Here is a 142,623-nt window from a genome sequence, read left to right on the forward strand (position 1 = left end):
AGAGTAAAGAGTTTATAGCAGCCTGCTGTTCTGAAATCCGACCATCGTGCTGGAAAATTCAGAAGCTGTTTTTCAACAATGGATTGAGTAAATTTCCATGTGCTTCCACGTCCCACAGGGGACCTTATTTGCAAAATAAAAAGCAAAAATGACAGGTCTGATTTTCCGTAGTACCATATGCTGGCTTTGTACTTCATGTTCTATGTATTTATGTTTAGGATTCCTCAGCAGTAATGGTTCATTAATGATGAAATACGATATATATATTAAATAGATGGCATGATGTTTTATGAGATAGTGCATGCAGATCCTTAGGCATTTTCATTTTTTTTTTCTCCATTTTCAAAGTATTATTTTGGATGAAAATGATCACATGGGAACCATTCTAGGGAGTAGGGAGTATGAAAAATATTTTTATTTTAAATGAAACAACTAACTCTTCATAATATTAATAAACTGTGTGAGTTGATCCAGCCCATGCAATTATGAAAGTTTAATTAATGCCTATAGTTATCCGATAGGGAATTAGGGATGGTACAATATTGGTTGGTGGTTTGTGCATGAATCATGAACGCCAGCTTGCTCATTTGGCAGGTTTATTTATATATAGTTGACCCTATCTTGTGACTTGTGAGCTTTGATCATAAATCACTTCCTACCTACTAATGTGATTTCTAACAAACCTTTTGAGATAATTAATAGGTATAAATGTCAAACAATGAACTTGTTGGGATCTAGGGTTAAATTAATTTTATACTTTGGTCAAATTTCGGAGTTCTTTAGTGGCGTATGGGCTTCGTCGCAAATTGACTACTCTTACTAACAAATCAATGAAAGATCACATGCTGTCATTCATAATTTTTATATTATATATATTTTTTTTAATAATTACTACCTTATATATTTTTTCACCTTTAATTTATTGATATATGCATGATCACATGAAATAATGTAGAATTATTAGCGACCTAGATAATTACATAGGACCAACAGGGTTAAGGCCCAGAAAGAGCCCAAGCAGTGCACAGGCCCCATAATGCGAGATACATGCATTGCGCAGAAGGGCCAAGAGGCGCAATGACCTCTCATAACGCGAAATGCAGGCATTGCGCTAAACTGCCTTATGTAACTTAAAGGCTAAGGAAAGATTCAGTAACAAGCTGAGATCCACTGCGCATATAGACCAACGCACGAAAAACAGCTCCAGCTTGCCATCACTCTGAGAAGATAGACAAATATGTAGACATATAGCCAGAAAGGCACCAACTAAGACAGCATGCCGCATACCAAAAGCGGCATAAGGCTTGCTATAAATATGAAGGATACAAACTTAGGTATGATCATTTGATTCCCATTAAACATAACATAAACCTAGCATTGATACTGACTTGAGCGTCAGAGTGTCTTTGCAGGTACCCCCAGTCATTTCCATTGCACCAGAAGTATTCACCAACCCTAAAATACTCAGCGAACATCTCAAGCCCACGAAACACTGTTTACAGCCCAAAATCTTCATCTGTGTATGATTTAACCCAATCCGTATTGGACTGGTATGGTCAATTAGAAAGATAAATAGCATCAGCAAATTTTTCTTTCATCCTAATTTGGTGACCGTAACAAGCATATATATCCTGTAACTCGGGATTTGTTTGGGTCATTCATCATTAACTATGGTTACAAATATCATTGAAGAATTATTGAAGAACATATAATTGGTTTAATAATTATTCAGCTCAAACCGCTGACAAAGTGACATGTTTCTGCTTGTTTTAGCTGTAGGTTCGTGAAATCATGAAACCCTGCTCCTTAAATATCAATTGTATCTATGTGCATGTCTTACATAATTAACAAGCATGCATTGCGTGCTGTGTAATTGAATCCATGCCTTAATTTCTTATTTATCATAACCACTTTGTGACGTTAAGCCTAATTAATTAAATTTTAGGTATATAGTTCGATCATTTGCTCAAGCAATAATTCTTTTGCTGATGATTTATTTTTATTGCGTATGCATATGTTCTGGTTCCTCACTCATACAAAAAATAAAAATAAAAAATCTATACATGAAGTAAGTATAGAGTTACATAGGCTTTACGCAATTTGAATGCAAAAAATAATACAAAGGAATATATTGACGGAATACGCATTATGTCACGAATGAAATAAATGCATTGTTTTCACTTTGGTCGTAGCAATATTTATCAAGTGACACAAGTTACATAGGATATGATTAATTTACAACAATTCAATCGTGATTAATTTTCATTCAAAGGAATATATAATTACACACGTTGACAAGTCACGTATGAGGTGAGTGCACAGCTAATCATGCATAACTCAAAAACAAAAATAATCACGATTAAATCATAATATTGGAGAATATTCTTGGATAAGATCAGATCAATGTAGTTTGTTATAGTTTGTTATGATGTACATCTTGTTACCTAGTTTAATGTGTTTTGTTATGATATGATAGAGTTGTTTACGTAGGTTGCGGTCTATTATTTTTAGTCTTATCTTTTTTTACTGATATGCCTTATATTAAAGGCACCATTGAACCCAGTAAAACACAAGCTTTACGATACCAAATTTATTATGGTATCAGAGCAGGTTCGAACATTTCCGCAAAACTCTGATCAAAGTTGATAGTTGGTGTGCAGCCTGGTCTCATTTAGTCGCAGAAACAACAATGGCACTGGATGAGGATCAGCAACCTGCAACAACATATTCAGCAATGACTCCTGAGATTATTAATCGCCTATTGAGTTTGGTTGAGCAGCCTCGCTCAACAGACAAGCTTTCTGCTAATGCAGAAAATTATGCAGTATGGATCATCGATAGTGGGGCATCCCAACATATGACAGGGTTGCTTTCGGTGCTCTGTGATGTCAAGAATATTGAAGCTTTGCCTGTGAGGTTGCCGAACGGGACAACTACTTATGCAATGAAGCAAGGAACAACAATATTGAATAATAATTTGAAACTGACTAATGTGTTATATGTACCAAATCTGAGATGCAATTTAATATCAGTTGGCCAGCTTGTGCGTTCAGATAACAAGAATATCATTTTCACTGATAAAGCTTGCATTTTGCAGGACCGAATGATGAAGATGGAGATTGACTTGGGTGAATTACGTGAAGGAGTGTATGTGCTCGTGCAAAAACCTGCAACCGTAGCAGCTGTTCGTGCAAGTAATCTCGCTGACCTTTGGCATAAACGCCTAGGCCACGCATCTCATGAAGTCGTACGTTTTCTTCCTGGTGCATTGTCAGTTAAATTTAGTGAAATAAATAACAAGGCATGTGACATTTGTTATCGTGCTAAGCAAACGAGAACTCCATTTTCTTTGAATGATCGACGGAGTAAACAGTGTTTTGAGCTTGTTCATTGTGACACTTGGGGGCCTTATAAAACTGCTGCATCAAGTGGTGCACATTATTTTCTCACACTTGTTGATGATTATAGCAGATCTGTATGGGTGTTTCTGATGGCGGAAAAGAGTGAAACATATAATTGTGTGAAACGGTTTCTTGCTATGGTGCATAATCAATTCGATAAAACAGTAAAAGTCATGAGCAGTGATAACGGAACTGAGTTCACTTCACATAGAATGATTCAATTGTATGCAGATAACGGTATTATACATCAAAAATCATGTGTGCACACGCCACAACAGAACGGAAGAGTTGAACGGAAACACAAGCACATATTAAATGTTGCTCGTGCCTTGCGATTCGAAGCTCATCTGCCTTTGGAGTTTTGGGGAGACTGTATCTTGACAGCAGCCCATTTGATAAATAGAACACCCACAAAATTGCATGGAGGAAAGACACCATTTGAGCTACTACATGGAGTTGCACCCAGATATGATCGTTTGAAGGTTTTTGGGTGTTTATGCTACACGCACCCTAGACCTAGACCCACTGATAAATTTGCAGCACGATCACGTAGATGCGTCTTTGTTGGGTATCCTTTTGACAAGCAAGGATGGAAAGTTTATGATCTTGAAACAGGTGATTACCTTGTGTCTAGGGATGTGAAGTTCCATGAAGATGAATTCCCTTTTCAAGAGATGCATTCGACACAAGATCCCCCTCGTATCTTACTGCCTAGCTTCATAATGAACCATGATGTGACTGACGAATGTGCACCAGACAAGGCTGGTAATATAGCTACTTATCCAGATAATGATCATAGCATGGAGCCAGAACGTGATCATGCAAGTGATGCAACAACTGAAGAGCCAGTCATACCTTATCACAATTCAGTGACAATGGCAGAAAGGGGGAGCTCCTCATATCCCATGAGGCAACAACATGGACAACAAGTAAGTGATGCTACAGTGCACCATCGACCACAACGTGAGCGTAAGTCCCCTGCCTACTTAGCTGACTATCAATGCAATGCAGTTGCACCACATACACACTCACGTCATAACACTCAAGACGGCTCCATCTCAGGTACACATTACCCTATTCATAATTATGTAACCTGTTCTAGATTCTCACCAAAACACCAAGCGTTTTTAGCAGCAATTGATGCAGGCAAAGAACCAACGTCTCTTAGGGAGGCCATGCAAGATAATTGTTGGGTTGAGGCCATGCGAACAGAAATTTGTGCTCTAGAAGACAATCACACCTGGATTGTCACTGATCTTCCACCTAGGAAGCGTGCACTCCCTTGCAAGTGGGTATATCGTATTAAATATCATTCGGATGGAAGAGTGGAACAGTACAAAGCGAGATTAGTCATTGCAGGTAATAATCAAGTTCCCGGAGAGGATTTTAATGAAACGTTCGCTCCCGTAGCCAAGATGGTAAGCGTTCGGATACTTTTGGCAGTAGCAGCGGCACAACGGTGGGAATTACATCAATTAGATGTGAGTAATGCTTTCTTGAATGGTGATCTCAAGGAAGAAGTATATATGAGATTTCCTCCAGGGTTCACTAGTGGTTCCAATAATAAAGTTTGTCGCCTTCAAAAATCTTTGTATGGTCTACGTCAGTCCCCAAGGAACTGGTTTTCCAAACTAAGCTCTGCACTGTTTTCTTATGGATTCACTCAGTCACAAGCTGACCACACCTTGTTCACTTTAAAACGAGGTGATGTGTTTGTTGCATTATTAATTTATGTCGACGATATTGTTTTAACAAGTAACAACTCAGAAGCTTGTCAAGCTGTGAAAAAATATCTCAGCTCTTGTTTTAAGATTCGTGATCTGGGTCCTTTGAAGTATTTCTTGGGGATAGAAGTAGCTCGTAACAGTGAGGGTCTTTTCCTATCTCAACGCAAATATGCCATGGATATTCTCTCAGAATGTGGGTTGATTGGATGTAAACCTGCTTCATTTTCAGTGGAGCAAAACCATCGATTGGCTTTAGCAGAAGGTCCAGACTATAATGATCTTCCTCGCTATAGAAGGCTCATTGGGAGATTGGTTTATCTTACTATTACCAGACCGGATCTTAGTTACGTAGTTCATACACTCTCTCAATTTATGCAAAGCCCTAAACAACAACACTTTGATGCATTACTTCGCGTTCTCCGTTATGTCAAGCTCAATCCAGGCCAGGGCCTTCTCCTAAAAGCTGATTGTGATCTTCAAATACGCGCATTTTGTGACTCTGATTGGGCAAGTTGCCCTATTACGCGTAGATCCCTTACTGGTTTCTTTGTCATGCTAGGTAATTCACCTATTTCTTGGAAAACTAAGAAGCAAGCCACAGTCTCTCGCTCATCTGCAGAAGCTGAATATCGTTCCATGGCAACCACTACTGCTGAGCTTATCTGGATCAAGAATTTTCTTGCGTCTCTTGGCATTAATCATAATCAACCTATGCATTTATTTTGTGATAATCAAGCAGCTCTTCACATAGCTGCAAACCCAGTGTTTCATGAGCGTACAAAGCACATAGAACTGGATTGTCATTTTGTGCGTGAACAACTCGTGGCAAAAACCATCTCAACGGCATATGTACGGTCACACTCTCAATTGGCCGACATCTTCACCAAAGCTCTTGGAAAGCAATCTTTTCTTACCAATCTTCCCAAGTTGGGCATTTCATGTCTTCATGCTCCAACTTGAGGGGGAGTATTGGAGAATATTCTTGGATAAGATCAGATCAATGTAGTTTGTTATAGTTTGTTATGATGTACATCTTGTTACCTAGTTTAATGTGTTTTGTTATGATAGGATAGAGTTGTTTACGTAGGTTGCGGTCTATTATTTTTAGTCTTATCTTTTTTTACTGATATGCCTTATATTAAAGGCACCATTGAACCCAGTAAAACACAAGCTTTATGATACCAAATTTATTACATAACTAACACTTATGACAAACGCTGATCGATCGATCAAAATACAATTTATAGTATTAATTGTTGCAATTTGCAAGTGGCAAATAGCAAGTAGCATCACACGTTGACTATTATACATGTCAATCGTCCAAAGCACCTTATTATTCCCTTATGAACGTACAACACCCTGCTGAGGCACGCGTTTTGTGAAAATAAACGATCACTAAGTACTTGTTAATTGGGTAGTTGTCCTTAATTAAATTTTTGCATTGAACATTTGTCAGCTCCACTTTCAAACAAAGGGGGGGAAGGAAAAGTACAAGCAGTTCCATAAAGTGTATATGTATATATATATCACAATACTAGTGATATATATCTTCCTTATTTCTTGCGGTATTGAGTATTGACAGATAAGAGAATTCAAGTCAAACACATATGCATCTCAAGTAACTTCATGGCTATTTCCTCATTCATTTAAAAATTGGTTTAGTTTCTTGTTAAAGTGCCATAACACATTAAAGACCAAGTCACCGACTTGTCTCACAAGGATCATGGACCGACCACACAGATATGGTTTGGTGCAGTGGCAAACTATAAAGGATCATCTAGGAAAAAAGATAAGAGGAGTAAATTAGGGGTGTGAAAAAAATTGAAATCAACCGAATTGAAGTGTACTTAAAGAATTATAATTTTTAACTTATTTAAGAATTGAATCATATTTTAAAATCGGTTTGGTCTAACTTCAGGCTAAAAATTAAACTATTCCACTTTTAAGAATGTGAACAAAACTGAATTGAAATGCGAATTAAACTGATGCCCTATTATTTTCATAAATTTTAATTCTTTGAATTGGCTATTAAACTAACCCTAAATCAAAATTTAGTTACAATTAGGGCCTGTTTTGGAGCACATGATAAAAAAAAATAGGATAGGATAATTTATCATATCCTACTTTTATCTCTTGTTTAGTGGGTCAATAAGATATGATTAGCTTATCATATTGTCTCATTTTATGCTATCTAATACATGATTTCTTATCCTATGGGAGAAGTTGGGTTAGGATTCAATAGGATAGGATATCAATATTTAATACCTAATATATCTCCACGCTGCCCAATATATTTGTATTTATTGCATTATATTTTATTTTTCTTTCTCCTTTCTCCTTCTACATAATTTTATCAGATTGCTAATCAGGTGCTCATCAACATGATATAGGCTTGTCAGCCGCATATCATATCCTATCCTTATCTTATCTTGTCTACCAAATGAGCCCTTAACGTTCATCATCCTTCTTTAAAGATATATTTGATAGAAATCGAATTTATATTTTCTTCCTACTTATTCAGTACAACTAAACTACACCTATTAGATATTTTCTTATGTATGTTGAATTGTCCAATTATTTGACGGGATCAAAATAGATCAAGTTAGGTTGCTAGATGGTCAAAGTTAATGCTCAACAGTGCTAAAAAAAACCAGACTTAAATAAGACGATATAACTATTCGGTCAAAAAATATAAGGAAAAAAAGAAAGAGAGAGAGAGAGAGAGAGAGAGACTACTGTGATGTTGTTGATTGGTGCATTTTAGTATGTCTGTGTTGACAATTCACCCAAGCTGTTTGCACGACAGGGTTATGGTCTATGGATCAGTTTTGAAAGTTTGCTTGACATGTAACCAATGGGACAAAAAATATTGTTTAAAGTTGGTGGTGCTTACAACTTTACAATGGAATCCGGTGGGTCATTTACTCATTTCTATGGTCTCTAGTTCGTATTTTAAACAAAAAGAAAAAACTATTAAGCAAATTGTATAATTACTTTTTGAGTATAACTATCTTAGAAAGATATATTATAAAATTAGAGGAGAGATATTCTCACTACCAAAAATTTTTACTACCAACTTACTACCTATCTAATCACCATTAGATTAATATTTTCTCTCTCTTCAAAAACTTTTTAACATTCTCTCTTTGATCCAATGGTGATGTGATGGGTAATACATTAGTAGTAAGAATTTTTGGTAATTAGAATATCCTCACTTATAAAATTATTGAAACTCATCACTTAAAAACTTAAGTGTTGGATTGAGATAGTTGTTTGGGACAGTGACCATTTTGTCACGCCTGGCCAAAATATTTATCAGACTGTCACGTCAACAGTAAATTTTTTCAGAATGCCACGTGGCATAATTCGCTACATTGTTCAGCGAAATATAAAAGCAAATAATTCGCTACACAGTATAACGAAATATGCCGTGTCAGGCTGCACAGGCGGCAAAAATGACACGTGTCAAGCAAGCAGTAATTCGCTACAATGTGTAGCGAATTATGCTTGTATTACTGCCTGCTTGACACGTGTCATTACTGCTGACTGTGCAGCCTGACATGGCATATTTCGCTACACTGTGTAGCGAATTATTTGCAAGCATATTTCGCTGAACAGTGTAGTGAATTATGCCACATGGCATTCTGAAAAAATTTACTATTGGCGTGGCAGTCTGGTAAATATTTTGGCCAGGCGTGGCAAAATGGTCACTGTTCCTAGTTGTTTCGTATGATCGGTTATTGTAAAGAACTATTTTAACCTAAAATTTTAAATTTGTGACTGAACATCCATCAATAATTTTTATATTATATCACTCTAACACACCTCCTCATATAAGAACTAAATGATGGTAGCTCAGTTGACGCATGGGAGCTGAGCAGATAGGGATGAGAGCATGTATTCGATCCTCCCAATACCACCTTTGGGAGGGGTTTAAAGTCTTAATCTTGGATCTACCCTGAATCGGACTAGTATCGCGAAGCGATAAACCGATTGGAATATTTTTAAAAAAAATATGGTCGATGACCACGGGGTTACAAGTTCGATCTTTACCACCTCTCGTTTCTAGTGAAATTAAGTCAGAGACTCTTACGTGAGAAAGTGTTTAAAAAGATATAATATAAAAATTATTGATGCACGTTCACTTGCAAATTTAAAATTTTAGGTTAAAATAGTTCTTTACAAATTATTCTAAGTTTTAACTATAATAAGATTAAATAAAAAATATTCAAATGTAGTCAACTAAATCTAGAGAGAATCACTTGTGCAATTATGCAAAGTTACAACTTTATTATCTACATGTAGTTTCTTGTTAAGAATTAGAATATGTTTTAAATTAAGGTTGGCCCCAAGTAAAAGGGTTATAATATATCAATCTTCAAAACTTCAATACTCCTAATAAGTTTTGTTTAACTTGTTCCCGATTCCAAAACAGGGCTATAATATATCAATCTTCAAACCTTCAACCCTCCTAACAAGTTTTGTTAAACTTGTTCCCCTTTTCAAAACAGGGTTATAAATATCAATCTTCAAACCTTCATTCCTTCGAACAAGTTTAGATTTTTAGGTTGAAATAGTCCTTTACAAACTATTCAAATTTCAACTATAATTAGGTAAAATAAAAAAAAATGTTATATTTACAAATTTTTTATTTACATTTAAATATGTACTAAGAGTAATACATAAATCAACTCATATACTACCCTTAGTACATAGTTAAATTTGTAAACAAATTTTTTTTTGTAAATATAATATATCTCAATAAAAAATATTCAAATATAGTCAACTAAATCTAGAGAGAATTACTTGTGCAATTATGCAAAGTTACAACTTTATGTAGGTTCTTGTTAAGAATTAGAATATGTTTTAAATTAAAAGTTGAACCCAAGTAAAAGGGTTATAATATATCAAACCTTCAATCCTCCTAACAAGTTTTGTTAAACTTGTTCCCCTTTCAAAACCATGTCTGCTCCTGAATCCTCTAAACTAGTAACACGGTAGTATTGGTATTACATCTCACAAGTGGCTTGAGAATTTTTTAAAAATAAAAAAACAGATACTAAAACCGAGTTTTATTTATAATTTATTATTTTTAGTGGCGGTATTATTGAACACGAGGAATCTGTAGCACGCGCAGCCGCTACTAAACTAATTGTTTGTGTAGAGACAGTGAAAAGACTGTTGAACCTCCTTAGTGTCACTCTGAGCTGTTTCTCTGTTTTTCTCTTCATTCCTTCTTCTTCTTTTTTAATTACTACAATCGATTTATACATTAATTTCTTTTTTTTTTTTTTATCATGCAATAGGAGGGAGCCATGGATTTAATTTGAGGTGGGGTCTCTTTCAATTTATATATTTTAGATGTATAATTCATGGCTCCTAGCCTCCTACTAATATAAACTGAGGCCGGCATGATAGGATGGAGTGTATGCTTGATAGGAAGAGATTCTTTGAGAAACAAAGCACCATACATGCTACAACACTGCGAGTCCCATATTTGACTTAATCGGTTTATCACTATACCACGATAGAGGTCCAGAACAAATTATATACAGAGTTAATAAATTATACTTTTAGTTTCTTCATTTTTTAAATTTATAAATATACTCTTTAATTGAGATACTCACATAAAAACAAATATAATCTCATTGTCTTAACGAGATTAAAATACGGGTAACAATTTTTAACACGATCCACCGACACGACACGAAAAATTTATGTTCGAGTAGATCCGTTTTTAAGTTAGTGTCGTATTCGGTTGATAAAAATTATTACAAAAAATTTGTATCATGTAGCATGTCAAACCCGAAATTAACCAGCCTTAATTTTCTTAGAGGTTATTCATGTCGTGTCATGTGTTGCAAATATGTTATTCATATTTTATAGTGTCGTGTGATCTCGCATAATAAGTAACGCAATTTTGCAGTTGAGAGATTATTCATGTCATATTGTGTTGTGTCAACTCACAAAATAAGTGGGTCATATTCGTATCGAGAGTTTTAATTCGATTTCAAATTAATGTTGTGTTCGTGTTGAGCGTATTCGTATTTGTGGTATGTCAGGTGGTGTTGACCCGAATTGCCATCTCTAAATTAAAATTTATAAATTCTCAACTTATATATATATAAATTTATTTTCCATCTCAATTATTAATTTTCATAACAATTATGATTTATTAAATTATATATATTAGTTAATTATATGGACATATCCAATTTTTCAACTCTGATATCTTAAACGAACATAGTTTTAAGAGAAATAAACATTTTCTATTATAGGAAATGTTTTCTTCAAATATTTGGTGGACTCAACTCACAGAAGGGAGAAAGGAAAAGAGAGAGAGAGAGAAATGGACTATATAATTAATTTCCCTCTTGCTAGGTCAGCTCGAAATACGTACCTTAATTTTTTTCTTCTTCTTCTGACTAGCAAGACTCACTAAAATTTGAGCTCGTTTGTTTGCGCTTCTCAAAAAAGTAATTTTTATCTCTTTTTTATTTTAGAAGTACTTTTTATAAAAGTTAAAGCTATTTATATTTTTATAAAAATATTTAGTTTTTTTCAAAAAATATTTGACTTTTATTTTTTTTAGAAGTTAAAATTTTTAATTTCTGGAAAAAGTAGGTTTTTGGCTTGAGCCCGTTTGTTTCCCTTTTTTAAAAAAATAACTTTTATCTCTTCCTTATTTTAGAATTTATTTTTACAAAAGTTAAAGCTATTTATATTTTTATAAAAGTATTTAGTTTTTGAAAAAAATATTTGGCTTTTGACTTATGTTTTTTTTAAAAGTTAACATTTTTAGCTTCTGAAAAAAGTAAGTTTTTGACTTTTTTTTGTGACTTCTGCTTTTTTAAAAGTAGACATCCAAATAAACTAAAACTAAGAAGTGCTTTTTTTCAAGAAAAAAAGCAGCTTTTGAAGGGGGAAAAAGTTCATCCAAACGGGCCCTTGTGACTTTTGTTTTTTTTAAAAGTAGACATCCAAACGAACAAAAAATGAGAAATGCTTTTTTTCTTAAAAAAAAGGAACTTTTGATAAAAAAAAAAAACTCATCCAAACAGACTCTTACTCTCCCCGAAACTTATAAGTAATTTCTCCTCCTAGGGGAGAAGTTATGAGCCCTACTTCTAAATAGGGTAATATATTCTAATATTGTATGAGGCAAATCACGCAGATACAAAAAAAAAAAAAAAAAATCTTTGTAATGGATTTTATCCAATTTTTTTGTATGTGCCACCCTTTTTTTGGTTCATGAAATGAAATTGTTTCCTATTAGATGAAAAATATATTCCCATCTTAAATAATTTAACGGGCATTTGATAGAGAATTTTTTTTTTTTATCATGAAATCATGATTTCTAGAAATATGATGAAAAAAAATAAATTTTTAGAAAATATTATCAAAAATTTATTTGGTAGGCCAAAATATTTTCAAAAATATTGGATTAAATTTGTTGATACTATGTTTGATTGTGTTAAATTTTCTCTTGCCATGAAAATCTTAGAATATCACCCCCTGTGTGATATTCATAGCTAGTATTTTCAAAAAAAATTACATAAAAATTTTTTGAAATTTTTTAAAAAATCTCGTATCAAACATAAATAAATAAGATTAACACCATTGTTGTTAAAATCTTGATTTATCACTACAATTTTACGTTTTTATTATTATTTTTCATCAAAATGATTTTACTAATATTCCAAATGCTTTTACATTTTTATGATTTTTTACAATTTTTTTACATTACAATTTTATGTTTTACGATTTTTTAATCCTCGTGCAATCCAATGTACTTAGAATCTCAATTTTGAATACATTGATTAACACCCTCAATTTCCCATAAATCCTAAAAAAATCTTCTACCCCTAGACATTGTTAAGTTGGAATAATAAATCTGTCCTTCAACTGAACACGTCTTCAACTTTCGATCATTTATCTTATCAACATCTCTAGACGAAAACGATAGTTTTTTGATTAGACAACAAAAGGTTGTTACACATTAATTTTTGTGATTATAACAGCTCATTCATTATTTCCCTTTATAAAGTACATTTTAACTAAGGATATGTCCTTATATAATATTTATTTTTTACATATATAAAAATATATAAGATTCATATGAGCCCATGTAAAAAGAAAAGAAAACAAAACAAAATATGAATCTTATATACACTTATATGAATCAACGATGTACAAATAAAAACAATTATATATACTATTATCATTGACATCCAATTATCATTTAACTGAATTTGCAATATCTTAAATTGGTCTAACTTTTTTCAATCAATTTATTTGTAAAGAAAAATTTCCAGCAAAAGCTTAAGTTAGTAATTGATGAATCTTCAATAGTTTTATTTATATTTCTCTAATACATATCCTAACGTAAGAGTCATTTGGACTTTAAGCATGAATAATATATGTTGAGATATATAGTCTTACATTGGTTGAAGAGCAACTAATGTGAAGTTTATAAGACTTTGGACACTCTCACCCTTTGAGCTAGCTTTTAGGGTGATGTATCCCAAATTTCTTTACAATATACATGTTCATTTTACTTGGATACCATATTAAAAAATCATCTCATCTAAAAATTTAAGCTTGTAAATAATATATTTTAAATGATTTTATATTATAATATACAAAAAAAATCAACTAAATCCAATAATTTAAACTATATTAATAATTTATATTTTAATAGCATTATTGATGATATAAACCAATTATGATTAGTTTTAATTAATAATATCGTGAAAAAAACTCGTTACCAAAGCGATAGTTATTAAGATATAGGGGAATTATTTTCTTATGTTATATAAGATAAAAACACTTTCCAACACTCACATATAAAGAAATGGGACCCATTTATACATTTTCTCTCTCCCATATTCTCTCTCATCTCTCCTTTACATGTGTGTGTACGAAATTTTTGTTATCTTAAAACAATTTCCCTAAGATATATATATATTGCCAGCTGGCAAAGATGTAATGCGTGTGTGTATAGATTAATAAACTTCTGTTCTTGCCATTACCTGCCGCCGTTACTATTCTCTTTTGGTTTTTGTTTTACTTGATCCGACGAATGGCATTCTTTCAAAATAATATTTTGTCGTAGATTACATCAAATCTCGAAGCATTTTAAAACCTCAATGACGTTTTTGCTTTTCTCACCTTATCTTCGATGGAACAAACAAAAAAAAAGGTCCCACACCTTTTAAGAAAAACAACCATCCACTTTATGAAAAAAAAAAATTCTAAGCTAATTCAAATTAGATTGGCTAATTATATATTTTTTATAAATCACGGTTATTTTTTACGGGGGACAATTGTGTTTAGAGAGGCGAGTCCAGAATTAAAATTTTAAATCATTCTAAAAACAATATTGAAAAAAATCAAACACATATTCCCACCTCATATACTCAACTTTCATATATTAACTAAACTCTCATACACCAATTGAACTAGTGTCTTTTATTGCTAACAATTTATTTTTTACTCATCATTAGCAAACCCAATTGTTAAACACAATACAAGCAATCTTATTGTTACACTTACACAACAATTTTACCATGTCAATGGTGTCACCACTTGGTTAGCCTGACGTATTTCAGTCATTTATTTCTTTTAAGAGTTGATGAAGAGACAGGGGAGAAATTAATATAAGGAGGAATAGAGAATATATGCACGGTAGTTTCCCAGATAGAAATCAAATTTCTTAAGTTGGTTGTAATTATAAACCAGTTAATTCTTCGTAACTCACTTCACATAAATATGATTTAAAACAGGTTGGATATGAAGCGGTACTGATTGACTTGTCCTTTTTAAAAAAAAATAAAAATAGAAAATCTAAAATGAGTTGGATCTTACTTATTAGTATTTATAACAAATCTTGTTGGAACGACGCAAATAAAGTAAAAGGGGCACATGGATCGCAATTTCGCAAATATGTAGTACAGTCAGTGGTGTGTAAAATGTCTAAAAGAATCAAATTAATTCATAATTAAATTACTTCACATTTTAAAAATCGGTTTTTTTTAAAAACGGTTTCATATGAAACTGTATTTTATTTTATAAACTGGTTATTTATCAAACCATAAAAATAATTGATTATCCATAACCAAACTGCTCTACAATTAAAGAACAAATTAAATAAGTATTACCTTTAATAATGCCTATTATATTAATCAATTGACTCAAACTTCCAAACAATAAACTAGCAGAAAACGTTAAGCAGCTCAAGTAAAAAATATTTATTAAAAAAATTACACATAAATCGAAAGGTTGCATCATAAGAAAGCACTTCTTATATAGCGTGACAACTTTTTTACCAAAAAATAAATAAATAACCACATACAAACCTACTGGTAAACTCACAACTTGATAAGGCGAAGGCTTTGAAATGACAAAGATGAAGTTAAAAAATCGTAACGAAAAGGACAATGAAATTAATCAATTGGCTTAACGTCTCTCAGATGTTTAAGACGACGAATCAACGTCGTTAAAAAGACAACTCACAACGGATTTACGTATTTGTTCTTTAATTGTAGAGCAGTTTGGTTATGAATAACCAATTATTTTTATGGTTTGGTAAATAATCAGTTTATAAAATAAAATATAGTTTTGTATGAAATCGATTTTTAAAATGTGGAGCAGTTTGATTATGGATTGATTTAGTTCTTTTGGACATTTTGAACAGTCCTACCTATATCTTTCTCCATTAGTTCAAATGAAACTCTAAGTAACATAAATCTTGAGAGAACGAGGAGTAATTTTTTTTATAATTTTAAAATAATTCAACTGTTCTTCTACCAATCACTCTCAAAACAACGTGAAATAATTTTTATAAGAATCATTTCGTCTAAAGTGTTCCAAAACAATGAAGATTCTTGCAAAAAATAGTTAGTCAACTACCTATAATCGGGAGAAACAAACGACTACTTATAAAAATAGCACAATCCATCAAAAATTGATTTTGAATTTGTTAAAAAATCAGTTTTGAACTTGATAACCGGTTTATGGTTCATAACTGATTTTGATTTAAAATCGGTTTTGAATTAAAACCAGTTTTAAATCGAAACCAGTTATAAACCATAAACCGATTTTGGAACCGGTTTCAAACCGATTTTGAAAATTAAAAACCGGTTTAAAAGAAGAAAATTTGTTCGGTTTGAAAACCAAACCGTTTAAAACCGGTTCGGTTTGATTTTTGTTAAAATCGGTTATGAACCGCTCTATGCACACCCCTAGGCTATGAAACACCGACACTTCAAAATCTGTGACGTGTCGTGTTCGACACTTCCCGACACTACGACACTTTTCGACACTCCAATACTCGTTGCAAAGACTCAAAAAAGGTTCAAAGGTTACACTGCGTTGCATTTTGAGTTCCAACTATTAGATTTGTTGGATTACGATTACTATTTTATTGAGTTTAATATAAAGATTTGCGATATCTTATGTTTCTTTGCAAAATTGATAGGTATTATAAGTTTAGTTTTATCTTTTTGTTAAATTATTGAATATTAAATATAATATACACTACACAAATTAAAAAAAAAATATATAATATCAAAACGTGTCCTAATGTGTCAAATTTAACATTTTTTTTTGTAATAAAATTTAATATTTTTTAGAATTAACGTGTCGTATCTCGTGTTCCGTGTCGGTGTCCGTGCAACATAACCCCTAGATACAATGGTACCGTTGTGAATTTCGGATTTATTTTGTTTTCTCTTTTCTTTTTATTAGTTTTGCCTTAGCCTCGTACATAACTACTATTATTTAGTTGTATAAAAAAACTACTATTATTTAGGATTTTCAACTCTTTATATTCTCTATGTAAATAAATTGCTTTGTAATAGTTAAACATTATTGCAAGTAGTTCACATTTGGTGAATTAAGGCAGATTTGTGTCTCCATTTTTTTTTCCTTCTCTCCTTTTTATTTGCTATTTGTGTGTGTGGTTGTTCGTGCCAACATTTCTTTCTTCAATTTCCACATTTAAATTATAAAGTCCATAATCTTAACTTGATATCCACTAAACAAATTATTTTACTAGTATATAGTTGATATTCAATTTTTTTTTATGGTGAGAATCTCTATTTTATTTAGACTGTACTAATTTAGATGACCATATTTGATGAAAATATTCAAATCCACAAGATTAAATCATTATATGATATTTAAATTTTTATTTATTTTTTATTATTTAAGTGAAGTGATTCACCAATTTATTATAAAACAAGGTGTGTTGATATTTTTAGATCCCGTTTGTTTGCACTTTTGAAAAAAGTAACTTTTATCTCTTTCTTATTTTAGAAGTCCTTTTTACAAAAGTTAAAGCTATTTATATTTTTATAAAAATATTTAGATTTTGAAAAAAATATTTAACTTTTGACTTCTGTTTTTTTTAAAAGTTAAAATTTTTAGCTTCAGAGAAAAGTAAGTTTTTAACTTTTTTTGTGACTTCTGTTTTTTTTAAAAGCAGAGATCAAAACGAACTAAAAATGAAAAATATTTTTTTTCAAAAAAAAAGAAGAAGCAATTTCTGGACAAAAAAAAAAAACCATCCAAACATATCCTTAATCCATTCTCGTGAATTAATTCATTCCATCATAATTTTGTCTAAGTTAAATGCAGGTAAAGTTTAAATGAATCATTCTAACCCTTCCCGTGGGCTTCACGGTTTCTAGAAACACAAGTGATTAGTTCAAATCTTAAAGGATATTATTCATTATCTTACTTTTAATAGTTCGACTCTCAATTTTGTGACTTAGTCTTTTACCACACAAATCTCTTAATCTCGTCTTTCCTATAATAAAACTTAGAGGTGGCAAATTGGATTGGCCCGTTCTATCCATTGTCAACCCATTAAAATTGAGATAGAACAAGTTGGTCCATCTCTTACTTTACAATAGATTGACGAGTCAACTCACTTAAAAATAAAAAAAAAATAAAAAATATTTTATGATTTTATAATATTATTTAATTTCATTTCACACTCAATTTGATTTTTTCTAATCTCAAGATAAATGTATGTTAATATTTAATTGGACAGTCTTTAAAAACTCATTTTTGCCTCCATATATAAATAATTTTTTTTATTTTTTTTAAGGAAAGCACCAAGATAAAACTTTTGAATATCAGCATACCAAAAAAAAAAAAACTTTTGAATATCACAAAAGTTTATCATAACAAATAAAATATTATTTAATATTAATTTTTTTTTGATCTGACGATCAAACCATCACGTGATAAGTTGAACTTATTTTAATCCACCCTTGCAGAGACGAGTTGAAACAAATTGAAGTATTAAAAATCTCAACTCAACCTGTTATTTAGAACAGATTAAATGTTAATAGATTAAATTCATTTTGCCAACTCAATTGCAAATATACAATTTTTTTAAAAATATTTCAATCGATTTATCTTTTTGTAACTAGTCTGATTCGGGTCGTGTTCCGAGAATAAAGCTTTAAATCTCTATTAAAAATAATATTGAGAGGATCAAATAAATACTTTTATTTTTATCTGCTCAATTTTCTGAAACTAAAAGTACCATAATTTATTTCCAATGTACAAAATCCTAACTAATCACCATAAAAGCAAAGCAAATCCAGCAACCGTCCACAAATGAATTAATTAAAAGGGTGGCTAGAGTTTGACTTTTGCGTATGTTATGGTGTTTGGAATTTGGAATAATTAGCGACTAGTTCCACAACACTTTCCGTACGGTCAACACATAGAAACTCTCTCAGAACAGAAGAGAAGCGTTTGAGTCGGTGCTTTTGCCTTTTGGAGCCTCCTGTCTTTGTTAGCGCGTTGCATTTTTATTTTTTATTTTATTTTTGGGAAATATTACTCTCATTTTACATGAGGTAACTTATCTCATTTTCTCTCACTTCGATTTTCGCACCCCACTTTTTTCTTTTTTTTCTTTTTTCTTGTAATGGTGGGACCCACCCATTTTCTCTCTACCACATAAGATAACTATCTTATGTGGAAGGAGATTAATAAAACCCTTTATTTTTTGTTCTCTCCTTTTCAGCTTCATTTCAGTGTTCACATTTAGCAGAGACACTGACCAGTGACTGTTGAATCTGAATCAAAAGACACCAAACGAAGAGAAGAGAAATCACTGACACACTATACAGACCATAGCTGGCATTATTTAATTCACACGCATGCATTCCAGCTATGTTTTTGGTTTGGTGCCTCTTCCTTACCCTCATTACTACTCTTATTTTTACTTGTGTAATTTTTATTTATTTTAGTTTTCCAAACAATTCATATTTCAAATTACATTCAATTCGAATATTTGTCGGATTTTATTAAAGAGAGTAACCCTTCTAAATCCTTCTTTTCATTCACTTGTCAAATTCTATTAAAGAGAGTAACTCTCTTAGATCATTTTTTTCATTTCTAAAACTCGAACTCAAAACATACATCTAATTAAGGGACCTAGACTCTTTACCATATGGTTAAATTTATTATGTAAGATTAGTATTTATTCTTTTAAAGTATATAAAATTGTGTTATTTTAAGTATAAAAAAATAAATAATAAAAATAATGGAAAGAGAAAGTGAGAAGTTTTTTATATTTAAATTTTAAATAAAAATACTACTTTTAACTAAAAAGACCATACTTTAAAAGGATAAATAATTTTCTTTAATTATATATACTATATTATACACTAATGTAATAACCGGTTGTAACAAATTTATTATTTTATTCTTTATACGAAAAAATAAAAAACAATGAACAGTGTTTCAAAATAATTATGATTATGTAGTAAATAATTAAAAAAATGAATTATTTGAAAATTTTGAATCTCTTAAATAATTAATAAGCTATATTTACATGTTTATTCTTTTGTATTTATCTTTAAATATTTCAATAAACAATAATATGTATTTATAATTTTATTCTTTTTTATTGATATTTAAATCGTTAAATATATAATTAGAATGATATTTTCATACAAAAATTTAAAATGAAATATCTTTACTTAGTACTCTGTTGTTACTAATTACTTATTTAAATATTTAAAGATAAATATAAAAAAATATGAAATTTAAATATTACTCATTTAAAGATTTATATATAAATGTAAAAGGAAAATTTGAAATACATTTTTATCTCCCATCATAGCTGTATTTGAGCACTTATTAATTTTTTATTATATGATCATAATTCACTTCAAACTCTACATTATTATTTATTTTTATTTGAATAAAAATTTTATGTTATATTTTTCCTTTTTACTTTCATCGAGTTACTTCAATTTTTATTTATTTTAAAGTTATTTATTTGCAAAACATGTGAATAAAACAAGATTATCTCGTAAACTTTAAAACACAAGAAAAATTATTCTCCATTCGTAATAGAGAATAAAAAAACATGAAAATGAATAAAATAATATTTTTATCTTCACTCTTCAAAAATTAATTTTTATGCTTGTAAACTCAGTCAAATATTTACTCAATAAAACTAGCAAAAATTAAAGAATTATAAAATACAAAATAAAATAAAACATGGATATCTCTAAAGAATTGAACCATATTTTTATACAATTTTTTAAGTGGATTATATTAATTTTTGGAGCAAATTATACCCGTTAGAAATGTTTAAAGTGAGGAGTACTGGTTTATGGTGCATGTAGTTTAGCTTTATTTAGTTTAGTTAAATAAATGCCTTGAGAAAAAAAAAAGCATAGTCCTTATATAATAAATTATTCAAGAATCAAATTTAAAGTTTAAGAACCTTTTTTTATCGATTTAATCTCTAATTAATTTAAGAAATCATAATAAATAATAAGGAGGATTATATTTACAAACTACACTGTGTACTCTCAGAAGTACACTAGGTTATACTATGTACTTTCGAGAGTACACAATATAATTTATAAAAATTTGTAAACGAATCATTCCCTTTAAAAATACAAATTGTTTAAATAAACCAGTTTGAATGATTTGACATTTAAGTGTCAGTTCAGCTAAAGGTTATGCTTTATTTTACAAGAGAAGGAAACAAAAACATAATTAATTACAAAAAATATGAAAAAACATTTTCTCATGTTGCATGATAATTCAATTCTCATGTTGTGATTTTTCGATTTGTGTGTACAACTTTTATTTTCTTTTTCATTTTTTAATAAATGTTGGGTCCACTAGTTGAGTCACAACATAAGAATTCAATTCACATACAACATGAAAAAATCAAACCCCAAAAAGTATACGCAAATATGTTTTCTGTAAACAAGTTTGATATAGTTCTTAATTTCTTATCTCCAAAAAAAAAATTGTTATTTTTAATAAATATATATGGAACAGGATTAATTTATACCGGTATAAAAATAATAAATTTTACACTTAATTTTAATATTTGATTTCGTCCATCAAACGATTCAATTTAAATGATTATAATTAATTATTAATTTTTAATAAATTATAACTATCAAATATAAATTTTGAATATAAAATTTATTATTCTTATATTGATATAAAAATATCCAGCAAATATATATTACCTAAATTGAAAACAGGACAAACTAATTATAGCACACGTTAAACTGAACGAAACAAAACTGATCACTTTCCGAAACCAAATCAAATCGTCAACTTCATATTAGTTTAACAAGTGTAATAATTTTGTTTGCTATCTTTATGAACTCCCTAATGCTAATATTTAGGGTGTGGTTGTTAGTAATTCTATTTTTATTTTTAATTGTATGCATCTAGAAAAAAAAAAAAAAAAAAAACTTGTAACTAGTAACAATAGGGACAGCAGCAACTGGCGAAGAGATTTGCTGGTCTGGGGAACGGTACAATGCAGTCCGGTGGCCCACTCTAATTGCGACACGTGCACATCTCCACATCCACTACACTACGCCATGCATGGAGATCTGAAATATGACAGTTGTAAGTGACAATGTTTTGTCTATCTCTTATATCATTTTTTTAATTCTAAAAAAACCATATCTATTAAAAAAAGAAGATAATGATTTCATTAAAATTTAATTTTGAAAAAAATATATCTTAAAATCAGTTTCTATATAAAATTTATTCTTAAATTATTTAACGTTTCGTTTTAAGAACAGACATTAGCGCAAAAGAATGGCTTAAGCGTTGCTCTTCCTTCCTTGGTCTGAGTTTGACTTACAGGTATACATGATATCTCATTGATATGAATCGAGGATTGGGAGGAAATAGAGGACTAGCTTCTCTTTATATTTATTTAAATTAACTGTTTTTTTATTAACTATGGATTACCACTTTATAAATTTTTTCCCCAGTGATGCACGTTGAGACAGGTCACACTTACCAAATGGTGATAGTAGCAAAAGAATTGACAATTGAGTAACGAAGTGTTTGAGGTGATGTATAAGGTCTGATAATATAAGCTTATATTATATGTTATGATATTTGGTATGATTATCGTATAGTATAAGCTTATATAGCAGAATCCTTTAGGGCCTGTTTGGTGTGATGGATAAGGTCTGATAGTATAAGCTTATACTATACGTTATGACATTTTTAGTTATTTGGTGTGACCATCGTATAGTATAAGCTTATGCAGCAGGATCTCTTTATACATCAAAATGATGTATAACTTAATCAGGTCTAGGAGTGGTGGATTAGGCCTGATAAAGTGTTGATGTATTAATATTGCTTACAAGTACAATTCCCAAGAACTAATATATCATTTGAATATTTATAGATTAAAATAATTTTTTTTAATATATTAATTTTTAAAATATTGGAGAATATTATCTTTATGCAATACCATACCAAACGCCGGATAGTATTAAAATTTAATCAGGTCTTATACTATCAGACCTTATCCTATACTATGCACCAAACATCAAAATTATGTATAACTTAATCCGACCTAAGGGAGAGAGATTAGGCATGATAAAAGATTAGTGTATTGACATCGTTGACTAGTGCAATTTTCAAAATTAATATATTATTTTAATATTAATATATTAAAATAAAAATTAATTTTTCAATATATTAATTTTTAAAATATTGAATATTTTTATTTTTATAAAAATTAATATATTTTTTGACACACTGATCAACAGATTTTTATAAAAATTAATATCATCTCATATTTGTTGAATAATTATATAAATTATTTATTAAAAGATATTTTTATTAAAATATTTATTTTTATCCTATATAGTATTACACAGTGCATTACCAAATACTAGATGATATTATCTTATACAATATATTATTTTATACAATACTATGTCAAATGCTGGATAATATTAAAATTCAATCAGGTACTATACTATCAGACCTTATACAATCAGGTCTTATACTATTAGACCTTATCCTATATTATGCACCAAAAATGACCTAAGTGAAAAGAAAAGAACCTCGATTTAATTCACACATATTATTTTTGAGAGAAGTTTAAATATTTTGGAGATTTTGGAGTTTGGACATTCAAGAGAAAATGAGGGAAGAAGTACGTTAATGTCAAATTAATGATCTTGATAAGTAGATGTATATTTTTTTTTCACTATCCTTAACGGAGACAATTTACATCTTGATATGAAAATGTTAAGATCCACTAGCTTGCTAGATATAGTTGTAATTTTTTTTAAATAGAAAAATGAAAAGAATAAATCAAATGACCGAAAGATGAAACACAAATACGTAGATTCCTAACACATGTTTCCTTAATTACCACCTAAAAAGTAGTCCTTTTCAGTTTTCATTATAAAAAATAAGAAGTAGAAGGCAAGAATTGTTAGTTTAATTATATACCGTCATCTCACCAAATTATGCATATGCTGTATGCCACTCTCCGACACCGTACACTTACATACACAATTATTAGAATGCAATTGTCTGATTTTTCCTGGTGCGCCTTAACTATTTTAAGGAGAAAATCTATAGTCATTAATTTTGAATCTTCTGATGTTATTTATTTACATAATAATATTATAGTATAAAAAATAAATTTAATAAACTTTATAACAGTTATTTTTAATTTTCTTAACATAATGTTATCATTATATAACAAAAGTTGAAATCTTAAAAAATTATTAGATGGTTAAAATTGATTATTAGTAGTTTTATTAAAATAATTTAGTATTATTATTAACCTTCAAATAAATAAATATTTCTCACAATTCTAATTTATATATGCAACAATCACCCTGAAATTGTAATAAATTTTAACCCTTTTTTTGGGGTGTGTAACTGTAACATTAATTGTCATAGAGCTATTAATTACTTTATTTTGTATATGAAAAAGTAAATGATAGTGACTCGTTCAGATATTATTTTTGAGTCTTCGATGACAGTGACCGAAGATTATTGAAGAAGAATTTTTGGTATGACCTGGTAGATAAAAAGTGACGGTGCACTTACAGGAATTTAATGTTAAAGTCAATAAATGAATGAGGCAAAATATTCGAATAAAATAAATTTGTATACTTGAGTATGAAGATGTTGTATTTATAAGTTTAAATTATTTTGATTGGTAACTGAATCAAACATCGCAATTAAACTGGCGTAAATAGATTTATTATTTATATTAATACATAACGCTAAAACATGATTATAAAAATGTGAGTGTGTGAATGCATGCATGAATCATGCTTTGAGCCTCATTTATTTATTTATTTATTTTTGGTGGATGGAGCTTCATTTTATTTTTGCCTTATTATTACAATTTTTTTGGTTAAATAATTTTGTAAGCCTTATAGTTTCATTATTTACTAAAATGAGTATTTGTATTGTAAAAATTTATAATTAAATTCCGACATTGAGATTGCGTTAATCATTATTAAACTCAAAATTCGGTTATAGTTAACAGAGCCAATAACGAGTACAAAATTATTTGAAAAAAACTTCAAAAGTTTATCAATCATAAACTTTTAATTAAATAATGAATTTCTATTTTTAAAATTAATGAAATATACGAACTTATAAAATAATTTATTCATTTTTACAATTCAATTGCATTCACAATGATACCGCAATAACAAAATAGAAGTAATTTAGTCGAGCTTATTAATTTTTTTTTTCTTAACATCCTCCATTTCTTATTATTACATGTAATGAGTTGTGCTGAAATATATATTAGTTGGTGATGAAAATGTGACGGCATACATTATGTAATTTCCAATTTAGTGGGGCTAAGGATAGCAAAATTTGTCTTCCATCACCAAAAATGCATGCACAATTCTCTAATAATGAGTGTAAGATAAAGTTTTATGCATTAAATATTTTCCTTGACAGATAATATATGCTTGTGCATTTAAAGAGCCACCGCAAGCTTAACATATATATGTTCCTTCTAGCAGGGGAAAAAAATCTACGTAGGTTTGATCACTTTTGACTTGGATTGCTAGCAAAAGTACTTTTTGTTGTTATTAGCAAATAATACAATTTCACGTCTAGTGCTTGTGGGACATTGTGAGAACTTTTGAACACTTTTGAAAGAAGTTTCTAACTCTTTTAGCTTTCGCATTCTAAAAATATTTTCAAATTGACAACTTTGTGTGTGTACATTAAATAACTATCCTTTTGGTGGTATATCAATGAATATATAAAAGATTGTAACATTTTTTTGTCAGCAGTTAGCACCTAATAAAATTAGCTAGGTAGAGAGCAGTGGCGAGCCACACCAAAATTTTAGGTGGTGCCAAACTTTTTTGACATATTAAATTATTAAAATATTTATTATAATTACACAAATTAATCAGAAAAAAATTAACTATAAATTCTAACATAGTTATCTAAATTATGTATTAAATAATATCACGTAACATTGAAAATTCAAATGAACAATTATCAATGATTATATATCAAAGCAAACATATAAAAAGGCACTAACCTTTTCGATAATTATTTCAAACATAAGAATTTCACTTTCCTCTCACAACATAATAAGTAGGGGATAAGTTATTTTATCTACCATTTTTTCGTCTACCTTTGCCTATCACTTTCCAACATCGTTAGATCAGAATCTTAATAAGAGAAAGAAATAATAAATGTAATTGAGATTCTAATCCAATGGTATTGAAGAGTGGTAAGCAAAGGTAGACAGAAAAAATAGTAGGTAGAATAACCTATCCCAATAAGTAATGGATCAAGCATTGTCCTAAGTATATGAAAACACACAAATATAATTATATATGCTTAATAACATTTAATAAATAATTTAAAATATAATAGAAAAATGCATACCTAAAATTGTAAACGACGCTCTTTTAAACTGACAAAATCTTCAAGGATAGAATCTCGTAATTCTTGAATAAGTTACTTTGTACTTGAAACTAATTGTATATTATTCAAAATATCTTGAGATTTTTGTTGTAATGCTTGAAAAAGAATTTCAGTGATGCTCATTATCTCTTTCATCAAAAATAAATTAAAGATAAATTTAAAGGAAGTGATCATCTTATAAGCTGCAGTAGCTCCTTCTCTTTGAGAGTAATTTGAGCCTTCACTACGAATTATTTTAAATAAGTAGCATTTCCTCTTTGAGAATAATTTGAGCCTTTATTATGATTGCAATTGTAAGTCACAGATTAAGACTTTGAAAGTAATTTTAATTGATGGGTTAGGTAAAAGGGTTTGGATATTAAATTTTATTTTTCTGATTGAAAAACATAAATATAATTATATTTATTTAGGTGTGCCAAATTACAAATTTAATTATAATTAATTATAATTAATTATATATTTATATATAACAAGTAAAATTTTTTAAAACCAAGCAGGTGCCAAGGCACCTGCTGGCATAGGAGTGGCTACGCCACTGGTAGAGAGTTCAATATGTCACGAATTCAATTAGATATAGTTTTTTAATTAACGGGTTATATAGCTAGGTGTGGAATAATTGGAGAAGCTTGGTGGTTAAGCTACGTTAACACTTCTTGGAAGGTATTTATCTGATATGACCTAAGCAGTGGCGAATGGTTGATTTTGATTAAGTCAATCTCATTTTCATTTGGATTGGATTGCAGTTTACTTCAATACGTTGTCATGAAAATGACCCCTCATAGAAGAACAGGCGAGGATTATTTCTTAGAAAATTATGCGCAATTTCATTGGAGGTTATACGTGAGAGGAAAAAAAAAAACAGCAAGTCAAATCATAATATAACAATGCCTTCGTATGTAGCTAAACTCATAATACGCCAGAGAAGAGAAGTGAATATACTGATTAATATAATAATATCTAACATATCATTATCAACCAATAAAAACATGTTAAACTCAGGAAACGTTAACCCAATTAAATGGCCATTTGCTATATATATATATATATATATATATATATATCCAACTATTTATCTATTAATTAATTAATTTAATCGAGTCAATAGAATTACAAGAATAACAAATCTCTCTTATCAAGTTTTTAATATAACAGCTTACTCAGACTCGGATTTAAAATTATTGATTAAGTTAGAGCAATTCCGTAAATATTTTTATATTTCAACATGATGATGAAAATAGTAAAGACGAATGAAAAATTGTTACCAAAAAAAAAAAATGATGAATGCAATTTTATTAAAAAACAAAGAGATAATAAAACAGATAATTTATGAAAATAGTTAAGTTTTTTTAGACAGATAAGATTTGTAAAAGGTAACACACAAGCAAGATTTTTACCGAATGTATTTATACAATACTTCTATATCAAACAGACGCGCTTTGCTTAATATATTTGAATTAATACTTGCACATCAAACGTTTTGAAAAAGCATTCTTTGATAATGAGATTTATTTAAAAATTATATGATCATTTTAAATCCCAATTTTAAGTGATATGAGTGGAAAAATAGAAGTTCACGAAGGCCTTCTATTTTATTTTATTTGACGTGGATATTTGATGCTTTTATGTTGCAATGCTAAATCTTTTAGTTAATTTGTGCAATATAAATGAATCCAAACCTCTTTTGGAACGATCTTAAGAATGCTGTAACACATCAATTTATTATATATAAAAAAATTCTTGTAAATTAAGGTTAGAAAAATTAATTTTACTTAAACATTGAGAAAATGAGTTTTTTTTTTTTTTAAAAGAAGAAGAAGAAATTAAGGTTATAACTTTTATGTACGGTCTTGGATCTGCGGGTAAACAAACCTGTGTCTTTGTATAAAATAAATAAATAAATAAATAAAAAAGAATTTTAGAAAATGAGAAATATGAAAAAAGCAATTTTAGTATACTTGTCCACTCCACGTGGTTAGAAACAGTCTCTCTCTCTATCTCTCTCTCTCTCTCTCTCTCTACTTCCTTTCGCTTTCAAGTTTCAACACTGTCTCCCTCTCTTTCTCTCTCTCTCTCTTCATCCTCTATCTTCTATTATGTATATATATGTGTAAAATGATTAGAAGCCAAGGATCCCATTGCCATCGTTTACAAGTGCAAGCTAGCTAGTTCTATTCTCCTGCATCAACATTTCAAAGGCAACCATATCATATCATATCACATCCTCATCTCCTCAATAGTTTTCCATTACCTCATCCCCTCAACCCACTACAGATTCTTATCTCCTTCCTTGTTTTTTGGTTCTCCATTCTTCAGGTGAGTTACTTGCTCACAATTCACTCTGTTGCTCTTCATTTTCCTTTTCTTTTTAAGAATCTATTTTATAATGGTTGTTCCCTTTATTGAAAAAATGATATCCATTTCTGCATATTGTATTTTGTGCTTAATGTTTTGAACGCTGTTCAGATGAACTACTGGGTACTTTAATCTAAATCCATAAAGAGAAAGAAATATGATTTTTTTTTTTTAATTATTGATGCTTGTTTTTTTTTAAAAAAAAAAACTGGGTTAATCTGTGGTATTTTATTTGTTTTGATTTGGAAGTTTGTTTGGTTTATTTGGAATCTGTTTTCATACAATGAAATGGGGTTCCCTTGGTACTATGTTTCATGTTCTCCTTTTATGGACATGAGACTGTCTTCTGGGATTTTCTTTATTTGGCTAAAAGTGGAAGCTTTTGCTAATGGGTTTTGCGGATCCGTGGTCGTTTCTGATGGTATTGCTGTTCAGTTCGATGAGAATGTCTTCTGTTTTTACCTTCATACTAATAAATAAAACAATGCATTTTTTAAAAATAGGTCTTCTTGAGAATTTCCTTTTGTATTTTCTAATCAGCATATATATTTTTCTTTTATTTTTTTAATTTCATTTTAAGGATTTGTGTGAGTGTGATGTGAGTATGCTCTCAAACTCAGTTCTCGGGGCTGTGTTACATTCGGATTTTATATTATTAATGTTAATAGCTTTGGTATGTAGTTATTCCATCCACTTTGACACATGAAAAATGCATCATCTCGTTGTACTTTAATGTTGACTTTGCAATTTTCAGGACCACGGCAAGCATAAGTTTCTGCAGATTGGTGTTGTTGTCATATGGGGATTTCCTTTACATGTCCATTTGCCAAGTACAATGATGTGGAAGATGGCCTAGACTCTATGGTTGTAAAATCCATCAACTTTGGCAATGATGAAAACAATACCCCAGTACGATCAGTCAGTTTCAAAAATGAAGTTTTAGAACCCACCATCCTTAAATCTCTAGGTTCTGGGAAGATGACAATAAAGGCATCTGTGAGCTTCAAAAGAAAAGATGTTGATAACATTATCTCAACCGATACCCTTTCATTTGACACACAGCTCTCAAGGATTAGCAAAAAGTGCAAAGAAATGGATGATCAGTCTTTTAATTCAGAATGTCAAGTGGAAACGATCCAATCAGCACTTTTGAATCCAAACAGCCCCAAACACATTGCTGCACTTAAATTGCAGAAAGTATACAAGAGCTTCCGTACAAGAAGAAAGCTAGCAGATTGTGCAATTCTTGTTGAACAAAGCTGGTACTTATTTATTAGTCTTATAACCTTTTCCATTCTTTACAAAACTTGGTCCGTTTCTCACATGTGTTTGTTTGATCTTTGATTTTATAAATAGGTGGAAGCTCTTAGATTTTGCTGAACTCAAACGCAGCTCTATATCTTTCTTTGACATTGAGAAACATGAAACTGCCATTTCACGTTGGTCTAGAGCTAGAACTAGAGCTGCTAAGGTACTTTTAACATTATTCTGCTTTGGAAGTTTTATTTATTTTTTTGGAAGGGTGATGGTGTTTACTGATTAATACCTTCAATAAAGTTCTCCCTAAGCTCTAACCTTTTAAGTTCAAATTTTCAAGCTGTAATAAACTGAATTGAACTTCTCTTTGTCATTGCAGGTTGGAAAAGGTTTATCAAAAGATGACAAAGCACAAAAGCTTGCTCTGCAGCATTGGCTTGAAGCGGTTAGTCAAACACGACTGAGCTAGTTCTTTATCTACTTATAAATTGATCTATCTGTCATTCATCAATTATTACTTACTGAAATGTTTTTATTGTGTAATAGATTGACCCACGCCATCGCTATGGACATAATCTCCACTTCTATTATGATAAATGGCTTCAGTGTCAGAGCAGAGAACCCTTCTTCTACTGGTAATATTCTTTGCAAAAAAATTTTCTGAGTTACAACTTATGCTACTGTTTTGTATAGATCTTAAATCACCAGAGTTTGAAATTAAGCTTCTTCTTTGAAAATGCATGCAGGCTGGATATAGGAGAAGGAAGGGAAGTAGTTCTTGAGAAGTGCCCTCGTTCTAAGCTTCAACAACAGTGTATTAAATATCTGGGTCCGGTAAGGTTTCCTTCCTCAAATTATGTGAACATCCTTTTCTTAGACATATTTATGTGAGGTATCTTTGTTTTAAACTTTTATTAACTATTCTCATTCTTCTTTCCTCCAGATGGAAAGGTTGCCTTATGAAGTAGTTGTGGAAGATGGAAAGTTCTTCTACAAGCAATCTGGTGAGCTCCTTCATACTACTGGAGAAGAAGATGCACATTCCAAATGGATTTTTGTCCTTAGTACATCTAAGACATTGTATGTTGGCAAGAAGTCTAAAGGTTCATTTCAGCATTCTAGCTTCTTGGCTGGAGGAGCTACATCTTCTGCTGGGAGACTAGTGGTTGATTATGGTAGCTTGAAGGTATAAATCTGGCAGAAGGCTCATAAATTTACTAATCTTTTGCTGGATTCCTATTACCATAAGTAGCTATTTGTTTAAAAAATTTATATTATGTGCTTAGTTAAAAATGATTTTGTTGTTTTTTTTCAACAGGCAGTTTGGCCTCACAGTGGCCACTATCGTCCGACAGAACAGAATTTTAAGGAATTCATTTCATTCCTTCAGGAGAACAATGTGAACCTTTCAGATGTCAAGGTATGAAAAATTAAAACAAAGGCTTTACATTATTTTGTAATGGTTTAGATATGTAATTACAAGATGTGAAAGAATATATTCTGAGGAAAATCATTTTGCTATATGCAGATGGCTCCAGTTGATGAGATTGATGAATCACGTTCACTGAGAAGCAGTAGTCATCTTAGAAGCGACTCATCTGAAGAGGACTTCACTGAGAACATGAGTGGCTTAGAGACTGAAGAGACCATTGTCCAAGACCTAGTTGCAAAGAAGGCCAATTTGATAGAAACAAAAACGGCTTCTGCATTGATGGCACCTAGCACAAGGCAATTGCATATGCTTGAAAGAGAACTGACAAATCTTGAAATACCAAAAAGGGGTCAAGTGTTTGAAGGACTAGAAAATGAGAAAGGAGGTGCAGGGCAAAATTGTGCGAGTTTCCAAAGGGAATCTCCTGGTCAAGAAATAGCACAAGCATATGTATCAGATTTAGATCACACAATTCCAAAGGAAAACTTCTCTGATGACAATGACATAGAAACCATTCCACAAGAGTCAATACTTAAAAGAATCAACTCACATAAAGAACTGAAATCATATCAACTAGGGAAGCAGTTGTCTTGCAAATGGACAACTGGTGCTGGACCGCGCATTGGCTGTGTGCGCGACTATCCTTGCGAACTTCAGTTCCGAGCTTTGGAGCAAGTTAATCTGTCACCAAGAAGTGGATCTCGCTCTAAATCATCCTTTGCTCCTAGAACCACCACTGGGTTGAGCTCTAGTGTTTCATCTCTAGCAAGTTTATGTGGGGACACAACAACTGAACCACAAGTTGAAAATAAAAGTATGTCTCAAAGAGACGAGCTCAATTCAAGATCAGAATTCTCCCCATTGATCAGAGGAACATCAGTGATACCAGTTATTCGTATGTCATGAGTGAACAGGATTCCCCATTAATTTATTCATTTGTGTCAATAGGTAACAAATATATGATTTTTTTGTTATTCTTTCCATTAAGATTCACATAGGCATTCTTTTTTCACTCACGTATAATGTAGGATGAAAATTGTAAAATTCTTTTAGGGTCTATATGCCCTCTCAACACAAAGGAAAACATTCAACCTTCCTCCATGTAACAAGTTTACTGAACTCAAAAGTTACTTCAGATTCCTGGGTTCAAATATATACTCATATATTGTAGGTTTAAAACGATCCTCATGTAAGTTTAAACTGTCCTGCTTCCAGTGAAATTTAAGTCTAATAAACATTTCTTGAAATGCAGCCAAGGGCATGTTTGGACTTCCAAGTATTTTATAGAAAAAAAAATGTCTCTCTAAAGTGCTAAAAGACCTCATAAATCTTCGATTTTTCAGCAATTTAGTTGAAAAAAGTGCCAGAACCTTCAGATGTTAAATGACACCAGGAAGTTTTTATTCCACTTGGTAATTTTTCTTTTTAAAATTTGACTCACTGTTCAAATTGGTCTTGCCTCGTTGGCCTTCGCATTATTAGAGGAAAAAACCTATAATACTAAAGTTGTACGTACAATGCATCTATAGAAGTGCTCTACGTCAGCTAATTATCATGTTTCGTGAAGAGAAACTGATAGAGAAAAAAAAAACTTTAATAATATTTTTATGTATTCTCCGCCATATATAATTTATAATTTAATTTTGAATAACTATCGTACAACAGTAGTATAGAAAATGTTGGGTACGATAGTAGTATAGAAAATGTTCTCGCATTAGAGCCATGTTGTGCATGACACTATCATAGCATTAGTACGTGTAAAATGATGTTATCAAGCAACCACCACGTCAATCATCATATTCATTCTCTTCTATGTTTTTCTCACACAACACCTCTGTTTACTATCGGAAATTGCAACAAGGCAATAGGAGGCATAATCATAATCTTACACGGTTCAAGTTCTTAAAAATATTCGGGTGGGAATGGTATATATATTTAAAGAAAGATGGATAAGTTGTCCAAGTTTCAAAACACTTTTATGAATGGCCAACACGGTGACTTGCAAAATAACAAAATGTTTTCATGAGGCAGGAATGAAATATTTTTCTTTTGTTATAGAAGTAAATGCGTGACAAAATTAGAAAAACTATGTAATGACTTTTAACAATGAAAAAATATTTTGTAAATCATATAACTCAAGTTACAAATTTTCTTCGAAAGTGTAACTCAAATATAACTTGTTTATATTAAAAAAAGAAGAAGTAAAATATCAATGCACGACTCCTCGTGGCAGGGTTGTTGTTTTACGGAGAACTTTACAGCAGTTTAACAATATTTTTCTTCGCATTGCTTGATTCAGATTAATCTTTCTGTTGAAACTCAAATAGTAAGATTAGATAGCCCGTGTTGTAGACGGGTCAAGATTTATGTTTTGATTACGATGAAAATGAAATTTCTTTTTGACATGTGGCAATCTCATTTTGTGGCGCGTATTCTTTGATTTCTTAGGTTCCCCAAAGTTATTTCTTAGTTTAATTTTCTGGGTACTTTGTGGTCTTTTTTCATTGTCCCAGTGTGTTTTGTCTCCAGTTTCAGAATATGGTCTGTAAATTATCCCATTGCAGTTAGTTATAGCCAATTCAATGCTCCACGCAAATTATAATTGCATAGACCCCATTGGTATAGTTGGCTTAGTTTAGCCAATTGATAGTGGTTTTTTATCACGGGTTTTTTCTGGACCATCACACACATATATATTTTTATAATAATGCATTCTTAAGCTTCTATGATATATTCACCTCAAACCCTCGTATCAATTCACGTTTCAGAGCATAAAGTCTATCAGAAAAATTTAGAATCCCATGAAAAACTTGCAATTACGATTGTAGTTATGAAGAAATTAAGAGAAACAAAACATGGAGAAAAACTTTTATATATTTTTAATGCAATACATCAAAAGTTTTGCATTTTTTAATACAACTTGAACATAGAATTCATGTATATATAAAAAAGGAACATAGAATTATCACCAATCTCTTTCACACATTATATTCTTTTTTTTTTGGATATATTTCAATCGATTCATCGCTTCGTGACTGGTTCGATTCGGGGTGGGTCTTGGAATTAAGACTTTAAATCCCTCCCAAAGACGGTACTGGGAAGGATTGAATTACCGGATTGAATTACCTCCACCTGCTCAGTTCTCTGGTGCCAATTGAACTACCATCATTTGGTCTCACACATTATATTCTCACCAATCTCTCACACACTTTTATACTGTGGCACTTTCTTTTCTCACACTATTTTTTTTTCAAACACTTGGTAGAAAATATATATTTTACTATGACATTAAGTATCCTTATTTATAGATGGACTAACCCACTTTGGTGCCATCTTTAATTTCAGACCACGACTTAAAAGATAAGGTCTCAATTCACAATGATAAGAATACAGCCCATAAGATAGAGATAGAGAGATTCTAGCAGGTAGAAAACTGTGTTTGGTGTTGATTCGGAAAGAACTCGAAGACTTTTGGGTTTAAACGCTCTTACAATACCATTGTTGCAAATTCGAACTGTGTGTTGAGAGATAAAATATGTCAAATGAGATGTCATTGTGTAAATCTCGAAAAGTTACGTAGAATAAAAAAAGTTACCTAATTCGGACACCCGATTGAAGTTTTACGATTAAATTGTTGATTTTTTTTATGACACGTGTCAATATTAGATGAGTCACGCTTAACTTAAGCATGAATGGTCAAGTCTAAATTAGTCATAAATGAATGCAATAGATCAGTAAATTGGTTCAAAACAGTTATATTTTAAATAATTATTTATTAAAATAGTAATATTTTATTTTGTTTGTCTGCTACGTCTAGCTTGTGTATAATTTCGTTTGATTTTAGATCATTAAAAAAAGAATTCTATAAGTTATTTTAGTTCAGAAAAAATTCGAAGGCTTTTGGATTTAAATGCTCTTTATAATACCATTGTTACAAATTCAAACTGTGTTTGTTAGATATAAAATATGTCAAATGAGATATTAGATCTCGAAAAGTTATATGAAATAAAAAAAATTATCTGATTCGGATAACAGAATCAAAATTTAATGGTCTTCCGAAATTTTATGGTTAAACTATTTCTATGCTTTTTTTAATGCCATGTGTCACCACCAGATGAGTCACGTCTAGAGAAAAAGCATGAATGCATCATGAGAGTCATGCCTAACTTGTGAATGGTGACGTGAGTGAACAAGTGCAGTAGATTCGTGATTTAGTTCAAAATAATTATATTTTTGTAATTATTTATTAAAACAACAATATTTTATTTTTTATTTTTTTTTGCCAGGATTGAGATGTTTGCTCATTTAAAATCGAAGAAGCAATTGGAGCCTTTGATTCTTGGCGTTGGTCTTTATATTTAAAATCCCGTTTATCGTTAATCTTGATATACTCATTGCAATATTCACACGCCATTTACCAGGTAAACCCTAATTTATGCCCTCTTTTTATTTCTCTATATCTCAAATTCCCCCTATTTTGCTTTGTTTTTCAAGATCAAGATTCATACTTTAGATGTGATACTGCGTATGTAAATTGCGTTGTCGAATGTTTCTATGCTTTCTGCTAAACAAGTTGCTCTGCTGTGTGATGTTGTGTTCTGTGATTTTTATGATATTGCTTTTAGAACTGGCTGATTAGAGATCAGTTGCAACGAAGTTTGCATCTTGAAGCACTGCGTAGAGTTTTTAGATTGTTCTTGGAGGGATTAGAGACTGATTCGGCAAAATACAACTCTTGGTGAAAAGAAAAGAAAAGAAAAGAAAGTCATCAAGAAAGTCTTATTGCATAAACAGCACCCCCACATAAATTTTATCTTTGATCCTTGCTTATATACTATATAGACTACATAGCAAATCATCTAAAGAGGGATGCACCTAGTTAATGCAACAAGTTATTTGTATTATTAATGGTTTTATTTTTTTAGCTGTTTCTGCACATAACATACATATTAGGAGAAAGAGTATGAGCTTAATGCAACAAGTTATTTGTAGTATTAATCCCATTAAGTATGGTTGTCTGCAAACAAAGAACATGAGCTTAGATCTTTGGATTTCTAACTGTATTTGTCAAGAATGAACTTTTTATAGTTAGGAAACTAGAGTGAGTGAGAAGCTAAAAGAATGATTTACCGGAGAAGCTCACCCAAGGAATCCAAAGTTCAAATTTTCCTATCTGAGTTGGCTGAGAAGTGAGAAATTTATAGAATCAAATAAAGGCAGAAGGTGTTATAATTTACTTAGTTTAGTCAAAGGCACCAAAAAGGCCTGCCTGAGGCACCGAGACAAGGTGCTAGAAGGGATCAGTAGATAACAGTGAGAAGAAGCTCTGAAAGACCAGCCATCAAATTTGCTAAATGTGATGCTTAAGGGGGTAAAGTAGTAAGAATGCTATAATAATAAGTAGTTGTTGGTCTTTGGGAATTGGGACTCTTAGCAGCAAGCAACTTAGGGCTTTGTAAGTTGAACGTCATAATCTGTTATTTATAATGTGAAATGTGAATATTATGCTGGACTAGTTTGTATGAAGAATCAATGCAAAATAGTCAAAAAAATTTCTGTTTTCTTTTAGTAAGGTGCCTCTCACCTTAAGATATTAAAACCCCCAAATCCTCTAAGGGTGCCTGTTATATATATATATATATATACACACACACACACACATTTTGTGAGAGTCATGCAAGGTAGAAAGATTGTACAGGCTAGGAAAAGCCTCTAAGAGAGGAAACCAACCAAAGTTGTTATAGAATGTTTAGTTTCATGGCCTATCATGCTCTGTTTATTTTCATGTTCTGAAATTTCTATTTGTTATGAATGTCATTTATACTGTCATAGGTGTAACATGTAAGCATGGTATCCTGTTTTATTGTGTTCACGTGATAGATTTGATTATGAAGTGCTCTTTATAATGAAACAGATAGACCATGCTACCATATTTTTTGTTGGATTAATGGTCATTGCTGGTTTCAACTTGCACCTTTCTAGTTCCAACTAATTTTGCTAGGTTGATGCAATCTTCAAAGCCTCAATATTTGTGGATAGGTTTAAGAATTTATTCCTTCTTTCTCCTAAACAAATTGTGTTTAGATAAAGAGAGAGAATTCTAAAAAAAAAAAGAAAAAAGAAAAAAGAGAGAGAATTCTAATGATGTTTAGGGTGGGTCTTTGTATCAATATTTCTGACTTGTTACACTTTAATTATTGAATTACAATTGGTATTTCATTATTAAATCCTTTTTTTTTTGGGTTGTTTTGATATACGGCAGATTTTGTTTCAAGCAGCAACATCTTGAATTTCAAAATGCCGAAAATTAGAAGAGTGCAGTCCCCATCTATTGATTGCAGTAGATCATATCCTTATCCTTCCAGCTCCCAAAATGTTGAACGGCATAAACCTATGAATTTATTGGGATCAGTTGATGAAATGAAAGAATGGGAGGACGCCAGGTGTCCTATTTGCATGGAACCCCCTCATAATGCTGTTCTTCTGAAATGTTCTTCCCATGAGATAGGTTGCCGTTCTTATATGTGCAATACCAGTTACCGGCACTCCAACTGCCTTGACCAGTTTTGTAAGTCATTTGCTTCTCATCTCTCATCAGCAGTACTGCAAGAAATTCCTCTCACAAGCACAAGCTCCAGTAGTAGGGAATTTCAGTCAGAGCCCCGGTACCCCTCTGAATGTGGGAGCCAGCGGCAACCAAAGCTCATCTGCCCTCTTTGCCGAGGAGAAATATATGGATATATGGTTTTGGAGCCTGCTCGTAGCTATATGAATTCTAAATCAAGGAATTGCTCTTCTGAGACGTGTGAATTCCAGGGGACATATCCAGAACTCAGGAAGCATGCTAGGTCTGAGCATCCTTATGTTCGACCGTCAGAGGTGGATCCCTCACGACGGTCTGATTGGTTAAGGATGGAACAGGAAAGGGACTTAGAAGATCTTGTTAGCTCTATCCATGCAAGATCTGGTTCAGAATACAATAGAGACATCATTTTGGCTGGGGGTCTTGCTGGCTTGATGTCCTTGTTCTTGTTTGAAATCTTTTCCTCTATTCAAGATGTTAACCGGATGGCTACTTTGTCCTTTAATTCAAGGCATAGAGTGCCCTTACATGACTTAAGGTCTGGAACAATGCAGTGGGTATCAAATGATACACAGACAAATCAATCAGCTAGATGGAGATCCAATTTACCTTCAGCTCATCAAACGGAGAGAAGTAGTGGAGGTAGAAGGGGAAATAATTTATCATCATCCCTTGATCTGGAGGCTAATCGTACAGCTAGATGGAGAACAAATTTATCATCTTCAAGAATCCCTCGTGATGTTCATCAGTATTATACAGAGATCAGAACTTCTTCAACAAGGGCCTCACAAGTTACTCAGACTAATTCTCAGAGCAACATTCCTTCATCTGGAAGAATTCCCGGTCATCAATTACGCTGGCGTGATCAAAGGTGGTCAACACACTATAATCAGGATGGCAATAGATTTTTGTGATGGACAAAATAGTCTGTGTCATGTAACTACAAAAGCTTACTTCTGCTATGTACTATTGAGATTCTTCAATTATCATTTCATTGGAGGATTTGGTTTAATGAAATTGTATTGCAGCTGTTAATTTTTCGTCTTACATTTTGTTTTTGCTAGAGGATAGTGTAAATGTGAATTCATTCAGCCACTGATAAGGCCACATACCCTATCCAGTTCAACTGTTGAGCTGTCCTTTTAGCCATTTTAGGGTTTTCCGAAGACATGTAATAGGTTCCTTCAAGGTTGATCCTCAATATTATGAAAAAAATGGGGGTAAGTAGAGAACAATGAAAAGAGGTAGCAAATTTTAGTTCTTGGTTAAGGATAAGGTGAAAAATCAGCCAGAATTGACTCTTGCAATGTTTACATCATAAGGAACATAGGATGCAGTGTAGCCTTTTCACTTTTAGTTCGAATCATCTTGTTATATGTATGTGTTCGTTTAACATTGATATTAAGTCGTGTTCCCCACGCCCCCATTTAGGCTTATTCATGATGCAAGCTTGAAAAAAAAAAAATAATCCCGATTAATTTGTTTAAAAAAATAAGGAAGTTTCAGAACAAGGTGAAGCTTTTTTTTTTCCTTCTTCAATCAGGTTTTTGTGTGTGTGTGTGTACTCTTTTAAGTGTGAGATTAATCCTTATTTGAAGTAGGAAATGTTTTTTCTTATGAGCTCAAACTCTTACATTTCAAGAAACATCTTATTCATTAAATTTAAATTTATTTTTCATTTAAGTTAAAAACATCGATTATGATCATCCAGGGATGCCACATTTGGTAAGCGAGTTGCATCCAAGGAGCTAATGGTTGAGGCTGAAAGGTTTTTGGTTGGAATCTTAAATAAAACAACATAGGGCAGTGACTAAAACCTTTATGCTTTACGTCACAAAGGGATTAATTTCATTCAATTAAGTAGGGACATTTTGGAAAACCGAAAAAATAAATAAAAAATACATAAATTACTAGTAAATATGATTTCCTGTTAGAATTTCATAAATTCCAAGAAAGATAGTAACAAAATTAATTTTATTATTTCAACAAAACACTTTTTTTTTTTGGAAATATACACTTATTTATAATAATTACAAGAGGTATATGTATATTAATGAAATCAGCCCTTTCAAATACTAGAATTTTATTGATCTTGTCTATAATACATCATGCTACTGAAATCATTTTAGGAAAATTCAATTATCTTGGTTCTAGGCGATTAATTTAAAATATTAACTATCAAGTACAAATTAATTTTTTTCTTGATCAACGATAATAAATGAATCATCATCATATCACATTATCATATCATCACAATTATAAATTATAGAAATATATTAACTTCCTTTTGCTAAGATTGAACTAACTTCCTAATTTTATAAATGACCACTTTTAAGTCACTGTAAACGAGTTCGTGGTGTGGAGTTTGAATCAATGTTATAAAAACTGGGTCGACCCGAAAACCAGTGAACCGGTCATGTAACCGGTTCGATTTTCATATTGAACCGGCCATGTTACAGAACCAGTGTGACTCGGTGCGATTCGGCTGGTTTTCGTAAAAATCGGTGATCTGGTCGATTCAACCGGTGACCCGGCGCGATTTATAAAAAAAAATATTTTATTTTCATAAATTAATGTCTTTTTTTTTTTTTTACTCTCAAACACAAATGATTTGTTTTCTTTTGAAATATTTGAGTGATTTGTAGCTTATTAACTTACATAGATTATGTACCTACAACACTAATATAATCTTGATTATGCATTATGCAGGGAATTTTGATTTGATTTATAGTTAGAGATGTCATTTACTGAACTTAAAACACTAGTATCATAAATATTATATGTTTGATTGATCTTTTGTTAGACAATGATTTGTAATTTATAATGACCCTCACATTTAATTATGGATTTAATATGGAAGGATAATTATAAAGAAAAATAAATAAAGTCACCTTTGGTGAAAAAGTAGTTAAAATGAGGGTAAACAAAGTTATCCGAAAAGTGAAAGTAAAGTTAAAAATATGTCTGAAAAAATATTCTAGTTCATTCGGTAAAGTTTGGTATTGAATGGAGGTGTGTAGATATTAACCTATTTGACTCTAAAACACAATGACATTGTTCATTTGTTCTCCGTCCCAGTACGTCGGTCTCCATTTTTTTTCATGCTAGGTTTCCTTTTCTTTTTTTTCTTTGATTTCTCTCTCCACACTCAACCAAATCCTTAAGTCCATTACATGAAATTTATAGTAAATCATCTAACGAATCCATCCCACCACTTATTTTAGGCTGAAAATGCTTGTGTAAAAAGTTCTCCCTTCCTCTTTTGCGAATCACTACTCATCAAAGAGAAGAAATTGGAGTTTTGGTGGAGCTTTGCTTGGAGGTTGTTCTCTAGGCTTTGTATAAGGGATTAGAGGTAATAAATCTCTATTTTCATGGTTTTATTTTGTGAATTAAGTCTTGAAAGTTGTGAGCATGTTTTGGTGAGAAATAATTTAGTTTGGAATTTGAAATTTATGAGTTGGAGAATGAAAATGGCGTGAAAATTGTTGAAAGAAGCCTTGGTCCCCTTTATGAGTACCCACGGCCTTATGAAGGAAAATTGCATGAATTATGTTGAAAATTCTCAAGTGGCTACTTAGTAAATTTAGGGAACGTTAATGATTATAAAATGGAAAATGAAACGAAATTTGTAAAGGCATGGTCTTGACTTGTAAATTGGCATAATGTGAGTGAACGAAAGTGAGCAATAAGATGTATGCCTTATGTAAATTTCATGGCATTACAACATTTTATTGATTTTTGTCTTGATTCCTTCTCTAGGTACCTAGGGACTGTGAAGGTTTGGATTATCGTGGATCAAGATAAGTAGCTTGTTCTTCAAGTAAGCAAATTGTAAAGCTCTAAGAGGTAAGCTCTATGTTTATGAGGTTCGCTCCTACTTTGTGTTCCGCCATAGTGTACGGACTGTGGTCAGGTTGTATGATATGTATGAGATATATGATATAGATGCATTCATATAGAGCTATATGATAATATAATATGTTTTGTTTTGATGGGTTTACTTTGATATGTGTTAATATGATATGTTTTGTTGAGTTCCGCTTGGGGTCCACCCTTGAGAACACGTACACTGATTCTCACTTGGGGTCCTCCCCTGGGATTGACTGTGTACACATTTGTTATATGACTTGTTCTGATATGATTTCTGTATTGATCTTTGGCTGGGATTGACTTGTATGGTACACTGATGTCTTCTTGGGTTCCTCTGAGATTGACGGTGCACACCTCTGATATGTTCTGGTTCCGCTTGAGGTCCTCCCTTGGGAACACGTGCGTTGATTTCCGCTTGGGGTCTTCCCTTAGGAATGACTGCGTACGCCTCTGATATGTTCTAGTTCTGCTTGGGGTCCTCCCTTGGGAACACGTGCGTTGATTTCCGCTTGGGGTCCTCCTTTGGGAATGACTGCGTACGCCTCTGATAAGATTTGTATATATGTTTTGCTCAGTGAAGATATGTTTTGGTTGGGGTCATCCCTAGGGATTGACTGTGTACATATCTGATATGTTGTTGTCTCCGCTTGGGGTACTCCCTTGGAGAACACGTACATTGATTTTCGCTTGGGGTCATCCCTTGGGAATAACTGCGTACGTCTCTAATAAGATATGTGTATATGTTTTGTTTAGTTATGATATTTGATTATATGACATGTTTTATGTGATATGTATGATGATTTTGTAAATGATATTTGTTACGTACGTTGATTTTCGCTTGGGGTTATCCCTTGGGAACGATTGCGTACGTCTCTAATATAACATGTTTTGTTCTGATGTAAGTATTGTGATGATGTTGTAAATGATATTTGTTACGTGCGTTGATTTCCGCTTGGGGTCATCCCTTGGGAATGACTGCGTATGTCTTTGATAAGATATATATATATATATATATAGAGGCAGGATATTCTTACACCAGTGTAAGAGTTAGAAGTCTTACACTCAATCTTGACCATTGATCCACTTGTATCGAATGACTCACATTACTAAAAAATTTGAACCATTAGATATAAGTGGAATCAGCGGACAATATTAAGAGTGTAACTTACACTGGTGTAAAATGATCCTAACCCATATATATATATATGCTTTGTTCAGTTATGATAATTGCTTATATGATGTTTTGTATATTATGTATCTGATTGTCATGCAGGAGGTGAGCCCAGGGTATGGAGAGTTTTCCATAAACCTGGAGTTTACTAGAGATTCGTCTCTAACCCCATTTGGGGATATGATTTCAGGAACACAGTTAATTGAAGAGCCTCATGGGACAAGGACACTAACCGGGGCTAGAGGTACTAGTATGAGGATGTGGAGTTCTAGGTGGCTGGAGGCTACTATTTATTTTAGACGTATTTTTGGAAAAGATGTATTGTTGTATAGTGTTCATATTCGATGCATGTACATTTGTGTATTCAGGCATGTTGATATGACTATGTAGTATTCAATTATGTTATGTATTGGATTGCATGCTATTAGATTAGTGGCACGGAGCCAAGTTCTGCATGCGCCCATGGATGGGTATCTGAGTATATTTGCATGACTGGTACTTCTGGATATATATATATTGTTTAAACTGTCTATCAAGAATTCTTGAGAGTGGGATTGGAAGATTCCCAGTTGTCCGACTTACCGAGGTTACTCTGTCCGATTTTCGTTTACGCCTAAGGAGAATTAAAAGGGAAAAAGAAAAAGTTAGCTCGTATTTTCGTAAATTTAAGTCTTCCGCTATTTCTGTTAAGTATCATATGTATGTTAACCTGCTCGAGGCTGGGGATGTTACATAATTTATTATTTTCATATTAAAATATTTGAAATTGGTATATTTTTTTACAAGTATTTAAGTATGTTTATAGTTTTTTTAATATAAATTGTAAATTTACATATACTTACCGGGTCATGCGGTTGAACCAGTGACCCACTGGTTAAACCAGTAACCCAGTACCTCGACCGGGTCAATAACCAGGCCGAGTTTAATAACATTGGTTTGAATAATTTATCTGAGTGATGAAAAATAAATAGATATTTGAAAAATAGATATTAAGTTAGGGAAAAATGTTTATCCTTTTAAATGACACAACTTATATTCTTTCACTCTCACAAAGAGGTGGGACCCACACCTTAATTTTTTTGTCAACTCTCTCTCTTCCTTTATCTATCTCTTTCTCTCTCTTAAAATGACACAACTTTACATCCTTTAAAATGACACACACTTTTCCCATTAAGTTATTAAGTTAGATATTTGTCTGATAAAAATTGTAAGTAAAAAGTTATTAATTTTGATAACCAAGGCGTAGTAGATATTAACAACATTTTGAAAACTAGAGAGAAAACATTAGCTTAACAAGCAACTATTTAACACATCCATAGTCAAAATTCATAGATTGTGATACAAACATTGAAGAAAAAATATCCTCAAATCAATATTTAATCAGACCCGTACCCTTAAAAGAAATCCCAAGTACTACGTGTTCTACCATTCCATTATTATTACCATTATCTGTTATGTCTCCAAGACTCGCGGAAAAGGATTAGTCATCATGTTTAGTGAGTTTATCATTTTTCAACACCATAAGGAGATTTGACTCTTTCACAATCACAATTCCAGTTACGAGAAACTCAGAGGAAGAGTTAGAAAGCAAAATAGATCTTTGTTTTTATACTCTCAAAATAAACTTGGAAGAGCTTTAACTATACTTTCACTAAGATTAAGGAAAATTAACATCAAGGAATCCTTGGTAAATATGTTAAAACAAAATGAATATGTTAAAACAATAAACAAAATATCAGCCTGCTTTTGATGTTCTTGTTACATGTGGTAGAACAACTGAATCAAGATTCCCTGGATATGGGGTAAACAAGCCTAATCCCCCCCTACTTTCTTTTAGATTGCTATTCTTAAGTTGATCCAACTCTTTAACCCATTCTATGGGAGAAGAGTGCTCTCTTGTGTGAGGATGCAACACAAACAGTGAATTGTATTCACAGTTGGGAAACATGAAGAATTTGAAAGAGTCTCCTAGTCTGTATGCAACATAGCCAAAACTCAGTTGATCTCTGGGTGTGAAGAGGTGAACTTCATTGAACCACAAGCAGCTAAACAAGTTATTTATGGCAGTATGTTCCCGAATGATGACGGCTCCCTCTGGGACATCTGAGATATCATAAATTACAGGTAACGATATGACATCACCAAACATTGCTATGTACAAGTACTTGACATGCAGTTCATTAGTACAAGCCTACACAGACCACATTCACATTTGCATAACATACAGATCAATTGAAGCCAACAGAGAAATATAGTTAAGCTAATATTCATATGGCATCTTCAGTGTGAGCTTTCATCTGAACCTAACACTGGCCATTTGTTGACAGGAAGGAATACTATTTTTGTCCTCACAATCATCCAAAACTTCATACTGCCGGAAATTTGTTCAGCTATAAGTGACTCAATGCAAGAGGGCGAGCTGGGACGGTGATAATGTTGCTATTTTGTGACTCTGAGTCACAAGTTCAAATCCAAAAAATAGCTTATTTGCAAATATGCAAGGGTAAGACTGCATATATGGATTATTCATTTGCCCTCACCCCCACCATCACTAGTCGGGATGATTTAATGGAGAGTGATTTTATTAGTGACTCAATGTGTCTTGTCATCAAATATTGAAACAAATGATGTTACTGAATTAGAAAGAAAAAGAAAAATCTCCAAATTTCTAGGATAAGGTTAGCTGTGATGACAACGAAGGTTCTGCTGTGTGATTCGTGTTCTGGGTGCAAGGTCACATCAGCAGTGAATGAACCAGGCTTCAATTGCTAGTTTAATTCTGGGCTAAATACACTTTGAAGCAAGTCTCAATTTTGTCCCCAAGGAATTGTTGGAATTAATTTCATACTACAGTCTCCAGTTAGAATATTGCTAACATAAGAGACAGAATCTTATAACTTTATAAGACTATATATTTCTCATGGAAAAAGCCTCAGAATTTATGAAACCAAAATGACACAATGTTACTTCAAACAAAAAATAGATAATGTTCATGGCAAAAATTCGACCAAAATTAGAAAATTAACAGAGGGAATGGTTAACAGGTTTTATTTTCAAATATAAAAGTAACTGGAGTAGCTTTGATTTAATGAATGGGCTTCAAGGTTTGGTCACCAATCTTAAAGGTCAAGGTAAGGACAAAACTGGTTTTAAGCTATCAAGGGAATGTAACAAAAATACCATATGAACATCAACATCAACATCAACATCACTTATTAGTTGGGGTTAACGGATGATAAACCCAAATTAAAAGAATGAAAAATTGAAGGAAAAGAAAAATATTAAGAAAGATGTAACAAAAAGTAAAAATGAGACAAAAATTGAAGTGGTCCTACTTTTGAAGCAATGAGTGTATTTAAATTTACTTTTTCTTTTCAACCTGATTGGCTTTAAACCTCTTCAATATCAACATTTAAAAGCAAAAACTGTGCTATTCTTTTCTTTTTTTATTACCTATATTTTAATTCACCTGGTCTACTCAAACTCCAAAAATGTGACCAAACAATATGGGTGGGATAGAAGTAATCCCGCACTTTCAGTTTTCAATAACTAGTAGAAGACAAAGGGGAGTGGCCTATCCATTTCTTCTCAGATCTCCCTGAAATAGCAGAAGGTGAAATAAAAAAGTTTCCTGGGTTCTGAAAAGGCTATTTTTTCCCTCTAAGTCTAGTACAATCCTTCATGAGAAGTGCACAAGGTTACTTTTTCACGATAATTTTGAGATTTACCATGGCTCAAGTGCAAAATTCCTAAGGATTTGTCATCTCAGAAGTCAGAAGGACATACCAAAATTATTGATATCTAACAGTAGAAATAAAATATAAAACCAAAAAGTAAAGTTTCCTGTCTTACCACTAATAGTCTTTTTGTTTGAACTCCATGGCTTCATTCCCTCGTAATAGTAAATTTTCATGTGGAGATCAATAAGGGGTCGTGCATATCGCTTTCGCCTCTTGTTTGCATCAGCCTCCTCGTATATACTACGATGATGCTTATGTTGAGCAATGGCAAATGTATGCTTCCCTCGCCACAGGTATCTGCATAGCAAAGTTTTACAAAGTTGCAATCATTACAATATAAATCACAATCAGGATCCGTACAGAACATATGGAGTTTTATCCTCTATCCAGTCCTACATTTTTTTAACAAATCAAGCATATCCATAATTTGTAGACAAGCGTCTCAGCTACAAGCTTTTAAAACAATTTTGCTTTGAATCCAGCTAGAATGTCTTTCTTCCAAACAAGCATACATTACTCTCAATAAAACAGTAATAAAATGCAAGAAACATTAATAAAATACAAGAAAAGATATACTCTTGGCCCCCTTTGGTGTTGGATGTTTTCAAAATGGAAAATCCTCCATCCCCCTACGTGACAAACAGAAAGACTGGCACAGACATGAATGACAGTTTTTACAACTATGCAGATGCAGTTAGTAAGCAATGAAAATGAAACTCAATGGGAGCAGCGGTCATGCCAATAGTTTTACTCTTGTTTCTCCTGTTGGTTGAAATAAAAAATGCTCTTTTAAAGTTATCTCCGTTTTAAATTTTCGATACAAGGATACCTTGTGGTATGTACAATTGTATGAACTAGTGGTTTCCAAAGGAATTGGATATGACATTATAAAACACAAGGCATCAAAGTTCAAATGCAAATAAACACATGGGAAGTAACTCAAGGAATCAAGAAAAAAAGCTATCAGTAGAAAGCATTAATTTTATCAGTTTCAAGTACCATTTTTTATTTGTTTGGGAAGTGGGAGGTGGAATGTCAGTGTATAACTAATTCATAAAGGGTGACTTTCAAAACTCAATATCAAGAGCCAATCAATAGTTTGACCAAAAGAAAATCCATAAACACAAGTGAAAAGCAAGTCCGTACCAAACCAATATTTTGCTTCAATAATGCATCAACTTCATGATTGCAAATATCTAAAAGCCTATATAAGAGAAAAATGGGAACACAAAAGACATCCATAGAATTGAGCCCTACAAAACCATATGCCCAGGAATGATTATTGTGTTATTTACTGATAACAATATGAAGTATATCAAGTTTAAAATCAAATGCTTGCTTTCCCCTTATCCTTCTAAACTCTCCTGAGAAACAAAAGTATGGCAGTTTAACTATCTATCTATAGAAACAGATTTAAAATGATTCATATTATCAGAAAGACTAGGCATAAATATACTGTGACATCAGATATAAGTACCTCTCAAGGATTAGCAATGGATCAACTACAAGCTCCATTTTACCATCAATCCATATACTATACTGTGCTTGAGGGAACAACCTGTGGGTTAAAATTTTAGGAACCTTCCCGTTCCTTCTTGGTTCATCATAAGGTGGATGCTTAAGAAGAACCAGACGCCAAATTCCCACCCATTTTCCACCAGCATTGTCTACTTTGACAGTAGCATTTTCCCGCATGAATTTCAGAGATACCTCGTCCACCACCATAAGAAAGCAAAAGAGATTCTTTGAGCGAAGGCTTATATTTGATGGTTCATGAGGTAAATCGTAGCCATCAAAAATGCCAGATGCAACAACAAATTTGCATTTCTTAACATACTTGATGTCCACAGGATCCATTTCAGCACCACCACCTTGGATAAATCCACAGTGCACCTGAGGGGCGGAGCACATAGGAAAACATGACTCACTAATGGTGGGAACCACAACAAAATCTTACAAAATTGTGAGGCAATTGCAATTAAATGAACTTAACCAAATCATGGTAATAAATTTACCTTCATATTTGAATTTAGTTTGAAACTATCCTCCCTCTGTTTCCAACTTATATGGCCTCCAAACAGAGGAGAAGACTGAGATCCATTACGTGGAACCTCATCTTCCATTACATACAATAACTTTTTGACAATTTTGTTGGAAGTTCTTCCCCTTGGGACAATTATTTTATCAGGGTCATTGGAAACAGGAATTGGACATCCTAATGAATACAGGCAGCATTAATATAGAAAAAAAGAAGTTATTATTTTAAGTCTAAAAATAATGGATGGAGGAAAAACCGCCATAATCTTACTGTGAGGTTTTGATACAAGTCCCATAGTGTCTAACATGGTGTAAACCTTGCTATCTTTGTTACACATAGCTGCAAGTCAAGCAGAAAGTTGCTGTATTTTCAGAATTGATGACATAATATTAACAATTTTGGTGAAGAAAATAAAAGACAAAGAATGTTTATGTTGAACAACCTGTCCTTAAAGTATGTCTTTTAATAATAGAACCTCTTATCAAGTAACCATCCTATATTCCTAGTCATATCAAATTTGCATCAAAATCTCTCAATCAGATTGTAGATACTTGTATTTCCAAAGAACTTTACTAACCTGATAAAAAGGAGACAGAAGATTGACAAGACCATATATGGAACAACAACGCAATAAGAATTAATAACATCCACAAGATTCCTGCTACAAGAACCAATCGAATAAACCCTTTCTTCCAAACAATCTTCATGGGGTAATCTTGGGGTAACTTCCCTGAAGAAAATATGCCCACTTCAAAATCTGCATCACCAATAAACAAAGTTTATCTGCCAAAGCCAAATTAACTATTTACTTCACTGTTACGTCATCTAGTAAAGAAACAAAAAATAAAAAAATTCTCAACAGATTTAAGAACCAAAACGATTGATAACAGTTCTTCCTCACCTTTAGTATGCGGGTTTTGATTACTTCGGTCTCCTCTACGACTTAGGCGCAAAGATAGAGATTTTTGAAGATCACCCTCCATATTTGATTCTTTCTTCAAGTTGTCATCACTGCGATTGCATAACAAAAAGAAGGAATACAAGAAAAAGATGACTTTTTTGGCATAACTAAGGGGCACAGAATCAGAAAAGATGCACACACACACACACACACACACACACACACAAACACAGAGAGAGAGAGTTATGGTAAGACGTTATTAACAGCTAAATTGAGAACGAAAACAATACAAGAAACTGATCCATATAACAACTAATTACCCCATAAATTCCTTGAAAAGTTTCAACCTAAAAACCAAAACTTTAAGATAAAAAAGAGGAAAAGAAAGGGAGATAAAGAAGAGGGTAAGACCCCAATGGAGATTAAGATCACAGAAATCGTGGTAGAGAAGCAATTAGATGGTGCATCACTATCAGGTGTAATTGTGAATAAAAGAATGAATGGAAAGCAAGAAGAAGATGGTACCTGACGTTGGCGATTGTGAACGGTGAGTGGTGAATGAAGGGATTATTTTCTTGACAGTGACAAAAAGGAACAGATCTATATGCAATGTGTAATGTTGTGTTACTGTTGGGTTCCAACAACAAAAGAGATAATGGTACTGAGAATAATCAAGTGAAGTTACAAACTGACACAGAACTCTCTATTGCTTTTCTTCTCTCCACAATCCTAATTCCTGGTTATCATAGGATCATGGAAGCTTCACCCTTTTCCTTAATTTATCAAAAAAAAATTTGTTTTTTTGGGTCGCAATTTCATCATATTTAAAGTTTAAACATTAGACCAATTTGTTTTGGGCTGGGTTGCTTTGAAATAGGATTTTTTGGAAGAAGTTCTTGGGCTCAAGTTGAAGACCAATATGTTTGGAATTTTTGTTAAAAAAAAAAAGAGAGAGACCTCATTTAGTTAGAGTGTCGTTTTAAAACTTGCACCGGTCGATTTACTGGGTCATTGATTCAATCGGTTTCAAGTAGATTTATTGTTCACATATTAAAAAAAATATTAACATATTACTTATATTAAAAAATTGCATAAGAAAACTATTAATGAGCTTCAAAAAATAAATTGATTCTCAATGATAGTAAATACTATATACTTCTAGGCTTCTAGCTCTAGATCATATCCTAACATTTGATTAAAATTGCAATGTAAGCTAAACGCACCTTTTGTGTCTGGAGATAACATATAAACTAAATCATGATAATAAATGGTAGGTATGAAAAATACACTAAGGGCATGTTTGGTGTGACGTATAAGGCCTGATAGTATAAGTTTATACTATATGTTATGACATTTTCAGTTGTTTGGTGTGACCATCGTATAGTATAAGCTTATACAACAGAATGCCTTAATACATCAAAATGATGTATAACTTAATCCGGACTAAGGGAGAAGGATTAGGCCTGATAAGGGATAGTGTATTAACATCGTTGACTAGTGCAATTCTCAAAAATTAATATATTATTTAATATTAATATATTAAAATAAAAATTATTTTTTCAATATATTAAAATTTAAAATATTGAATATTTTTATTTTTATAAAATTAATTTATTTTTTGGACACACTGATCAATAAATTTTTATAGAAATTAATATCATATGACATTTTTTGAAGAATTATATAAATTATTTATCTTATATAGTATTTTACAGTGCATTACTAAATATTAGATGATAGTATCTTATACAATATATTATTTTATACAATATCATACCAAACGCTGGATAGTATTAAAATTCAATCAGGTCTTATACAATCAGGCCTTATCCTATACTATGCACCAAACTTGCCCTAAGGGTCTGTTTAGTGTGATGTATAAGGCTTTATAGTATAAACTTATACTATACGTTATGACATTTTCAGTTGTTTGGTGTGACATCGTATAGTATAAGCTTATAATCCCTTAATACATCAAAATGATGTATAACTTAATCAGGCCTAAGGGGGTGGGATTAGGCCTGAAAAGGGGTTGATGTATTAATATTGCTTACAAGTATAATTCTCAATAATTAATATAACATTTCAATTTTAATATATTAATTTTTAAAATATTGGAGGATATTATCTTATACAATACCATACCAAACACTGGAAAGTATTAAAATGTAATCAGGTCTTATACAATCAGATCTTATACTATCAGGTCTTATACTATCAGGCCTTATCGAATACTATGCACCAAACACGCCCTAAGGAAAAAGTGTTCACCGTTGAGATGAGACCATTAGTATTTATGCCCACTTAACTTCTTGAGATCATTATAAGATGCAACTAAATTACATAAACAAACTGCACTAATCCAAAAAACTTTCTTATTTTCACCTTACTTTTTAAGGAAAAGTGTGTGTCATTTTAAAGAATGTAAAGTTGTATCATTTTAAGTGAGAGAAAGAAATAGATTATAGAGAAGAGAGGGTAGACAAAAAAAATAAAGGTGTGGGTCCCACTATTTGTGAGAGTGAAATGACACAAGTTATGTCATTTAAAAGGACAAACACTTTTCCCTACTTTTTAATCATATTTACCATAAAATATAAGTATGATTTAATTCAAAAGTTTTCAGCAATAAAAAAAATATTTACCAAAAAGAAAAAGAAAAAGAAAAAAAGAGAGTCAACAGGTCTAACCCGGGTCACAGAGCTCCCGAGTCTCGGTCGGATCAACCGGTCCAAACCAAGTTAATTGTAGAACCAGTTCAAATGATTGCTCGGACTGAGGAACCCACCAGATTGCCGAGACCAGGGTCGACCTGGCGAGTTCGAGATGGTTTTTAAAACGCTGATCTATATCAACATATAGTGGGGCAAATGCAAAAAGTAGTTCCCAATAAATCTTAATTAATAAATTGTATATAAATAGTTATTTTATAACATTTTAATATTATAGTTTAAATTTATATATAGGATTTAATTTTTGTATTTACTTTCACAACAATTATTTCTCTTCCATGGCATACGTTTAACATTTTTTTAAATAAAAATTGGTCTAAAAAATAAATGGGCTCATTTAATCTTATGTTGCATGAGAGATCTTCTCTTATGTTGTAGACACACATGTGATGTGACCCGTCATTTAAAGAAAAAAAAAGAAAGAAAAAAGAGTGTCTCGATTTTCGACGAGTGTGTAAGAGATAAAACTACTCTTATGATGCATAAGAGTAGTTTTTCCCAAAATAAATAACAAATATGAAGAGCAACTTACGAAAGCTGTTTTCATTATATATATATATATATATATATATATATATATATATATATATATATGGCAAAATGATTTCTGCAGCTGCTGTACTTACAGCAAGCAAGGATCCGTGTCCGAATCCTAGGATACGGCAACGGATCCTGAGTTTTTTTTTTTTTTTAAAAAAAAAAAGCCGTGGGGTCCACTTTTCTGTGTCAGCGGTAGATAGCACTATCTACGGCTGCTGTAGAAATGTTAAGCCCTATATATACATATATATATATATATATATTAGTAAACTCGAGTATCTCCACCCATGAGACTAATCTCTTTATGGCTTGGAGCATAATAATTTTCACAACCTTAAAATGTTTCTTGTAAGAATTGAACCCATAATTTCATCAACCACAAGAACCTGACAAACTAAAGTCCATTTACCAACTGGAGATATATGTATTGTTTTAGATTTGAATCTCTCACGTGGAAAAGTGGTCATATTATTTGATCACAACTACTAATTGAAAAATCACACACTTTTCTCTCTCTTATCTCATCATCAATAAGTGTATGATTTTTTAACGAGTGATTGTGATTAATTAATAGGATCACATAATCAATCTTCCACATAAGAGGATCCAAATTCACTGTTTTTGGATTTGAATCCTCTCATGTGAAAAAATGGTTATATTATTTGACCAATCACTCATTTGAAAATTTTACACTTTTTTCTCTTTTATCTCATCATCAATGAGTATTGTGATCAAATAACATTATCACATGACCACTTTTCCACGAAAGAGGATTCATTCCCATTGTTTTTAAGGGCTGTTTGATATGGAGATTTTAGTTGAAATGATGAAAAAGTGGGGGTGGGGAAAATTCATTTTCCATGTTTGATACGAGGAAAGTGAACAAAATCCTGGCAAAATTATTTCACCATCATTCTCCTTTTCAACTACACACACCTAAAAAAGAATCCCACCCAGACGATGGTAATTATTTTCTCATTAACTCAGAATCTGAATATAACATTTTGAGACCAAAATACCCCTCAGTCTTACGTTCATGTTAATGATATTCATACTTGCAGAGAAGCTACCAAGGTTATCAAGATCGTGAATAATATCGTTGGATCACAAGATCCTACAATTTTCTTCATTCCAGCGATTCAAATCGTAGATAAAATTGTTCTCCACTGAGATTGTGTGGGATCAACGGGTAATATCGTAAAATCGGTGTATCGTTCGATACCACCGTTCTAACAATTGTGAAAAAAGTCCGACGATTGGTACTTGGAGGGTGGAGATCAGCAAGAACTACAACCACAAATAAGGCATTGGAAAGAGAAGAACGACCATTAGGGAAAAAGAAGGGAACTTTGCAAGATGCGGATGGAGAGCTTCAAGGACCTAAACGGAGAATGAGAAAAGCTCCCACCAGTTCCACCACCATTTTCCCTCTTGCACTCACCTTCGCCACACACGCTTTTGGAATCGACATTTTGACGCCACCCACCGAGCTCCACTAAGATTTCATTTCGTGCCTTTGCTTCTGCCGTCTACCATTTCTTCTTGACCATGACAACAACATATATGGTTGAAATTGTGGTCATTCTTTGTTTTTTTTTTTAATTTTTTTTATTGGGTTCTTTTGTCATAGTGGGACATTTTCTAACTTATACATACTATTATTCTCTAGCATTGTGATGAATATGATTATCACTGCCTACTTCTTAATTAATTATTTTTTAATCAATTTTTTTAGAACCGACGATAAAAATATAAATATGAATATTTTACGTGTCAATAAAAATATTTGTATTGATATTAAAAAATTAATAAGGGATTACTTTTGTAATTTTATATCATTTACCAATCAATATTCTATCCTTAACCAAACATAGACTTCAAAAACTTTAATCAATTTGCTTGATAATATTTTACCCAACCAAATAACTTTTTTTTAACTTTCCTACCTAACTCACTTTCCCTGCAGATCACTGGTAATTACATTTCCTTGGTAAAAAAAAAATTTCACATGTACCAAACGCCCCCTAAAAGAAATCCTTTTCGAAATATCGAAACCCAATTTGAATTCTTTCACTGTGCTTTTATGGGTATTTTGGTAATTTTGCTTTAGTTTCCATCAATACTTTACAATCAACCAAACATAACATCAGTAAAATTAACCTAATTTTTTTGAAATTTTTTTGGCTAACCAAACACTTTTTTCGTAACTTACCCGGGATAAAAAAATTCCTACCAAATCTCCAACAATCTTTATTTTTTTTTTATGAAAAAAATTTCTCCAATGCCAAACACCATATTATTCATTTACAAAACTATTTTACTTAAACAAAGAGAAATTCAAATATTCATTTTATTTGTTTACTCTTTGGTAAGCGAACCTAAACTATTCAGTTGACTTTTAACAAATCTGAGCACGGAATTTTCTAAGGTGCATCGCAGCACTTTTATTCAGTGTGACTAACGAATAAAAAATAGAGAGAGAATGTAAAAGTTATAAAGAGAGGAAAAGAAAGGAATAGAAAATCATACATGTGCCATTTTTTCAGGAAGATCCACCAATGACAGATTGACGGAAGATGTGTTCATCTGAGCACATGTGATTGATTCTCAGTAAGCTCTGATCACACACGTGGCTTTATAGCTATTCATTAAAGGCCACACAAAGTGATAAGGTGCTCGTCATTCGTTTGTTTTGGTTCCTTTCAATTGACAAGTTCATTAAATTGAATCAAAACAACGCCAAATTCACACATGGGTGGTCTAAATTGAATAAAAATGAGCCTCAAATTTCATTTCTTTACATAAAAATTAATACATAAACGTGAGCCTCTAGCTTCAACCTTCTGGATTTGAAGTATTTAACTTTGAAGTGCCCGTTATTGTGAGTTGCAACTTTCCTCTCTTTTAGTCTTGTTCCTTTGGTTTGCAGAAAGGAACAACATGGAAGCTATGGTAGCTTTTTCTGTTCGTTCACTTCACATCCCAACAGCACCTGGAACACCAACCCCACTTAGGAAATCCATGTTCTTGAGCACCCAAGTCAATTCACCATTTTCATTAGTTCATGGGAACAATTCAAAAACCAAGCTTTTCACTGCCTTATCACCCTCTCCTTTGACAGAACTCAGCAACCCACCTGAGGCTGAGCCAGAAGTTGAAGCTGATGCAGAGAAATTTGATTGGTACTCTCAGTGGTATCCACTGATGCCACTTTGTGACCTTGACAAGAGGGCACCTCAGGCAAAGAGGGTGATGGGCCTAGATGTGGTTGTTTGGTGGGATAGGAATGAGGGTGCTTGGCAGGTTTTTGATGATGCTTGTCCTCATAGATTGGCACCTTTGTCTGAAGGAAGGATTGATCAATGGGGCAGGTTGCAGTGTGTGTACCATGGTTGGTGTTTTAATGGCTCAGGAGAATGCAAGTTCATTCCTCAGGCACCCCCTGAAGGCCCTCCGGTAATTACTCTTGATCATAATTTGTAGTCAATAATATAATGCTGCATATAGAGTACATTTGAAAATGCATACTTCTATTATATTTTCAGAGCACATTTCCTGATTTGCAAGTACCATTCAGGCATTTTCTGGCCATTAAGTTCAGTTTGTCATAATTTTATGTTCTGTAACAATTGCTCTTACGTAAGTTGACTTATCCATTTCCAGTGGGCAGAAGTTGACTTATTTTTTATTGAAGTCAACTGACACCATTCATATTCAGTTCATAGTACAGAAATCTACTTACAGAATACAAAAGCAAAAATGTGTATAGTCTACTTCTGTGCTTTGTAACCCAATTGTGTTAGGTCAGCAAATGACTCTTACATGATGATTTCAGTTGCCCAGATGAATGCCTATTGGACAAGGTTTTTTTTTTTACTTTTTCTGCCTATTTAGTAAAGATCAAATTGGTATTTTCTTTTACTTGTAATCCCATTTTCAATCAACCTGAACTATGGAATATAGATGGGTTGCTGTTGATTGATTCTTCCATTGTTTGTGTCTTGTCCTTCTAACTCTTAGCCCAATATGCTTTATATGCTTGTTTAATGTTCCCGTGTATTGGACAATCTGATGGTTTTTAACTTCTGCTAAAAAAATGTGCAGATTCATACGTTCAAAAAAGCATGTGTAGCTGCTTACCCAAGCACTGTGCAGAATAATATCTTGTGGTTTTGGCCAAATACTGATCCTCAATACAAAGATATTATTGCAAGAAAAAAGCCCCCATATATACCTGAAATAGATGATCCATCATATACCAGCTTAATGGGAAACAGAGATATTCATTATGGGTATGATTTTAAGACTAGAATGTATGATATTTCCTGTGTTGTAGAACTCTTAACACATCTGTATATGCCTCACTTTCTTTTACATGAAAAAAAGAAAAGAAAACTGGAAGCACCTCTAATGTGATTGTTATTTGCGGTTATTGATATAATTATTTTAGTTGATTCTGGAAGATGAAAACACTACCATTGTATTATGCATATATCCAAGAGAGTTTTTCTCCCATTCTTCTTTGACATGAGTGTTGTAACAAAATGTCTGCAATAAAAAAGAATGAATTTGCATGCTAGGGTATGAAAATCATTTTTCATGCTTAGTTTATCTTTCTAACGAAATGAATATGCAATTTTAGGTATGAGGTACTGACAGAAAATCTTATGGACCCTGCACATGTTCCATATGCACACTATGGAATAATGCGTACTGCGGAACCAAAAGGCAGGCATATTAGATAAATCTTGTAACTTCAGTAATTTATTTTATTTACTTTATATGTGACACTTACTTGCATATGGCTTAATTAACTTGACAGTGAAAGCTGATAGAGAAGGGGGCAGGCCGCTTGAATTGGCAATTGAAAAGTTAGATATCAATGGTTTCTCAGCAGATCAGGGTTGGAGCAGAGGAAAATTTATGCCACCATGCATTTTTTATGCTTATAAACCAGATCAACCTGCATCATCTGCTGAAACTCAGGTAACACGTTGAGTAGATATCATATACAAACAATCCCAAGACAGTTTTTACAAGGGTGTTGCATAATGTGTTAATTAACATAAGTTGACTAATATGTGTTAAACTTAATGCAGAAATCATCATTTCAGAAGAAATTTTCTTTAATCTTTATTTGTGTTCCGGTTAGTCCTGGTAAAAGCAGATTGATATGGTGCTTCCCAAGAAACTTTGGAGTGTGGATTGATAAAATTGTACCACGATGGATATTTCATGTGGGACAAAACCTGATTCTAGATTCAGATTTATATCTTCTCCATGTTGAGGTAATTCCTGTTGTGGTTTATAAATTATTTATCCTGTTGACTAGTTGGTTCTATCAGTCTATTTTTTCCTCTTCAAGTTATTATAAGTTCTGCTGATCAAATAAACTGAACTAACACACTGACAGATTTAGGAGCTTCTGCTACCATAAAAGAGGAATACAAGAAAAACATTAGTTTTTATTATGTTAATAATAGCAATATCAAATTCAAATTCGACCACTGTGGCAATTTTTTCAATAGATTAGGTTATTCTGCTTGTCTTTGTCCTGATTAATTTATGAGGCCAATTGCATTGAAATATCTAATCAAAATATTAGTTGATGATGTTTTCACTGCAAATGCTTGGTACTGCTACGCAAAGTAGTTTTCATGTGGACTTTACTATTATATTTGTGCACAGGTTATTAATTTATAATTTCTCTTTCTCTAGATTTTCGTAATTAATTTTTTATATTAGCTTCTTTAATTATGACAGATTGGCTTTATTGAAAATCTATTTTCTTCTAATTTGAGTAGACTCAATCAAATTGTTTGTCTTGGGTGAATGGGTGGACTTTTTCAGGTTAAATGCAAATTGCACATTCATATTTCCTACCTGAATTATTTTGCCGTTGGTCAAATTTTTGGGGAAGATCTTATCTGATTGTAACTTGGAAATAAATCCTTCCTACAAGCTGCTGCTGTATAATTCCACCAATGCTTCGGATTTTATGATTGAATACCTCTTAGAATAGTGAATAATTTTACTTAACAGTGATTCAAATTCTTAATCATTTTAACATTTATATTTTAACAACCAAGCTCTAATACATCCTTGCCTGTTGCCACTGGTATTATGTTCTACATCTGAACAAAATTGGGTACCTTTTTCTTTCTTTCTCCTTCTTCCTCCTTGTCTTTTGTGGCCTCTTTTATTTTCTCCGGTTTAAGTGTAACAGAGAAATGTAATATGTCCCTTGAAAACAATTTAATGGTTTGATTGCCCATATTTGGTTAATAAATTCTTTTGATAGGAACAAAAAATAATGGATGTTGGCCAAGCCAATTGGCAAAAAGCATGTTTTGTGCCTACAAAGTCAGATGCACTTGTGGTTGCTTTTAGAAAGTGGTTAAAGAAGTATGCAGGTGGTCAAGTTGATTGGAGAGGAAAGTATAGTGGGGTTCTTCCTCCAACACCTCCCAGAGAACAGCTTATGGACAGGTAACTGACATAAGATTGCACTTTAACATGAATGTTTCTATTTAGTTATATATTCCAAATACTGTTCGTTTGTTAGTGAAATATAAGGGTAAACACCCTTTTTGGTCCCTGACAATATCTACGAAATCCTTTTTAGTCCCTGGCAATAAAAAAGGACCAAATTGGTCCCTAAAATTATGAAAAAAGGACCACATTAGTCATTATGTCAACTCCTCCATCACTAACGTAGCCCTTTTTACATACTGTTAGGGACCAATTTGGTCCTTTTTTATTGTCAGGGACTAAAAAGGATTTCGTCGATATTGCCGGGGACCAAAAAGGGTATTTACTCGAAATATAATATAAGGCTTTCACCTAATAGCTTAAAGTTTTCGGTTGAATTGATTCTTTACACAATTTTCATTAATATGTGAAGTTTGAAGGGAAGAACTATAAATACTTACTCTTCATTTCAAATTAATTTACAACAGGTACTGGTCCCATGTGGTGAATTGCCGAAGTTGCAATTTTGCTTATAAGAGCCTCAATGTGGTTGAAGTGATGCTGCAGATCATATCTGTTGCTTCAATTGGGATTGTTGCCACAATGAAGCAAGGTATGATGTCAGCCACAACAAGAAATTCAATGGTTGTGTTGGCAATACTATCATTTGCGTTGTCTCGATGGTTAGCTCACTTCATATATAAAAACTTCCGTTATCATGATTACAACCATGCCTTTCGCTGAAATGTGTTTCCCTAGTTCTTGATGTCCAATTATATGTATAGTGAAGCTCTACATGCACAAAGCCACTTACGGAACCTTTGTTCATATATATGTTAGAATTATTCATACACACTTGTAGTGGTTGTGATGTATAGCAATTAAGATTTATTATTATTTCCTTATTATAGTTTTCTGTTATTATTATATTAGTTTATCTTTATCTTAGTTGTTTAAATTATCTTATGAGTGTTACTAGTTTTAAATTCAAATTAGGATTTTTTTTTTTATCTTTGTTGAAGTTGCAATTCTATAAATTATTAACTCACTGTCGAAAGAAGAAGAAAATAATTCAAATCTCCTTCCTAATGTCTCAATATCCTCCTCAATCCCCTGTCTTTCCAGTTCTTTTTATCTCTAGTCTCTCTCCATCCTTCTAATTCTGTTCTCAACATAATGTTAGGGCATGTATCGATACTTACAAACCATAAACATGAATCAAACTCAAGACGCTAAGTTGATGCAGTTTAATCTTTTTAGTTGTTCTGTCCTAGGTATAGATATGTCTAGTCTAATGTCAATATTGGATCTGAATACCCTCTCTTTCAGGTACCTATAGGTGAGGTACTTAGAGAATAGAGTGTGCACAGTGACAACCAAGAAAGAGAGAGTTTAGAGAGTGTATTCTATTGGCTTAACCCTTTATTTATAGACTGGTTATTTGACAAGAGTGAATTTCTGGATCTCTTAGAAATATTGGGAGTCCAGCTCTTGATCCATTGTTGCCATGTTAAATACAATTAAGGAGTATATTTTTAGCTGTTAACCCTTCTTGAGTCTCTATAACATGGGCCTTCGTCAGGTCCATGACATAAGTCAACTCAAATTCCCCTTGCCATGCCATGAGTTTTGTTGGTTTGAACTTTGAAAAAAAAAAAAAAATTCTTTCAAACTTTATCACATTGGAAGCATCCACCAAAATTAAGTTCAAGGTCTTCAAATTCATTAATGAATTTGAGATTATTATAAAGTTAAAATACTAAGCAACGTCAAAGACTGAAGGAATAATCGTTTTTCATTCTTAGAGAACAATGCATTATTTACTAGAGTTCCAACAAATGATGGAGAAAATGTCATCAAGACTTAGCAGGTATGTTTTTTGACATGGCGGATGCGCTTAGCCCCTCCATTAAGTTTCGCTGTGCTATTTATGTTCCTTGGATGCATCTTACCTTACGAAGTCAACTCTAAATTGGTCATTTCATCAAAAATAAAAATAAAAAATTATATTTTATTCATTAATAATTATATTTTACTTTCCATAATAAAGATCTTTCACTTTGAAAATCCAAATCTATTAAAGAGGTCGATCTAATGTAGTTGACACAATACCATTGGCCTACTTAAAGAGTGCATTTTTAATATCATGGAGCATCCAAGGAGTATTAGTGTCATTTGAATTGAGACATCTGTATTTAATAAGATAATTATTAATGTTTGTCTTTATTTTTCTCTCTCTCTTCTACGCTGACATATTATTATATTAATACAGGTGTCATTTGAATCGAAGATAATTATTAATGTTTGTCTTTATTTTTCTCTCTCTCTTCTACGCTGACATATTATTATATTAATACAGGTGTCATTCGAATCGAGACACCTGTATTTATTAAGATAGTCACCAATGTCTGTCTGTCTATCTTTATTTTTTATTTTTTTCTATCCTCTATGCTAACATATTATCATATCAATATAGGTGTTTGATTTTTATTAGAAGGATGGGGGGGGGGGGGGGGTTTAGAAGGATGCATGGAAAAATGAATGACACAAGTGTATGTTTCCTTAAAACATAGGAGGTTAGAGGGGGGAATCCTACCAATCCCTTTTTTTACACAGGTGTATGTTTCCTTAATTTTTTCATAAAAATAATATTTTAAAGAGATTAATTAGTATAAATAGGATTTATTCTTGTTTACTATTATGTTCTAATTTTTTAAACGATCCTTATTTGATTTATAATAAAAAAATTTATAATTTGTCTTTTTTGTTTTTGTTTTTATTTTAAAAAGATAGGTTAGGTCTATAATTCAACCTCCATCAAATTAATAAACTAAGCCACACTAAAAATATTCAACCTAGCCCTAACCTAATATTACGTCTCCATTTAACATGAAAAAAAATCTCAATCATCTATAATTTGTAATGACAAATTAACAGTAAACAAATGAAATGAAATAACCATAAATATCAGGACAAAATTCAATGAAACTTTTCCAGCAAGAAAAGAAAACAATCATTTTAATTTGATTTGTCATAAAAAAAATTTAAGAATAAAAAAACTTTCATTACAATGTTACAACGAGACATGGAAACTGCAGACAAAAACCAAAAAACTAAATAGGGAACAAACTAGTTACAGGGCACACCAGTGTGAATGCTGCGATATAGTGAAACCCTTGGTTTACTTGAAAGAAGAAGAAGTAAAGTAAGTGTTAAAGCGTAAACACAAAAAGTTAACACAGCGAGTTTAATGACCGTGACTCACTAACAGATTCAGATCCACACTCATAATCATCATCATCATCATTAACAACCACTACCCCACTCTTTTCTCTTTATTCTTACGACCCTTCTCCACTCTACATTCAGATCTCAAAAACAAATAATGAAGGACTCAAATCCCAGTAGCAGTAGCAGCAGAACCGAACCCATAGCACAAAACCTCATCAAACTCATAAGCAACCTCTGTTTCTCACTCTTCGTTTTCTCAGTACTCATCTTCACTGTCATTGCCATCACTTACCAACCCCCTGACCCATGGCTTCAATCAGCACCTGCACTCACCAACCTCTTCACTCAATCAGAAAACGCCACCTTCCAAATCGACACCTCCATCATTAAAACCGGCGAGGACCTCTCCCCTTCGCCGCAGGATCCTCCACTCCCTCTTCTTCCTCCCGCCGCCGTCCCCGCCGTCACCGAAGCTGTTATTGAGAAGGAGGAGCGAGTCTTCAATTCCACACCCTCCCGCCCCGATTGCGACGATCTCCGCAGCGGAACCCTAAATTGCTCCGACCCTCGCGTACTCATCGCCGTGCAGAGGTTCAACCTCCGCGCCTTCAAGTCCATCTCCTTCTTCGAGTATCAGCCGCCGGTTAACGGCTCCGCCCCCGGCGAGTGCGACGTCGCGTGGCGGTTCCGCAACAAGAGGGAGAAGTCGTGGCGGAAGTACCGCGATTTCCGGCGGTTCAGGATTGGCGTTGCTGATGATTGTAAGTACAAGGTTATCCACGCCGGCGGCTGGCATTCCGGCACCAATGCCCGGCGTAACTCGACCCGAATCGGTGCTCGTAATGGTAAGGGTAAAACCGTGCCGCGAATTACGAAACCAAACCGTGATGATGAGATCAATGACACGATTCCTGTTTTGGGATCGGAGAGTAGTTTTAGGAATGGGAAGTATTTGTATTACTCGCGGGGTGGGGATTATTGCAAGGGGATGAATCATTACTTGTGGAGTTTATTGTGTGGGTTGGGTGAGGCTATGTATTTGAATCGGACTTTTGTTATGGATTTGAGTCTTTGCTTGGCTGCAACTTATAATCCTAGTAACAAGGATGAAGAAGGGAAGGATTTTAGGTACTATTTTGATTTTGAGCATTTGAAGGAGGTGACTTCCATTGTGGAGGAGGGTGAGTTCTTGAGAGATTGGAAGAAATGGGACAAGACACATGTTAAGAAGAAGAAGGTTCCTGTTAGGAAGGTTGTGACCCATAAGGTGACTCCATTGCAGCTTAAGAAAGATAAGAGCAGCATCATATGGAGGCAGTTTGATGCCCCTGAGCCTGAGAATTATTGGTACAGGGTTTGTGAGGGTCAGGCTGCAAACTATATTCAGAGGCCTTGGCATGCTTTGTGGAAATCCAAGAGGTTGATGAATATTGTTACAGAGATCAGTGGAAGATTGGACTGGGATTTTGATGCACTCCATGTTGTTCGGGGAGAGAAAGCTCAGAATAAGGAGCTATGGCCTCATTTGGATTCCGACACTTCACCGGATGCTCTTCTTGAGAAGCTTAAAGGGATGATTCAGCCTAGGAGAAACTTGTATATTGCCACCAACGAGCCTTTTTATAATTACTTTGATAAATTGAGATCGAATTTCGAGGTCCGTTTGCTTGATGATTATAAGGAACTGTGGGGGAATACGAGTGAGTGGTACAACGGAACGAGTCTTCTCAACAATGGAAAGCCTGTTGAGTTTGATGGGTACATGAGAGTTGCAGTGGATACAGAGGTCTTTTACCGTGGAAAGACACGTGTGGAAACTTTCTATAATTTGACTAAAGATTGCAAGGACGGAGTTAATACATGCTGATCAGGTCGGCACTACTGATTTTGATGCTTATTCAGAATTTATAGTTCAATCAGGTCTTCCTTGTCGATTCAGTTTCAGATTCATACCATTGGGTTAAATTTAAGCTTATTGTTTTACTTGCTTGTTCTTTTATTGTATTGATGATTTATGTTGATTATCATGATTTTGTATACATACTATAGAATCCATTTCTCTCCTTATTGATTCGCTTAATTTTTACACTTTCTCAGAAGCTGTTAAATTAAATCCCTTCCCTCATTATCTCCATCTCGTTTCTCTTTAGAATATTTGTTCCTAGCATGACCAAACCAAATTGAACATTAAGAAGGACTTCGAGGCCAGGCTAGCGAATGCAACATGCGCTGAAGCTTTTTAAGAATATATTTGACGTTTAGATTTGGGTAGTGAGTGTAGTTGCTCTGGATTACAATTTTCCTAGCTAAAACGAAATAGGGACATATATGCAATGAATGTTCACATTATTTCCTTTTTAAACACAAATTGTTACCATGATGAATCTTCCAAGGCCCAAGCAAACTTTTTTTTTGACCTCAATCCTACAAGCTCTGCAAAGCCCTAATTTATATTTCTTATTTTTTCCTATTCTAAAAGGGGGCGAACTGGAACAACGGTAAAACTGTTCCTTTTATTTTTTCCTATTCTAACCCCTATATCTGCCTTTATTTCCATCATTTCTGTATTTATATAATTGGAATAACTTGTCTTTTTGACATCTAGGAATTGCCATTTTCGTGGCAGACCACTATCCCCTCGTCGCCATCCATTAATGATGCTACTTTGAATTCATTCTTACACCTCAAGGATGGATTTCATTTCTAAACAACTTTTTATTTATTTATTTACTATCTGATTCTTCTCGTCGTGTGCATTCTTTGGTTCTGGTCCTTATTGTTGCAATCAAGACTTTTTTGTAGCTAGTGCCTTGCCTTTAGCTATGAAAGTCCCCTTGCTTTGTAACTAATACATAAATACCTTGTGATTGCAGAGTGTTCCTAAAGTTGAAATAGAGAAACTTACTTGGGTTTTCAGATTTAAGGGGAACTTTATTTTGTAATTCATCAGTTCCATCCAAAATTGCATGAAAGAGTTCTACGTTTGAAAGTTTTCCTATATATTGAGAAACATCTGCATTGAAGGTCTTACTTTTGACCAATGTGACAGTGACGAATTTGTTGGTTTTGCCTAAACTGATATTCTAAGGTTTCAACATAGCTGGCAAGAGGTAGTTTCAATCATATTGTTTCTACTGTGATCCGAGAAGGATATTTTGTTTCAGTTCTTGCATTCATCATCTGTATTCTATTTTATTTGGGTTTTCATCCGTGGCGAAGCCCGAAGAGGAAACAGTTATATGTTCTGCTACAGGTTTATATAGACAAACTAATTTGGGTTTTCTCCCACCCATTCCACATTTGTTTTGCTAAATTTGGGTTACCAAGGGGCCAACCTTTACTGTGAATGCTCTAAAAATTGAGAGACTTGGCAATGCAACAGATAAGACCTGCAACAATCCTCGCAGATATAATTATATTCCTGGCGGAGGGGTTAGTAAACCTTCATCCATACCTTTCTCAAACAATCAGGGCAGGAAATCATAGTGTCCTGTTTCAACATTTAGAATGCCCTTTTTTCTGAAATCTCCGAAGATCCTTTTTTTGTTCCTCCATAAAGTTCCCAACAAATTTAATGTTAAAATTTGTGTTCCAAAACTTCAGACTTGACGTTGTATTCGTGTGACAAATTAACACACAGTCAGCATTAATATGTACTGTACATTGTACTAAAAAAAAAATTGTACTGTTTCATGTGTTAGTTAACATGACCATATCGTATGGGAGAATCCTAATCATATATGGATGGATCATTGGTGATAAGAGAAAAAAGAAAAAAAATATAAGGATAGAAAATTACAAAATTATTACCGTTAATTTAATTATTGATATTTCACATCACATGGTCATAATTGTTATTCTTTTTGTTTTTACTATTTTAGTTAAACTTCTATTGCTTTATTTAGTTATAAACTTGCCTTGGTGAGGCACACTGGATGTATCCTAGTCCGCCCAAACATAGCAAAGCCCTGCAACAGACGTAGTCAGCATAATTAAGAACGGATGTTAACTTTTACCATTTATGCATCTAAAAAATGGTTGTTAATCAAGTCCTTCACGCCAGAAGGGTTGGTAATCTCATCAAATGACCGATCTGACTAATAGCAACTTAAAGCTGAAAAATCAACATCAATTTGGGTGGTTTGATAGGAAAAGCAAAATACATTATTAATTCATTTTATTCTCTTTACTTTAGTTAAATCGTAACAAAAATCATGCCCTTTATTTGGAATGTTGTTGTATAAGTTCAAGGATTTATTAATGTTTTAAAAAGCAGCCTCAATCACCAAGTTGAATTGGGTTTGCATCCTGAGTCAACTATGTCCCGACTATTAAACTACAATTTAAACCACTTAATTGATTTAAAAATCTCGCCAATTTGTTCACTTTGTAGTATGTCAATTAATTAGTATGCGTTGTGTTGCATTTGGTCTACTATGTAAAAAATTTGTTAATAAAGGTGTTGGCTTAAAAATTGCGATAAAAATTTAAATGTAAGAACATTATTTCACCCGTTGGTGTCTAAATTAATAAATCTTTAAAATATAGTCCTACTTATACAATCTTGTTGACAGTTAAAAAACAAAACAAAAACCCGTACATCTTCATTATTCCAATTTTACCGGGCACACATCACACATCACAAGTTACATTAATCATCAAACAAATTACACTATTCATTTGGTTAATTATTCTAACTCAACCAATAGTGAACAAATCAAATTGTAGCGTAGCGTCCCTCACGCAACCATAGATTTTTTAAACAATAAAAGGCAATTATCCAGAACATGGTTCATGAGCGCCAAAACCCAAAGCAGAGATAGAGACTGAAGAGAGTAAAACCAAAGCAACATATTAATCGTATATTATGCTACATCTTTTTGACAAAATAAATAAAAATGATCAAAATCTAACGTTTAAAGTCTAGCTATAGATCACTAGATTCACTACAAAACGTAAGTGACGTCTCCAGTCATGCCGACTATTCATCCTCCTGGCTGCGGAGCCTGGCTGTTTTGTTTGTCACAACAACATCAAGCTGCGCAGCTCTTTCAACTATGTCCTTTCTCTTTCTTGTAGATACATTGTGAGCAATCTCAGCACAGTAAGTCCTAAAATAAAGAAAAATTGAAGTGTTCAGAAGACATTAGTTGCAAAGCAGTAAATTCATAACCAATATGGGATAAAATGCTTCACCTGTTATGCATCATGAGCAGTTCCAAGTCCTTCACATTGTGAACAACAAATTTTTTGAAACCATTTGGGAGATAGTGACGAGTCTTCTTGTCTGATCCATAACCAATGTTTGGCATCAAAGTGCATCCCTTGAACTTTCTCCTGACTCGAGAATCTATACCCTTGGGTCGCCGCCAGCTTGGCTGTTGAAAAAAAATTAGACAAGATATGTTAAGATAGAACAAAGACAACCAATTGTAACCCATTTCACAATCAAAATACCAATAAGGTTAATTAAGGTCTAAAATCCAATATAAGAAAATGTGTCTCTCGGCAAGCATGAATGCATAACTGAAATAGCAAAAGAAATTTAAAATTCTTATTTCTTTAATGATGAGAAAAAAGGTTCTTCATTACACGAGGAAGCAACATCTTTAGCTAGGAAAAAAGTAATATATTTGGATCAAGATGTAAACAGTTTAGTAGTAACAGAAGGCTTATATTGCAAGAAAGCCTAATGTGTCGCAAAATCTGTATAAAATCCATATATGCCCCTTCAAACGAAATGTCCAGCCACAGCAAAAAAATCTGGACATCAGATACAATGGGCAAAAAATACATGATAGTTAATAGACATCAAGAAAATATGAATCTTGATCTGCAACCTCAGCCGAAAGATGGTGATATTCAGGATAATAATCACGCTTAATCAGAATATTATAGAAATTTCATCACAGATTGCAGATCAGAAAATTTTCAAAAAAAGCAAAATATAATAAACAAGACAGGTTCAATAAAATTTTAATTTCTCTTAAAGAAAGAAATTCTTCAATGCATGAGGAAGAAACATTTTACTCAATGAAGAGTTCTTATAGATGTAAACAGGGAAATAGTAACAGAAGGCTTATATTGAAAGAAAGCCAGATGTGTCGCAAGACCTGTTTAGAATCTTTATATGCCCTTTAAAACGAGATGTCCAGCTACAAGACAAAAGTCTGACTCTGGACATCAGATACCATGGGCAAATAAACATGATATTTTAAAACACTGATAATAACCACAAATTAGTGACAATAAACTACACAACATAAACTAGATATGAAAAATACAAGAGATCAGATGGTAGTGCATGTTAGTAATCATCATTCAAATTGCAGAATAGATGGATAAACATCATCATATCTCATTGCATTTCATAATACAAAAACAACATATACAAGGAGGAATCATAAATACAAGACAAACAATACCACAAGATTGGTTTAAATGGTAAAATTGAAAACGCAGAGTGAATAAGATGCAAGACAAACTATCAATTTGTGTGCATATTCATTAGGAGATCAGGGATCAGACAGTTAATCTTTCACCAGGGTGCACCAAAGGAGCAAGTAAGACTGGGTGTCAAAAACTTGTCATCAAATCCCAACGTCCAAATGAAAACAAAAAAAAACGAGAAAGGCTTAACAAACAAAACAACGGAAAAAAATCGAAATGATTAAACAAAAAAACTCCTCCAATAGTGTTAGAAAACAAGTTATAATAATTCATTTATAATAGATGAGATCAGATAGTCGATCTTTCACCACATATAAATATAGATAGTAAGACTGGGTGTCAACAACTTATCCTCATATCTCATTTGTCCAAAAACATCAAGTGAAATAATATGTCAAACCAAGACAAAAAAAGTATACCACGAAACACACAAGATGATTTTTTTTAAAAAAAAAACCTGGTTAATTCGAATTTATTCCTACTTCAGGAGAATAAAATTGACAATAAATAGCAGATAGAAAATAAACAGCAGGATCAGATAAAATGTCTATCACCATCTTACACCTTCTAGTGCAAATTAAGACTGGGGCGACAAATACTATCATCACATCCTTTCCAAACACAAACGAATCCTCTACCACGCGATTATGATGAAATCCATGTTGATAATAAATTAAAATTCCAAAAACAAGAATCTCTTTGTGCAACGCCGATGCACACAATCCAGACTTTTTTGAATCCAAAAAAATGTATACCTTCACGGAGATCTTGCGATCACTCTGTGGCCTCTTGAACCTCTTGACCCGCTTCTTTATGATCTTCTTCGAGAGTAACGGCACAGCCATTTTCGCTAACCTAGCTTGGTGTGAAGGCTGGGAATACACTAGCTTGGTATATATAAGCGCTGCGTCTAGGGTTTTATATTAGAACAACGCGACGCACCTATTCTAGGGTTTGTTTTTTTGGAATTGGGCCAAGTTGGGGCTATAGTGAGTCTTTAGGCTTGTCAATTTTATTGGGCTAACAAGGTTGAAAGAAGAGTCCAAACTCTTTAACGTAGCCCAATTTGTATCCATAGGATCAAGAATCTCCGGCGCACGCGCACACAGTATATATATATATATATATATATATAAAAGAAGGGAAACTATACTCTTGCATAAGATTACTTTCTCGTTTTACACTCACATAAAAAGATGTGCATCTCTTTTCTTTTCTTTTTCTTTTTTTTTAAATTGATGGGCTCCACTTAATTTATCTCACAACATGAGATAACTTCTCTCCTACAACATGAGAAAAGTAAAACCCATATAAGAATAATAAGTTTTACATCAGATCTTAATCGTTGATTTGCGTGCATTTAACGGTTAAGATTTGTTGTGTCTCATTAATTAATCAATCATTAATTTTCATTAAATTTTAATCGTTAGATGCACGAAAATCAACGTTAAGATTTTGTGTAAGAATTATTATTCTTGTAAATTGATCCTATCCCATACATATTTATGGCAAAAACATTTCTCAAGCTGCTTGAAGAAAATTTATCTCCGGCCACCCCAAAACTATGTCGTTTTGATTATATATTTCCTTATATGTATTAATTCACCTTTGAATGATAATGATTCCCCTTTTCTCTCTTTTACGGTTATGATTTAGTAGCCGGAGATAACTTTATCTCCGGCAGCTTGAGAAATAATAAGCCTTATATATATATATATATATATATATATATAGGAAAAACATTTTCTCATGTTGCATGAGAATTCAATTTTTTTTTTTTAATAAATGTGGGGCCTACCACTAGTTGAGTCTCAACATGAGAATTCAATTCTCATGTAACATGAGAAAATCAAACCCCATATATATATATATATATATATATATATATATATATATATATATTTATATATATATGGCATGATATTCTTACACCAGTATAAGAGTTAGAAATCTTACACTCAATCTTGATCATTGATCCACTTGTATCCAATGACTTACATTACTAAAAAATTAGAGCCCTTAGATATAAGTGAGATCAATGGTCAAGATTGAGAGTATAATTTACATTGATGTAAAATGAGATATATATATATATATATATATATATAAAATAAAGATGATCGGTGAAAAAAAATTAATTTTTATCGTCTATGTAAAATTAAAAATAAAAATAAAAAGACCAAGTGTAAGAAATAAAAGAACAAATAAAAGAACAGTAAGTATGGGTGGGTAAATGATGTGGATGTTAATTGTCTTGTAGTAATAACTTAATTAGTTGTGACCACTGATTCAGTAAAGTGAGTGAGACTTCACACTGTTGAGTTATGTCTCTCCACTTTTCACATTCCTTCAACGTTGTTAAAGTCCAAAAGAGTTAGATGCATGAAGGAACACACCTTCATCACATTCACATTGCAATCTAAATCTTCTCGTACCTACCTATATCCCTATCTACATATAGGTCGTGTTTTTTTTTCTGGGTGTGTTTTTACTGAATGGGGTTCGAACTTTGAATTGAATGGTTGCAGGGTTTTAGTTTCAGGTGAAGTGAGTGTTCTGTTGTGTCCCAACTCTTGACTAGTATTTTACTTTACTCAGAAGAGTAGCTTGTGAACAGTAACTCTTGCAGGGTTTTCAGATCAGGTATGTTTTATTTACCACAATACTCTATTTGCTTATTCATTCGTATCGTGTGTGTTTCTGTTTCTGTTTCTGACACGACAAACGAGGGGGTTTTCATGATCTAAGTTTTAGCTTGCTTGCTTCTTCATGTGCCTGGGAGATTGATCCCTTGTTTCGTTGACTTACTTTCTTTTACTTTGAGGCCTTTTACTGTTCCTTCACGCTTCTTTTTTGTTTCTTTATAAACCCTTTGTTTGGTAATGAGGGTTTGGTTATGCCCCATTGCCCCTTAATGCTTTTTGTAAACTTGTTTTCCCTCTTATCTCTGTTTTTTTTTTTTAGGAAACATAGTAGTTGTTTAGTTATTACGTTGTTCAACTAAGCCTTGATATGTTTATGTTAATTTTTTATTGTGTACAATGCACCTATGAGGTTAAAGCCAATCCTTCCTAATAGTTTGTGATTCCAGAAATTTGTGTTTTTGTATTACCTTGAGAACTTGTGCTTACTAGATTTGATTTTTGTACATCAGTTTTATTATATAAGAGTGCATATAAACATGTGCAACCTAGTTTCTTCTCTAGTTTGAATTGCTTCTTTTCTGATGTACAATTTTTTGTGCTCTTGTCCATTGTTCTTGAAGGACTTTTGATTATTATTGTTTCATCCAACTGGCGGACTTTGTTTAGTTATCTTTTTCTTTTGTGTTTATATTATTTGATTTTAGCTTTTGAAAATGTGATTTCGTATTTATTGCTGAAGTTTGATAGCGAAGGCTTTGCCTGGCAGCTATATTGGGCTGAATTTGCTGACTGAGGTGATGTTGGATGTGATGAAGCTTAAAAGATGGCTCGCAAGTGTTTTGTTGCTCACTATTGTTATGCTAACCTCCTCTACATTAGGTAATTTATACCTCTCTTAGTATTTTTCTTATTTCTTTTATCTATCTCAATTTGACTTTTCTACTTTCTTTTTATTCACATGATCAGTCCACTCTATTGTCCAGACTCCAGACTGCTTTTGTGGTTATGTTATGTGTCTATTAAATTTTGGATCAAAAGTATCAAGGGCTTTTTAATATTGGAAACTTTTCAGAATATTATTTCCATTTTGACATTTATGCCATAGCTTTTTATTTCAAAATAATTTTTTTTAATTATATAAAAGAATGTCTAAACCATTTTTTCGAATCTAAATCAAATGGCTCATAGGTGATAGCCTAACAATAGCCATGTTGTCTTACTATTTCCCCCCTAAATAAATAGATGTTCTTATTATATCAAGTCTTAAACTGAAACTTATCATGGCAATGACTTTATGAGATTGGATTTATATAGTTTATGTTGTTGGGCTTCCTCCTTCAATGCTAAGCCCAAGCCCATTTGAGGGGTTTCCTAACCCTAACCCTAATTTCCACCTCCTCTATATATACTCATTAGTTGAGGGTGGAGGCTAGGTTAGATTTTGAGAGGTCAGATTTGAGAGAACAAATTTGAGAGAATTATTTGATTGTTTGAGCAAGGCTTTATGCTTTGCATTTGAAAGATCTCTAGAGAGAGAGTTTGAGTGAAACATCTCTATGGTAGTTTGATTATCACCATTGTTGGAGAGGTTGAGTTAACCATCACATTGTTGTATTTGATTATTTGTAACCATTATTTTCATAGTGGATTTTTGATCTGGACTAGGTCCCGTGGGTTTTTACTTCTTCATTCAAGAAGGTTTTCCCACGTTAAATCTGGTTGTGTTCTCCTTCTCTCTCCTGGTGAAGTTCAGGCTGAGGTATTGCCGAGATCCGAGATCAGGATCTTGTTGATTGACTTCCGCACAAAGGCTGCTTAGCCGAGTTTGAGGGAACCGAGTTCCCAACATATGTTGCCCCCTTCCTGTCTCCGTCTTGTTCTGTTTTTGCCATAAATTAAAATTCTGTGATCCAGTTCAACATTAAGGAGTTGGAGGCTTTGATAAGGATCACTTTGGGTGCAGGGAGTAGATGCTTTTAAATGTTTGAAACTTTGCTTTTGGTACTTTTCATTGCCCATCAAATTCTGACTGTAAAATCTTAAGTTCTGCAAGTTGACTGCTGAGTCTCTTACGTTTGCATCTGCATTTATTAAACACAGTTCATGAGCTGTTTTCCTGTATTATTTGATTTCACAGTTAAAATTACTGCTTTTCTTATACGAGATAATAACTATATGCCTGGTACGTTGTTCAGCTTCTTATTTTAAAAACCTGGTTACGATTGCCACAAAGGGGAAGAAATTAAGGGATGTGAATTTGTGACAGATAATTGAACCTCTATTGTCTTTTTGAGCTGATGCCTGATGTGATGTCAAATTTTTGAATTTGTAGGTGCATTTGTGGGGGTAAACATTGGCACTGATGTTTCTGATCTGCCATCTGCTTCAAATGTGGTTGCTATTCTAAAAGCCAATCAAATTACTCACGTGCGTCTGTATGATGCGAATGTGCACTTACTACAAGCCCTTTCAAACTCTAGTATTGAAGTAATTGTTGGTGTCACCAATGAGGAGGTACTGAGGATTGGAGAATCACCATCAGCAGCTGCAGCCTGGGTTAATAAAAATGTAGTTGCCTATGTGCCATCCACCAACATCACAGCAATTGCAGTTGGCAGTGAGGTTCTTTCCACTATCCCAAATGTTGCTCCTGTTTTGGTTCCTGCCATGAATTCTCTTCACAAAGCCCTTGTTGCTGCAAACCTTAATTTACGGGTCAAAGTTTCAACTCCCCAGTCTATGGATATTATCCCTAGGCCTTTTCCTCCTTCTACTGCCACCTTTAACTCGTCATGGAACTCGACTATCTACCAACTCCTTCAGTTTTTGAAGAACACAAACTCCTCCTACATGTTAAATGCATACCCCTACTATGGATACACTAAAGGAAATGGCATTTTCCCTATTGAATATGCCCTTTTCCGACCTCTTCCTTCAGTGAAGCAAATTGTTGACCCGAACACTCTATTCCATTATAACAGTATGTTTGATGCTATGGTGGATGCCACCTATTACTCTATAGAAGCCTTAAATTTCAATGGTATACCCATTGTTGTCACAGAGACTGGCTGGCCATCGTTTGGTGGAGCAAATGAACCAGATGCTACTGCCGAAAATGCTGAGACCTACAATAATAATATGATTCGGCGAGTTCTAAATGATTCAGGTCCGCCTAGTCAGCCAAACATTGCCATTAATACATACATATATGAATTGTTTAATGAAGACAAGAGAAATGGGCCTATATCAGAAAAAAATTGGGGCATCTTTTATACTAATGGAAGTACTGTTTATCCTTTGAGCTTTAGTGCTTCTGGAATTTCTTCAGCTGTTTATTGTGTGGCTAAAGATGGAGCAGACTCTGATAAGCTGCAAGCTGGCCTGAGCTGGGCTTGTGGACATGGCGGAGCAAACTGTGCTGCTATTCAACCAGGGAAGCCATGCTATCTCCCCAATAATCTGAAAAGCCATGCCTCTTTTGCTTATAATGATTATTATCAGAAAAAGCATAGTACGGGTGGAACATGTGACTTTGATGGTACTGCAACAATCACTTCCCAGGATCCTAGTAAGTTGATATGGCTTTTTAATTATTCTGATATGGTACTCTTGTAACATATAGTTATTTCTCTGGACCGTCAGACATATATAATCATCTTCTTTTCAAATTCACACTTACTAATAGCCCTGCGGCAAAATCATAGATTTGGAAGTCTTTGGTTGTTGTCTCTGTTTGAATGACTGATAGGCCAAGAAAGCAGTTATAGTTATGATAACTATTCAAGTTATAGGCACATAGCAATGTGCTTTTCAACTTACTCACGGACACATTCACTGAAGGTTGAATTTTTCCTCCTTCAAAACAGGCCTGGCTGATAAATTTATAGATTCTAAAGTCATTGGTGCCATGTCTCTATTTGACATATGAATAGGGCAAGAAAGCAATTGCAATTTGTTTGGATATGAACCTGAAGATCCTGTTTATTATTTATTAGTTATATATTTTCTTCTTTTTGTTTGATTAGGTTAATGGCATAGCTTTAAATTTTCTTAATTCATTATATTTAAGAACTGCATGTAGAATTGGGATTTTGTAAAATATTTGTAATATAGAGTGATATCTTATCATTTGTGTACTAGTTGAATGAAATACTCATGCAAAGGCGGGTTACTTGTGAAAAAAATGTCGGGTTTTCAATGTCATTTTAAATTTTTTATGTTCTATTATCCATTAATTATTACATAAATTTAACCAAAAAATAAACTAAATATAATCATTGAATCATTCTATGAGTGATGTAAAGTGGTGGGTCTGTAAAGTGCAAATTGGATTTAACATCATTGCTTCCACATTGAATATTAGTCACCCTACTTCAAGTATAGGTCCTGTTTCCTGTTAGCTTACTCGTTAGGATATCCAAATGAATGGAGGGTAGTTTTCTTATTTCTTCAATCATAATGTAATGCATAATTGCTGGATACAGTTTCATTGCTTGATAATACTGAATTGGAGTGATAATTTTAGAATGTTACTCTTCAATTATCTATTAACTTGTCTCGTAGAAATGCCCCAGAGCCTTGCTGGTTGGATCACTAGTAGTATTACTATTGACTGGGTGCATTTCTTTGCATTCATGCAACTTCCTCCTAACAACAATATCATCCCGTAACAGCTCGTAACACTCGTACCCCCATTGAAACAGACCTTGTCCTCAAGGTCCAATAGGAAAGAGAACTGATATCCTCCTGTGTCCCAAATAGAATGGGGGCATGAGCTGCATAATGTGCTGCACTTGCAAAAACAGCATTAAATTTTTTGCAGCTTTGAGTTCCACTGCCAGTGTGACAAAAAAAAAAAAAACCACTCCTCATTAAACCCGACTAGTGAGTGTGGGGTGGAGGTAATCTTTGTACGCAGCCTTACCCTTGCATAATTGCAAAGAGACTGTTTCCTGAATTCGAACCTATGACCTTGTCACGAAAGAACAGTTTTACCACTATTCCGGTTCGCCCCCTTGCCAGTGTGACAAACAAAGGATGAAAAATGGTTTCTCTGAGCTATTTCTTGTGTTGCTTGCGTGACTGGTTTCCCACCATTAGGATCAAGACTATGCTCCATCTCTACTGTTGCAGCACCTTTCTTCAATATGCCCAGTGGATAGATCATGAATATTTGAGTGTGAGCTCCCAGTAACATTGTCAAAGAAATTCGAATGGGTCTGAAGTCGTCTGTTTCTTTCCTAAGGAAAGAGCCAGAATAGGATTTAGAAGAAGAAACAAAATGCAAAGGGAGGGTAGTGGATGTGGTCACTGCAACTGATAAACAACTTGACTTGAGAGAAGGGACTTCCCCATGAAAAGACCACAATAGAGAACGTGAATCTACTGGGTTAGTTTTACCATGGGTCTGTAGTGGTGAACACGGTTTTTGTGACGGCATATAGACTGATTTAGAAACCAAACCTCGCATGTGAGGATTCATGGCCATCATTGTGTTGTAAAGTTGCTGCACCAGACCCGCAAGAGAGTAAGTTGATTTTGTTGATCATCAAATCTGGCTTCTAGGCGCTGCAATTTTGAGTTCAACTCTCAATGCAAGCACCAATTTTACAATAGTAACTATGATAGGGAAGAGAAATGAGGAGAATCAAGGAAACTTGAGATTTTCATTCATTGCATTTCTCAGTTTACAGTTTCTTATCTATACTACTGCTTCATCTATAAGCATCCTTGCTACTAACTCTTACATGCTAACAACTTTTCTAACTAATTGGATATTGTTGCAACTTCCTCCTAACAACAATATCATCCCGTAACAGCTCGTAACATGGACTCTTTCAAAAATGTATCATATAAATTTGTGTGAACATGTCATGATATTTCAAGTTTGTAACTCTCTATTTCATCAATGGTTTTTACCACTGAAATGTTTCTTTGTGAGTATTGTTATATCCATGTGTTGAGGATTTGTAGGAATTTACTTAAGCAATTAATGCTGTGTGCTCTGTTGCAGGTTATGGATCATGTATATTCACCGGAAGGTATAGAATCTTAATATATATGCATCAATGGTTAATTAGATTTCGAAGTATTTCTTACTTTTTAAAATTCTTATCTGATCATGCAATATTATGATGTCAGTTCTAACTCAAGCACCGGTGGAATGAGTTTAGCACCTACGGCACTGGGACCTTCAAGTCCCTTTGGAGCAAGTACGAACCTGCAAGTGTCTAGCCTCCAGTATTTGATATGTGCTGTTGGTGTAATTTTTGCTGTGGTAGTGTTATGACCAAAAGGTCGATGAACTTTAGATTGCAATTCAATGATTCGTGGAATGTAGTTTTCATTGGTTTTGATTGTTACTTTTCTTTAGTTCATTTTATTCTTCATACCTATGTCCCATCTTGTGCATTTGGGGTCTTTGTAATCTATCCTTTAAGATAGAGGGTAGCGGCTTAAATTTAGTTAGAGGAGACTAACCCAAGACGGAGCCTTGAAGAAACTATTGCCTTTGTTCTTCAACAAACAAATGATGCACTTGTGATCATTCTCACCTTCTCTTTTACCTCCTTTTGGGTTAGGGGAAAAAACCCTTATATTAGCATTTTTCTTATCAATCGGTTACATAACTTAATGATAAGGAAATTTGCATACGCTTCATTTGAACTATTTTTAAAAAAGTGGATTCGTTTGAACTATTTAAAAAGTTAACGTGGACCAATGAATACGGGACTATGAAAGATTTGTAAGAAAGAAGTATTTGCAATAGTTTTTTTATTTTTAGAAAAAGAAGTATTCTGGTTTCTTCACTTATTTTTCTTTTTCATTAGTCTTATTTTTTTTTTCAATTGTTCTCTTAATTCTAAGGGCGCGTTTTTTTTTTTAAAAAAAAGAGAGAGGTATGCTAGGATAAGTTATTTTACCATATTTTTATGGAGTAGGTTATATTTACAAATTTTTTTGTTTACAAATTATTCTAAGTACGATCGGTCGTTCTTGGTGTAATTTGTAAAAAATGTTTGTAAACGGATCATATTCTTATTTTTATTATGATAAAACAGATGGTTAATTTATAGGCTTTTCCAAGGAGGGACTTGAATTAGGATACAAAGGAATAAGATAAGAAATTATGACTTTTATATTTTTTTAAATATAAAATGAGAATTAATCTTTAAATAAGTCAAAAGAAAAAAATTAAAAATTAATTTTAAAAAATTATATAAAACCATGTTATAAAGAATATTTTTATATATTTATATCATAACCCAATACTATATAATTATATCATAACAGATGGTTAATTTAGTGCATATTGAATACAGAATAAGATACTAGTTTATGAGACCATATTTTTTCCTACTTTTATTCAACATTCTTATTATATATGTCTTTATCATATCTTAAAGTCCTAAATATTATAGAAAATTATTATAAATTACAATTTTGTGAAAATAACAAAGAAATTATCTTAGGTGACTAATAATGTTATTGCTTCTTTTTTTTTTAATTTTGTATATTTATATCATAACTCAATACTATATATGCTTTTTTTTAATATTATAAAAAAATAATAATGTTATTGCTAGGCTTTTTGACCCTTAATTAATAACTAATTATCAAATTGCCCTTCATTCAAAACTATTTCGAAAATTTACCCTCCCCAACAAACATAACACCAATCTGCCCCTGTTTGACCGTTGACCACGAAGCCTACCCGGGTACACCATTACCTACCCGGGTAATTTTTGAAACTTTTTATCTACCCGAGTATGTAGGGGTGTACCCGGGTAGAGTTCTTGAATCTGGGAAAATGGTTGAATTATTTACCCGGGTATGGAGCAGTGTACCCGGGTAAACATCGACGGTAGGGTTTTAAAATACCCCAGCAGCCCCATTTCGAAAACCCACAAAAGGGGTACCCGAGTAGAGCTGCTGGAGGAGTGTCTTCTTGAGCAATTTCAGGCATAATCTTGCACCAATTCGTCTTGTTTCTGATCATCATTCGCGGACCTTGCAACCTCTTTGCCTTCTACCGATTGAAATCGATCAAAGGTGCATTTTTTTTTTCAGTTTTTTCAATTATGTTATGATTTCTGTTCTGATTCATTGTATTTTCGTTTATATCATTTGATTCTGTCCGAATTATTTTATCAATTTGTATGTCATACGCTTACCCTAACCCTAACCCTGAATCTAACCCTAACCCTAACCCTAACATGTATCTAATTTCTGATTTTGGTTATTTTTTCAGTTTAATAGTGTGACACAATGACCTCTTGACGCGTTTCAAAGCTGCTAGTGACCCATTCCGAGAGAAGAACCAAGAGTCGTCACGATGGGTCGTCATCCTCTCAGCCCCAGGCTGCTTCGAGTCAGGCTCCGGACTTGACGTTCAGATATTTGTTTGAGGATGACATACCTTCACACGAGAAGTTCGTGAAGTTTTTCATGACCCGGAAGATCTGCGAACCGAAATCACTGGATTCAGCATTCTTCAACCTAGAGCGTTTTGACATTGTGCCGCTTCTTGAGCAGACACATTTACTTCACCTGGCGGAGATGCGGTGCCCATACTCGGAGGTTATGGTAAGAGCCTTCTACCAGAACCTTGGCTACTCGCAAGGCGAGCTGACTTCCCGTGTCTGCGGGATTGATATCATCATGACTGCTCCTATCTGGACGGAGCTACTGGGGTTCGATTTTGATGGTGTCACAGGAGAAGCACTATATGATGGAGACAGCCATCATATATTTGGTGATTATAACCGGGAGACCATTGTTACAGAGACTAGGAGGGCAGACGCTGAGCCCGGTCATTTTGCTCATTATCCTGTTAGCAACTTGTCAGTTTCTGCTCGCATTCTTCATTATGTGGTGACACATATTATTTTCCAGCGCCCGCATAATCACTCAAAGGTGCTGGAAGGGGACTTTGCCATCCTGTGGGCCCTCCTTCACAGTCAGCAGGTGAACTGGAGGCATTACATATGCATACTGATGTGGAAGGCAGCCAAGTCAAAGAAGGCTGAATTGCCTTTTGCATTTCTGGTGCAGAAGATTCTGCATAGATTTGGAGTGCCTATGGCAACAGAGACCTTGAAGACCGCCAGAGGCTGGAATGCTATATTTGGTGAGAGGCTCCTGAAGCAGTGTGGGATCCTACCGAACAGAGCGGGTATCTGGACATGGAAGAAGGCACCAGAACCACCTGAGATCCCATTCCACCGCGATGCTGAGATGTAGGATGCACCTGCATGTGATGTGTTGGTCTTTATGAGTTTATGCAATTTTGTGTTGTTTATTTTGTAATGTGGTATTTATAAGATGTGCTTTTCATGGTTTATGATGTAGGCCTTGATGACGATGACGATGATGATGGCGTTGCTGAGGTTGATGTCAGACCGACACGTCCCACCCGCAGTCGGTGACCACCAGCTCCTCTTGAGGGTGGATGGACACTTGATCATGTCATGGCATCCATATATGATCTGACTACTGACTTTAGAGGATATAGACAGAGCACGAGCAAGTGGCGGAACCAGATGGACACAAGGGTTGCACGGTTGGACACAAGGGTTTCACGCTTGGAGGGTTTAATTGGCGAGGGTGCCCATACTCAGGAGGAGGAGGAGGAGGATGATGACAATGGGGATGACACACAATCGGATGAAGAGAATGGGGAGGACACGCCATCGGATTAGTGTGTCCATAGGGTTTCATATCATTGATTTAGTTTGATGTAATGTAGTCATTTTGGTACATTTAGGAACTTTACCTACATTGCATGGATGTTTTTATACTGGATGTTCAAAATTTGAATGAATGAAATTTTCGTTTTGCGCACGTTTAGACTTGTTGGTTCTATGCATTAGTATGGGACCTTGCATTAATATTGTCATAATTAATTTGGAAATCAATTCAACCCAAAGTACTTTAATATTCATGTTCAACTTTCATTGGTGCACATCTTGATTACTGCATCCTATTTCTACGAAATCAATCCACCCCCAAGTCATACTGTATGTAGGTATTACACAACAATTACCAAAATGCAAAAAAAATGGCCAAAACAGCATCTGCAACAGCATCTGCAACTGGTCTACCCGGGTACCACGAACTGGTCTACCCGGGTAGGATGTACTCGGGTATATCATTACGAGTTACCCGGGTAGACCAGTTGCAGATGCAGCAGCAGGTGCTGTTCAATCCATTTTTTTTGCATCTTGGTAATTGATGTGTAATACAATAACCTTAACTGACTCGGGGAAGGGGTAAATGGGTATGGTAGACATTCGGATTGCACAATACGGAACGAGTGACTCGCTAAACTTAACGGATACATTTCAACAACACAAGAATACAGTTCAACAATACATTTCAACAACACAATACATAACTAATACAAGATAAAGTTTAGGGTACAAGGAAACAAAACAATACGTAAAGTGATTGTCATTACAAAACAAAGTACTACACAAAAACAATACGTAATCATGCTTGTCTTAGTCTCAATGGACATGTACGAATGTTATGTCCAACTTGCTTGCAATGCTTACATCTGCTCTGACTGCTAGAGGGTTGAGACTCAACCCAATCCATCTCATTATGAATCCTTGAAGACTTTGGTCTTCCTTTTGCACGTACCAACTGAGCATCCGGAATTACAGTAGGCCCAACAACAGATGGAATCAACAATTCATTGCCAATAGGAAACCAGTGTGCAGCATATACTTTAGCAATGGTTGGAATTTTGAAAACATGATCCACATAATCATAATGGTTTAGCTTGGCTACCTTGCAAACTGCTAATACATGACTGCAGGGATACCTCCTTGTTGTAAACCTACCACACTGACATGTACGATTGATTAAGTCCACTCTCATGGTGTCACTGACCTCGTGTGTAGATTGATTGTAGGCATCCTCAACCTCAAACAATAACAGCTCACTATCATATATCCTCACACGATAAGTGCCGGCCAATTCATCATTTTTTTGCAAAGCTGCCTCAACCTTCTTTGAAATTATCCAACCTTGTGAGATATCTTTTTCAATCCCTTCACGTCTCTTGACGAAATACTCAACGAGTCTACTGAATGTCATCTTGACCAATTCAGTTATAGGCAGATTTCGTGCTCCACGAAGCACCTTATTCACACACTCAGATAGGTTAGTTGTCATATGACCAAACCTACGTCCTGTCTCATCATACGACCTGCACCATTGCTCTTTCGGAATCGCATCCAACCATGAAGCAACTTCAGGATTGTTCTCGATAAATTCCTTGTATCTAATGTCGAAATTTATCTTTGAACATGTGTACCCTGCAAAAAACCATGACATATGCATTGGTTAGTGAATTTCATCAACGTTTTCTTCAAATGGTTGAAAATGTGAGTAATTATACTGTACATTACCTAATTTCATCAACGTTTTCTTCAATTCCACATTCCTAAAACGGGTATTGAAGTTGCTTCCGATGTGACGTAGACAAAATACATGATAAGCATATGGAGGCTGCCACCCTCCGTGATCTTTCACCGCCCTTATGATGCTTCGATGACGATCGGATATTAGACAAATACCATGCCTATGTGTGACATGAAAACGTAAAAGGCTAAGAAACCAGGACCAATCATCCAACCTCTCACCTGGAGGAACAACAACAAAGTCAATAGGGATGGGCTCAGAAATTATTTACAGTATGAAGTGGCAAAAAAGGGTCACATGCTTTCACATACCCCAAAGCAAAATTATTTACTCACCTGGAGGAACAACAACAAAGGCAATAGGGAGCAGAAATCCATCTCCATCCTGAGATGTTGCAATCAATAGAGTACCTCTGTACTTCCCATACAGATGAGTGCCGTCAATTTGAATTATAGGCTTGCAGTGTTTGAATGCTTCAATGCATTGGTGAAATGTCCAAAAAACCCTTTGAAATACGGCCCTGTCTGTATAAACCCGACGTTCATCAAAACATTGATTTGTATCAAGCTTGAACACAGAACCCACATTCACCTCCGTCATATACTTCAGCCAATTTGGCAAGAATCCGTACGATTTCTCCCAGTCACCAAACAACTTAACGATGGCCTTCATTTTTGCCTTCCAGGCCTTCCTGTACGTTATGTTGTATCCATATGTTCCCTGTATCCTCTCCTGTATCAGAGCTGGTCTTGTGGATGGATCTTCCTTTAACATATCTGGAAAAAAAAAATAACTTTACCATATTCTCAATTAATCTGAATCATTAAATACACAGTAGAATACATACTCATTATAGCCGCACAAATGACATTTGAATCCAACTGTCTATGGTCCTGTGCTAGGCCTTGATTTAGGCATGTGTGACCTTGACCCCATTTACGGACCACCCAATTAGCTCCCTTCTTCGGCTTAATTGCCCTCATATACCAGGGACAACCGTCAGCATGGTTTTTACACTTCATAACAAATCTTGACTCGTCGCTTTTTTCAACTATGGCTGTCCTGCGCCCCTTCATACAATGTATCTTCACAGCATGTTGCAATTCTGGTTTGGACCCAAATTCTTGTTGCACAAATAACGGATCTCCTAACTTCCAACCTCCGTGCAAGTCATCATCGCCATATAGAATCTCCAACTCGTCATTAGGGTGCGCCCAGTTAATGAATGAATAATGTTGGCTTTCATTCCAGAATGGCTCCTCAGACCCTGCATCTAAAGATCAACTCTCATTTGTCTGAATGAATACCACCACAAATAATAAATTGTCTAAAGCAAATGTTCAAATTTAATAACTTACCACTACTGACTGGGTCGACATGAAGTGGTGACAAGGCTGGGGTACCGAGACTTACGGCGCTCATGTCAGCCTCAAAATTACCGTCCACGTCAGTGTCTGACGAATCACCTTCTGGAATAGCACTTTCAGGTTCTCCCTCATCTCCGCTGTCCACATAGTCCTCGTCTTCATCCTCATCCAATGCTACCTGAGGAGGTGCAGAAGATCGTACAACTGTATCTTCTTGACCGGTACAGTGTGCAGTAGTGGTTGTATGCACCGGTAAAGATGAAGATTGTCCAACATCAACTTCAACATATATCTCAATATATTTTAATACTTTCCATTCAACAAACGCATCTGTTACGAACTCCACATCTTCATCATCATTTATATCGTTTCCAATGTAGTATATTGTATCCATATCCACTACAGTCTCTAACCTGGCTATCATGCGGTGGATGGAATGTATGCCTTCTGACTCCATTTTTTGAAGAATTCTCTCCTTCAGTTCATTGCATGTAGTGCCCACTTTGATTTTCATCTTTTTTGTTTTTCCTTCAAATCGGACACCGTTCGGACCTTCAAAATGCCTCCCATTGTAGTATATAACTATAGGAACCATGTTTGGACTTGAACTCATCTTTCACACAAAAATTAGATCTAGGTTTTGGGTTTGGAGGTTGGTTCGGATTTTTGAGCACAAAATGGGAGTGTGGAGATGTAATCTCAATGTCCCACCAAGATTCAGCTTTCTGAAATGATGAGATGAAATATGTGTGATGTTTCGGATTAGAGAGGGTAAGAGAGAGAGATTTAGGGTTTCAAAAACCCTATACCTCGCAACAATGGCCGAAACCCATACATATCGGGGTTTCTGGACGCGATTTACCCGGGTACACTGATCCATACCTGGGTAAATAATTCAACCATTTTCCTAGATTCAAGAACTCTACCCGGGTACACTCCTACATACTCGGGTAGATAAAATTTTTCAAAAATTACCCGGGTAGTTAATGGTGTACCCGGGTAGGCTTCGTGGTCAACGGTCAAACAGGGGCAGATTGGTGTTATGTTTGTTGGGGAAAGTAAATTTTCGAAATAATTTTGAACGAAGAAGAATTTGGTAATTAATTATTAATTAAGGTCCCTATGTCATTGTCTCACCATTAAGCAAATTCGTTGCTAGAATTTATTAACATTATTTTGCGCCTCCTCACTTCCTCTTATTTCTCATTATACTAGGGTTTTTGCAAGTAAAATTCAACTCTCTCTCTAATTTATAGTTGAATAAAACTATAATTAATAGGTGGGTGCGTATTGTGTGTTGCGATTTGATTTGATGTCTAAAGTGAGTTCCAGTTCCAGAAGAAGAGAGGCGTAGGCGTAGCACTACACTGATTTCTTTGTTTGTGTTTGTGAAAATCATCGATCGGAAATGGAAGGAGCAATCAACCGAAAAGGGTACGCGTGGGCAGTATATGCCGGATTCAATGCCGCTCTTGCTGCCATTTCCACCAAGCTCTCCGTTCACCAGGTTTTCTTCTCATTCAGAGTTTGTTTCTCCTAATTTTTGCAGATTATTATTATTATTCTTTGATCTTAGATTGTAATACCTAATTTATTGGGAACAGTATATTAGATACGCGCTGGTGTTATTATACAATGTCACTATGTGGGGTTGTTATGTCAACAGTCTTAAGGCTCTCTCTTCTCTTCAAGCAACTGTCACCAATTTTGCTACCAATTTTATCACCTCTGGTTTGGCTGGTTTCTTCTTCTTTCATGAATCACTCTCTCTCCAGGTAACAACTACTATTATTTTTATACATACCCCTTCTCTTCTAAATATTGCTTGCAATTGCTATCTATCCATATATGCCATAGCTAACCCCTAATTCAATTGCATCACTTTGGGCTCAAATCCAAGGATCCCAATTCCTTCAATTTTAGGCCAATTTCACGTTCTGTGCATTTAGAATTTATTTTCCAACACATCAACCCAATAGTGGAAAGAGGGAGGGCCTAGGAAAGGCTGTCGGATTAATATAAACCATTAAAAAGGCCCTCACTCAATAGCTTAAGTTTTTGGGTTGAATTTGTTATCTACACAAGATCATGATCCTCATTGCCCCCCCCCCCCACATTTTTAGTGGAATTAAATAAGCACAAGGTAAATTAAAAATTGGGCATATGCAATATCCACTCTTCAAGCCCAAAAAGCTCCTGCGTGAGATTTCGTGTCAGAGAATAATATAAAATATTAAAAAGGTCCTCTCCCAAAAGCTTAAGTTTTTGGGTTGAATTAGTTCTTTACAAGGACGATCATCTTTTATATAAACCTTTAAATGTCAGCATTATTAACCTTTAATTGTCAGCGTTATTGTGTTGTTTTTGGTCATATATACAGTGATTGCCCCCTTCAAATTCTTAAAAGTCTTTCAGTTTTGAACATAATTTTGTTCTTTTCGTTACATAGATAGTTATAACTTTTAAGAAATACTACACTTGTAATTTCACCTCATTCATGAAATTTTCTGGCTCCGAGTCCGGCATTGCATCAACCTATGGTTGGAACTTGGAATTATTTTTGGATTAAGAATTAATCAGGTGATCTTCTCAAATACTTCAGAATAGAGTTTTAATTTCAAGCGTAGATTGAGTTTGGTATCCCCTTTATATTGGGCTGAAGAATTCAGGGGTGAGCTTTTGGTACAAATTTTCACATAAAGTTCATCTTTGGGTTTCAATTTTTAATGGGCAAACATAACTGACACTTAATGTTGCTCTGCTTCTATATCACTAATAGAGTAGAGGACAAATTGGTTTTCCTTTGTTTGTGACTGCTGATGTTGACAATGCTGGTTATTTGTCTATTATGTATTTGAATTATTGATTCATGCATTTTCTTATACAAAGAACTGTTCCACAGTGGTTTGCAGGTGCCCTACTTATCATAATTGGTGTGGTAATACTTAGCAGCTCAGGTATTGAGAAGAAGGTTAGCACGGATTAGACGTTAAGGCTCAGCGTGATACCTTTCAGGCTTGCTTGTTAAAGATGGAGGCTAACATCTGCAAACCGTATGGAAGTATACTTTGAACAAGAATGTGAAATATCAGGAATAGTCTAGTTAGATCGTTTGCATGGCAATTCGCCTCACATGAAACACAAACTGCGTAATTTGCTTCGTGACTTTGCCAAATTAATAACTCCTGTTATATGCCATTTAGGTTGTGGCAATTGTTGTTATTAGCCGCAAGCAACTTTTAGTTGAACCACCTGATGGTTCTTTTAAGTTATGTTTGTATTATGATTTCAAGCTTCAATTGTTATATTTTTATCTCGGAGCTAGGTATAAGGGAAGTTGAATTTTATCTAAAAGTGATTCGCTCCATTTTCAAAAATCAGCTATATTTATGAATGCAGTTCAACATTCATCTGCAACTACAAGTTTTCTTATTCATCAATTTAGCTCTCCTCTTTTCTTTGGAATTCATTCGATTCAGGTTCAACAGGAGAGGTTTACATAGAGAGAGTATTGCTCCTATCCAATTACAATTAAGAATATGACATGCCATACACTAGTACTACTACTAGTCATTCAAAATGAATCCCAGTTTAAAGACAATAAAAATTGGGGGGCTCCATATTATTTCCCCATCAATAAAAATTAAAGCCCCCATCTTCAACCCATTGAAACTCATTTCATTCCCGTTTCTTGTTAAACACCACTTTGATTCCAATTCAAATTCTGGAATTCCTTCACAAAAGACCATGTCGTACTGCGTGAACGATGACAAGTACCAATCTGATTACTAGCCTTCCTCACCTCTGTAATGTATGTGTAACTTCTGGCATATTGGTCTCTACCAGACCCTTCTAAAATGTGTTTGGCCATTCTTCTTGCAGTGAAAGCCTCGTGTATGGTTGACCCAACAGATTATTTGTTTTGTATCTCTGGAATGATCTCATTCAACTTGGTTTTTTATGACCCAGTCATTTATTTCTAGCACTTTTCAGCAACCCATTTTGATCAACCATTTTTCTTGCCGGTTGCATGAGTTTGTCAACCAATGGCTTCAACCTAAACGTGCTTGTCCTTCCAACTTGACCTTCCAATGCAACAAATTTGCATTTGACTTGGCATATCTAACTCTAACCCTTTTGGTATAACTTCAGTTGCCTTCCGGTCAAGATTGCATATTATTGAATTGCTTCTTTGAGCACTTTTCTAGAATCAAACTCCATGCCAAGTTTGAAGTTTGCATATGATACTGATGGCTTTGACAGCTTAGCAGGTGTTCGGAAGTGTTAAATCTTCCCCAACAACAACTTCACATCATTTTTTGATGATCCACATGGACCTCGATTCAATGGCCACCTTTGATGGCACATTGTAATTGTTACTTGACGTACCCACCCACACAAGTAATTAACAACTAGATCAAATTGGTGATGCAAGGAAAGAATCACTTGAAAAAGAAATTGTTTATTGTAGGACTAATTCGCAAAATTTAGAAAGGATAGACCAAAATTAAAAAAAATTATTTAGAGGAATAAAAATTGGGATAAGATACTTTTGATACCAGTGTCAAATTTTTTAGTTTGACACCAAATCTTAACCGTTGATTTTCGTCAATCAACGATTATAATTTAATGCGAATTACTAATTAATTAATAAATTTGACTCAATAAATTATAATCATTGATTGATGAAAATCAACGATTAAGATCTGATGTCAAACTAAAAAGTTTTACACTAATATCAAAGAATCTTGCCCTATAAAAAAAAAAAATTTAAACCAATGTTCATAAAAGTTGCTTGGTTAATATGGGATCTGACCTTTCTCAAAATCTACTATGACAGTTCATTCGAATTTGTCTAATAAATCATAACTGTTGACATTGATAGGACACGTAACAAATTAATTACTGAAAGGAAAAAAAAAGTTATATTTTTTTTTTCATACTTAACTTGTTATATTTTTCAATTAATCAAAATATGTAGATTATTGGACAATTACCTAATCTCTGCATCTTTTTTTGGTGAAAGAAAAAGGCTAAAAACAGCCCAGAAATAATAAAAAAAGAAACAGAAGATAGAAAACCAGCAAAAGCAAAGAGAAAACTAAGAAATCCTTAATTAACATTAAAACAAGGGTTCATTTAATCATCTTATGTTGAAGGAGAGATTTTCTCTCATGTTGTGACACATATGTGGTGGGACCCGCCATTTAAAGAAAAAAGAAAAATAAGAAAAATGAATGTCACGATTTTCGATAAGTGTGTAGGAGATAAAACTACTCTTATGCAAGAGTAGTTTTTCCCTTAAAATAAAGCAAATTGAGTGGATGAAACAATTTGGTTGAATATTATTGACAAATTAAAAAAAAAAAAAATAGTTTTGGGGAATGGTACAAAATATAATTGTTTTTTTGTTTGTGGGTAAAGAAGAACAAAGCAGAGGAGTGATGATATCAGGTGGAGGAAGATCATGTTCAACATCGTCATGGGTACCAACAACGTCGGTGTCGGCATCGGGAAAGAGGATTCAGAGGGAAATGGTTGAACTCAACAATGACCCTCCTCCTGATTGCTCTGCTGGCCCCAAGGGTGATAATCTCTATCATTGGATTGCCACTATTATTGGTACCCCAGGTCCTCTTCCTCAGACTTAACTCTTCAATTTTCTTCTTTTTCTTCATTATCACCATCACTCTTAACTTACCTAAATTGAGTTAGTATGACCTTGATGAATTTTTTCTATCTTGTTCTTCTTTATAGGAACACCATACCAAGGTGGCATATTTTTCCTTGACATAATATTTCCAAGTGATTATCCCTTCAAGCCTCCAGAGGTATTCTCAATTTTGTTCTGCGTACTAGAGTTTTTTTTGTGTATTGTTCTCTGATATAGTTGTTTCTTACAAAGGAGCGAACATACAGTTTATGAAGCAATCCATTTCATCTTTTTTAAGTGTACAAAGTTTCAATTTCGGTCTCGGTTTCATAAAAGATCTCTGCCATTGGACTTCTGTATATCCCACTATTTATTTGAGGAGTACATGTTTGCAAAAAGTAGATTACTATGAACTGATATCGTTATCTCTGGGAACGACTACCTAACTAATAATAAAGGTGACAACTTATTAGTAAGCAATTGGTGACATCTTTTTTCTGCTGATGTTTCTTTTCCTCCCCCAACTTGGTGTTTGCATTGACATGAGGAAGAATGTTGGTAGTGGTCTGCTAGATCTAATAATCTTTTGCTAGTTGTGATATGAGTGCTCTGACCTTTATTCTATAGGTTGTAGATTTATACAAGAAGAAAAGTGTATAAAACATCAACTATATGAATCTAGCTTAATCCTTTAATTTATAGAGTATCCTACCTCCAGTTATATTTTAGAATATGGATTTTATTCCTTTTTGACAAGGAAAGATGGAGTGTTTATACAAATGTGTATGTGTGAATTTTTCTTTCCTTTTAAGAATAAGGACAAAGTTTAAATTACAAAATTACAGCCCACGGGTGAGTATATAGCTCTAACTGATCTGTAGATGGTGTGTGCAGTTTTTTAAACATTTTCCCATTGAGTCCCTTTCCTTTTCATCTTGTGTTGACTGTCAAGCTGTATATGAGGTTGTATCTGTCTCTTTTTCTCCCATTAACCGTTGGTTTTGGTGAGATCTGGCACGTTTTGGATCTGTGAGCTCTGTTAGCTGAATTGATGGGTGTGCAAGGCAAATTGAGAGTCAAGAGGGCTGGAGACTGTCTGACAGTCTAGACAGTAAGGGGTTGGGATAAGGATTTTTTGGAAGAAAGGTAATAACTAATAAGCAAAAATGCATCTGTTATTTATGCATGAAGCTGTATTTTCATACAACGACTGGATTGAATTCCTTGAAATTCATGCTCGTTATTGATGGGGAAAGACTGCCTAGAGTATTCCCTTCCCCAGACACTCACGAAGTGGGTATTTGAACTGGGTCGGCCCTTTATTGATGGGGATAAAGTTGTCCTTCTATGAGTTGTTTCCATATCCACTTATTCGCAGTGGTTATGCTGACATGGATTGGATGTGGACTGACCTTGGGGTACACATGACTTGCTCCATCACCTTGGGGTACACATGACTTGCTCCATCAGCTCAGTTTTGCAAGATGATGAACTTGTCTTAGTCTTCTTGTGATGTCCCATGTTGCGCAAAGATAAAGGCTCAGTGTGGTACTTAAGCCATGGGACACTCCCATCCAATATGCTAGTCTTTTGGTGTGGACTCTCAAGGCCTTGAGTTGTAACAATTGGTGCTTTCATTGAGAGTGGAAGCGGCAAGCTGGAAAAGAGCAATCAGGGAAATGGCTACTTGTACTAGAAGGATAAAGAATGAAAGTGATGAAATATAAGACTGAAATGTATTTTTCATATATTGATTGACACCCAAAGGGATCTTTATATACAGATTACAAGGTAGTTAAGGAGTTGAAGTAATAAATAAAATACACAGTAACTGAAGAGGCATCACACTACTCAAAGGAACAAGTAGCTAGAAACAAGTAGAAAACTCTAGAATATTCTACACTCCCCCTCAAGTTGGGAGATATATATTGATCATCCCCAACTTGCTAATTAAATCCTCAAAGATGGGTTTGTGTAATCCTTTGGTGAGAATGTCGGCTGTTTGCTCCTTGGTAGGTATATATGACAAACATACACTACCCTCCTCCAATTTTTCTTTGATAAAATGACGATCAACCTCCACATGTTTGGTTCTGTCATGATGTACAGGATTTTGAGCAATACTGACTGCAGCCTTATTATCACAATAGAGTTTCACAGGTAGAGAATAAGATATCTTTAATTCTCCAAGGAGCCTTCTTAACCAGATTCCTTCACAAATGCCATGGGCTAGCGCCCGAAATTCTGCTTCTGCACTGCTTCTGGCAACAACAGTTTGTTTCTTACTTCTCCAGGTCACAAGATTTCCCCAGACATAGGTACAATATCCTGAAGTGGATCTTCGGTCCATAGCAGAGCCAGCCCAATCAGCATCTGTATAGATTTCTATCATCCTCTTGTGTCCCCTTTTAAAGAGCATTCCTCGACCAGGGGTGTTTTTGAGGTACTTGAGGATTCTATAAACAACACTAAGGTGTTTTTCCTTAGGAGAATGCATGAATTGGCTAACCATGCTAACCGCAAATGCAATATCAGGCCGAGTGTGAGATAAGTAGATCAGCTTCCCTACCAACCTTTGGTATTGCTCCCTGTCAACATCTTTTCCATCTTCAATTCCCAATTTAATATTGGGTTCAACTGGAGTTTCTGCAGGCTTGCACCCAAGCATACCTGTTTCTTGTAGCAGGTCTAGAATATATTTCTTCTGAGATAAGGAAATTCCCGCCTTGCTACGAGCAACTTCCATTCCAAGGAAATATTTGAGAGATCCAAGATCCTTTAGTTCAAACTGACTAGCTAAACCCCCTTTTAAAGATTTTATTTCTTCCCAGTCATCACCTGTGACAATTATGTCGTCAACATAAACAATGAGGATAGCAATTTTGCCACTATCGGAGTGTTTAAAAAATAAAGTGTGATTAGTCTGAGCTTGGATAAATCCTCTTTCTTTAACAACACGAGTAAACTTTTCAAACCACTCTCTAGGGGATTGTTTAAGTCCATAAAGAGATTTCTTCAACATGCATACAGAACCATCTCCCTGTTCAAAACCAGGTGGTGGATCCATGTAAACTTCCTCATGTAAGTCCCCATTTAAGAAAGCGTTCTTTACGTCCAATTGATGCAAGGGCCAATCAAGGTTGGCAGCAAGTGATAGTAAGACTCGGATAGAGTTAAGTTTGGCAACGGGAGCGAACGTCTCCTGATAGTCTATCCCATAAGTCTGAGTAAATCCTTTGGCAACCAATCTGGCCTTATATTTGTTGATGTTGTTATCTGCATTAAATTTTATTGTGAACACCCATTTGCAACCTACAGTTTTCTTTCCTCTGGGAAGTGCCACGGACTCCCAAGTTCCATTTTTTTTAAGAGCATCCATTTCTTCAAAGACTGCATCCCTCCATTTAGGGTCATTAAGTGCCTCTTGGATATTTTTTGGTATTTTTGTACCGTCTAATATAGTGTTGAAAGCACGAAAACCTGGAGATAACTTTTCATATGAAATGTGATGAGAAATAGGATGAGCAGTGCAAGATCTAGTACCTTTTCGAAGGGCAATGGGCACATCTAGGTCAGCTGTACCAGTGTTCTCAAGTGGATTGCTGGAACTAGGACTCGGGTCAGAATCCTGGCAGTCTAGAGGATCTTGAGGAGATTTTCGCCTGCTGTAGAATTTTCCCCATTTACCGGGAGGATCTCCAGTCTCTGGTACAATTGCTGTCCTTGTCTCCTGTACATTAACTCCCCCTGACTCCAAAGGTAAAGAAACAACAGATGTTTCCAAGGGTAAAGGTAAGACAGTAGAATTATTTGGATTCCAAGACTTGTCTTCATTTATACCAATAGACTCCCCCTGAAGAGAAGTCGAGGGAAAAAATGATTGTGTTTCACAAAAAGTAACATCCATAGAAACAAAGACCTTTCGAAGAGAAGGTGAGTAGCACTTGTAACCTTTTTGATTAGGAGGATATCCTATGAAGACACATTTAACAGACTTATGATCAAGTTTGGACCTTTGATGTGGAGGAATATGAACAAAAACCACGCAGCCAAACAACTTTGGAGGAAGGGAAAAGAGAGCCCGAAAGGAGGGAAAAAGAGCGGGTAAGGCAAGATATGGGAGAATGAAAATTCAGGACGCGAGAGGGCATCCGATTGATGAGATATGAGGCAGTCAAGACAGCCTCCCCCCACAGGTATTTAGGGACATGCATTGTAGACAAGAGGGCTCTAGCAACTTCAATGAGATGTCTATTTTTCCTTTCAGCCACCCCATTTTGTTGAGGGGTGTTAGGACAAGAACTTTGATGGATAATACCTTGGGGACATGAAGGACAGAATTCAGAGTAATATGTTCAGAGCTTAATGGATCCCTTTCCCGCAATATTAGAGAAACTACCATCAGCCGTCCTTATTCGTGACTGGTGATAATAAGGGGTATAAGAACAAAACAGGGATGCATTACCTGTCATATGATCAGAAGCTCCCGAATCAAGAATCCAACGACTACTATGATCAACATGGAATGCCATACCTTGTTGAGCAACATGACTAGTTGCCTCAGCAGATTGAGACATCACCTTCTGAAATTGCTCATAATTCTTACCGTTTAAACGGTGGTTAGTCCATCTGTATAGCTGGGTTGTCTCGGAAGACGAAGAACAGGGAAGAGGAAAAGCTAAACATTACCAGATGATTTTTAGAATGCTTATTCTCAGCCTCAATATTTTCAACTTCCATTGTTCAAAATAAAATAAAAAAACAAAAAAGGAACTCCAATCGTTCAGAACTGAAAAATCACGAAGAGGAACCAACTGGACCCAGCAAGAAGAGTGCTCCAATCGTGATTTAAACCCCCAGAACAGGAAGAGGAAGGCCAGGCGAGCCGTTCTGTGAAAGCCGCGTGACAAACGGAGGCCGGTAGGGCGGCGCGTGGCTCACACGCGCCGGAGAGGCAGTTCTGCAGTGGCGGCGCGTGGCTGACTTTCCGGCGACGGGGCTGACGTGGGTCGTCTCGAAAATGGCTTCTGAGACCAATGGTGGCCTTGGTTTCGTGATTGGAGGGGTCCAGATATGGTTTCTGAGTTATTTTAATAAACAGTGAAAAATGGAAAACGGAAGGAAACGTGGAGGTTTACAAGATGACCACAGGATAACCTGCTCTTGATACCATGATGAAATATAAGACTGAAATGTATTTTTCATATATTGATTGACACCCAAAGGGATCTTTATATACAGATTACGATTACAAGGTAGTTAAGGAGTTGAAGTAATAAATAAAATACACAGTAACCGAAGAGGCATCACACTACTCAAAGGGACAAGTAGCTAGAAACAAGTAGAAAACTCTAGAATATTCTACAGTTTTAATGTGATAGAATTTGGTGTTTCTATCCCCATCATTTATCCATTTCACCCTGGCTTTTTGAAACCATAAGATCTCCTCTTGTATGAGAATCGCATCAAGGTCCTTCCTAACCTCCTTTTCTCTAGATTGGAGAGATAAGTTGGTATGATAATCAACATGATTCTGAATTTCTGCAATACTATGCAATAGGTTAGCCTTCCTGTTGAAAATGTTGCCAAAGACTACCTTGAAACATCTTTTGTGTGACCTGGTCTTTTACAATAAGTGCACCAGCGCCCCTCTTTGTCGGGCTTAAAGGAAGAAGACCCCTGAGATGACTTAAAGAAAGTCGTCCATTGAGGTGGCTTAGCTGAGATCATAGCAGACTTGTCAAAAGCAGTTGGAGTAGTGACTTAGACGAGATCATGACAGATCCTTCAGACAACTTGGTGTCCATCATGACATTCCTACGACTTTCTTCCCCCCTGACAGTATGAAAAACTTCAGAAAGAGAAGGTAATTTTTCCTTACCAAGGATTTGAACCCGAATAGGGTCATATTCTGAATTGAGGCCACAAAGAAAGTCAAAGATTCGTTTTCGATCAACAGAGGAAGCTAGAGTAGTTGCATCCTTGCTGCACTCCACCTTCAAACTCTCATACTGATCTAACTCAGTCCATAAACCATTCAGATTTCCATAATACTCTGTTACAGATAAAGAACCCTGCTTGGTAGAAAAAATCTTATTCCTCAGATCATAGCAAGTGGCAGCATCTTGTTTCATTGAATAGGTCTGATGAAGAACATTCCAAATCTCAAGAGCAGTAGGTAAGAACATGCAATGTTGACTAACCTCAGGAGTCATAGAATTCCATAGCCATGTCACAATAAGAGAGTCTTCATCATCCAATCAGCAAATTTTGGATCTGTTTTGGCAATAACAGGTCCTTCAAGATGAGCAATCTTACGACGCCCTTTGAGAAATGTACGAACCAGCTGAGACCACTGTAAATAATTTTTTCCTTTGAGATGATAATTCTGATGAAGAGCAGGCAGATCGTTTGGGCTAAGAGAAGCCATAGAGGATGTAACAGGTGGCTGATTGGTCGATTTATCTTCAGCCTTAGACATAATTTTTTTTTTAAACTGACAGATCAGGATTATAAAGGCCCAATGTCACCAAAGCTGGCCGGAACAGTAACACGGTGCAGGAACAGTAACAAAGGGATGAAGAATCACCTTGGGAAGGCTGCAACGGAGTCAAAACAAAAGGATAATCATAGATCCACACTCAGAAGGAGGAGGCGTCTGAATTGGCCGCACGTGAAGGGGACGTGCCACGCGCCTCCACGCGCCACTGCAGTTTTGGAAATGGCGCGTCTCTTCCACGCGCGTGAGGGAGCGTCGGACAGGATCTCAAGGTGGGTCCTGGACAGAGGTGTTCGCCTCGTTGTGGCGGTCACAGCCGTGGGTGGATCGCCGGAAAACTTCGTCGGAAAACTGCCTGAGACGGTGTTCAACGATGGTCAACGGCGGTGAACAGTAGAATCTCACGACGTCAGTGATTGGAACGTCGAACGGTGATCCTCTCGGTCCAAAAGGTCCCCCGGAAATATTTTCCGACGGCGGCTAATGGCGGCGAGAGGCAGAATATAAGGATTCTCTTTTTTTCTTTGAAAAGATGATAGATGCGGAAGCAGAGCCCTCAGAATCGAAAGCTCTGATACCAAATTGAAAGAAATATTTTTGTATTATAAAATTGTAAATTATCTGTACAAGAGTTCTCTATTTAAAGAGAATAAAGAAACCTACTGGGCTAAGCCCAAATACTGACTATTACAAAAATACAAAATAATAAAACTAATTCTAGTATTCACAATACACAGTGAATCTCTTTACTCAAAGACATTTACATTTTAACACATAGATAACTCCAACCATAGAATGGTAAAAAAGTGGCACTTATCTTTATTCAGAAATGTAATACAAAACCAATACATACTTACATACATACAGATGAGGAGGAATCAGTTTATACGAAAGGCAAATCTTGTGCACAAGGCTTCCCAACTTTGCGAGGGTAAAGGTAAAGATTGATTGTATGTAGCCTTACCCTTACATTTTTTGAAAAGAGGTTGTTTCCTAGATTCAAACTATGACCTTCAGGTCACAAAATAATAGAGTACACGTGTCAGCTTGTAGTCTGTTCAGTTTGTTATTCAGTTCAGTCAGGTTGTTAGTAGCTTCTAAAAGGTTGTAGGCTATATAAGACTTGTCTCTTTTGAGATCTGTAAGAATTGATTTAGTTGCAATATTAATCAGAGAAATGTTTAGATCTCGCTTCTCTTTCTCTCTGGTTCTTTCTCTTTGATGGTATCAGAGCCCTTCTCTGGGGCCTAATCCTTCTCTACGTTCACCAACATGGCTTCCGCTTCAGTGAACACTAGCGATTCCGCTTCTTCTGCCTCAAACGGATCCAGATCTCCGTCGCTCTTCACAACACAACTCTCTGTGAAACTAACCAGCAAAAATTTCTTGCTATGGAAACAGATCGTCGAGCCACCAATCATTGCTCATCAGCTCGAGAAATTTCTCGTTAATCCAAAGATTCCAGTGCGTTTCTTGTCAGAAGAGGATCACACTACTGGAACAGTGAATCCAGCATTCTCAGAATGGGAACGTGTTGATAAAAGGTTACTTACTTGGCTACAATCAACAATGTCAGAGGAAATAATCACAAGATCCTTGGAATTCGACAATGTAGAAAATCAGAATCCAAACATGTTTCCGTTTTTATTTCCTATTAATTAGGATTGATTATGATTGATTAGGATTGATTGTGATTGATTAGAATTGATTGTGATTAGGATTGATTAGTCATCGCTTAGTCATCGCTTTGTCATTCTTAGCGATTCTTTCTTGTATAAATACTCACTCATGTAAATTATTCAAAATCAATATACAGAAACTTCTTGTCAATATGGTATCAGAGAAGTTCGTTCCTACCCTAATTCAAATCTGAAATAACCATCCAAACACTTCCATCACCGTCAAACACCTCCTAAACACCTCCTTCAATCTGTCCAACACAGAAACCTAGTCTACTGACCTCCGATCAAGAAAGTGAGGTGACCATTCGACTCAGAAGGATCCGACGAGTCGACCGCCGCTGGACCCATCGCCGTCAACCGCCGCACGCGCCGCCACGCGTCGTCACACGCGCGGCCAGTTTCCGGCGCGTGAGCTCCACGCGCCGCCTTCCCAACGTCTTTTCCCGCCGCGACTTGCACAGACCTTCTCGCCGGCTTCTCCCCTTCCTGTTCCAGAGGTCAGATCAAAAATTTACAAAACTTGATTTTTCATCAACGGTCAACCCTTCTCTTTCTATTCATGGCTTCCTCAAAACACTCTTCCTCTAACTCTGATGGTGTCTTTCTTAGCAAGACTAAGTTTGAACAACTTCAGAGACTTTTGACTCAACCTCCTAAGGCCACTAGTCATGTGGTCCAGCAAGGTACAGCTTTCCATGTTGATAGTCAAAATCATTGGATCCTTGATTCTGGAGCCTCTGATCATATGACAGGTAATCTTGGCTTGTTTTGTTCATACACTCCATATTCTGAACCTTCTCGGGTCAAGATCGCCGATGGCAGTTTTTCCCAGATTGCGGGACACGGAACCATTAAACTTTCTGAGCTGATTACTTTGACATCAGTTCTTTATGTTCCTTCTCTGACTTGTAATCTCATTTCTATTAGCAAGCACACCTCTGAGTTGCATTGCTTTGCTAAATTCTTTCCACATTGTTGTGTTTTTCAGGAACAGGACTCGGAGAGGATGATTGGCAGTGCTAGAGAGGATGGTGGACTTTACTACTTTGAGGAGAATGTGACTCATGAAGCTGTTTTCGTAGAAAAAAACTCTATGTTTCCTTTTGATTCATGTAATGATGTTATGATGTGGCATCGTAGGCTAGGCCATCCAAATTTTATTTATCTTCAGAAGTTGTTGCCAAACTTATTTATTCATAAAAGTCCAAGTTTGTTTTCTTGTGATATTTGTCAACTTGCCAAGCATACTCGTGCTCATTATCCTTCTAAAGTTCACCATGACTCTTCCCCATTTTCCTTAATTCATAGTGACATATGGGGTCCAGCTCGTGTTAAAAATATTTCAGGTACTCGATGGTTCATTACCTTCATTGATGACCATTCTCGAGTCTGTTGGGCGTATCTTCTAAAGGATAAGTCTGATGCTGCATCCGTGTTTAAAAAATTTCATGCCATGGTTCAAACCCAATTCCAAGTTGCTATACAAATTCTTCGTACAGATAATGGCAAAGAGTATTTTAACTCTGTTCTTGGAGAATATCTTTCCCAACATGGCATCCTTCACCAAAGCTCGTGTCCTGACACACCCCAACAAAACGGAGTTGCGGAAAGAAAAAACCGACATCTCCTTGAAGTTGCTCGGGCTCTTATGTTTACCACGAGTGTTCCTAAATATCTTTGGGGAGAGGCAGTTCTCACTGCCTCGTATCTGATAAATCGAATGCCATCTCGCATTCTGAAATTTCAGTCTCCTCTTTCTAGTCTTGTTCGTATCTTCCCTTCCTTCCGAGGTGTCTCCTCCTTACCTCTCAAGTTATTTGGTTGCGTTGCATTTGTCCATATTCTCTCCCAACAACGGTCTAAGCTTGATTCTAAGTCTCTCCAGTGTGTCTTTATTGGTTATTCTCCTACTCAACGTGGCTATAAATGTTATTCACCCTCTCTTCGTAAGGTCTTTGTCTCTATGGATGTCACTTTTTCTGAAAATGACCCTTTCTTCCCCTCGACTTCTCTTCAGGGGGAGATAGGAGTAGATGAAGATCAGTCATGGGAACCTACTGGTGCCACGGTATTACCTCTAATTTTGGAAACAGGGGGAGCTACAGAATCCTCACCATCAGGAGCCTCCTTAAAATGGGGACAAGTTTATAGCAGGCGAAAGCCTCCTCAAAGTGTGAATAACCCAGAGCCTCTACACTGCCAGGATTCTGAACCATGTTCTAGTTCCAACACCCCAATACTTGAGTGTCATGGTGAAAATGATCTACACTTGCCCATTGCTCTCAGAAAAGGTACTCGATCTTGTACTACTCATCCTATTTCTAATCATATTTCATATGGAAAGTTGTCCCCAGGGTTTCGTGCTTTCAATACTATGTTGGATAGTACAAAGATACCGAGAAATATACATGAGGCTCTCAATGATCAAAAATGGAGGGATGCTGTCTTTGAAAAAATGAATGCTTTAAAAAGAAATGGAACTTGGGAGATAGTGACCCTACCCAAAGGAAAACAGGCAGTAGGATGCAAATGGGTGTTTACAATAAAATTCAATGCAGATAATAGCATCAACAGATACAAGGCAAGATTGGTTGCAAAGGGTTTCACTCAGACTCATGGGATAGATTATCATGAGACTTTTGCTCCGGTTGCTAAAGTCAATACCATCCGAGTTCTCTTATCTCTTGCTGCCAATCTAGATTGGCCTCTGCAACAGTTAGATGTGAAGAATGCATTCCTAAATGGTGACTTACATGAAGAAGTCTATATGGATCCTCCACCTGGTTTTGAAAAGGGAAATGGATCAGTGTGTAAACTAAAAAAGTCTCTATATGGATTGAAACAGTCTCCCAGAGAATGGTTCGACAAATTCACACAAGCAATCAAAAGAAGAGGCTTCATTCAAGCACAGACTGATCATACTCTCTTCCACAAACACTCTAAGGATGGTAAAATTGTTGTTCTTATTGTATACGTAGATGATATAATTCTTACAGGTGATGATATTGAGGAATTGAACACCTTGAAGAAATTTCTAGCAGCTCAATTTGAACTCAAAGACCTTGGCACTCTCAAATATTTCCTTGGTTTGGAAGTTGCTAGGAGCAAAACAGGCATCACTCTAACACAAAAAAAATATGTTCTAGATCTTTTGTTGGAAACAGGAATGTTAGGGTGTAAACCTGTTGAGACACCTGTGGAACCTAATACCAAGTTAGGTATTGAAGATGGGAATGAGGTGGATAAAGAACAATATCAACGATTGGTTGGTAAACTAATCTACTTATCTCATACGCGTCCTGACATTGCCTTTGCGGTGAGTATGATTAGTCAATTCATGCACTCACCCAAGGAGAAGCATCTTAGTGCAGTCTATAGGGTGCTTAGATACCTCAAGAATACTCCAGGAAGAGGATTATTCTTTAAAAAGGGGTATAAAAGGACAATTGAAATCTACACTGATGCAGATTGGGCAGGCTCATCAGTAGACAGGAGATCTACATCAGGCTATTGCACCTATGTGTGGGGAAATCTTGTTAATTGGAGAAGCAAAAAGCAAACAGTGGTTGCTAGAAGTAGTGCTGAAGCAGAATTTCGAGCTTTATCTCATGGAGTTTGTGAAGGAATCTGGTTGAGAAGACTTCTTCAAGAGTTGAAGATTTCATATTCCCTACCAATAAAACTATATTGTGACAACAAGGCAGCTGTTAGCATTGCTCAAAATCCTGTGCATCATGATCGAACAAAGCACGTGGAAGTTGATCGTCACTTCATCAAAGAAAAATTAGATGATGGAAGTGTGCGTTTGATATATGTTCCAACCAAAGAGCAAACGGCAGATATCCTTACCAAGGGCCTACACCGTCCAGCATTCGAAGACTTGATTGGCAAGTTGGGAATGATCAATATTTACCTCCCAACTTGAGGGGGAGTGTAGAAAATCAGAATCCAAACATGTTTCCGTTTTTATTTCCTATTAATTAGGATTGATTATGATTGATTAGGATTGATTGTGATTGATTAGAATTGATTGTGATTAGGATTGATTAGTCATCGCTTAGTCATCGCTTTGTCATTCTTAGCGATTCTTTCGTGTATAAATACTCACTCATGTAAATTATTCAAAATCAATATACCGAAACTTCTTTTCAATAGACAATCACATCTCGCGTGGGATAAGATCCACCGTTACTTCAATTCGATCACAAAGGCAAAGGCTAGTCAAGTTCGTTCTGATCTCAGAAACATCAAGAAAGGTGATAAAACTGTCGAAGAATCCTTGACAAGAATCAAAGCTCTTAGTGAGACGTTAGTAGCCATTGGAGATCCTATTACAGAGTTAGAACAAGTTGAATGGGCCTTAGCAGGACTGCCAGAAGAATATGTACCGTTCATTACATACTTTCGTGGTAGAGAAAGCTCCAGGACCTTTGAAGATCTGGAATCTCAGCTTCTTGCTCGAGAAACGATGATTGCTAAGTATAACTCAACTGGATCGTGAATCTAGTTCATAAAGAACTTCCTCTGTTTGCCCCTGTTTCTGGTGCACCAGAACAGGGACCTGCAAACCCTACTAGCAGTGCCACAAATACACCACAACCTCAGTCGTTTGTCACCGGAAACACTACTACAGATGTTACTCAAGCTACTCTTGGTGACTGGCGCGGCAGACGTCGCCGTGGACGTGGTGGTCGAAGTTTTGGTCGCTCCATGCTACAGTGTCAATTGTGCAAGAAAACAGGGCATGAAGTCACCTCTTGCTGGTAGCATTTTGATCCTTCATTTGCACCTGGCTCTTTGAATTTTTCTCAGATCCAGCAATGGCAGAGTCAAACTCAACCTCGAGGTGGAGTTCCTCTTGTTATTGTGCCTGCTCATCGTCCTTATGTATGGAGTCAGCCAGCTCAACGTCCAGCACGTCCTCCTTCTCAGGCCTCTATCCAACCTTTGTACACAGATTCTCAAGCTTTTTTGACTTGCACCTCTGAGCAAATGGCGTTAGAATGGTATCCTGATTCTGGTGCTTCTCATCATGTCACCTCAGATCCACAAGCTCTGATACAGAGTTTGCAGTTCACAGGTCAGGTCATATCTACTGGCTCTTCTAAATTCACCTCTTCACAAAATCGACACATTGAATTTCAGCTACAAAATCCTCTTGTAGTTCCTTCTATAACTAAAAATCTCATTAGCGTTAGTAAGTTTGCACGTGATAACAAAGTATTTTTTGAATTTCACCCTTCTGTTTACTATGTTAAATCTCAGGTCAGCAAGGAAATTATACTTGAAGGTCTTCTTGGATCTAATGGCTTATACAAATTCCCGAGTCTTCAGTTCGTGTCTTCTCCTACTACTGCCTCCACCTTATTAGGTCCAAATGTATCTAGTTTTTCTAATAATCCTGTTAATAAGTTGTCTTCATGTACTTAAAATATACAACAATTGAATCCTTTTGTTTCTATGTGTTCTGATCTTTCTTCAGTTCCTTCTAGCTATAGTTTGTGGCATTCCAGACTAGGCCATCCCCATCTGGATGCTCTGAAAAGTGTAATGCAACAATGTAAAGTCAAAATAAATAGTAAAACTATTTTTGATTTTTGTTCTACATGTTGTATGGCTAAGTCTCATTGCTTACCTTCATCTCCTTCCTGTACAGTATATACACATCCCTTTCAGTTAATTGTTAGTGGTCTATGGGGCCCTGCACATGTTGTGTCTTCACAAGGATTCAAGTACTATATCACATTTGTAGATGATGCCACTCGTTTCACATGGTTTTATCCCTTGAAGCAAAAATCTGAAGCATTACCCATGTTCAAACACTTCCACTCGTTAAAACTCAGTTTAACTTGAACATTAAAGTTGTCCACATTGACTCTCTTTTTTTTTTTGGGGGGGGGGGGGGGGAGGAGTTTAGACCTTTCACTAATTTTCTCAAGGAATTGGGTGTAATTCACAGACTCATTTGCCCTCACACTCATCACTAAAAAGGTTTGGTTGAGAGAAAGCATCGCCAAATAGTTGAAATGGGCTTAACACTTCTTGCCCATGCTTCAATTCCTCTACACTATTGGGATCATGCATTTCTAACCTCAGTCTATCTCATTAACAGACTGCCAACTTCAGCTCTTAATTTCTAAATTCCCTACCAGCTCCTTTTTCATACACACCCTGACTACTTATCTCTACGTACCTTTGGTTGTGCTTGCTATCCTCTTCTTCGTCCTTACAACAACCATAAACTGGATTTTTGCTCTAAAGAGTGTGTTTTTGGCTACTCTCCAAGCCATAAAGGATATAAAATGTTTGGCTTCAGATGGCAGGATGTTTGTGTCTAAAGGTGTTTTATTCAATGAAATCAGATTTCCCTACTCTTATCTTTTTCCTTCCACCTCTTCCCCTTGTTCTCCGTCTATATCCTCTTACAATACACCTCACCTTCGACTCTATAATCCAACCACTACACCTACTCAACCACCAGCCTTACCCACTGCCACATCTTCCCCTCATTCACCTACTCCCACTAATTCCCCTGCTACCACATCTTCACCTATTGCCAATTTGCCACACCTTCATCTCATTCACCTACTCCCACTCATTCACCTACTGCCACATCTTCACATGCTGCCACTCATTCACCTACTCCCATTGCCCCCTCCTCAGCACCTACTTCTTCCTCATTTACTTCGACACCACAGCATCATTCCTTACACTCACAAGAATATGAGTCCTCCCGGTCAATTCCTTCTGTGTCTATGTCTAATAATCATTGTATCTCACCTACCTCTTTAGAGTCCAGCTCCACTTCTATGCTTCCTAGTTCCTCTTCTTCGGGTTCTCTATCTTCACCTCCTTCTTCGCGCTAAGAATATGTCCCAACAGTCACTCCATTAAGACCAGATCCAAAGATCCTCCACCATCTATTTTAACTGCTCACACTGAACCAACTTATGTGAAACAAGCCTTGGTTCATCCTCAATGGCCACTGGTCATGCAACAGGAATATGCTGCTCTTTTGGCTAATGAAACTTGGTCCCTTGTTCCTCTTCCTTCCTCTCGGAGTCCCATTGGTTGCAAATGGGTCTTTAAAGTAAAAGAGAATCCCGATGGTTCCATTAACAAGTATAAGGCTCGATTGGTGGCAAAAGGGTTCCACCAACAGCATGATTTTGATTTTAGTGAGACTTTTTCTCCTGTTGTTAAGCCTTTAACTATTAGAATCATTCTTACACTTGCTTTAACTCAAGGCTAGTATGTTCAACAACTCGATGTCAACAATGCCTTCTTGAATGGTGACTTGGTTGAGGATGTTCACATGACTCAACCTCCTGGATTCGAAGTAGCTGACAAGTCACTGGTTTGTAAACTTCATAAAGCTCTTTATGGTTTTGAAGCAAGCTCCGAGAGCCTGGTTTGATAAGCTTGGCCAGTCCCTACATCATCTTGGGCTTGTTTCTAGCAAGTGTGATCCTTCCCTTTTTGTCTTGCAAGCTCATGGTCACTACACTTATGTGTTAGTTTATGTTGATGATATTCTCATAACTGGCAGCAACTCCTCCTTTATACAGACTTTGGTGCACAAACTGAATTCTCAATTTTCCTTGAAACAACTTGGGATTGTTGATTATTTTCTTGGTATTTGTTAGAATATTAGATATGATATGATTAGATTTAATTAGATATGATTGGATTCTGTCTTATCCGTAAATAGTCTGACTGTATTCTGACTGTATTAGGATTAGGTTTGGGCCTTACACTTAAGCCCATTAGGGTCTCTATATATTGTAACTCCTTGACACAGATCAATACACAACGTATTCTTTTACATTTATCTTGGTATCAGAGCTTTTTCGTTCTAGGGACCCTCGCTTCCGCTCAGAAACCTTGTTTTTTGCTTTAAAAACCTAAGCCCACTGCTTAGGAGTCATCTTTCTTGTCGTGCGTCCTTCCGGCAAGTCTTCTAGGGCTGTAAACAGCCTCTGAGTGATTTTTCCAAACGCGTCAGCACCTCCGACGGCCACCGGAACCACTGCCCGCCGTCAGAATCACTGTTCAGGCAACCGGAGACTTTTTCCGGCGACTTTTCCGACCAAACTTCACGCGATCAGGACCCTTTCTTCTCGGCGACCAGGTCTGTGGTGGTCCGGTCAGCAACGCATCTCCCACGCGCCGTCACGCGCTACCTGTCTTCACTGCGCGTGGGCTTCACGCGCCACCTTCTGCCGGCGCGTGAGCACTATTCCGGCGACTTTTTCCGGCCGGTCTTGGACAGAGAAGCTCGCCTTCTCCTCCCCTTTCTGGATCTGTGATTGTTTCTCTGTGGGTCTGACCTTAGACGCGTGGTTCTTCTTGATTGGATATCGTTTGCCTTCGTTTACGACTTTTATATTTTATCTTTAAATGGCAGCAGCAGCTCCTGATCTCTCGGAGGTTAACTCTCCTTCTATTGTTGCAAATATAGCTCAGTCAGACAAAGCATCATTTGGTTCAGGTTCGGACTGTGCTGCACTCCAAACCCCTCTCAGGAAGGCTTCTCCTCAGTCTCAGCCTTATACTGGTAATCCTGTTGCTTGTGTTTCTCATTCTACATCACTTGCCACTTGGATATTTGACTCCGGTGCTACCGATCATCTCTGTGGTAATAAGGAACTCTTTACATCTCTTACTTATTCTGATCATTTACCGTATTTTACCCTTGCGGATGGAACCAAAGCCCCAGTTTGTGGGATTGGACAAGCTCGTCCGACCTCTACCTTGGCCCTGACATCTGTCTATTACATTCCTGGCATCCCTTATAACTTAATTTCTATTAGTAAGTTGATCCACTCCCTCACTTGCACCATTACTTTCTCTAACCATTCTGTTTCTGTGCAGGATCCGGGTACGGGGAAAATGATTGGAGTGGGTCGTGAGTCACGGGGGCTTTATTATCTGGATGTGCCTCGTCCTTCAGTAGCATGCTCTCTCACAGAATCTCCACAACTTATCCACAGTCGCCTTGGTCATCCAAGTCTTTCAAAGTTGCAGAAAACGGTTCCTCTTTTGTCCGGTCTTCAGTCTTTAGATTGTGTGTCATGTCAACAAGGGAAGCATACACGCTCCTCTTTTGCCAGTCGAGTCAATAAAGGAGCTGATGCCCCTTTCTCTCTTGTTCATTCAGATATCTGAGGTCCAAGTCGTACCTTGTCTGTCTTAGGTTTTCGGTATTTCGTTACTGTAGAAAATCAGAAGCCAAACATGTTTCCGTTTTTATTTCCTATTAATTAGGATTGATTATGATTGATTAGGATTGATTGTGATTGATTAGAATTGATTGTGATTAGGATTGATTAATCATCGCTTAGTCATCGCTTTGTCATTCTTAGCGATTCTTTCTTGTATAAATACTCACTCATGTAAATTATTCAAAATCAATATACAGAAACTTCTTTTCAATATGGTATCAGAGCGGGTTCGTTCCTACCCTAATTCAAATCTGAAATAACCATCCAAACACTTCCATCACCGTCAAACACCTCCTAAACACCTCCTTGAATCTGTCCAACACAGAAACCTAGTCTACTGACCTCCGATCAAGAAAGTGAGGTGACCATTCGACTCAGAAGGATTCGACGAGTCGACCGCCGCTGGACCCATCGCCGTCAACCGCCGCACGCGCCGTCACACGCGCGGCCAGTTTCCGGCGCGTGAGCTCCACGCGCCGCCTTCCCAACGTCTTTTTCCGCCGCGACTTGCACAGACCTTCTCGCCGGCTTCTCCCCTTCCTGTTCCAGAGGTCAGATCAAAAATTTACAAAACTTGATTTTTCATCAACGGTCAACCCTTCTCTTTCTATTCATGGCTTCCTCAAAACACTCTTCCTCTTACTCTGATGGTGTCTTTCTTAGCAAGACTAAGTTTGAACAACTTCAGAGACTTTTGACTCAACCTCCTAAGGACACTAGTCATGTGGTCCAGCAAGGTACAGCTTTCCATGTTGATAGTCAAAATCATTGGATCCTTGATTCTGGAGCCTCTGATCATATGACAGGTAATCTTGGCTTGTTTTGTTCATACACTCCATATTCTGAACCTTCTCGGGTCAAGATCGCCGATGGCAGTTTTTCCCAGATTGCAGGACACGGAACCATTAAACTTTCTGAGCTGATTACTTTGACATCAGTTCTTTATGTTCCTTCTCTGACTTGTAATCTCATTTCTATTAGCAAGCTCACCTCTGAGTTGCATTGCTTTGCTAAATTCTTTCCACATGGTTGTGTTTTTCAGGAACAGGACTCGGAGAGGATGATTGGCAGTGCTAGAGAGGATGGTGGACTTTACTACTTTGAGGAGGATGTGACTCATGAAGCTGTTTTCGTAGAAAAAAACTCTATGTTTCCTTTTGATTCATGTAATGATGTTATGATGTGGCATCGTAGGCTAGGCCATCCAAATTTTATTTATCTTCAGAAGTTGTTGCCAAACTTATTTATTCATAAAAGTCCAAGTTTGTTTTCTTGTGATATTTGTCAACTTGCCAAGCATACTCGTGCTCATTATCCTTCTAAAGTTCACCATGACTCTTCCCCATTTTCCTTAATTCATAGTGACATATGGGGTCCAGCCCGTGTTAAAAATATTTCAGGTACTCGATGGTTCATTACCTTCATTGATGACCATTCTCGAGTCTGTTGGGTGTATCTTCTAAAGGATAAGTCCGATGCTGCATCCGTGTTTAAAAAATTTCATGCCATGGTTCAAACCCAATTCCAAGTTGCTATACAAATTCTTCGTACAGATAATGGCAAAGAGTATTTTAACTCTATTCTTGGAGAATATCTTTCCCAACATGGCATCCTTCACCAAAGCTCGTGTCCTGACACACCCCAACAAAACGGAGTTGCGGAAAGAAAAAACCGACATCTCCTTGAAGTTGCTCGGGCTCTTATGTTTACCACGAGTGTTCCTAAATATCTTTGGGGAGAGGCAGTTCTCACTGCCTCGTATCTGATAAATCGAATGTCATCTCGCATTCTGAAATTTCAGTCTCCTCTTTCTAGTCTTGTTCGTATCTTCCCTTCCTTCCGAGGTGTCTCCTCCTTACCTCTCAAGTTATTTGGTTGCGTTGCATTTGTCCATATTCCCTCCCATCAACGGTCTAAGCTTGATCCTAAGTCTCTCCAGTGTGTCTTTATTGGTTATTCTCCTACTCAACGTGGCTATAAATGTTATTCACCCTCTCTTCGTAAGGTCTTTGTCTCTATGGATGTCACTTTTTCTGAAAATGACCATTTCTTCCCCTCGACTTCTCTTCAGGGGGAGATAGGAGTAGATGAAGATCAGTCATGGGAACCTACTGGTGCCACGGTATTACCTCTAATTTTGGAAACAGGGGGAGCTACAGAATCCTCACCATCAGGAGCCTCCTCAAAATGGGGACAAGTTTATAGCAGGCGAAAGCCTCCTCAAAGTGTGAATAACCCAGAGCCTCTACACTGCCAGGATTCTGAACCATGTTCTAGTTCCAACACCCCAATACTTGAGTGTCATGGTGAAAATGATCTACACTTGCCCATTGCTCTCAGAAAAGGTACTCGATCTTGTACTACTCATCCTATTTCTAATCATATTTCATATGGAAAGTTGTCCCCAGGGTTTCGTGCTTTCAATACTATGTTGGATAGTACAAAGATACCGAGAAATATACATGAGGCTCTCAATGATCAAAAATGGAGGGATGCTGTCTTTGAAGAAATAAATGCTTTAAAAAGAAATGGAACTTGGGAGATAGTGACCCTACCCAAAGGAAAACAGGCAGTAGGATGCAAATGGGTGTTTACAATCAAATTCAATGCAGATAATAGCATCAACAGATACAAGGCAAGATTGGTTGCAAAGGGTTTCACTCAGACTCATGGGATAGATTATCATGAGACTTTTGCTCCGGTTGCTAAAGTCAATACCATCCGAGTTCTCTTATCTCTTGCTGCCAATCTAGATTGGCCTCTGCAACAGTTAGATGTGAAGAATGCATTCCTAAATGGTGACTTACATGAAGAAGTCTATATGGATCCTCCACCTGGTTTTGAAAAGGGAAATGGATCAGTGTGTAAACTAAAAAAGTCTCTATATGGATTGAAACAGTCTCCCAGAGAATGGTTCGACAAATTCACACAAGCAGTCAAAAGAAGAGGCTTCATTCAAGCACAGACTGATCATACTCTCTTCCACAAACACTCTAAGGATGGTAAAATTGCTATTCTTATTGTATACGTAGATGATATAATTCTTACAGGTGATGATATTGAGGAATTGAACACCTTGAAGAAATTTCTAGCAGCTCAATTTGAACTCAAAGACCTTGGCACTCTCAAATATTTCCTTGGTATGGATGTTGCTAGGAGCAAAACAGGCGTCACTCTAACACAAAAAAAATATGTTCTAGATCTTTTGTTGGAAACAGGAATGTTAGGGTGTAAACCTGCTGAGACACCTGTGGAACCTAATACCAAGTTAGGTATTGAAGATGGGAATGAGGTGGATAAAGAACAATATCAGCGATTGGTTGGTAAACTAATCTACTTATCTCATACGCGTCCTGACATTGCCTTTGCGGTGAGTATGATTAGTCAATTCATGCACTCACCCAAGGAGAAGCATCTTAGTGCAGTCTATAGGGTGCTTAGATACCTCAAGAATACTCCAGGAAGAGGATTATTCTTTAAAAAAGGGTATAAAAGGACAATTGAAATCTACACTGATGCAGATTGGGCAGGCTCATCAGTAGACAGGAGATCTACATCAGGCTATTGCACCTATGTGTGGGGAAATCGTGTTACTTGGAGAAGCAAAAAGCAAACAGTGGTTGCTAGAAGTAGCGCTGAAGCAGAATTTCGAGCTTTATCTCATGGAGTTTGTGAAGGAATCTGGTTGAGAAGACTTCTTCAAGAGTTGAAGATTTCATATTCCCTACCAATAAAACTATATTGTGACAACAAGGCAGCTGTTAGCATTGCTCAAAATCCTGTGCATCATGATCGAACAAAGCACGTGGAAGTTGATCGTCACTTCATCAAAGAAAAATTAGATGATGGAAGTGTGCGTTTGATATATGTTCCAACCAAAGAGCAAACGGCAGATATCCTTACCAAGGGCCTACACCGTCCAGCATTCGAAGACTTGATTGGCAAGTTGGGAATGATCAATATTTACCTCCCAACTTGAGGGGGAGTGTAGAAAATCAGAAGCCAAACATGTTTCCGTTTTTATTTCCTATTAATTAGGATTGATTATGATTGATTAGCATTGATTGTGATTGATTAGAATTGATTGTGATTAGGATTGATTAGTCATCGCTTAGTCATCGCTTTGTCATTCTTAGCGATTCTTTCTTGTATAAATACTCACTCATGTAAATTATTCAAAATCAATATACAGAAACTTCTTTTCAATAGTTACCTTTATTGATGATTTTTCCCGTTGCACTTGGACCTATTTATTGAAAAATCGTTCTGAGTTATTTTCCATTTATAAAAAGTTTTCTACTGAGATCCATACTCAATTTGGTGTTTCTATTCGTATTCTACGTAGTGATAATGCTAAGGAATATGTTTCTATTGATTTTTCTAAATTCTTGGCCACACAAGGTACTTTACATCAAACTACTTGTCCTCACACTCCACAACAAAATGGGGTGGCTGAACGTAAAAACAGACATCTCATTGAAACTGCCCGTACCCTTCTTATTCATATGCAGGTTCCTCTTCACTTCTGGGCAGATGCTGTACTCATCTCTTGTTTTCTCATCAATCGCATGCCTTCATCTGTGCTCCACAATGACATTCCTCATAATCTATTGCTTCCAGATGTTCCTCTTTATCCTCTAACTCCACATGTCTTTGGTTGTACTTGTTTTGTCCATGATCTCACTCCTGGTAAGGATAAGTTAACATCCAAAGCCTTTCAGTGTATCTTTCTTGGTTATTCTCGTCTTCAAAAGGATTATCGTTGTTATTCTCCCGACCTTAAGCGTTACTTAGTTTCCGCTGATGTCACTTTTCTTGATCAACAACCCTTTAATTCTATCCCATCTCAGATGTCACAGGTTGATCATGTACTTCCTGTCCCTTTTCTTGACTTGTCTTTGCCAGCTGCAGGTGCTTCTATTCCAGATGAGCAACCTATTGCTTCTATACCTGAGGACCGTCCACTTCTCACCTATCAGCGTCGCAAAACTGTGCCTCCTGTCGACTCGACTCTTGCTGACTCATCGCCCACTGCTGTTGCTTCTTCCCCTCCGGATCCTTCATCAGAGACTCTTCCCATTGCTCAAAGAAAAGGTAAACGTACTACTCGTAACCCTTATCCTCTTTATACCTTTTTGAGTTATGACCGTCTTTCTTCACCTCATTTCACCTTTGTTTCTAGTCTTTCTTCTATTTCTATTCCTAAGACCACAGGTGAAGCACTTTCCCATCCAGGGTGGCGCCAAGCAATGCTTGATGAGATGACTGCACTTCATTCCAATGGCACTTGGGACCTTGTTTCTGCTCCTCCAGAGAAGTCTATAGTTGGTTGTCGCTGGGTTTTTACTGTGAAAGTTGGACCTGATGGCCATATTGATCGTCTCAAGGCACGTTTAGTTGCCAAGGGTTTTACTTAAATCTTTGGCCTTGATTATAGCGATACATTTTCTCCGGTCGCTAAGATGGCGTCAGTCCGCCTCTTTCTTGCCCTTGCTGCTGTTCGTCACTGGCCACTCCTTCAACTTGACATCAAAAATGCCTTTCTTCATGGTGATTTACAAGAAGAAGTTTACATGGAGCAACCACCTGGTTTTGTTGCTCAGGGGGAGTCTGGAAAGGTGTGTCGTCTTCGGAAATCCTTATATGGTCTCAAACAGTCTCCTCGAGCATGGTTCAGTCGTTTTAGTTCTGCTGTTCAGGCGTTTGGCTTAATCCGCAGTAAAGTTGATCATTCTGTGTTTTATAGGATTACATCTCCTGATAAGTGTATCTATTTGTTAGTCTATGTTGACGACATCATTCTCACCGGAAGTGATCAAGACGGAATTCGTCAGTTAAAACAGCATTTGTTTAGTACATTTCAAACAAAGGACCTTGGGAAGTTGCGTTACTTCTTGGGAATTGAGGTGGCGCAATCAAGACAGGGCATTTCTATCTGTCAAAGGAAATATGCCTTGGATATCCTAGAAGAAACTGGTATGTTGGGGAGTAAACCAGTTGATACACCTATGGATCCTAATGACAAGTTATTACCCGGACAAGGGGAGCCGTTATCGGAGGCTAATTGGGAAGCTCAATTATCTTACTGTGACTAGGCCAGATATTTCTTTCGCTGTCAGTACGGCCAGTAAGTTCCTTGATTCCCCTTGTGATTCACATTGGGATGCTGCTGTGAGGATCCTCCGATACATCAAAGGAGCACCAGGAAAAGGTTTGTTGTATTCGGATCAAGGAAATACAAAAATTTGTGGTTACTCAGATGCCGATTGGGCAGGATCACCCTCGGACAGACGCTCTACTTCTGGTTATTGTGTCTTCTTCGGAGGAAACTTAATCTCATGGAAAAGCAAGAAACAACCTGTTGTTTCCCGATCTAGTGCAGAAGCTGAGTATCGTGCAATGGCAAATACTACCTGTGAGTTGATCTGGTTAAAGCAGTTGATTCAAGAGCTTCATCTTTGTGAACAGAAACAACCCATGACACTCATCTGTGATAATCAAGCTGCGCTACATATATCCTCTAATCCTGTTTTTCATGAGAGGACCAAACATATAGAGATTGATTGTCACTTCATTCGGGAAAAGATTCAGTCAGGAGAAATCAAGACAGCTTTTGTCAACTCGTCTAATCAACTAGCAGATATTTTCACTAAAGCTCTTAGAGGTCCTCGGGTTGAATACATTTGTAACAAGCTTGGTGCTCATAATATATACGCACCAGCTTGAGGGGGAGTGTTAGAATATTAGATATGATATGATTAGATTTGATTAGATATGATTGGATTCTGTCTTATCCGTAAATAGTCTGACTGTATTCTGACTGTATTAGGATTAGGTTTGGATTAGGTTTGGGCCTTACACTTAAGCCCATTAGGGTCTCTATATATTGTAACTCCTTGACACAGATCAATACACAACGTATTCTTTTACATTTATCTGTATTGAAGTAAAGCATCTTTCGAATGGACGCATGCTGCTCTCACAAACTAAATACATACGAGATCTATTATCTCGAGCTGGAATGATAGATGCCAAAGGAATCTCTACACCTATTCCTAGTAGCTGCAAACTTACCAAATTTGGTGGAAATTATGCTGATGATCCTCAGTTGTACAAATCAATCGTAGGTTCATTACAATATGCCACTCTCACCAGACCTGAGATTGCCTTCAGTGTTAACAAAGTCTGCCAGTTTTTGTCTCAACCCCTTGAAGAACATTGGACAGTGGTTAAACGGATTCTAAGAAACCTTAAAGGGTACACTGACTTATGGTCGTCTTCTTCATCCAGCACCATTTGCTCAGCCCCTTACACTGGTTGCGTTCTGTGATGCAGATTGGGCAACGGATCCAGATGACAGACGCTCAACTTCCGGTTCATGCTTATTTCTAGGGTCTAACCTTGTCTCCTGGTGGTCAAAGAAACAACCACTTGTTGCTAAATCCAGCAAAGAGGCTAAACACAGTAGTCTTGTTCTTACTGTCTCTGAAATTGTCTGGGTTCAATCTCTTCTTCATGAGCTCAATGTCCCTATACAGACATCTATTATCTACTGTGATAATCTCAGCACAGTCTCCTTAACCCATAATCCAGTGCTGCACTCTAGGACTAAGCACATTGAACTTGTTTGTTCTTTGTCAGAGAAAAGGTTCTAGCCAAATCACTGGTAGTGAAGCATGTTCCTGCTCAGTTTCCAGTTGCTGACACATTCACCAAACCTTTATTTGCTCCTCGTTTTAATTGAGAGATAAACTAAGGTTCTTGATTGGCTACAGAATGATAGACCACCTTGAGTTTAAGGGGGGTGTAATAGAGTACGTGTCAGCTTGTACTTTGTTCAATTTGTTATTCAGCTTGTTATTCAGTTCAGCCAGGTTGTTAGTAGCTTCTGAAAGGTTGTAGCCTATATAAGACTTGTCTCTTTTGAGATCTGTAAGAATTGATTTAGTTGCAATATTAATCAGAGAAATGTTTAGATCTCGCTTCTCTTTCTCTCTATTCTTTCTCTTTGACAAAAGAACAACCTTATCACTGCTCCAAGCCTCATCCTCAATCGGCTTACATGAGTATAAGTTAAAATCCTTCTTACAACAATGAATATCCTTTTACTGGATAATTTTATCTTAAAATCCACCGTGAACTGAAAATTTTTTTCATATAAGTAATATTAATAAATTATAAAATTAATCCAAAACTTTTTAGTACTTTTTTTTGTGTGCATTCAAGTTTAGATTACGGGAGGCACGCCCACATGAAAGGTCAGGGAAGACCACCAACCTCAATGAATATTTAAAGTAGGATCACATATTGCCTACCAAAGAGAAGAGGCTGAAAATCAAACCCAAGCCAAGACTAGCATGGGCAGAAAGTTCGACTAGCAATACCAAACCTCATTGGCATCAGCAAGCTCATCATGCAAAAAGCAGTTTACTCCAAAACTATTTAGTACTTCATTAATATGCATCAAGATTAACAGGATATATACTTTTGAAGTGTACAAAAAATAAAAACCATTTGATTATATTCTTATTGTTGTTTCATTTTTACAAGATTTAACACACAAAAAAGTAATATATAGTTATAATTCAAGGGTTGGATCGATGAAAGTCACATTTTATAAAAAAAAGTAATATATAGTTATAATTCAAGGGTTGGATCGATGAAAGTCACATTTTATATAAAGTTAATGAATGGTGTAAGAATCTTAAGTCTTACACCAGTGTAAATTGAACCATATATATATATATATATATATATATATATATATATTGTGGGTGGGTGTGCGCGTGAGCGTGCGGGTGTATCTGTGTCTGTGTGTGCACGAGCGTGCATGTGTCTGTGTGGCGGGATCATTTCACCCGTGTCAAATTAAAAAGTTTAAAACCCCATCTGAATCATTGATTTTCGCCGGTCTGACAATGGTAACTTACTGAGAACTAGTAATTAATTAATGGGTGTAACCCAATAAATTAAAACCATCAAATTAGCAAAAACCAACTACTCAGGTGAGTGTCAAATGATTCTGTCACTATGAATACATACATACACACACGTATATATATACATATGCAATATTGCTCTTCTTGAATAAGAAATTAAACCTTCAAATTTATAATAGCTCATATTACTTTAAGACATTAGGTAAAAATAACAAAAAAAATCAGGAATTAATAGATTTAATAATTGAATAGATAAACATTTATAAAAGGAACAAAGGTATATTTTGAATAACAAGGTCATAATGCAGACAGAAAAGTTGTGCCAACAGATTCCCTAAAGTTAAAAAGTTTACCAAATGTTCAAGCATCAAATAATTACCTCAATAAGTTCTGCTCCACCCCATGGGAGGCATGATAAAATGCAAGTTATGTAAAAGTCAGCACATGGCTGCCATAAGGGATTTCCTTTTTCCTCATCTACTGTAGTGGCAGCAGATGATAAAAATGTTTCGAATACAACCACCAAAGAGCTTGGTTGAAGAACCTTACTGCACATCTGAAGAATTCACAAGAAAGCAACAAATAAAAAAATTAAATTCAGTTGCATGAACTTACTCCACAACACATGTAATTGTAAACTACAGCATACAAGGACTAGAATAGAAAGATTAAATGTGTAAGTCCAAGTCAAAAAAGACTAATGATAGGAAAAAGAATTACAAGACAACTGTACAACATTTTAGACACGAAAAATCATATTCTAACAAGGGACAATTATTTATCAATGTAGAATGAACCCATGCCGAAAACATGAAGGATTTCCTATTCAGCTCATACTGTTCAGAATGTACCAGTGAACAATTATTACATCCATAAAGGTACATTATTTTTCATCAAAAATCAACAATGGCAATACCTACCATAACAGTCATAAGCCGCATTAGGATACGAACCCCATTGCAGTTTCCAGAATCTAAGGCATCCTAAATTACAAAAAAAAAATGTCAATCAAGCAAAACTTTAATTATAGGGAATAAATCAAAGAGAGACAGCAGAAGCGCTCAAAGATCAAAGTAAAAATTAAATAAATTCTTACATTCAATCATTTCAAACAAATTAAAGAAATATTAAATATATAATTATATTTATTTTGAAAACAAAACAAATTCAAATTGACAGTGTTTGTATGAAAAAAACCATTAGTAAGAACCATTAAATAGACAAGTCATATAGTTGCATCAAATAAAACAAACTTTAACGATTAAAAACCACAGTAAATATTGTTCTATAAAAAGTTATTAAAATATGTTTCACCAAACAGGATCTGTTGAAGATTGTTATGATCCAATTGCAAGGGGTATAGAACTTGACTCTCCTACCTTACAAGCTAGCTTTTTGGATGAGGCTCTCCCAAGGTTCGTAGCAAAGATGAAAATTGATGAGAAAATGGAAGAAACAGAGAGAAAATCTTGGAAATGAAGTGTAGAATAGAGAGAAAGCTAAGGGCAATATCAGATCTCTAAAATTGTTTCTATTGCATCATCTGAACTCAGGTCTGAGTTCATATATTTATACAGATATCATAGCCAGTTCGGACAATTGGAGACAACTGTCTTAAATACAGAGGCAATTACTGAACAGAAATCTGTTACAAGTGTTACCACATACTCAATACAAGTCTAAACTGAATAGATGTAGAATACTCTAGCAGCCGCCCCCTCAAACTCAGGTGGATGAGGAAACTGAAAGTTGTTCAAAAACCCATAGTTGTCTCTTAGACTGGACAACCGGAGCTTGGATAAGGGCTTGGTGAGACCATCAGCACGCGGACCAAGTTGGGTCCCAAAAAAAAAATGCACCAGAGGTTGATCAGCAGTTTGCTGGGTCTGATGCCCAGTCAGCATCACAAAAGGTCTGAAGAGAGTGTGGTTGAGGGCAGACAGCAGGTTGGAGAAGCACAGTTGTTAGAATTACACGATTCATGATTCGAATCACACGATTCGACAAGTCATTGATCCACATCATATGATGAATCAAAGATGGCTCTGAATCAGGTAATACATGCACGAACCGATGTGACTTCATATCATGGATAGGATACAAAATGCATGATTCAATGATTCGTTAACCATTTTTCTTTTTTTCTTTTTTTCTTTTTTTCATAAATACTCATAAAAGAAATTGACAAATCAAATAAGTTAGAATTATTAAATGAAAAGGAACTGAGGGTTCCCTACTGAATGCACCCTATTTGATTGTTCCATTGCCCAGTTCCAATCTTTGGAAATGGGGCCTCACACAGTCACTCACTTCCCTCTATATGCATCTTATTGGGCTATTTCATTGTATTATTTTCATTCTTCTGAAACATAGGCTTCACGCAATCCTATGTGACTCAGATATTACTTATCACTTGTATTCTTTCTTTCTTTTTTGCAAGACTTACGGTTAAGTTCTTTTGTCAATTCCTAGTTCAAAATTATAATATTGACTTGACAGGTGTAAAGCAAGGTTAGTTACTAAAGACTACACTCAAACATATGGTATTGACTATCATGAAACATTTGCATTGGTGGCCAAAATGAAGACAATAAGAGTCAAATACCAAATAATCCAACATAGCAAGCAGTCAACAATGCTTTGAAAACAAACAACATTAGTTTTCAAATTTTAGTATACACCGTTAGGTTTTAGAATTACTAGCAAATACTCAACTAATCATAGACAGCTTATTCACATGGTCATATTGTTAATTGCATGTTTAGCCAATGAACTAATATAAACTAAGAGAATGAAGACAGTGCAAATACAATGACAAGAAATCAATTTAGTAGCTTCACTGGCTTATTTGCTTACCTGAAATTTAATTTGAGTTTTCTCCACTAGTTTTTTCACAAACTCCTCATCTTCCAAGTTAAGCAAGCCAATCTGAAATGAAATGAAATGTATAAATAGGAAACACAGGATGCTCAGAAAATTCAATTCGAAAACTATTCAAGTAAGAGAAATTTCACAATACATAATTGAGATGGTAATTACCTTTAAAGAACTTTTAGATATAGAATACAGAAACAACACAATTACAGCAAAGCAAACTGATACACATAATTGACATTTGTTGCAAAATGCCGCAAATAATATGATGATATAATGGCGGAGAGGAGCAAATGTGTCAGACTAGGCTTATTATATTGCTTCATTTCCTATTGAAGTAATAAAATTTATATGATTTTGTCAAAATCTTGCTGGTTATGTGCTCTCCAACTTTGAAATGCACATTCATTAAAAATCTTTCCTGAACATTCCCTCTATGATGTTAGAAACAGAATAATGTTCCTTAAAAAAACACTGTTTTGACTGTATGAATATCTAAAAGTCATTACAAACTTGCCTATGTCAGTCCAAATTCAAAAGGACCTTTGAAATTCACGGAGCTGACAAGTAACAAAAATGTGCAATATAAAACTTATAAAGCTTGCATTTGAAAATTAAACAGAACATAAAGGGAAAAAGTGGGCAACGGGTGGATATTAGGATTTTTTAAAAATAAATTAGAAAGAAGAAAATGCTTGGAAAGTCAAGAATTCAGTTGATCAGGTACATTGTCATAACTAGCAGTTGATCACATACATGACAGAATACTTAGATGCACTTCCACTGTCTTAACTATGACAATAATAAATTAAGATTTCATCGGATTTCCAGTTCTGATTCATCAAAAGAATTCTGCATGTTCAAAAATATAAAGCAACCTCTGAAAACTGCACACATACACTATCACACCTAAAAAATAATAATAATAATAATAATAATAAGAGAATCTCATATCTGCATAACATTCATGCATACAACCATGTCCAGAATAAGAGACGAATATTGGAACACACAGAAAAATAAATAAAGGATTCCATTTGCGGTTCAAAAGAGAGAGAGGGAAATCTCTACCAGGGTTCCATAAAAAGGAATCTTGTGAGGCAATTGCTCAGCACATGCGAGAAGGAACTGCATGAATACAATAAAAATAGATAACAATTTATCAGACACTAGACACTGAACATGTGACAGTGTCATAAAAATATATATAATTTGACCTAACCATCAAAACTCAAAAATTTGACCTCAAATGCCAAACAGAGAATCGAACTTTACCTCCAAAATCTCAGTTCGCGAGTGGTCAAGCTCTCGGCGAAGGGCGCCAAAGCAAGTTTCCTGAAAAATTGAAGAAATAAAAAAGGAGCGGCATTAGCGAAAGAATCGATTCAGAGCGAAATGGATAAGCGAAGTTGAGAGCGAACAATGTGGTCCTTGAAGTCGGAAGTGGCTCCATATTCGGGACTCTTGTCGCCGATTCGTAGAAGAAGGTTTCTCCAACCACTCATCTTCTCCTACACCACCAGAGTAAGAAGAAGAAAACAGAGAACGAGAATGAAGGGACAAAAGTAATAGGGGTTTGCAGGGTTTTAGGTCTAAAGCCCCGCTTGCATCGCAACTGGGACCGAACACTCGAGTTCAATTTTCAACCCTAACGGTGGCTACCTTAGTGAAGGTAGGTAAAGTTTTTTCATTTTTGAATGTAATAACGGAAAATACCATACGAGTTTTTGTGATTTAATTTGATCATGTATCAAAATAAAAAATAAAAAATAAAGTGATTTGTTCGATAAAATATATATTTTATAAAAATTTATGTTGTAATTCTAGTTTTTATTTTGCAAGAATTTATATATATAGCACATGTTTTTTTTGTATAAATTGAAGAATTAATCAATAATAAATGGTTAAAGAGATTAAATCTTCTAATAATTTTTAAATGATTAAGAAATTTTGTATCAAAAAAAATTAAGAATTGCTCTATGCTCTATTCTTTACAAGGGCATCAGTAAATTAACTGTCAACAAACTCATGTCTATTATGCAGAAGCTAATATCTCCCCATCAAGTGAGTTATGTCCTTAATAGACATATTCAAGATAACATCATCATCGCTTAAGAGATGCTTCATTCGTGAGACGTATGAAAGGTGAAAGAGGCATTTTTGCTATTAAAATTGACTTATAAAAGGCTTACGACCTTATTTCCTAGAGTTTCGTCAGGCCGGTTCTTGAGGAGATAAATATTTCAGCCCCTTTGATTGAGATAATTATGGAGTGTATCTCTTCCTCTGATTTAGAGATTATGTGGAATGTTGGTAATGTTGGTAAAGCTGGCTCTATAAAGCCTTCTATAGGGCTTAGACAATGAGACCTCATTTTCCCGTATATGTTTGTCTTGTGCATGGAAAAATTATCTCACATAATTGTTGATGCAGTGCAGACTAAGAACTGAAACCCTATGACGGGCGGCAAAGGTGGTCCCAAAATCTCTCATCTTCTTTTGCTGATGACTTGATGTTGTTTGCTGAAGCTTCGAAGAACCAAATTGCCACGGTTATGGATTATTTAAATCAGTTTGGAGTCTGGTCAAAAGGTGAACAATTGTAAATCTAATATCTTTTTCTCCAAAAATGTTAGTGAAGAGATGGCTAGTAAAATAGTCAACAGCAGTGGGTTTGCTCCCACTGAGAATCTTGGCAGATATCTTGGTGCTATGATGAAACATGGTCGAGTTACGAAAAGTTTATTCAGTGAAATGTTGGAAAGAGTCCATAATAGATTAAATGATTGGGTTAGAAAGAACCTCTCCCTGGCTGGTCGAGTAATTCTTGCTAAATCTGTTATTTCCTCTATCCCAATGTTCCACATGCATAGTGGCCTCATCCCTCTTGGTGTTTGCGATGAAATTGAGAAGCCCTAAAGACGCTTTATTTGCGGTGAAACTAATCAGAAGAAAAAAGTCCACCTTGTTTCCTGGGATCAAATTTGCACCCTTAAGAATAATGGTGGCCTTGGCCTTATGATTTTGATGAATCAAAATGAAGTTTTCCTCCATAAGATGGCCTAGTCTATTTTAAGCTCTCCCAACCAGCTTTGGGCCCAAATCTTGCTGACTAAATATGGGATAAATTTTGATACTAACAGTCCCCTATTTGCAAATCATATGACTCTGTGCTTTGGACAAATTTCTGTAAAATCTGGCTAGATATACTTAAGAGCTTAGTTTGCCAAGTTGAGGATGACAAAAGAATTAATTTTTGGTGGGATAAGTGGGTAGTGAAATACCCAAGCTACTTGATGTATGCAAACAGCCCTCGCATCTAGAGGTGTGCATAGGTCGAATTGAATTGAATTTTTGAAAAATTGAACCGAATTGGCTTAATCGATTTGATTCAAAACGGTTCGATTTAATTCAAAACTGGTTCGATTCGGTTCAAAACTGGTTCAGTTCGGTTCGAAAATGGTTCGATTCGGTTGAAAACGGTTAGGATCGGTTCGAAACCGGTTAGGGTCGATCCTCTTCTGAAATGAAAAAATTAAAAATAATAAAGAAATAACGTAATGAAAAGCGGTTCGATTTAGTTCAGTTTAAAAGTGGTTCGGTTCTTTAACTAATTTTAAAAACCAGTTCGGTTCATGAACTGGTTCTGTAAAAACTGGTTTGATTCATGAACTGGTTTTTAAAAATCGGTTATTTTATGTGCAGTTCTATTCGGTTCATAGTTCGGTTCAGTTTTTTTGTTATTTTGCACATCTTTACCCACATCCTCTCTTTCTTAATGATTTGGTGGCTGATTATACTAATTCTGTAATAGGCAATTGGAATTTTAGCTTCCTTGCTAATTTCTTTAACAAGTAGGTATTAAAATACATCTCAGTCATCCCTCCTCCTGTTTCCTATGCTGGAAAGGACACCTTAATTTAGAAAAAATTTAATCCCTCTTTTTCTTTGGTGAAACAAGCTTATTCCAGAATTTCTCGTGCAAACCTTGATAAATCATATTTCCCTTGGGACAAAATTTGGAGCTGGAAATGACTTAAGAAAATTAAGGTTTAGATTTGGAAGATGGCTCATGGCAGAATCCTAACCAGAAGCAGATCAGCTAGATGGGGTTCTGGAACTGATAGATGTCATTCCTGTAGTGATAAGGTAGAAACCCTGCTTCATGCCTTTAGAGACTCCCCCGAAGTTGCTGGTTTATGGAACAACTCTTTCTTTGTTGCCTTGCCACTAAATTTTTTTCCTGATTAAGACCATTGTAGTTGGTTGAAGAAGAATCTGGTCTTCCTACCTGACAATCTTTCTAATTTGAGAGATTTTTTTGTGGGCTGTTGGCTTTTGTGGCTTTGGAGGAACAAAGATATTCATGAAAAAGATTACAAAAGATCTGATATCTGATAATGCCTTTGGTGAACTGATAAAATACCTGGAGGATATTAATCTTGCTCAAGTTTCTTCTCTTGCTAGTCCCTGTTTTATTGTTGTTCAGATGAGTAATCCTTCTTGGTTTCGGCCTGCACACCCTTGGTTGAAAGTAAATGTTGATGGGGCTGTGTCTTGTGGTAAAGCTGCTTGTAGGGGTTTATTTTGTGATTATGATAGAAACTGGTTGGGTGGATTTAGCTCTTTTTTGGGGTGTTGTTCCCCTCTCCTAGCTGAGCTTTGGGCCATTCTAAAAGGCCTAGAGTGCGCTTGGAGTCTTGGTTTTAAAAAGCTAATAATGGAGAATGATTCCTCTCAAGCCATTAGTTTGCTTACCTTTAATGGTAATGAAGCTCGACAACTGCATCTTGTGGTCAGGATTTGAGCCATGGTTGATAGGCCTTGGAGCATCCAGTTTGTTCACATTTTGCGGAATGGCAACAGGTGTGCTGATTGGTTAGCTATGACTGCTTTGAACAAGTCCACAGGCACTATTTTTCACTCTTCTCCAGCTCAGGTTCTACAGCAACTTATCATGACAGATAGGGACGATGAATCAGTGCTGAATCGGCTTCCAGCTCCTGATTGACTTGTTCTTTTATTTCCACTTTTCTATTTTGTTTTGTCTTTATTTTTTAGGGCTTTGCCCCTCTATTGCATTGTTATAAGAATAATAAGTCTTATATCAAATCTTAATCGTTGATTTTAGTGCATCTAACGATTATAATTTATTAGATCACATTTATTAATTAATTTTTAATAAATATTAATTATTAATTTATAAGGTCACACCAAACCACTACCTTAGTGATCATAATATCTTTATTTTATATATATATATATATATATATATATATATATATATATATATATATATATTTGATATTCTCAAATTATATTGTGGATTCGATATATTAGCCCATAAAAAATAGAGTCAAGCCCAGAAAAATAGAGTCCTCAATGATTCAAAAAATAAAGATGTAAAATAGGCCAGTGACCAACAACTAAAATTTTTAGGCAATTTGGAAAATCAGTAAATCTCTATATATGAAGGAAAAGTCCTCGCCAAACTTCACTTTGTTACGAAATTTCTTATTTTTAACCACGTCTTTAATTTCACATGAATTGCAACTTAAAAAAAATAAATCAAAATTGTTTCTAAAAAATAGTCTTATGTTTAATACGAGAGAAATAGGTTTTGACAGCATAAAACTGTGCGTGGCATTCTCAATTTATAAAGTCATTTCACATAACAATTGAGATAAAGAAGTTTTTTTTTTTCAAGTTTTTGTTATTTTGTCACATAAATGGACACTCTCATGAAATTATGAAAATTTTGGAGTCTATTAGACCATGAGCATTTAAATTTTTTGAGATTGAAGTATTGGCAATTTAAATTAGCAAACTCTTAGATTAATTATGAATGTAATAAGTGAAAATCATGTAAGTGAAATAAACATAAATTTATTGGCCGGGTTTGGGTTAAGATAATGATCAACCCAATAACTATTGGATTAAATCACACACGATTTAGCCTACTATGGGTGAGTTGTGTAACATCATCGTCTAAAGCCGGTTAGTTAGCATACATATAGTATTAAAGCGCAACATAATTGAAATGCTAAAGCGGAAGACTTAATTTAAACCTCGTTGTTATCTTACTTAAATTTGTGAACTAACTTTTTCCTTTTCTTTTTTTCATATCATTTATTACATTGCATATAACTTTCTCAATAATTATGACGTGTGTAACATCCAGTTCCCATATAGTTATCTTTTTATGAACTTGCTTCGTAACCATAAGCAATGATTAAAGACTATCGGGGTACGATAACTAGTATCAACTCTAACAGAGTCAATTGGACAATATGACGATTGTAAACTGGACAATATCAGGATCAAATCTCACTCTATAATCAATCCCTACCAATAAGAAAAGTCCAGTACAAAATATACATTTACAAATTGTCCAACATATAATATAAGACCTATCTATGGGCTCAAACACTATTATCTCTGTGCCATAACAACATCTTATCATATACATATTACAGACACCTTCATCTCACAAAAAAACACATACTTATATGCTTGAATATCAATGGACATACATTATGACTGAATCATATCTTTCAAAATAAATATGGACTATGTACAAAAGGCAGATCATAAATCATGACCCCAAAATAAACACAATAAACCAACAAAGCAACATTTTCTCCATTCAAAAATGTCATACTTAATTTGCTAAACATGTTTTTTAGCCCAAAAATACAAAATGGAATCAATGATTAGGAGATGAAAACTAACTGTTTAATAGTTGTTTCTTAACCCTAATGCATTATAAATCATCAAGAGACCACTTCCATCGTTTTAACTCATGAAAATCGCCTTCTTTTTTTTACAGGGATGAACAGTAGCAGCAAACAAAAAGGGGGACGATCTATTCAAAAGAAGCAACCCAAGATGAACCAAACGGCGGGTTATGTTCCTAAGACATAAGGCTTCAACTTTAGTGTAATAGCTTTTGTATGAAAAATGGCTTAATCAAGGAGCTCCATGCTTGCCCTTAACACCAAAGAAAACTTAGCCAAGGAGGAGAGGAAGGGTTGAACGACGTGTGGGAGAGAAAGAATAATAACCAAACTTGATGGTCTTAGGTGTCTTATAGTAGTTTATGTTAACATTCTAATTAAAACACTTCTCATTGGTTGTTATTTTTCAAAAAATTGACCCATTTTATTTTATTTTTTCTAATCATAATCAATTTAAATTGTGAACACACAAAACTCATTAGATTGTTCAAACAATTTTATTACCACTTTTAAATCATGTTTAGGTCAAGTTTTTGCAAAAATTGCACGTAGGCCCCTAATATTTGCCATAATTGCACATTGACCCATAAAATTTATCATATTAATATTTTGGTCCTAAAATGACTTGTTTGGCATAAATTGGACTTTCATATAATTATCTCAATTTTGAGTTCTTCGGGTAAATTTCACAGCACTGTTTTTACTCGGTAGAATTTCATTATTCACATTTTTTCTTGAAAAGTGTCAAAATACTCTAAATCACTTACCTAACTCAATTCTACCATTCATATCACCAAAATAAATTCTTAATTATGTTATCATATTAATTTAATGCTTTACTTATCATCAATACCCATTAAATCACTCACTATTGTGAGTTTTTGCGAAATTATTGTATCGGCTAATTACCCGCTGTAACACCCCGTATATATCTGGTAATGTTATCATACTATCGCATTAAGCAGCGCTTAATAAAAAAATGCGGAATATTTTTTCTTTTCAATTATGATGTCATTATCATTACCAACTTGCTTATTAATCAATTAATAAAATATTGCCTGTATGAAAATTGCACTAAAACAGCTAACTGAAATACCTCATAAGATAATTAACTTAAATGAGTCTCTAGTCACGGAACTACATCAGGTAGACCGGACCAACTACCAGTTTATACAACTCCAATCTAAAAGTACTAACAACAAGTGTCATGGACAATCCCCATGCTTACTCAAATAAGGCAACAAGCCCAACATCAATCTCAACAACAACATAATCATAAATAGCGGAAAACATAAACAGCATCCAAATCCAGTCATGCCAGCAATATAGCATAAATACCATAATCAGCTACGCTCTGGCCTCCTGCCGCCAGAGGCATCAGTCCCCATACTACCTGAACCTGAAATAAGCATTCCCCAAACGTGGGGTGAAATCTCTAAACAAGAAATCTCAGTAAGGCAAGGGGTCCTCAAGGATCTTCCACCCCAAGCTCACTTACATGTGCAATATAAGTTTAAAAGCAGTTCATCAATATCATTTATAAAATAGTGCAATGCAGCAGATAATCATGTCATGTGTGTCAATACTATTCTACTTGCCAGAGAAATGCAGGATTTATATGCGCCAAATACCCACACTAGTGCAAGACGCCACTTGCATCCACCCTGGATCACCGTCTTGTATGACGCCACATACTCAGGCTTACCGTCAAGATGGGACAACACATGCATATTAAAAGCCATTACACATAAAGCTCAACAGCATTTCAAATATCCAAAGCATGTAACACAGCATGCATATAACCATACCCCCATGGGACATGGTAGAACCACAACATGGCTAAACCGAGGACACGAAAGCTTACCTTGCAAGCAAACACCCAAAGCCAAGAGTCCACAGCTCAAAGTCCAAACACAGCAGATTCACAATCTGTTATGGTCCATCAATACATCAATAACATGCACCGCAAGCATACAATATTAAGACAACGCCTTTCCATTACTTTTTACGTCTTAAGGCTTCTCACCAAGCCATAAGCCCTTAATCATACGATTCTGACTTACATTAATTAATTACAGAAGTTCAACTTCCTCAAACTAGGGTCCACAAACCCATAGATCGGTTCTGGATGAACAGTACGCTACTGTTCCTCGCAAACCCAGAATATCCGGATATTCCTCGGGGACATATATGGATATGCAATATCCGGATATCAATATCCGGATATCCAGATCCCCATATCCGGATACCCATATCCGGATATCAATATCCGGATATTTCGCGACAGAATGCAGTTTCTGCATTTCGCGAAGATATCCTTCCAAGGTTCCATTTTTAACACTTTCAAATGTTAAAGCATGCATCTTTATACTGTTTTAGGGTCATACCACTGTCGGTTACTTCTTTAACTCATTAAACATACCAAGACTTCATCTTTAAGCAACAAAACTCAAGACCAAGGTTGGTACAACTTACCACAGCTTAAACTCAACAAGATGGGTGCTCTTGGAGCTCACACAACAGCTCCAAGGTACTGACTTCAAGGGTGCACGAAAATACCACCCAAGCAAGGGTCTTTCTTCACAAAGAAGGCTTCTTGAAGCCTCACAAACCAAGAACAACACTACACCACAACCAATCCAGCAAGTCATCCCCTCAACCCTACCCAAACTGAACCTCACAACTCAGAAAAGGCACCCTAAACACTCTCCAATGCTCACACTCAAGTGTTTACTTGATCAATAAATGAAACAATGATCAAATGTGGTGACTTTGGTGAGAAAAGGGAGGAGAAATGAAGAAGCAAGGTGGCTGGTCAAAGGCTTCAGCAAAGTTCATGTAAGAGGCACAATTTCTGACCTAGAAATGTGTATCATGGCCTTATATAGGCTCACTTAACCAATTAACACAGTATTAACTTTAATTGCAACGCTTAGCATTTTAATCCCAAACTTTGGATTCTTAACCTACTCAATTTTACAAGAATTATCATATTTTTCTTATAATTTTCGGAGCACCTTTCCGGTACGCGTTTTTCATAGCCAGTACCAGTTTCTGGCACCTGCTCTCATTATTTGGACTTGAAACTCATTTTACAAGTCCTACATATTATTATAGTAATTATCATGCACTTATTACAATTTTTCGGGATACTTTTTCGGTACGCATTTATACCGACTAGCAGAACCGGTATCTGCATTTTTCTTCCGAAAAGCGACCTTCAGCATTCTTACTCACTAATTATAATTATTAAAGCCTCATAATAATTATTAGGGTCTATTATGAAATTATTTCCTAATTTCACATAATTAACTAATTAAATCCCTTAATTAATGGCGCGTGTTCTTACATTCACCCCACCTTTTTAGGATTTTGTCCTCAAAATCAGAAAACATACCTGTCCCGAAGAGCGGGATACTGCCAGAGAAACTCGTCCTCTCGCTTCCAGAATTACCCTTCAGGAATTCTCCCCGTTCAACGTGCTCTGACCATCGAAATGATCTTGGTCCTCAGCTGCTTCTCGCCACGATCGAGAATCTTTAGTGGTTCGACGGGAGTTTTCAAGTTATCCTGAACCTCCACAACATCCGGTTGCACCACGTGCGAAGGATCCGCTACAAGCTTGCGAAGTTGAGACACGTGAAACGCGTCTTGGGTGCTGTCCAAGTTCGAAGGCAAGGCAAACCGGAAGGAAAATAGATTCTACTCTACCACGTAACTGGTATGGCCCAAAGAACCGCAGGCTCAGTTTCCTTACTCCAAGTGCCTGAACAACACCAGTGACAGTGAAAGCTTCACAAACACGTGCTCACCCTTACCGAACTCCAGTGAACAATGCTCAATATCAACGTAGTTCTCCTGACGACTCAGCGCCTGCATCAGCTTTCCTCTGATCATCTGTCCCGACAGATGGTAAATCGGACAAGGTCCAATTCAAACAACTCTTTTTACCTCCAATCTCAGACCAACAGGTAGGAGTTTTACACCTCCTACCAAACAGCGCCTCGTAGGGTCCCATGCCCAGGCTAGCAAGGAACACACAATCACAAAACTCTACCAATGACAGGTACCTATCTCATGCAGGGCTCTGCTCCAAGGTGTACGCCCTCGACATGTCCTCCAAGATCTGAAGGGTCCGCTCAGTCTGTCCTACAGTCTGAGGGTGATAGGTTGTACTCAGTCTCAATTGAGTTCCAAAAGCTCTCAGCAGCGCCTCCCCGAACCGAGATGTGAACTTCGGGTCCCTATCACTAATGATACTCTCGGGCACCCCGTGAAGCCTCACAATCTCGCGAACATAAAGCTTGGCCAACTGCTCTGACAAGAAGCTCACCTTTACTGGAAGAAAGTGGGCAGACTTTGACAATCTGTCCACAATGACCCAAAAGAGTCATTAACAGCCTGGGTCTTAGGCCAACCCATCACGAAGTCCATGAAAATGCTCTCTCATTTTCACTCTGGAATCTCAAGAGGTTGAAGTTCACCAGACGGCTTCTGGTGTTCAATCTTCACTTTCTGATAAATCAAACACTTGGACATATACACAACTATGTCCTTCTTCATTCCTGGCCACTAGAAATTCCTTTTCAGGTCTTGAAACATCTTAGTAGTACCAGGGTGAACAGTAAACTGTCCCTTATGGCCCTCTGCCATAACCTCTTCGGTCAACGGACCTCGAGGAATCATAATCTGCTTCTGAAACAACAGAAGTCCATCCCCAATCCAAGACACATCGTCTTGTTTCTCCACGTAATCGAGACACTCTCTCTGCAATTGCGCCTCGTGGATCTTCTCCATAAGCTCATTCCTGACTCTCACAATCTCAATCTCGAGAAGTGCATCCTCAAACAAAGAGGTCAACGTCAGAACTCGAAGTTTCACAATGACGTCACGACGTCATCCGATTCTCTGGGATCATCAGTCATTCCCTCAATAGAGGTGACCTACCCCCACAAACTCTAATCTACATAACACTCGAGTGAGTTAGGTCTTATTCCATGACTCTAACCTCAACAAGACTAGCAATTATAATCAATATCCTCAGAATAAATTCATATTCTGTTCAAAGTGTTAAATCATATTCATGTTTAATTCCACCAATACATGTTAGGTAACCAACTCAATTACATAGTAAAGTACCTTAGTTCACGTACACCTGCAAAAATTTCAATTTCAATAACATAATAGCTAAAAACTCTATGTAACGGTATACCTCAATCTCAAGGGTATCTGCAAAATCGTGAGTTAGTCAAAGGTGAAATAACATTGATTTATTATCTCAGTTCATGGTACTCATTTCATGCTTAACACTACCCCTGGTGTTAACATGCCAACTACTTACGAAGCATAACAAACTTAACATAAAATCCTAGAGTCATGGAGACCACTCAACTCACAAGCTACTTGTACATGCACTACCTCGCATATACAAGATCACACGTGGCCTTGCCATCAATTCTAAGTGTTACACACTCAGTTTCCCTGAAGAGAATTTCACATCCTCAAACAGAGCACCATCACGCTTAAGTAATGGCGTAAGACCTCTTACCTTACAACAAAAATGACCGGTGCTCCCAAGGAGACACGCTCGGTCGAAGAAGTTTTTCGCCGAAAGACCCTCAAAACACTACTTCAATTCAGCCAACTCTGGTGGCGACATCCGGTATGGAGCTAAAGCAATAGGTCCACACCAGGCAACAACTCATTGGAGAACGCTATCTCCCGCTGTGGCGAAAACTCAGGAATCTCCTCAGGAACACCAAAAGGAATTCCTTCACCACAGGAATGCCAGTGAGATCCTCCTGTGTCCCACTCACCAAACCTCCTAACATGACATAATCAATGTCCCTGCTCACAAGGCTCTCCTAGCCCGTAGCAATAAAAGACGAGGAACTGGCTGTGGAATCACACGGAGACATCTCCACTCGCTAGGCACAACTATCAATCAAACAAAACACAAAACTTGGACAACCAATCCTTGCCAAGGATGATTTCCAAATTGGCCATCGGTAATCCTATCAGATCTACCGAGAACTCACGGCCATCCCACTGAAATGCTACATCGCGATGTACAGTGGTAGAATCACAAATTTCTCCGGTGGCGGTAGTCACCCGCAACAGTGGAGAAAGACCAAACATGGGCAACTCAAGCCCCAAAACAATCGGGGTAGCAACAAACGAATGCGTAGCCTCGAAATCAAACAATGCATCAACAGCAAAACCACCAATAGACACAGTACCTCTAACAAGGTTCGGAGCGCGGTCTGACTGCTGCCTATCCAAGGTGTACACATGCCCAACAGAAGGTGGCACCGCAGGTGCCGAAGTAGAAGCCATCAGAACCATCTGCAAAGGAACTGCCTGAACAGCTGCAGCTCTCGCCGTCGACGACGAACAGTCTCTAGAGAAGTGGCCTTCCTTGCCACACTGGAAACAGATCAGCTGACCTGAAGCACAACGACCAGCATGCTCCTTTCCGCACCCCGCACATCTCGGAGTGGAAGGAGGTCTAATCGAACTCCTCTGCTGTGAAGCAGCCCTCTTGAATTGACCAGGCGCCTGCCTAATCACAAGTTGTTTACCCTTGCCCTTCCCAGCAAACTTCATGTCCTTCCAGGATGTAGGAGCAGGAGTGGAACTAACAGTCCCCTTGGTCTCGTCGACCTTGGCCCTCTTGGCCTTGCTCGCAATGCAGACATCCTCAATGTCCTTACACTGCTGAACCAGTGTACCAAAGTCCCTCGAAGCAGCACCAGCAATATGCTCAGCAATCACCTCACTAAGTCCTATGCGGAACTTAGCAGCCAGAAATATCAGAGTAGGAGGAACCATCCGGAAGTGCGCAAACTTCACAAGCTCATTGGACTTGGTCAGGTACTCGTCAACAGACATCGAGCCCTGAACTAATCGATCAAACTCCCCCTGCTTCCTCTCCTGCGCATCGTAGGGAAAATATCTGCCCAAAAAGCACTCCTCAAAGAATGGCCACGTCATGACACGACCCTGCATCTCAAAAGCATGAGAGGTGTTCGTCCACCACTCATGGGCATCGCCCTCCAGCATGTAAGTCGAGAACATCAGCTTTTGTGGGTCTGTACACTGCATGACCCGAAATATCTTGTCCAGCGACTCCAGCCATCTCGCCGCAGCAATAAGATCCAAAGACCCTTCAAACACAGGTGGCTTATGCTTCCTGAAAGCATTCAGCCGACGATCTATCACATCACGGTCCTCAGCAGGCTCTACAAGAGTCTCCCTCGTCTCAGCGACATGAGCAACACTGCCAATGTGACTCAGGCTCTCATCCTGAACACTAGGTGGAGACGGCGGCGGTAGTGGCGGTGGAAACTGGCCTACACCAGGACCCAGCCCTTATCTCCTCCAACATGACTCTCATCATCGTCATGTTCGCCATCCTATTCGCCTCGAGGACATCCTCAGTGGTCCTCCGGTTCGCTTCACGAACCTCTTCTGCGGCTATCCGGTTCGCCTCGCGAACAGCATCAATCATTGCCGCGTTGGCCAATCTAGTGGCCTCCTGATCGGCTAACCTAGCCGCCTGCATCTCAGCCAATGAAGTATTGATAGGTTCGTATTGATCCTAAGAAGTATATCGTGTTCTCCTGAACCTTACCATGACTCTGCACAAGTTACACAATTTATGAGTTGATCAGGCCCACACAATGTGATTACATATGCATTATCATAAGAAAATTCGACGGAGTAAACACACAAGACAGACACAACCAAACATCCTAACTATTGCAATACATACAGGCTTTTCCCTCGAACCATTGCTCTGATACCATAAATGTAATACCCCGTATATATCCGGTAATGTTATCATATTATCGCATTAAGCAGCGCTTAATAAAAAAATGCGGAATATTTTTTTCTTTTCAATTATGATGTCATTATCATTACCAACTTGCTTATTAATCAATTAATAAAATATTGCCTGTATGTAAATTGCACTAAAACAGCTAACTGAAATACCTCATAAGATAATTAACTTAAATGAGTCTCTAGTCACGGAACTACATCAGGTAGACCGGACCAACTACCAGTTTATACAACTCCAATCTAAAAGTACTATATAAAGTGTCATGGACAATCCCCATGCTCACTCAAATAAGGCAACAAGCCCAACATCAGTCTCAACAACAACATAATCATAAATAGCGGAAAACATAAACAACATCCAAATCCAATCATGCCAACAATATAGCATAAATATCATAATCAGCTAAGCTCTGGCCTCCTGCCGCCAGAGGCATCAGTCCCCATACAACCTGAACCTGAAATAAGCATTCCCCAAACGTGGGGTGAGATCTCTAAACAAGAAATCTCAGTAAGGCAAGGGATCCTCAAGGATCTTCCACCCCAAGCTCACTTACATGTGCAATATAAGTTTAAAAGCAGTTCATCAATATCATTTCTAAAATAGTGCAATGCAGCAGATAATCATATCATGTGTGTCAATACTATTCTACTGGCCAGAGAAATGCAGGATTTATATACACCAAATACCCACACTAGTGCAAGACGCCACTTGCATCCACCCCATATCACCGTCTTGTATGACGCCACATACTCAGGCTTACCGTCAAGATGGAACAACACATGCATATTAAAAGCCATTACACATAAAGCTCAACAGCATTTCAAATATCCAAAGCATGTAACACAGCATGCATATAACCATACCCCCATGGGACATGGTGGAACCACAACATGGCTAAACCGAGGACACGAAAGCTTACCTTGCAAGCTAACACCCAAAGCCAAGAGTCCACAGCTCAAAGTCCAAACACAGCAGATTCACAATCTGTTATGGACCAACAATACATCAACAACATGCGCCGCAAGCATACAATATTAAGACAACACCTTTCCATTACGTTTTACGTCTTAAGGCTTCTCACCAAGCCATAAGCCCTTAATCATACGATTCTGACTTACATTAATTAATTACAGAAGTTCAACTTCCTCAAACTAGGGTCCACAAACCCATAGATCAGTTCTCCGGATATTCCTCGGGGACATAACAGTACGCTACTGTTCTCCGGCAATACGCAAACCCAGAATATCCGGATATTCCTCGGGGACATATCCGGATATCTCAATGCATTTTAGGCAATATCCGGATACCACTAACCCTGGCAATATCTTTGTGGGTATACTCAAAACAGCAATATCCGGATCAAGCTGATTATGTGAACGAAAATGGACCAATAAAGCTTCTTTTCTTGTCATGACAAACTTGAACAATATCCTTTGGTGTGGTATTTATTGGTCCCAATCAGTCAGAACCTTGAAGTTGTGTCATAAGAGCCCTTGGTTTTGGACTTTGGTGAGTTGTCTAACCTTTGCTGAGTTTAATGGGTTAAATTTGATGTCTTGGTATGTTTTATGACTTAAACAAGTAACCAACAGTTGTATGAACCTTTTAAAGATGCATGCTTTAACGTTTGAAAGTGTTAAAAATAGAACCTTAGAAGGATATCTTCGCGAAATGCAGAAACTGCATGTCGCGAAATATCCGGATATTTGCCGTGTGGAATATCCGGATAGTGATATCCGGATATTTGATATCCGGATATTGCCCAGAGTGATATCCGGATATTGCATAGATATGTCCCCGAGGAATATCTGGATATTCTGGGTTTGCGAGGTGTACTGTTCATCCAGAACTTTGATCTATAGGTTTATGGACCCTAGTTTGAGGAAGTTGAACTTCTGTAATTAATGAACTAAGTCAGAATCAAGTGATTAAGGGCTTATGGCTTGGTATGGAGCCTGTAAGACGTAAAACGTAAAGGAAAGGCGTTGTCTTTAACTTATATGCTTGTGGTGCATTATTATTGATATAGTATTGGCATAACAGATTGTGAATCTGATGTGTTTGGACTTTGAGCTGTGGACTCTTGGCCTTGGGTGTTAGCTTGCAAGGTAAGCTTTCGTGTCCTCGGTTTAGCCATGTTGTGGTTCCACCATGTCCCATGGGGGTATGGTTATATGCATGTTGTGTTACATGCTTTGGATATTTGAAATGCTGTTGAGCTTTATGTGTAATGGCTTTTAATAGCATGTGTTGTTTCATCTTGACGGTAAGCCTGAGTATGTGGCGTTATACAAGACGGTGAAGGGTGGATGCTTATTTCAGGGTTAGGTAGTATATAAATGATGCCTCTGGCCAGGAGGCCAGACACACTTAGATTATCTACTGATTATGATATTTATGTTATATTGCTGACATGACTGGATTTGGATTCTTGTTTATGTTTTTTTGGGGAATGCTTTATTTATGTTGTTGATGTTGAGACTTATGATTATGATATTTTTGTTGCCTTATTTGTGTGAGCATGTGGATGTTGTCCATGACACATTATGTTAGTATTTTAGATTGGAGTTGTATAAACTGCTAGTTGGTCCGGCCTACTTGTGGTAGTCCCGTGATTTCTAGAGACACATATTATGTTATTTTATGTTAATGAGGTATTTCAGTTAGCTGTTTTGTTGCAATTACATACAGGCGATGTTTTATTTATTGATTAATAAGCAAGTTGGTAATTATAATGACATCATAATTGAAAAGAAAAAGATATTCCGCATTTTTAATTAAGCGCTGCTTAATACGATAGTATAATAACATTACCGGATATATACGGGGTATTACATTTATGGTATCAGAGCAATGGTTCGAGGGAAAAGCCTATATGTATTGCAATAGCTAGGATGTTTGGTTGTGTCTGTCTTGTGTGTTTACTCCATCGAATCTTATTATGCAGATGCATATGTGATCACATTGCGTGGGCCTGATCAACTCACAATTTGTGTAACTTGTGCAGAGTCATGGTAAGATTCGGGAGAACACGAGAGACTTCTGAGGATCAACCCGCTCTTATCCTGACCGCATTGGCTGAGATGCAGGAGGCTAGGTTCGCCGATCAGGAGGCACTAGATTGGCCAACGCGACAATGATGCTTGTTGTTCGGGAGGCGAACCGGATAGCCGCAGAAGAGGTTCGTGAAACGAACTGGAGGACCACTGAGGATGTCCTCGAGGCGAACAGGATGGCGAACATGACGATGATGAGAGTCATGTTGGAGGAGATGAGGGCTGGTCCTGCTGTAGGCCAGTTACCACCGCCACCATCGCCGCCGCCTCCACCTAGTGTTCAGGGTGAGAGCCTGAGTCACATTGGCAGTGCTGCTCATGTCGCTGAGACGAGGGAGACTCTTATAGAGCCTGCTGAGGATCGTGATGTAATAGATCGCCGGTTGAATGCTTTCAGGAAGCATAAGCCACCTGTGTTTGAAGGGTCTTTGGATCCTATTGCTGCGGCGAGATGGCTGGAGTCGCTGGACAAGATATTTTGGGTCATGCAGTGTACAGACCCACAGAAGCTGATGTTCTCGACTTATATGCTAGAGGGCGATGCCCACGAGTGGTGGACGAACACCTCTCGTGCTTATGAGATGCATGGTCGTGTTTTGACGTGGCCATTCTTCGAGAAATGCTCCTTGGGAAGATATTTTCCCTACGATGCGCATGAGAGGAAGCAGGGGGAGTTTGATAGATTGGTTCAGGGCTCGATGTATGTCGACGAGTACCAGGCCAAGTTCAATGAGCTTGTGAAGTTTGCGCACTTCCGGATGGTTCCTCCTACTCCGATGTTTCTGGCTGCTAAGTTCCGCAGAGGACTTAGTGAGGTGATTGCTGAGCATATTGCTGGAGCTGCTTCGAAGGACTTTGGTACACTGGTTCAGCAGTGTAAGGACATTGAGGATGTCTGCATAGCGAAGGCCAAGAGGGCCAAGGTCGACGAGACCAAGGGGACTGTTAGTTCCACTCCTGTTTGTACTTCTTGGAAGGACAGGAAGTTTGCTGGGAAGGGCAAGGGTAAACAATTGGTGACAAGACAGGAGCCTGGTCAGTTCAAGAGGACTGCTTCACAGCAGGGGAGTTTTGCTAGGCCTCATTCCACTCCGAGATGAGCGGGGTGCGGAAAGGAGCATGCTGGTCGTTGTGCTTCAGGTCAGCTGATCTGTTTCCAGTGTGGCAAGGAGGGCCACTTCTCTAGAGACTGTCCGTCGTCGACGGCGAGAGCTGCAGTTGTTCAGGCAAATCCTTTGCAGATGGTTCCGATGGCTTCTACTTCGGCACCTGCGGTGCCACCTTCTGTTGGGCGTGTGTACACCTTGGATAGACAGCAGTCGGACCGCGCTCCGAACCTTGTTAGAGGTACTGTGTCTATTGGCGGTATTGCTGTTGGTGCTTTGTTTGATTCCAGGGCTACGCATTCGTTTGTTGCTACCCCGATTGCTTTGGGGCTTGAGTTGCCCATGTCTGTGCTTTCTCCACTGTTGCGGGTGACTACCGCCACCGGAGAAATATGTGATACTACCACTGTACATCTAGATGTCGTGTTTCAGTGGGAGGGCCGTGACTTCTCGGTAGATCTGATAGGGTTGCCGATGGCTATTTTGGAAATCATCCTTGGCGTGGATGGATTGTCCAATAGTTGATTGATTGATTGTTTGTTGTGCCTAGCGAGTGGTGATGTCTCCGTGTGATTCCACAGCCAGTTCCTCGCCTTTTATTGCTGCAGGCCAGGAGAGCTTGGCGAGCAGGGGCATTCGGATATGTCTTGTTGGGAGGTTTGGTGAGTGGGACACAGGAGGATCTCACTGGCATTCCTGTGGTGAAGGAATTCCTTGAGGTGTTCGTGAGGAGATTCCTGAGTTTTCGCCACAGCGGGAGATAGCGTTCTCCAGTGAGTTATTGCCTGGTGTGGACCTATTGCTTTAGCTCCATACCGGATGTCGCCACCAGAGTTGGCTGAATTGAAGTAGTGTTCTGAGGGTCTTTCGGCGAAAGACTTCTTCGACTGAGCGTGTCTCCTTGGGAGCACCGGTTATTTTTGTTGTAAGGTAAGAGGCCTTACGCCATTACTTAAGCGTGATGGTGCTCTGTTTGAGGATGTGAAATTCTCTTCAGGGAAACTGAGTGTGTAACACTTAGAATTGGTGGCAAGGCCACGTGTGATCTTGTATATGCGAGGCAGTGCATGTACAAGTAGCTTGTGAGTTGAGTGGTCTCCATGACTCTAGGATTTTATGTTGAGTTTTGTTATGCTTCGTAAGTAGTTGGCATGTTAACACCAGGGGTAGTGTTAAGCATGAAATGAGTACCATGAACTGTGATAATAAACCAATGTTATTTCACCTTTGACTAACTCTCGATTTTGCAGATACCCTGGAGATTGAGGTATACCGTTACATATAGTTTTTAGCTATTATTTTATTGAAATTGAAATTTTGCAGGTGTACGTGAACTAAGGTACGTTACTATGTAATTGAGTTGGTTTACTAACATGTATTGGTGGAATTAAACATGAATATGATTTAACACTTTGAACAGAATATAAATTTATTCTGAGGATATTGATTATAATTGCTAGTCTTGTTGAGGTTAGAGTCATGGAATAAGACCCAACTCACTCGAGTGTCGTGTGGTTTAGAGTTGTGGGGTAGGTCACCTCTATTGAGGGAATGACTGATGATCCCAGAGAATCGGATGACGCCGTGACGTCATTGTGAAACTTCGAGTTCTGACGGTGACCTCTTTGTTGAGGATGCACTTCTCGAGATTGAGACTGTGAGAGTCAGGATTGAGCTTATGGAGAAGATCCACGAGGCGCATATGCAGAGAGAGTGTCTCGATTACGTGGAGAACCAAGACGGTGTGTCTTGGATTGGGGATGGACTTCTGTTGTTTCAGAAGCGGATTGTGATTCCTCGAGGTCCATTGACCGAAGAGGTTATGGCAGAGGGCCATAAGGGACAGTTTACTGTTCACCCTGGTGCTACTAAGATGTTTCAAGACCTGAAAAGGAATTTCTGGTGGCCAGGAATGAAGAAGGACATAGTTGTGTATGTGTCCAAGTGTTTGATTTGTCAGAAAGTGAAGATTGAACATCAGAAGTTGTCTGGTGAACTTCAACCACTTGAGGTACTGCTGTGGAAGTGGGAATGTATTTCCATGAACTTCGCGATGGGTTGGCCTAAGACCCAGGCTGTTAATGACTCTTTTGGGTCATTGTGGACGGATTGTCAAAGTCTGCTCACTTTCTTCCGGTAAAGGTGAGCTTCTCGTCAAAGCAGTTGGCCAAACTGTCGTTCGCGAGATCGTGAGTCTTCACGGGGTGCCCGAGAGTATCATCTGTGTAGGGACCCGAAGTTCACATCTCGGTTCAGGGAGGCGCTGCTGAGAGCTTTTGGAACTCAAGTGTGACTGAGTACAACCTATCACCCTCAGACTGTAGGACAGACTGAGCGGACCCTTCAGATCTTGGAGGACATGTCGAGGGCGTGCACCTTGGAGCAGGGCCCTGCATGAGATAGGTACCTGTCATTGGTAGAGTTTTGTGTTTGTGTGTTCCTTGCTAGCCTGGGCATGGGACCCTACGAGGCGCTGTTTGGTATAGGAGGTGTAGAACTCCTACCTGTTGGTCTGTGATTGGAGATAAAAAGGGTTGTTTGGATTGGACCTTGTCCGATTTACCATCTGTCGGGACAGATGATCAGAGGAAAGCTGATGCAGGCGCTGAGTCGTCAGGAGAACTACGTTGATGTTGAGCATCGATCACTAGAGTTCTGTAAGGGTGAGCACGTGTTTGTTAAGCTTTCACTGTCACCGGTGTTGTTCGGGCACTTGGAGCGAGGAAACTGAGCCCGCGATTCTTTGGGCCATACCAGTTACGTGGTAGAGTAGGATCTATTTTCCTACCGGTTTGCCTTGCCTTCGAACTTGGACAGCACCCAAGACGCGTTTCACATGTCTCAACTTCGCAAGTTTATAGCGGATCCTTCGCACGTGGTGCAACCGGATGTTGTGGAGGTTCGGGAGAACTTGAAAACTCCCATCGGACCACTAAAGATTCTCGATCGTGGCGAGAAGCAGCTGAGGAGCAAGATCATTTCGATGGTCAGAGCACGTTGAACAGAGAGAATTCCTGAAGGGTAATTCTGGAAGCGAGAGGAAGAGTTTCTCTGGCAGTATCCCGCGCTTCGGGACAGGTATGTTTTCTGATTTTGAGGACAAAACCCTAAAAATGTGGGGTGAATGTAAGAACCTGCACCGTTAATTAAGGGATTTAATTAATTAATTATGTGAAATTAGGAAATAATTCCATAATTGACCCTAATAATTATTATGAGGCTTTAATAATTATAATTAGTGAGTAAGAATGCTGAAAGTCGTTTTTCGGAAGAAAAATGCAGATACCGGTTCTGCTAGTCAGTGTAAATGCGTACCGAAAAATTATCCCGGAAAATTGTAATAAGTGCATGATAATTACTACAATAATATGTAGGACTTGTAAAATGAGTTTCAAGTCCAAATAATGAGAACTGGTGCCGAAAACTGGTACTGGCTATGAAAAGCGCGTACCGGAAAGTTGCTCCGAAAATTATAAGAAAAATATGATAATTCTTGTAAAATTGAGTAGGTTAAGAATTCAAAGTTTGGGATTAAAATGCTAAGCGTAGCAAATAAAGTTAATACAGTGTGATTAGTGCTTAAGTGACTATATATATGTTAGTTGCACACAACCCTAGGTTGATTCATCAACTTTGTGCGTGAATTGGTGGCTGGTCAGTCCTTGTTTCTGTTCCTTTGAGTTTCTTCACCATTTTTAGAGATCAAGTGTCACTTTTGCTTGGTTTCTTCATCTCCAAACACTTGAGCCTTGTGTGAGTGGCCTTTGTGTGTGTGTAGAGAACTTTGTTCTGAGTTGAGAGGCTGTGTGAAGTCAGTTTGTGGGCTGAGTGGCCTTATGTGAGGGTGTGAGCTTCTTCTTTGGTTGTTGGAGCTCCAAGGAGCAAACTTTGTGAAGAAAGATCCTTGCTTGAGTGGTATTTTTCGTGTGCCTTGAAGGTCAGACTTGTAGAGGCAGTGTGGTGAGCTCCAAGAGCCATTGCTGTTCTGTTTTGAGCTTTGGTAAGTTGTACCAACCTTGATCTTGTGTTTTGTTGAGTAAAAGAGGTGTCTTGGTATGTTTAAGGAGTTAAACATGTAACCAACAGTGGTATGACCCTAAAACAGTATAAAGATGTCTTTAAGTTATATGCTTGTGGTGCATTATTATTGATATAGTATTGGTCCATAACAGATTGTGAATCTGCTGTGTTTGGACTTTGAGCTGTGGACTCTTGGCTTTGGGTGTTAGCTTGCAAGGTAAGCTTCGTCTATTCAGGGTTGGCCGTGTTGTAGTTCTGATATTGCCGTGGGGGTATGGTTATATGATGTCCTATGTTACATGCTTTGGATATTTGAAAATGCTATTTCAGCTTTATGTGTAATGGCTTTTCATTGTAGGTGTGTTGTGCCTTTGACGGTCACCTAGGGTCTTGTAGCA

General features: G+C 36.0%; 10 protein-coding genes and 5 non-coding genes across 18 annotated transcripts; 7 read left to right on the forward strand and 8 right to left on the reverse strand.

Annotated features, from left to right (window-relative positions):
• Nucleotides 1-29,530: 29,530 nt before the first annotated feature.
• LOC133300560 (IQ domain-containing protein IQM2) lies at nucleotides 29,531-32,327 on the forward strand. Its single transcript, XM_061500119.1, has 8 exons — nucleotides 29,531-29,994; nucleotides 30,089-30,203; nucleotides 30,369-30,434; nucleotides 30,536-30,624; nucleotides 30,736-30,823; nucleotides 30,933-31,175; nucleotides 31,308-31,409; nucleotides 31,518-32,327. The coding sequence occupies exons 1-8, from the start codon at nucleotides 29,531-29,533 to the stop codon at nucleotides 32,325-32,327; spliced, it is 1,977 nt and encodes a 658-aa protein (XP_061356103.1).
• A 3,500-nt stretch (nucleotides 32,328-35,827) lies between these two features.
• LOC133300566 (uncharacterized) lies at nucleotides 35,828-38,998 on the forward strand. Its single transcript, XM_061500127.1, has 2 exons — nucleotides 35,828-35,842; nucleotides 37,684-38,998. Exon 2 carries the CDS (start codon nucleotides 37,719-37,721, stop codon nucleotides 38,916-38,918), a length of 1,200 nt encoding a protein of 399 aa, XP_061356111.1. The 5' UTR covers nucleotides 35,828-35,842; nucleotides 37,684-37,718; the 3' UTR covers nucleotides 38,919-38,998.
• A 5,686-nt stretch (nucleotides 38,999-44,684) lies between these two features.
• LOC133300561 (probable hexosyltransferase MUCI70) lies at nucleotides 44,685-50,460 on the reverse strand. 3 transcript variants are annotated; one of them, XM_061500120.1, is made up of 8 exons: nucleotides 50,253-50,460; nucleotides 49,728-49,837; nucleotides 49,404-49,583; nucleotides 49,097-49,165; nucleotides 48,804-49,003; nucleotides 48,266-48,681; nucleotides 46,901-47,085; nucleotides 44,685-45,151 (listed from the first exon to the last, which is right to left on the reverse strand). In XM_061500120.1, the coding sequence occupies exons 2-8, from the start codon at nucleotides 49,807-49,809 to the stop codon at nucleotides 44,784-44,786; spliced, it is 1,500 nt and encodes a 499-aa protein (XP_061356104.1). In that variant the 5' UTR covers nucleotides 49,810-49,837; nucleotides 50,253-50,460; the 3' UTR covers nucleotides 44,685-44,783. The 3 variants fall into 3 exon arrangements, with proteins under 3 accessions (XP_061356104.1, XP_061356105.1, XP_061356106.1); XM_061500121.1 differs by lacking the exon at nucleotides 50,253-50,460 and having other exon boundaries at nucleotides 49,728-50,186; XM_061500122.1 differs by lacking the exon at nucleotides 50,253-50,460 and having other exon boundaries at nucleotides 49,404-49,609; nucleotides 49,728-49,840.
• Nucleotides 50,461-55,811: 5,351 nt separating this feature from the next.
• On the forward strand, nucleotides 55,812-60,413 carry LOC133300559 (protochlorophyllide-dependent translocon component 52, chloroplastic). Its single transcript, XM_061500118.1, has 7 exons — nucleotides 55,812-56,455; nucleotides 57,104-57,291; nucleotides 57,642-57,727; nucleotides 57,822-57,985; nucleotides 58,099-58,287; nucleotides 59,301-59,488; nucleotides 59,959-60,413. The coding sequence occupies exons 1-7, from the start codon at nucleotides 55,940-55,942 to the stop codon at nucleotides 60,212-60,214; spliced, it is 1,587 nt and encodes a 528-aa protein (XP_061356102.1). The 5' UTR covers nucleotides 55,812-55,939; the 3' UTR covers nucleotides 60,215-60,413.
• A 2,169-nt stretch (nucleotides 60,414-62,582) lies between these two features.
• Nucleotides 62,583-66,026, forward strand: LOC133300562 (uncharacterized). The gene is made up of 2 exons (XM_061500123.1): nucleotides 62,583-64,572; nucleotides 65,575-66,026. The coding sequence occupies exon 1, from the start codon at nucleotides 62,856-62,858 to the stop codon at nucleotides 64,566-64,568; it is 1,713 nt and encodes a 570-aa protein (XP_061356107.1). The 5' UTR covers nucleotides 62,583-62,855; the 3' UTR covers nucleotides 64,569-64,572; nucleotides 65,575-66,026.
• Nucleotides 66,027-67,534: 1,508 nt separating this feature from the next.
• On the reverse strand, nucleotides 67,535-70,064 carry LOC133300557 (large ribosomal subunit protein eL32z-like). The gene is made up of 3 exons (XM_061500115.1): nucleotides 69,907-70,064; nucleotides 67,898-68,079; nucleotides 67,535-67,812 (listed from the first exon to the last, which is right to left on the reverse strand). Exons 1-3 carry the CDS (start codon nucleotides 69,994-69,996, stop codon nucleotides 67,683-67,685), a joined length of 402 nt encoding a protein of 133 aa, XP_061356099.1. The 5' UTR covers nucleotides 69,997-70,064; the 3' UTR covers nucleotides 67,535-67,682.
• On the reverse strand, nucleotides 68,536-68,619 carry LOC133300573 (small nucleolar RNA Z196/R39/R59 family). The gene has a single exon (XR_009750069.1). It is a non-coding gene; the product is annotated as a small nucleolar RNA Z196/R39/R59 family (small nucleolar RNA).
• LOC133300571 (small nucleolar RNA Z195/SNORD33/SNORD32 family) lies at nucleotides 68,986-69,063 on the reverse strand. Its single transcript, XR_009750068.1, has one exon. It is a non-coding gene; the product is annotated as a small nucleolar RNA Z195/SNORD33/SNORD32 family (small nucleolar RNA).
• LOC133300575 (small nucleolar RNA U31b) lies at nucleotides 69,221-69,299 on the reverse strand. Its single transcript, XR_009750071.1, has one exon. It is a non-coding gene; the product is annotated as a small nucleolar RNA U31b (small nucleolar RNA).
• On the reverse strand, nucleotides 69,437-69,512 carry LOC133300576 (small nucleolar RNA U31b). The gene has a single exon (XR_009750072.1). It is a non-coding gene; the product is annotated as a small nucleolar RNA U31b (small nucleolar RNA).
• On the reverse strand, nucleotides 69,683-69,763 carry LOC133300574 (small nucleolar RNA U31b). Its single transcript, XR_009750070.1, has one exon. It is a non-coding gene; the product is annotated as a small nucleolar RNA U31b (small nucleolar RNA).
• A 1,593-nt stretch (nucleotides 70,065-71,657) lies between the features above and the next one.
• On the forward strand, nucleotides 71,658-78,282 carry LOC133300565 (glucan endo-1,3-beta-glucosidase 4-like). 2 transcript variants are annotated; one of them, XM_061500125.1, is made up of 5 exons: nucleotides 71,658-71,794; nucleotides 72,536-72,675; nucleotides 74,129-75,364; nucleotides 77,810-77,837; nucleotides 77,938-78,282. In XM_061500125.1, exons 2-5 carry the CDS (start codon nucleotides 72,594-72,596, stop codon nucleotides 78,083-78,085), a joined length of 1,494 nt encoding a protein of 497 aa, XP_061356109.1. In that variant the 5' UTR covers nucleotides 71,658-71,794; nucleotides 72,536-72,593; the 3' UTR covers nucleotides 78,086-78,282. The 2 variants fall into 2 exon arrangements, with proteins under 2 accessions (XP_061356109.1, XP_061356110.1); XM_061500126.1 differs by having other exon boundaries at nucleotides 72,563-72,675.
• A 7,505-nt stretch (nucleotides 78,283-85,787) lies between these two features.
• LOC133300569 (uncharacterized) lies at nucleotides 85,788-87,908 on the forward strand. Its single transcript, XM_061500134.1, has 3 exons — nucleotides 85,788-86,100; nucleotides 86,198-86,368; nucleotides 87,496-87,908. Exons 1-3 carry the CDS (start codon nucleotides 86,002-86,004, stop codon nucleotides 87,577-87,579), a joined length of 354 nt encoding a protein of 117 aa, XP_061356118.1. The 5' UTR covers nucleotides 85,788-86,001; the 3' UTR covers nucleotides 87,580-87,908.
• Nucleotides 87,909-89,977: 2,069 nt separating this feature from the next.
• Nucleotides 89,978-90,906, forward strand: LOC133300553 (constitutive photomorphogenesis protein 10-like). Its single transcript, XM_061500112.1, has 3 exons — nucleotides 89,978-90,224; nucleotides 90,351-90,424; nucleotides 90,874-90,906. The coding sequence occupies exons 1-3, from the start codon at nucleotides 89,978-89,980 to the stop codon at nucleotides 90,904-90,906; spliced, it is 354 nt and encodes a 117-aa protein (XP_061356096.1).
• Nucleotides 90,907-115,420: 24,514 nt separating this feature from the next.
• On the reverse strand, nucleotides 115,421-121,111 carry LOC133300554 (nuclear cap-binding protein subunit 1-like). Its single transcript, XM_061500113.1, has 7 exons — nucleotides 120,886-121,111; nucleotides 120,740-120,799; nucleotides 120,536-120,592; nucleotides 119,447-119,518; nucleotides 117,511-117,573; nucleotides 116,970-117,146; nucleotides 115,421-115,708 (listed from the first exon to the last, which is right to left on the reverse strand). The coding sequence occupies exons 1-7, from the start codon at nucleotides 120,967-120,969 to the stop codon at nucleotides 115,421-115,423; spliced, it is 801 nt and encodes a 266-aa protein (XP_061356097.1). The 5' UTR covers nucleotides 120,970-121,111.
• Between the last annotated feature and the right edge of the window lie 21,512 nt (nucleotides 121,112-142,623).

This window comes from Gastrolobium bilobum, unplaced genomic scaffold (genome assembly GCF_033153095.1).
Source record: "Gastrolobium bilobum isolate Gb01-03AN ecotype WA unplaced genomic scaffold, APGP_CSIRO_Gbil_v1 utg22006, whole genome shotgun sequence".
NCBI lineage: Eukaryota > Viridiplantae > Streptophyta > Magnoliopsida > Fabales > Fabaceae > Gastrolobium > Gastrolobium bilobum.

Bases quoted from the DNA above. Each gene is read 5' to 3' on its own strand.
- LOC133300560 (XM_061500119.1), top strand. From the start codon at position 29,531: ATGGGGATTTCCTTTACATGTCCATTTGCCAAGTACAATGATGTGGAA. The intron at 30,204-30,368 runs GTACTTTTAACA...TTGTCATTGCAG, and splicing joins CTAGAACTAGAGCTGCTAAG to GTTGGAAAAGGTTTATCAAA. The intron at 30,625-30,735 runs GTAATATTCTTT...AAATGCATGCAG, and splicing joins AGAGAACCCTTCTTCTACTG to GCTGGATATAGGAGAAGGAA.
- LOC133300566 (XM_061500127.1), top strand. From the start codon at position 37,719: ATGCCGAAAATTAGAAGAGTGCAGTCCCCATCTATTGATTGCAGTAGA.
- LOC133300561 (XM_061500120.1), bottom strand. From the start codon at position 49,809: ATGGAGGGTGATCTTCAAAAATCTCTATCTTTGCGCCTAAGTCGTAGA. The intron at 49,166-49,403 runs GTTAGTAAAGTT...CTTGACTTGCAG, and splicing joins TTCTGTCTCCTTTTTATCAG to CTATGTGTAACAAAGATAGC. The intron at 47,086-48,265 runs GTACTTATATCT...TTTGCTATGCAG, and splicing joins CCATTGCTAATCCTTGAGAG to ATACCTGTGGCGAGGGAAGC.
- LOC133300559 (XM_061500118.1), top strand. From the start codon at position 55,940: ATGGAAGCTATGGTAGCTTTTTCTGTTCGTTCACTTCACATCCCAACA. The intron at 56,456-57,103 runs GTAATTACTCTT...AAAAATGTGCAG, and splicing joins CACCCCCTGAAGGCCCTCCG to ATTCATACGTTCAAAAAAGC. The intron at 58,288-59,300 runs GTAATTCCTGTT...TTCTTTTGATAG, and splicing joins TATATCTTCTCCATGTTGAG to GAACAAAAAATAATGGATGT.
- LOC133300562 (XM_061500123.1), top strand. From the start codon at position 62,856: ATGAAGGACTCAAATCCCAGTAGCAGTAGCAGCAGAACCGAACCCATA.
- LOC133300557 (XM_061500115.1), bottom strand. From the start codon at position 69,996: ATGGCTGTGCCGTTACTCTCGAAGAAGATCATAAAGAAGCGGGTCAAG. The intron at 68,080-69,906 runs GTATACATTTTT...TTTTTTCAACAG, and splicing joins ATCGCAAGATCTCCGTGAAG to CCAAGCTGGCGGCGACCCAA. The intron at 67,813-67,897 runs GTGAAGCATTTT...TCTTTATTTTAG, and splicing joins CTGCTCATGATGCATAACAG to GACTTACTGTGCTGAGATTG.
- LOC133300565 (XM_061500125.1), top strand. From the start codon at position 72,594: ATGTTGGATGTGATGAAGCTTAAAAGATGGCTCGCAAGTGTTTTGTTG. The intron at 72,676-74,128 runs GTAATTTATACC...TTGAATTTGTAG, and splicing joins GCTAACCTCCTCTACATTAG to GTGCATTTGTGGGGGTAAAC. The intron at 75,365-77,809 runs GTAAGTTGATAT...GCTCTGTTGCAG, and splicing joins AATCACTTCCCAGGATCCTA to GTTATGGATCATGTATATTC.
- LOC133300569 (XM_061500134.1), top strand. From the start codon at position 86,002: ATGGAAGGAGCAATCAACCGAAAAGGGTACGCGTGGGCAGTATATGCC. The intron at 86,101-86,197 runs GTTTTCTTCTCA...TATTGGGAACAG, and splicing joins CCAAGCTCTCCGTTCACCAG to TATATTAGATACGCGCTGGT. The intron at 86,369-87,495 runs GTAACAACTACT...ACTGTTCCACAG, and splicing joins ATGAATCACTCTCTCTCCAG to TGGTTTGCAGGTGCCCTACT.
- LOC133300553 (XM_061500112.1), top strand. From the start codon at position 89,978: ATGGTACAAAATATAATTGTTTTTTTGTTTGTGGGTAAAGAAGAACAA. The intron at 90,225-90,350 runs GTCCTCTTCCTC...TCTTCTTTATAG, and splicing joins CACTATTATTGGTACCCCAG to GAACACCATACCAAGGTGGC. The intron at 90,425-90,873 runs GTATTCTCAATT...TTTATTCTATAG, and splicing joins ATCCCTTCAAGCCTCCAGAG to GTTGTAGATTTATACAAGAA.
- LOC133300554 (XM_061500113.1), bottom strand. From the start codon at position 120,969: ATGAGTGGTTGGAGAAACCTTCTTCTACGAATCGGCGACAAGAGTCCC. The intron at 120,593-120,739 runs GTAAAGTTCGAT...GTATTCATGCAG, and splicing joins CGCGAACTGAGATTTTGGAG to TTCCTTCTCGCATGTGCTGA. The intron at 117,574-119,446 runs GTAAGCAAATAA...TTTGTAATTTAG, and splicing joins AAACTCAAATTAAATTTCAG to GATGCCTTAGATTCTGGAAA.